At 32.2% G+C, this 134,674-nt stretch overlaps 2 protein-coding genes and 1 long non-coding RNA gene across 5 annotated transcripts; 2 read left to right on the top strand and 1 right to left on the bottom strand.

Annotated features, from left to right (window-relative positions):
• The first annotated feature begins 8,560 nt into the window (after nucleotides 1-8,560).
• On the top strand, nucleotides 8,561-11,205 carry LOC130445296 (uncharacterized). The gene is made up of 2 exons (XR_008910038.1): nucleotides 8,561-9,667; nucleotides 10,311-11,205. It is a non-coding gene; the product is annotated as an uncharacterized LOC130445296 (long non-coding RNA).
• A 4,918-nt stretch (nucleotides 11,206-16,123) lies between these two features.
• On the top strand, nucleotides 16,124-49,992 carry LOC130452413 (cytochrome P450 306a1). Of its 3 annotated transcripts, XM_056791685.1 has the most exons (8): nucleotides 16,943-17,006; nucleotides 18,296-18,447; nucleotides 21,331-21,637; nucleotides 42,074-42,219; nucleotides 43,596-43,798; nucleotides 45,970-46,278; nucleotides 47,028-47,395; nucleotides 49,775-49,992. In XM_056791685.1, the coding sequence occupies exons 2-8, from the start codon at nucleotides 18,412-18,414 to the stop codon at nucleotides 49,945-49,947; spliced, it is 1,542 nt and encodes a 513-aa protein (XP_056647663.1). In that variant the 5' UTR covers nucleotides 16,943-17,006; nucleotides 18,296-18,411; the 3' UTR covers nucleotides 49,948-49,992. The 3 variants fall into 3 exon arrangements, with proteins under 3 accessions (XP_056647664.1, XP_056647663.1, XP_056647665.1); XM_056791686.1 differs by lacking the exons at nucleotides 16,943-17,006; nucleotides 18,296-18,447 and adding an exon at nucleotides 16,124-16,265; XM_056791687.1 differs by lacking the exons at nucleotides 16,943-17,006; nucleotides 45,970-46,278 and having other exon boundaries at nucleotides 18,290-18,447.
• A 104-nt stretch (nucleotides 49,993-50,096) lies between these two features.
• LOC130452412 (cytochrome P450 18a1) lies at nucleotides 50,097-70,995 on the bottom strand. The gene is made up of 5 exons (XM_056791683.1): nucleotides 70,534-70,995; nucleotides 61,593-61,981; nucleotides 58,384-58,546; nucleotides 56,452-56,716; nucleotides 50,097-51,825 (listed from the first exon to the last, which is right to left on the bottom strand). Exons 1-5 carry the CDS (start codon nucleotides 70,895-70,897, stop codon nucleotides 51,420-51,422), a joined length of 1,587 nt encoding a protein of 528 aa, XP_056647661.1. The 5' UTR covers nucleotides 70,898-70,995; the 3' UTR covers nucleotides 50,097-51,419.
• Nucleotides 70,996-134,674: the final 63,679 nt, after the last annotated feature.

A 134,674-nucleotide genomic window follows, 5' to 3' on the forward strand; every position in this document is an offset into this window, starting at 1 on the left:
GTGACCTAGATTCACATTTATGAAAAGTGATTGCTCCGGTCGGTGTTGGCGACTGCATTGACTCCGCTTGTCTACTTCCAACATTGTTGCCAGCTCGGAGGGGTATAAATCACTTCGCAAAATATGTTTTATTTTCACAATGGACTGTTTTTCCATAAAAAAAATTGTGAATGACTGAGTCATTATATTTTATAATATAAAAACAGAAACAATTAGAAATTGAATAAAAATTTAGGTAATTATCTAGATTAGGTTACACCCCTCCGATTTCGTTGAAATTTTAGTATGTTATAAATAAAATTTCGCTGAACAAAAATATATAGGGTGCGGAAATCATCCCTTCAGGTATTTTTTTGCATCTAAAGAATCAAATAATTGTAATGATTTTTCAGTGATTGTAATATTTAAATTAATCGTTGAAACCTTACCTATGTTAGGTTACTAAAAATGCAGCTTTAATCAAAATTAGTATGTAGAAAATAGTTCAATGTTTACTGTTTACTACTATTTATAATGATTACAAGTAGGTTTCTGAAGACGATAACTTCGACATCGATACACGAGTTTAACAGTGCAGTATTTATGAATTATACATTGCTAGTAAACGATTTCAAATATTCTTTTCACTGAGTTTGATTTAAAAATTTTAATAAATGGGACTCATAGTAAAAAATTGATAACCTACAAGTATTTATGCATAGTTTTTATATTTATGTGGTACTTTCAACTATCCGGATTTTTGATAGTTATATGACCAGAACAACAGGACATCATGTAAGCAAGCAAAATCTTCAATAGAAGCTGTTAATTATAATATATACGGTCTAAGAATTGATTAATATCAGATATTCAAATATATTTCATACAAACAACTTCCCTAATAATTAAACTTAATATAAATATAAGAATTTTCTCTAAATTCGACAACAATGTTAGGAAGATGTTGATGGACTTTCTTGTGATGGTGTCGCCGCCGCCTAAGTACAGTGACCTCCTGATTTCACTGTCGTACCATCTCCTTGTTGCCGACCTTTCGCCACAGGGACGTTGCCCCTCTGACTATGTACTAATCAAAGATTGAAAATAAATGATGGGTATGTAAGTATGCGTGTGCTGATTGTTTGTTATTATATACAGGATGTCCTGTCCTTCCTATATTCGTTTCCGTTCAACATATATGAGACCCTGACGTCTGGAGATATTTAATTCCAAAGTTAAATTCTGAACGAATGATGAATTGCATTGAAGTTAAGTTAAATTAAGAACTTAAATTACAAATTTATGTTTATTTATAATACGAGGGTTCCTGCTTAAGATATGTCTACAGTGATGTGAATATGTCAAATCTGACATTGCCATCATAAAGTTTGACATTTTTAATGGTGAACGTACTCGGAACATGTTGACATACGAGTGCTACTTGAGTTGTTTATTTTAATTGATACTTGAAACATTTATCTTTGTTAAAAAAGGAATTAAATCACATTTTCTATGACTTTCGACTTGGATCAATCCAACAGCATTATGCCGATCATCTAGCTTCGACTTTTGGTGTTGAAGCATCATCTCGAGCCATCGTATTTCGCTGGTTTTCCGAATTCAATCATGGTCGTCCAAAATCGGCTGTTGTGCCAAAAAACATCGATGCTGTGCGTAAACGGATTGAGGTATATTCATACATTCAATATTGTATGAACATTTGGCTATGAAAGAGATTTGATAACGTTGGATGCCGCATAATTTGACAATCGCTCAAAAGAAAGCTCGTGTTGATTTGTGCAAAGAAATGCTGGAAAAAATCAATCGTGATGCTTCAAAATACGTCTATAACATCGTGACAGACGACGAATCATGGATTTTTGCATATGTACCCGAAACTAACAATCGACTGTATGATTCTTTCAAGATGAGCCAAATGCGTCGAAACTTGTTCACTACTGTTCGATTAGAGCAATGAAGAACGGTCAATTCTGTTAGACAAAAGTGTACGAAAAATTAGGTGAACTAATCACAGACATCGAATTATTCTCCACGACGACAATGCGAGCTCGCACACAGCATTTCACTTCAAACAAAAACAGTCAAAACATCGAATTTATCGGTCATCCGCTATACAGTCATTGTTTGCAAACAATAATTTCTCCTTAGTCCCGCAGATTATAAATAGATCGCGAGGTCAACTTTTTCCTACACCTTAAGAAGCGGTTTATCAGCATAAAACAATTTCATTCATTGGAATAATAATTGATAGTAAAGTTTGAACAATTACTTCCAACATAAATTCCCAAAGATATTCCATGTTGCTATTTATCAAAAACGTTGGATATTCCTTAAATTGGTTTGGAAGAAGATGGTCAATATTTTTTTAGAAATCTCAATTTAGTTAATCAAACTTTATTCTATATATGCTTCTGCTACGGAGGCAGATTTTCAGCCACCGTGATGTTTTATGGATGTAATATTGCATTGGCCATTGGAATCAAAGTGAGTTATCTGTATCTTGAATAAATTTATTGATATTATCCCTTGATCAAACTTTCTTTTCACGGTATCCAACGATTTTGTTCTTTATGATCGGGACCAATTTTGAAAACTTTATTATATAAATATTTTTCTCACCATTCAATTCATTTTTCAAGATTAAATAGACACTCCAAACGTAGGAGGCTTAATGATTTTTTATTTTTTCTCCAAATAGCACATTTTCAGAAAACATGTTTTTTGTCGCATATTTCACGAAAATGGTCGTAGGTATGTTTTTCCACATAAAAACTTGGATTTCGCCGGCAACATTAATATACATAATGGGCCATGAGTACCACAATAACAATCAACATCTATCTTCTTGAAAATAACTTGAAATTTGGAGTAACTACGGGCAAACACAGTCAGTCACACACGCGGTCCCACAACAATGGGAAAATCCACGTCAAAATGTATTGGAAGTATTTATTTTTAAAATATTTCAGACGATGTAAATTCACAGTTGTATAAAAAATATTGTGTATAGTTCGTGTATATAGTTTGTATTGTCATGGTACATTAGAGATAATTTTTGGCCTCGACCTGCGGTCTCGGTGAACAATTAACACTCTCATGTGCCATTAAAAAACTCATTTCACTTACCTTAAAATCAGTTCCTGATGATAAATACATAGTTATTCAAGAGTTCGGATTATATATTAAAGAGAATACACTTTGTCCTTTCATTCCGACAGCCCTACAACAATAATCACGTCCATAGATTTGGATATAGTTCAAAAGAGGTGGATTTATTCAGTCATTATTACGATAGTGTTTTATTCAATATTTATTTATATTTCATTTATATTTTTTTCCATTTCATTTAGTATTCAAGAATGCAAAAACATTTTAACAAGTGTCCCCTTCTTCTCACTTTCTTATGAGTAACTAACTAGGCAATTACAAAGATACGTAAAAATAAATGGAAATAAAAAAGAAGAATTTATTAAGGGGTTGTTGGCCTACGATCCAGATACGATTCTTATGCAAATCACATGGCAAAGCAGCGGAGGTTCAGTGTGGTCAGTGACGCTCCTAGGCCGTCTACAAGTACATCTGCAGTAAACAGGCCAGTTAATTTTCGTATGAGATGTGAACAAATTACTAAATACTAAAAAACTTCGCATATGTTAATGATTTTCTATAATATAATTCGAAATTATTTTACCTAATAAAGTAATCTGATGCAATCTCTCCGTATTCGATAAAAGTATAATTATTTTCTTTGTTTTATATACCAAGCGGACATAAACTTTAACATATATTTTAGACCACAAATGGAATCTTCAGTTTTTTAATTTTAATTTTTGTTAAGCATTCCTTTAAAGTTATAACAAATTTTAATAATAATCCATTCTAAACAAAAGGAAGCACCAATAGTAAAAACATCACCTTAATATCATAATTACTATTCAAAAATACTACGAGGAGGTTGCCAGAAGTAAGTACCTGGTCCAACAAAAAAAAACACAAAAATTTTGGACAAAATATATTTATTTCTCAACATAATTTCCTTTTAGCTACACTACACTCTTCCCAACGATGTTCAACAAGCTTTATTCCCTTTTTATAATCGTCAAGCTTCTCAAAATAGCAAATTTCTCAAGTTTGGGAAAAGAAAATAATCCGAGTGGGCTAAATATAACGAATAGGGTGCATGAAGTAGCAATTCAAACTTTAATTCATTAATTTTGACCATTGCAATAAGGGATGTGTGTGCTGGTTCATTGTCTTCTTAGCCAAATTTGGTCCTTTTTGCTTGACTTCTTCGCTCAAACGATGCAATAAGTTTGCAACATGACCTTACCTGCAGATGGAACACTCTTTGCTTTCTTTTGTTTATTTTATTTCGGATGTGAAGTGATGAACCCACATCTTATCGAGCTGTAGTTGTTCTATGGTGAGCAAACTCGGCACCCATATTGCGCACAGCTTTCTCATGTCCAAATTTTCAGGTCATATGCAACGTACCGCATTTTCAGTCAACGTCCTTTGTGAATTTTTTTCAACATATCTGGAATCGTCACCTCATTTGGTCGACTACTTTGACCCTGGTTCTCCATATCATATCCTTCCTGGTAGATAGGCGTGTTTTATAAACATTATTTCTTGATTTTGTTAAAATAATTCGTATGCTAACTTCACCATAAGATTCGTACCCCTTGTATATTACATTATAGTCTTCTCTTCTCAAAAAAACTAACGATATTCTCTTCTCTATGGCTACCAGCTCTTCTAAATTGAGAGTAGAGTAAATAGAAATCTGCTACAGAAGTCGCGAGCCAAAAAGATGGTTATATTTACATCAGATGACGAAAAAGTTATTTCACAAAAATGTTATACAATAATGACAGCTTTATTTAAAGCTTGTGTACATATTTTAAAAAATTTATGGATATTTGTGATACTTCTTGGTTTACATTTGTTTTTCAACGTGACGCTTATTGCATCAAATTACAGGCATCACCTATGAACCAATAGTTTGAAACTTCAAGCTTCCCTAAAGCTCTTAGTCTCATCATCTGGTAGTCCTTGATCTTTTCTTAAACAGGTTGCAACCTATTATGTTTATCTACGACATTTTTCAGTTGTCGAAAAAGGTTTTTGTTTTTGAAACAGTCATTTATAATAGTATTTTACAATGTTGGAGTTCGAAATTTGTTCAAAAATATTGAGCTCGATTGGACCCTATCCGGATTCGATGGTTAATCTGTTTTTTCTAAGTTCCGTGGTAAGTTGGTACGCATTTTCCAGCGAATTGAACATTTATTTTCCCTTTATATTTATATATCACATTTTTCTCACATCCTCAATTTTTTCAGAATTAAACAAAACACCAAATAGGCCAGTATTGTGGAACACCGCTTCACAAAAGAAATTGCGAGAAACGGAATTTGCAAAATTTGCTACAAACATCTATTGCGCAAAAATGAAGAAGCACCTCCAAATTTGATTTATTCGGCCATGTTCACCGCTATATATGAAATTTGTTAACAAGTATTCTAAGTGAAATTTTTTGAACGAAACCATAGTTAGATGCCTTGAAGGAGTTACATAAAACAAATGTAACTGTTTAGTAGATTTATTAAGAGAAGTTTGATCAAAATATTTTTCCTCAATTCCATGCTGTTTGATATAGTTTACGTGGTTGAAGTAGGGATAAATTTGAAAGTATTTTATCTTAATTCGCTGTACTTGTCCGGAATCAGTAGAATCGCTGGGAAAACAAGATTTCAGTTTCCAAGGGTTAATGATTCAATTAACAACATAAAAAAATATTTATTAAAGCTCCTTCAAGGGTGCAAACAGACATGGAAGCACTTCTAGATTTTATCTTGCGTCGAAAGCTACTCGCATTGCAGTTTGGTACGCGAAGTCTTTAATTTCTTTTAATTACTTAAAAAAATGGGAAGAAAATTCAACTGCATCATAGAAGCAAAATTGAGCAAAATTTAAGTTATATGAACAATAATTATAAAATAATTATTGAAACGATATCACACAAGAGAAAATTGAAATAGCTTTATTCGATTCAATCAACTAGAAAATTAAAAACTATCATCCAATCCATTTCAAATAAATTAAAGAATGTGCCAGTTAAACATAAAGGCTTTATACTGAATACACTGCTTACACTACCACTACACTAACACTCACGATTACACTGTCTGGCGCGCGTTTCGATAACCAAGTTATCGTCCTCAGAGATTGGTTATTCAAACGCGCGTCAGACAGTGTAATTATGAGTGTTGGTGTAAACAGTGTGAATATCGTCAACGGTTTCAATAATTCCAACTTATGAAGGCTTTATTACTTTGATTAAGTATTGAGTGGAGAAGTAGCAGCAGAAATAAAAATTGAACCTTCGTAAAAGCATTATAATATATGCCGATTACGTAGAACGTCGAACGACAGGGTTTCCAATATCGAGGAATCCAAAAAACATATAACTGTGTGTGACGAAATTCTAATCAATAGTACTTAATAATAACATGTGAATCTTTGTAAATAGATATAAATATTAAATAGATAAATAAAAACGATTTCATATTTTGCGTATATATGCGCATATTTCACGTAATTGGTTTGCATATAAATTCCAACCTTAATTATATTAAGTTATCATAATATGTATAACCATATTTAATAGCAATATCTTTCGTTCTTTGTATAGACAGGCCTAAAATATAAAAGAACGTTCAACAGCTCTCCTTAACCTGTTAATTTTTTTTATTTTATTTGTTTATTTGTTTACTCTGACTCTTGGTATTTCTGATGATGGTAAAACAACTGATCGCAGGGTAAGTTGATATGAGTACACAGGACTATAAACTTGATTTATGATATGGGATAATGAACCTCTGTAAAGACCATGTGATTGTCAAAACAATTTAAATTCAATTTCTGGAATATTTCATTGCTAAAAAGTATAGTAAAAAATAACATCTTAGTGAAATGAAAAACCTTAAATTGTCCGCTATAAATAACTACACGTCAAACATTCTACCAAGATCGATGTTATCATTATCATAAGAATTGAATAACAACTACTGGTAGCAGGTTGGTTGAGTATGTATAGAGCTAGGGAAATGACCTTGCGAGCCAGACAATGGTCTACCTGGTAGTTCTATAGAGTTCACTACCTACAGAAAACATTGACCACTACCTTCGAAATAACTTTTTAGAAACATTTGTTATTATTAATAAGGATCGACCACATCAAAATTAGTTACCACTTTAGATTGATTGACAGTTCCAATAAGAAATTTATTTAACAACAAACTTGAATACAGACAGCTCTACTCTTATAATACCGTGAATATCAGTATGTGTAAATACATTTTAATTTGAATGACAGATATTTTTTCACGTTCGTTTAAATTCTTTCTAGGTATTATATTTGTGTCAAATAATATGTTTATTATATTAAAACAAATATTGAAGTAAAAATAAAATATATTTCCATATTATGTACCATGGGCCCAGTATAGGCCCAGACTTGCGCCAAGTATGTACAACTCTGACCCAAGCTTGGAAACCATTATAGGCCCAGGCTTGGTGGGACTCTGGAATGATAACATGCTCCTCGCTTGGTTAGCAAGCCTTTTTTTTGCCCTAGTGGTAGATGAAAGAAAATGCCTTCCTCTCAGCGCGGCAGGCGGTGCAATACTGAGAGTTCGTGTGGGACTTTCACCTCACTAAACCACCCTCCACTTTTAAAAACGTTCTTGGGAGAGACTGTGTACTGGTAGAACAGAGACTGCCATTTCGTCAGCATACCTTCCTAAATTACTATGTTTGTACTTACCCTTTCACCTCCCTATCTTCTTTTTCCATCTTCTTCATTATTGACGTCTTGTATTCTGTTACGTTTTGCCAATTTATTTTGAAGTCATGAATCTAATTAACTCCTCTCTCGACAATGTTCTGTTAATCTTCTTTTCTATTTCTCTTCTTTCTTGATTCCATCTCACACATTCGTACAAGACATAAGCAGGGTCGTCCCTTTGTTCACAGATATCGTGAGCTGTTTGTTTTTTGTTGTTTGTTTGTTTTAATTCTTTTAGTAAAGGTACCGAACAATCCATGTCCTATAAGAATCTGCGTGACAAAATAGTTTGTTATTCTATGCTTGCAATTCATCCATTTTTTAATTTCTAGGATAAGGCCTGGTTGCCTAGACAAACCCAAGATTGGTCTACAATCGTGGGCTAAGCTGGTTGCTTGTAAAAATAGATTTTAAATACATTCTTAATAAAATTATAGTTTTATGACAAATGTTATTCATAAAAGATAATTTCTTTTAATGTTAAGATATCTATTATGGATAAGATATTAGAACAAACTATAGATATTTAGAGTTCTGCCAAACCTGGCTGATTATAGGATGGCCGAGGTGGGATTATCCAGAGTTTAACCAGGCAGAATTGAATGAGATCAATGAAAACTGGAACACAATTTGACTATAATATAACTTAAAAATTGGTATATGTATATCCTAGGCTACTAAAAATCGATTACAATCGTTTTGAAAATGCTTAAAGTCCGGTCACCCCATGTAATCCTCAAGTGATTGATCACCTTCCTTATACCTAGCTTTTGAATTTCTAATGGAATTGAGATGGACAATGGCAATAAAATCAATGTATCCTGGTCTGTCAAATGCCACCTTTCTGTTAGTGTGAGTTTTTCACATTGTAAATAATCTGGATCGTCATGAAGGGGTGTTATGGTGATTGAAACTTTGATGAAACTGTGATGCAGTGGTTTGATGAAGCCGAAGATGACGTAAGTGATATAGACGAAATCCTAAAAGATAAGTTTTCGCAATCCGAATATTACAGTGTCTCTGAAATTTCATAAAAGAAGGAAGAGGATACTGCCAACGGGAACAGGGCCTTGGAATTGGAAAAGGAAAAAGCGGAATTTCAAGAAGAGAACACAGTTAGGATGAAATCTGCTTATTACGTGTACTGCGAAAGCCCGCTTAGATGGTGCCCAACGGAAGTCTTTTGGTAATTTGAAAAATAGGTTTACAATAATTTTTGATCGCAATTTTAATTTCTATTGGGAAAAATAGAATTATTACTGATATTAACATACTTTTTTGTTTCTCTTTCTAGCCATTTAGGGCACAATAATATTGAAGAATCCTTAATATCTCAAAATAGTATAATTGATAAGACAGTAACCTACAAATGACACCTAAAGTTCTTTTAGGAACTCTAAGATGAAGTATCGTAATTAACTATGAGCAAAAGAAATGAACTTCAGGCTCTAGATATAAATTCCTTTTATTTTGCTCCATCCGTTTTATGTCGTTTCTATGACACTGCGTTGACATCGTTTTAAAATCGTTTGGGCTGGTCCATAACCTTTAATAAGTCGATGCTTTTCATGTGCTATTGATTTTTAAGTCCATTTCCAAATCAAACCATGACTATTTTTGCGATAGGTGTGATATATTTCGAACAATGATGAGCCGTTCTTTTTTCAGCTTTGAGGTTTAACAATCCCGATATTAGATAAATTTATAAATAATTCTCAACATGTATATGGATTGGAATTGTCAGCGAGATTAGACGAAATGCTATTTGGTTTTAGATGTGATTTTAGATTCAAATTCTACATGCCCTTCGAATATGTAGGTATTTTCTTAGCACTTAGTCTCAAATACTACTTTTCAGATGGAGTATTAAATGTCCCAACTTTAAGAAGTTAATAAAAGTTCAGACTTATTGTATTCTGTACTAGTATAGTCCTTAAGAAAATCTCCGTATTAAATATACTTAGTTTATATTTATATACAAAGACGTTTGTGAGATTGATGTCAATTATTTCACGATTATTCTTTTTATAACTCCCAACGAAATTCTCTAGTAAAAAACAAGAGCCGACATTTTGATTTGTTAAAGAATGTCTAGTAAACAGTCACCATCATTGAAATGTAGATCAAGGCTAGATAACAACATATTATTAAAGTACAATCGAACCATTTCAAATGTTTTTTTATTTCTTGTTGATATTAAATCATTATAGTCTCTTGTTTTACTGTGAAACATATCAATTGGAAAAATCATTCCAAAAAACATTGCAAAGAAATGGAATGGACACTAATAAGAAAATGAAAACTAATAAGTAAATAGTAGTAATATACTTATTAATTAATTAATAAATTAAGGAATGTTTTAACTTTTAATATTAACTGACAAGAAACATTTTGCTTGGTTGAATTAGAAGTAGAAATTGGTATAAAATAGGCTAAAGTATAAAATAACCTTTTCTAGATAAAATCTTTTAAAAATCTGGTTAACCAGCCTCATTTACCGAATGCCATGATTGCCGTGCCATTCGTGGCATCAGCCTCAGAGGTCGATTACCGAGGGGGCAATGCAACCATTTTTATGAAAATCTAAGGCCAACCACTGCACTGACGGGGGTTCCATAAGCCATGGTCGTCTCAGAAAAAACTCATAACAAGTACTGCTACTATCATTTATTACAAAATGTATTCATTACATAGATCAGTTATTATTACATTCTTTTTAGAATTTGCTCGATGTCGTTGTGAGTGAATCCGAAATCTTTAATACAATTTTCAATTGAATTTTGAGGTGCTCAGATTCCTCATAGTATTTTCAAATTTTAAATATTTACGCAAAATTTATGTATGTTTTGTTTCTGATCTTTTATTTAGATTGGAAAAATGGATAGATAAAAATATATCTGAGCATCTACAATACATATGGCTGCTATTACATCACTCAATAAGTCGTGTGACTGACATACAGATGGCGCGGCTATTGTCAAATTTATATGACGTTTATGCATTACCAACTTACTTTTACAAGAATATGTGTTAAATTTTACGACATTTCGATTAGTCAGGAAAAAGTGACAACCATTTAAGTGAAGCTACTTTTGTTATTTTCAAACAATTTTGTGAGGCAGATTGCTGTGGCCGTAAAGATATCAAAATTATGCAAGAACATTTGACCATGAGAAAGCTTTTTCAAAGTGGGTGCCGCGTTTACTTTGTACACTAAAATCTTGTTAGTCAAATTTAAAACTTTTTATCTATAACGGCTGAGGTTTTAGTCAAGTACCCGCCACTGTCTTTGAAGCGTTTTCGAATTACTTTTACGTCGCTTGAGGCATAGCCAGTTATTGTCTTTGGCTCACGTGCTCCTATATATTTACATAATTACGAGTTTTTATGGTGTTTTAATGAGGGCTTTTATAAACGAAGTATCCAAGCATTTTATAAGAGAACTCTCAATTTTTGGTTTTTCAATGAGAAATATACAAATATGACAATATATTACTATTTTGCAATTTGAATGTAAATAAAATGTAAACAGCTAAATGATTTGTTTATTTTATATCTTAATATATGGATAACAATACGGTGAATCATTAAAAACAAAATCCATTTGTGAATTGCTCATACCACTTGTAAACATAGACAGACTTCAACATTTGGTGACGATCTTGGGCATTTATTTCAACTTGATAAAAATTAAAGGTGTTTGTTTGCGTAATTACCTCTTAATTAAATGAAAAGATCTTAATCTTATCAAGACAGCATCTCACTGTAAAAGAATCACCCGTCAAGAATGATCGAAAACACCTATTCAAAAGGTCCTCTTAGAGAACAATAACCAACAGGGTTACCAACGTTCGAAAGAATTGTACGAATTGGTTGAAACGATTAAATTATATTTGATTTTGTTTTATGTGACGAAATCTAACGACGCTGGCTGCAATACCGTGAGTGATCAACTTAACCTCAATCTCTGACATTTTGTTGCAATACTACTGACGTAAATATAGTACTTTGAGGACCCGCAATAATTCTTATCTTTATTTGATGCCGTCGGTAATCAGCAAATCAAATACTCTTAGGAAGGTGAACTATTATGTGGAAAATTAATAGTGGCTATAGGATTTACAATGTGCGCCTGTGTGAAGGTACACTTGTGGCCCTTGATGACCACTTCATGCAGCATGTGTTGCCGTAATTGTCGGTGTCTTTGTGATACATCACTATTATCAATCGGGAGTGTACAAACGCTGACCTGGTAGTAGAAAAAGATTAGAAGATTCAGAATAAAAATCACAAGCAGAATCCATCACAATATTCCTCCTAGGAACTAAATAGTATTGTAGATGGAACATAAAAATAAGTTAACACGGTTCATTTCATTTGCCGACAAACGTACATGATTATTTTTAAGTCACTCAAACATATCGACGCTACGTATCACATATGTCCGGTAGTCTAAGATAAATGAAAAATTCACAGATGTCAGTTGGTTCGAATGGACATTACAAGGGTTGAGAATCAAATGATGGTAAAATTATTAGTGAGATAAACGGGGATATTAGTAAGCGAAACTACTTTACAAGTTTACTGAATAAAGTCACAAAAGAATCTTAATTCCATTTAGAACTTACTTCACTATTGAGGAATAAATTGATAATACTAATTGATATAGTTTTCGAGGGAAAAACTTATATAAATATCTTAAACAGTGCGGTAGTTTTATAAAAAAAACTAGTAAAATTTAGTAAATTTAGTCAAAAACCGACGACTTTCTTGGTTTTTGACAAAACTGAACTTGTCAAATGTCAAGCAGAAATCAGAATGATGAAGTGAAGAAGAAAACTTTTTTTTTTCAAAACTGTTATCTAAATATTTAGGAAGGAACTTAACATTCACGTCTGAATTCAAGATATGTATATAATTTTAACAAAACTACTAAAAAAATAAAAAATATATATTAAACTACGTCTCCAGAAAGGCCGTAGCTTCGCTTAGATCCCGGCTTTCGAGATCTGATCGCTTCGTGGTCTCGAGATAGAAGGAATTTCTTCACAATTCCAAACGCCTCACCTGGTTTTGTGTTAGTATAGAACAAAAAGCAGGTAGAAGGTTTTGGTTTTTCCCAAAGTCAGGCATATTGGGGAGGATTCATATAATTGTATGCTACGAGTATTTGGACATTAAGAAGGTTATATTGAATTTCTTGGGTCAGATATTGGTCAGTCAGATATGGACGGATCATCGTTTTATTAAACTAATTTATTCGGAGAAATGTCTACTTATATTAAGTATTTTTAAATGCAAGGGCACATGGTGTGGCCGCCACATAACCCCCTTCTGAGTCTGTGTGTTTACGGAAACCAGGCTTGATAACATTGTACGAAGTCGTCGCTCTGAACGTGGTTGGGCTGGTGCGTCTTTCTCTGCTGGTAGTTCATCGGCTGCGGCTGGTTATCGTCAGGGTGCTGTTCCGGATTTTGGTCTGCTGCTGGTGCCTGACGACTTCGTAGGTAGATAGTCATGACATTGTCGTCTGATATATCTCGTTCAGCGTGTACGCCGGTTTCAGTCAGCCGAATGTTACAGTTTTTTCTGTTCCTTGTGATTAGATAATGAAAGTTTTCTCCCCTCGTTCAATCACTTTGTAAGGTCCGTGGTAAGGCATGCGCAACAAGATTTTCACCCCGTCGTGGCGTTGAAAAACGTATTTTGTTGTAGCCAGATCTTGAAAGACAGAGGGTGTCCGTGTGCCATATCGCTTCATAGGTGTTGGTCGTAGGAGGCCGAAATGCCGGCTTAATTCCTCAAACAAATACTACTAATAAACGTAATACTCACAAAAGTTTTCGCAATTTTTTAAGGGTTGTAAGGCTTCATCTATAATGCATTGTTATGGAGACCTTTGTATTTTATGTATTCATAGAAAGAATTTGTATATTTTACGTTTAGTATTTAACATAATTTTTATTGTTCAATAGAGTTGTTAAACCGATTAATATTTCCAAAAAAAGTTTCGGAAAAAGAGCTCCATTATGATGAGACACAATAAAATTGTATAAAAGTGTATCATTTTTTTTGCAAAACGTCACGCAGTTGGCAACAAACAGATTCATTGAACTTCAACAGTGGTTGGCCTTAGATTTTCATAAAAATGGTTGCAATGCACCCGCGGTAAACGACCTCACTCATACTCACTCCAAGAAGTTAAAAAAAGAATGCTGATGCAATTTTTGAAACAGAAATAATTCATTTTATTTTGTAAACGGATTAATAATTCAATTAACAGCGTAGATCCTTCCTCCAAACAACTAAAACTAAGATTTTTTATATTTATTCAAATTATTTAAAAATCGTTTGCTTCAAATCATTCGCTTTTTTTTTCTTTTTGACTATAAAAATTCAGAGAGGAAAGTAAAGGTTCAAGTTCTACTTTCAGTGCATCGGTTCACTTAGCGGGTATTCAAATAGGAAAGTACTGATCATTCTATGGTACGATAAACTTAAAAGAATAACCGATAGATAACCATTGTCCTTTATTCTTTTTACGATCGGATTCTTGAGGTTTTCATTTTTATTTTTTATTTTCTGTGCACTAAATATTTTTTTCCATTTTAGATACTCACGAATCTTTTTACATTTTTTATGTACCCTACAAACAAATATTTTGGTTTTGATCGTGTTTCGACTGCAATAGAGCAATCTTAGCTGACTACATCAGAATAGCGGTCGTGGGGTCAATAATCGATTTTCTTGTATGTACCCTTGTTAGTTTTTTGATTTTTTCGGTGGTGAGAGTTATTTTGTATCGTTTTTTTTTATGATATCTCGCGGACTCTTTTTTTAATACTTTTATATCTATTTCAGAGGAGCTAATTCAGATGAAACTGATTATTTTTTAATCAATCCGCAAGTAAGCTTTTTATCGATTACGAAAAGGCTTTTGATAGAGCTCAAAGTGAAGAATTGATAAAGATACTGAAAGAGAAACAAATAGATTACAGAAACCTTAAAGTAATAGAAACACTTTATCATAACCAGACAGCTAAAATGAACATAAAGGGTGAACTAACAGAAGAAATACATATAAAACGTGGAGTAAAACCGGGTTGCATATTACCACCAATACTTTTTAATATATATTCGGAAGTAATTATACAGGAAGCACTAGAAGAAGAGAAAGCGGAGTTAATAACGTAAGATATGCTGACGACACTATCTTATAGCGGAGAATATAGAAGACCTTCAAAGAATTACGAAAAAGTTAAGAAGACTCAGCGAGCAGTATGGGCTACACATGAATTTAAATAAAACTAAATATATGCACTTCTCAAAAATGCAAGATCAAAATGCAAATATCTAAGGACTATAAAAGTGAGAATTGAAATTGCTCGAAGTGCATTTTATAAAATGAAAAACTTCTTTCGATGTAAAAACTTGAATAAAGAATGATAAAATGTTACATATACTGGATCCTTCTGTCCGGAATGGAAGCAGCTACATTAAACAAAGCAATAATGAAAAAACTGGAAGCCTTTCAAATGTGGATATTGAGAAGAATACTACGAATATCAAAGACAGATAAAATCGCAAAAGTTTTACGCAAAATGGCATAAAAGAGAATGATTGATTATCATAAAAGTCCGCAAATTAGAGTACTTCGGTCATGTAATGAGAGGACAACGATACGAATTCCAAAGATTGATTATGCAGGGAGAGATAGAGGATATAGTACTTATAGGAGGTATAGGACGACGAAGATTGCTGCGAAACTTTAGGGAGTGGCTCAACTGCATAGCAAAGCAATTGTTTAGAGCAGCCGTGAATAAAGTACAACTAGTCGTGATGGTCGCAAACCTTTGTCCGAAGATGGAACTAAGAAAAAGAAGTATTTTGTAATCATAATTGTGTAGTTATTTCGTATTTACAGAATCCATTTACCCCCGTATGACCGGATAAATAAAAGTTATGATTTAAATGCTGTAGCCTAAATATTTAAATAAATAAATGTCGTTGTTTCCTGATGCAATCAGGCCCATTTAAACAATCGACCCAGTCATCTGTAGTTGAAATTTTTTTTCTTCATAAACTTTTGTTAAGTTTAGACTATTTTTGATAGAAGTTAATTCCACATTTAATCAACAGAAACCAATTTTTATAGTAATTGTCCCATTCTTAGTGACCACATGTTCCTAGCAATAACTTTTTCTACGTATATTACAAAATGATAATATTTAGTCGTGATAAAAATGATATTGAAAATTTGGTGCGTCCCCTGTATTCTTTTCCGGCTTATCGATATCAAACATCAACTGTTGCTTTGTCAGTTCTGTGGCAAAGGAGTTGCTTTTGGTGAACCATTTAGGTAGTAGTGTAATATTTGTTCCTTTCGTGATATGACCTAAATTATATCTAAAAGGTAAGTTATATATTTAGTAGATTTAATTAAGTATTTTTTGAAATATCAGCGAAGTAACGTCGAACGAATTCTTTATAAAAATATATCGACGCTATTTTTAGAGACCGGTCGGTGTATCGAATCATTTTGTGAGGTTATGTGCGACGTTGTCAATTACAACGGAACGTCTATAGTTTCTATTATATCAAATAAATCAAAAATGTGATAATGAATGTATTCTTTAATTATATTTTACAACGTCAGTACTTCTATTTGCATTATTTGTATTAATTCATGCACGTGTTAAAACTATTTGTTTTTTAATAACTACGCTGGCGATAATTACGAAAATGTTAAATAAATTTCTACAATATACAATGCGGGCTGAAACTTTTCTCTTTTTATTGGATGTTTAAATATCAATTAGCAATCAAAATAGTTTATTAAATTGGAAGAATTGTATCTTCAATTCGTATGTTTCAATAGACATTGAAATTGTTTCAAAAAAATATTTTTATTAATTAACAACCAGTAAAAACTGAGTACCTAGTTAAGGTTCAACTTTTTATTTTATTTTGCAAGCAGAATGAAATTATAAGTGTGCTGTTCAAATATTTAAAAAGATTTTGGATATTACAATTTTTGCAAAGTATTTGTTCTATAGTGTTATTAAGGTTTTTGTCTTGTCTTGTCAGTTGTTAAGTGTTTCACAGTGAGTTGTGTCCTGCATTGAGGGGGCTCAATTTTGTTATTTAAATAACTGTAGGCGAATTTAAAGTGGCCTATTCGTAACCTAGTTAATTTAACTTGGAGTAATTGTTCCATTTCCGATTTCACATCACATAGTTTCGATTTCGATATTTGCCACAGTGGTTTTGGATGCTTCTGTATATGCGAAGTGAAATTTAGGAAATTTATCAACTCTAAGGAGCAAATTCTTTTCCAATCAAGACATTGGGAATTTCTAATTTGTTAAATTTGCACTGTGTAGTGTCTGCGGTGGGATATTGATCGACCATGGAGGGGAGCAGGTTTAGGAATTAGATGTGGAGTTCTGCATGAATTTGAGTGGCTCTTACATGAAATGGCGCATCAGTTTTGATGTTAATCGGATGTGGAATTTTGTAGCGATTGTCATGTATGATGGAATAAACTGGATTCAGTTGGTTTGTGCTGATGGATAGCGCATATAAAGCGGCAAGGTATTTTTTTTCCTGAAATGTAGAGGAAATTCTTTGGTTTCGAATTGCAAGCTTTTTATTGAGCTGGAACTGAGTGCTCCTGCTGCTATTCTTAGTGCTCTATTTTGAATGATTTTTGGTTGGTTTAAGGCAGTAGCAGTTATAGTGAGATATGCTCGTGATTGTTTTCGTGCTTTCAGTTTTCTGTCAAAAATCATTCCAAGAAATCTTATGTTATGGACAAATTTTAAGCGATTGTTATTGAGCATTAGATCTGGGGTGTAAGATTGTGTTTTTTGGAAAATATAAAATGCATTTAGTTTTTTCAGTCTTATTTTTGCTCCCTATAAAATTGAAATCTATATTTGGTTCATATTCTTGTATTGTATTAAGGTTTGATATCCTCGTAATTATCAGTAAAGTTTTCATATATTACAAATTTCGTGAAATGTGATAAACATAAAAATGTGGCATCAGGGCAACCAGTTTATTTATATCGTTGCGAATATAAAAGCTGTTATGTAAACTATTTGACCTTGGTAGTGAATGGCTAATCAATTTAGAAGGTTGATTAACCTTATTTAACGTTTTTATATGAAATAAAATGAACCTATTTTTATTTATTATGTTTTGGAAGGAATTATGTCAAATATCATCTAATGATTGGAATGTTTGTATATTTATGCTAGGTATAAAGGGATTTCTAAATGTAATGAGATAAATATAGATCTTCAACTTGATATATTTGATTTACTTTACGTATTTTTAACCTATAAACAAAATCTGTGTTCAAGTTGTTTTCCAAATATATCATTTATCATAATAATCGTGTACGGAATTGTCTTTATTTTCAAAATTTCTTAATGATAGTAGATATGTGGCAATTAATCGAGTTCAGTTTATCATTTAAAGCTGTTGCAAACTGTTTTTCTGAATAATGCGAGTGCAAGTGTACTAATCTTAATTCGGTCTTCGTTCTCTTCAAAATGATTTTGCGGTTGTTATTGTTTATTACTGTTGAGGTAAGTTTGTTTGAAAACTTAGCAATGGGTTGAAACACAAATATTCTAGCCACAAATTGGAATAATCACCACCTTACCCAAATAGGGTATATTAAATTTTGAAAATGTTATGTTGGAGTTTTTGTTCGCTTGTATTAAGAGTTTCTAAAATTTGTCTTCTTACAGATACACAATTTTAAATCATAATAAAACATAGAAATATATCTTTAATATCAATGTGTCGGGATTTACTGATTAGAAAATTGTATGAAAATGAAATGCTGATGATTTTGTCTATATGGCAGGTCTGTTGATGTAATGGTGTTTGTTACCACAAAGGTAGATCATTCTCCCACGAAATGTGATTCTGCTTATTTCTGTACTCATTCAACCACGGTGGCTTCATCGGAGAACAAAGTTTTTAATGGGAATTCAATATCAATATGTGTTCTAGCCCATTCGCTGAGTTGACAATGCATACAATGGTCATTTGGAGATAATACTTGAACAATGTGAATCTTTGAAGCTGTTAATCCAACAACATTTTATAAAGTAGACGGACACAATCTCATTTGATGAGAAGTGCGACGAATTCATTGATTTGGATCTTCATAAATGCTTCTCTGTACAAAGGCTAAAGCTTTTTCCATGCTCAGCGTCTCGCGATAAAGAAACTCGTTGAGTTACTACTAAGCATGAAATATTTTTGTGTGGGATATGATATATTTTGGGAATGGCTTTAATATAGGGAAAATTTTCGTCTGTAGAGCTGTGAGTGTGATGATTTTTAGGTTCTCTTGTATTATTTCTTGTAGTTGTCCATTTCGCTGATGAGAAGTTCACCTAGCTACAGTAAAATCACAGAAAACCTCTAACACCAAAGCATCTTAGGAGATACAAATTATGAAGATGATCCCTGAAGTACCTGGTCTGACCTAGAGATGGCGATCTAAACAGCATATGATTCAAGTTTGAAGACGTCACGTTGTTTGGCAGCATCAATAGTAAACGTTTACAGTGAATTGTGAACATGGAAAAAATTGGTCATCGTTATGTAATTCAATACTTTTATTTGAAAGGCCGCAGCCCAACCAAGAGACTGCTCCTTCGATATGAATAGTAACATTTTGGGTAGGTGATCAAATGAAGTGGAGACTCCAGAAATGTTGAAGAAAATTCACAAAGCGGTACTGGATGATGTCGACTGGAAATGCGCGAGCTAGCAGACATAGTAGACATTTCAAAAAGTGCGGTACATCACCTATTGACTGAAAATTTGTGAATGTGAACAAGATGGGTGTCGCGTTTGCTTACAATGGAACAAAAATACCTTCATGAAGATGTTTTCGTCGGGTGTTTGTCAATGTTTCACATAATTTTTGCGCCGTATCATAACCATGAATGGAACGTGGGTCCATCACTTCATTCCCGAAACGAAAGAATAATCAAAACAATGGACTGAATAGGGATAACCGGCTAAAAAGAAGACAAAGACCGTTCCATCTGCAAGCATGGTTATGGCGTCTTTTTTTTGGGGATGCGCGTAGGATAATTTCCATTAATTATCTTGAAAATGAAAAATTATGAATGGCGAGTATTATGCGAATTTATTGTAACGTTCAAGCAAAGAAATCAAGCAGAAACGACCGGATTTGGCTAAGAAGAAGTGTGGATTCATGAATACAATGCTGCAGCTCACCCATCCGTTATTGAAATGGCCAAAATTAATGAATTAAAGTTTGAATTGCTACCTCATGCACCCTATTCGCCAGATTCAGTTCCCTTGGATTATTTTCTGTTGCCAGACTAAAAAAAATAGCTAGTTGGTCAAAGATTTGCCAACAATGAACATCCTCGGATCAGTGAGAGTTAACGTGTTCTAAAAATGATCTATTGTTATTTTCTGAAGTACGATTAAGTACGACAAATGAACGATTAGTTTGACGAATTGAACCATAATTAGACAAAAAATAATAAAAATAATCCATAATGAAATGTCGAACAAATCTAAACGGAAAGGAACTAAGTGCTGTTAAATGAGTTGTCAAAGGAAGCAGTGTGATCCAATCTGATTTTCTTATTTTTGTTAAAAAAATTTCACATTTATAGATATGAACAGCTTTTTAAATAAATGAAATGAAATGTCTCCATAAAGACATATTTAACTGAGAGTTTTACTTCAAAAGACTTTGCAATAGACCATAAAATTGCTAACTCTATCGGTCCCATTTAACTCAATCCTCTCATATAATTTCGTCTGGCCTCTCTGAACGTTTTCTGAGTGTTGCTAGTGGCAACACAGGATATGTAATTTGTACTCTATCGTTAGTTTTCGTATTTGATTGTCAAGTTTTAGAATATAGCAGACTTGTATAAATTGTAAATACGGGATTCTACAAAAAAGTCATCATATCTGATTACTATTTTTATATGAGTTCCCTGCTAGATATTCAAATAGTGAAAATATTTATGCACAAGATAACAGTAATATTACGATATAATTTGATCGTGATAACCTCTCCAACTAATTTTTTTCATAGTATTTAGCGATCGGAAAAAATGACATTTGAACTATGTCTGTTAGTACGAAAATAAGATTTTAATTTATATTATGACGTCAGTGGATCAGTATTGCAATAATAAGAAAACAAAACAAGCTAAATATTGTTTTGAATAGGTTTTGTATTCAATTTCGGCCAATTACAGATCACATAATGTCGGAGCTATTTGTTTAAGTGTTAACTAGCCTAAATGTTTTATCAACCTCTGATTCTCATTGCCACTTACTCAACATATATTGTTAATTATAAAAATAAGCAAACTCCTTACAAAATAGTAACTTTAATATCTAAAACTTTGCTTCTGATACCTATTTTTCAACGTTATTTGGTATTTTATTTTCAGATGTATTTATATATAATAGCGCTGTTTGTTTTATGGATTACCTATATAATTTGGAAAAATTATAGTCTACCACCTGGACCTTGGGGTATACCTATTTTCGGTTACTTACCATGGATGGACCCAAAAAACCCATATATTACTTTGACAAACTTATCCAAAAAGTATGGTTCTATTTATGGACTGAATCTCGGTAGTGTTTATACTGTAGTTTTGACGAATCCAAAAACTATTAAATCGGTGTTTTCAATGAACGCCACAACAGGCAGAGCGCCCCTATATTTGACTCATGGTATAATGGAAGGAAATGGTAAGTATGCCCCTCTAAACATTTCTTTGTCATATTTGATTTGATCGTGATCTAAAACTCACTTCTACAGAGTAAATAATAAAATACTGCTCACCGTTTATGTTTAGAATAATTCTTCACATTCGTGTGTATATTGTGTCTATACTCGTATTTAGGTAGAAAATGCTGTTCAATATTAGTTTTGTGGGATTTTACTGAAAAAATTTACTTTAAAAATTTTTCATTATAAAAAGAATCAGAATAGTTATCCATCAAATCCAGAAATAGACCATGAACTAAAAAAATCGACCCAGAAACATAGAAATAGTTGGAATCTCTGGATTGTTTTTGGCGACGATTTAATATTGTTCGCATATAACATAAATTTTCTGAGAAGAAAAGAAACAAAAAACATCGAAATGAACGTGTTCTTATATATGGTAACGAAAGCTTGATACTTTCAAACTCTGTCAAAAACAAAATCCAAGCAGCTGAAATGAAGTGCTTACCCAGAATTTAACGTATCACCAGAAACGATAAGAAAGGACTTGTGTAGAACCTGTGATTAAAACAATTGAAAAACAACAGCTTCGAGGGTTTTAAGACCTTTGTAGAATGGAAAACAATATACCGGCAAAAAGGATTTGGCAAGCTAGAGAAATGGAAAAGAGAAAAAGAGGACCCCCAAGGAAATGGTCGGAAAGCAAAACTGCAACAATAAAAAAAACCTACACTAGTATGTAGCTCCTATTAAAAACCATCAGTACAAGATTACTGCACCGTAAACATTGATAATGAAACATAATGATTGTTCATTGTAAACTGTATTATGTCTAGGTTACCTAAATTCTTTAAAGAATAACAAAACTCGTCATTATTATAACCTTAATTTAAAGAAAAAGTATGGCAGTATCATTAGACATTTAACCTCTCGACAATAATTTACCGAAATTGCGTGCGCATCCTGTTACGCACAACATTAAAGTGTTACATTTGAAAAATAATATGCGAATTTATTATAAGACGCGGTGTTGCCAATACAAAACATTCTTTATTGATATACTTTTATTATAAAAGGATTGTAGAATTTTTTATTTAATTCTTATAGCGGCAAACGGTGCATTGCATGAAAATTTGGGGGTCTTTAAATGATGATTGTAAGTATGCGAAATGCATTTTTGGAAACATTACACCAAAAAAATAGTATACGACCGATGTCATATTAATTTGAAATATATCGTTCGCGTTAGGACGAGTCATAAAATGACTATAAAAAAGTTTCGTGATGTTTTGAATTTGTAAATTGTCTAGGATTTAACTGTGCTGCACAACAAGTATCCACAATGCCCATTATTGAAGCAACATTACGCTTAGGCATTTGAACATATTCAAAATAACTTATCGAATTTGTAGGTGCAAGTTTTAAATTCATATGAAACGTTAATGTGCAATTTAATTTTCCCATGGTAGAAAATGGAAGAAAATTAGCAATAAAATAAAACAGAATTACACAAAATATAACATAAGGAACAAACTCTACCGTCCATTGTCTCAAGATTTATTTATATCATCATCATCGTGTAGAAGGCGTTGCGCCTGTTCTGTTCCGGTTTCTCTGCAGTAGTTCCTGTAAGGTTGATTGCCAACTGTCCCGCCATCGTTTTGGTGGTCGTCCAACAGGTCTTCTTCCGTGTGGGATGTTGTTACGTACGATTTTTGCTATTCTATCTCCACCTCCGGTACAGGCTGGGTGGATTGAGTAGCCCAGCAAGTGCCAATGCCGCTCCCAAGCTCGGATCAAGGAGGAGGGTTCCTAGGTAAGGTTAGCAACATGCCTAGGGTAAAACAATTCATTGCTCAAAGCACCGGAGATGCAGCCTCGGAACAAAGACAGATAACACGGAATTCGATTTATATATATATATATATATATATATAAGATGGTTAATATCCTTTACGTACTGACCCAATTTTTTTCGTATAGGCTTTTATAACCAATTGATACAAAACTTCTTGCTGATCATTGAAAAGTTTTTGGATCACAAAATATTTAAATTCACACAGAAAAACATACATTAATGAATGGAAATAAGGACTGAGGTGTTCAGTATGTCGCAATATCTTCTTCAAATACGTTTGCTAGTTGAAAACACCGTAGAACCACATAAATTCACACAAAGAATTGCTCAACAATTGGGAATGGTTACCAAAATGATGCTAAAGTAGTCCAAAATCCCAAAAATCTGGTCATAAGTGAAAAAACCAATATCAATTTTTTCAAAAATAATACTCGCACATTTGGTTTCGGCTACTTAGCATACCCTCAGGATACTCGATTCAATACAGAAGAGAGCATAGAAGGAAGGTCGCTGATCTGACTCAGCAGATGTCTTCCGAGCTGTCTAATATAATTCCACTTATAGCAGTATCTGAAAACCAGACGCTCAGAGCATCAATCTATTCTGTCCTTTCTTTGGATAAGTAAAAGCCTTTGATATCATTTACCAAGATCTTTCCACAACACTACAGCTTACAGAAGCTCAAGATCAATATCCTCAGGTTTCTCCACACGGCAAGCATCACTCGAACTATTAGAGTGTAATAGGATTTACATCCTTGTACTTACTTTTTTCTTAAAAAAAGTTTTTCTTTTGCTAAATCTACATTTAAACCTTCTATAACTGCATTTCCAGCTCAGTTCAAAGTTGGCTTCGTACTGCTACTGTTGCATCAATTTTTTCGGTTATATTTGATAGGATTAACTTAATAAACTTTCTAAGAGTTGTAGACATATGTTTATTTAGGCCTGATTAAATGAAGTGCCAATAAAATAAGTGTTAACCTAAGATTAACCGTTTTTATCGGTAAGGTTTAGGGTAATAAACATTATTTTTCTGATTATAAAAACAGCCTCTCGAAGTGATAATGAAACTAACATATCAAATTCCAAACATTTTGCGCTAATATTTAGTTATTTATTTAACGATAGAAATAAGGTACTCATAAAAAATATTGTTGATTTCTCTTCTTTACGATAAGATAGATCTGCAAGTAAATTGATATAGTTGTAAGTTTGGCAAGCGTTTTTAATTCGAAATTGTTTCGGTGAAACTTCCTACTCGGTGCGTTTGTATTTTACGTCAACATTTTTACGAATGTAGAATTTGCATTTAAAAGTTCGTTCACCCAAATCCGTTGTTGCCAGAGAAATTTTTGAGACTAGACCACAAATACGAATTAACAGATAGTGCGAAATAAATTCTGGTACCTTGCTGGACATAATTTGATATTGTCGAAACTTTTGCTAAATAATAAATTTTTTGAGATATTTTAACTATTTAGAATATGGTTTGAAGAAGCAAGAAAGCTTCTAAAATATAAAAAAATTTCTTAAAAATGTTTGTTCTAATAAAATAGGATATAATTGCTAGATAAATATATTAAATATATATATATATATATATATATATATATATATATATATATATATATATATATATATATATATATAGATAGATAGATAGATAGATAACAGATTTTTGTACACTATTTTTTCAATGATTTTAACTAAGATCTGTCAACAGCGCTTGGTCTAACCCCAGATTAATTTTGGAAGATTGCTTAGAGTAGGTCAGTATGCCAACATTCAACGGTACGTCATTTTCGGCACTCTTTACACTTTTACAAATATAAAATTGTATTCCCGCACTCTCCTTTTCTGTCTCACGCACCTCCGATTCTTTTGTCCTCCTGTCAGTGCAGGATAGTATTAGAAATAACATACAGCGCAAAAATAAAAGTTTCCATTAGTTCGAATTTATTTGATTCGCGATAGTTTATATATTTAGTATACAGCTTACCAAGTTTTATAGTCAGAACTTCATGTGTCTGAGGCAGACTCGATATAGGAATAAAGCCAGAGAGGTGACACTGAGGCAGATGTAAAAACTGATATAAAAGGCTAATAACTAATAACAAGTTTGTATAGATAGAAACCCGAGTATAGACCATAGTTCACCTGAATCGGCCAGGTATGAAGAAACTATGAGACATACCAACTTAACGATCAGTTCATAATGTTCATGTTGCTATAAGGATGAAAAACTGATCAGCGTATCCAAAACAAGTATAAAGAACGAGGGTTGCTACTTAAGTTTTGAGATAGTTAAATAAAAACAAATATTGGATATTGAGATATGATTGTTTTTCAAAATATTCTCCAATAAGATCAATACACTTTTGCTTGCATTTACACCAATTGTCGAAGCATTTTTTTCAATTCCGATTGTATACCTCCAAAACATGTAATTTGAACCGCGTCTTCATGTGTAGAAACACGTAAACCTTGCATTTTATTTTTGATCTCCGAGAATAAGAAGAAATCATTGGTTCTTTCAAAACAATATTCCCAAATCCTAAAGTCTTACTTGTCAGATAGATATTTCAGGGTAAAGCGAGGTATATGTATTCGTATGTATTCTGATATAAAAGAAATCAAGGCAGGAGTACCGCAGGGTATCATACTTGATTGTACTCTATATGTTGTACATTAGTGACATCCCTGAACTTGAACACTACATAATATCTAATTTCGCTGTCGACGCGGCAGTTATGGCCATGGGTGGTGAGTACAAACAACATCCTTCGTCCAAATTAGCAACTAGCAACGAGAGTCATACTGATCATTCTATAAGAATGATCAGTATGACTCTCGACGTGAGACTTCGCTGGAAAATCCATATCAAATAGATACGTGGAAAGCTTGACTTTATATACATACGAGGCATATTTTTTAAGTAAGTACCGTTTTGCGATTCCGCCGCCGCAACCCCAAGATCGGCGTTCCGCACATGTGCGCTGGTTACCTACATCTCTTGTCTACGCACTGATGCCATTACAGTCTGATTCTTCATTGTGTACGTTGTTTACTGAGTGTTTAAGATGCCTCCGACAATCGTGAGTCCCGCCGATTGTGAAGTACGGGCTGTTATACGATTTATTATTGCTAAAGGTGTAAAACCGATTGATATTCATCGTGAGATCTGTGAGGTTTACGAACAAAATTGTTTTGCTGCATGACAATGCCTGTCCACATGTGGCTAATCGGACCAAAGATCTCATCAAATCTTTTCAATGGGAAACTCTAGATCATCCTCCCTACAGCCCTGATCTGGCGCCCAGCGACTACCATTTGTTCCTGCACTTGAAGAAACACCTGGGCGATCAGCGTCTTCAAGACGACAATGAAGTCAAAACAGTTGTGATACAGTGGTTAACAAATCAAGCGGCAGAATTTTATAAGGAGGGTATTCAAAAACTGGTACTTAAAAAATATGCCTCGTATATATATATATATATATATATATATATATATATATATATATATATATATATATATATATATCCACGTATAACAAAATGCAAATATTGAGACCTATTTGAAATTATGGCATATAACTCTGGGGTTGTCTGGTAAGAGAAACATCGAAATTATTCAAAGATTCCAGAATAAAATACTGAGGAACAAAATGGATGAACCCTGGTACTGCAGAAACAGTGACATCATCCAGATTTTCAGATGGAGACTGTTAACCAAATCACAACCAAGTTTGCCAGTAGCCATGAACATTGGCTACTTCAGCATGTGAACGTGGAGGAAATCCAGATTCTAGACAATACAAACATGATGTGTATAATGTATATAAAAAATTGTGTATATGAATGTCTTCAATCTTGCTACGATATTAAAAATAAAAAAAATTGTTTCATCAGTTGTAAGAATTGTAAGAATATATTAAATGATTAGAATTTGCCAATACTGCTAGCGAAGAGGCCTGATAGACATCTTTAACATTCCAGAGGATAAAATATTGCTATGAAAATGAGAGAAACTAGCTTTCCATCTGTTCTGTAGTATCCTTCTTTTAGAATTGGTATCACGTTTTTTGTTTTCGGAAAGAGCCAAAGTCGCATTGTGTTAAATCATGTAAAGCTATTAGTATCTTTTCAGGTCTCATTTTTCGTACACTCTTATGAAAACGTTCTATTAGTTTTAAATTGGAATTCATTGCACCGCTGGTGAATTTCACAACTAAACTATACTAAGACTTCCAATTACATCGTCTGACCGTTCCTAGAACCAAGTCATCATTTTACAGATGAGACCAAAGTTAAGTTTGGTTCATTTTCGTAAAAACACAAGTTGGAATAGACCCAGTGTTAGTATTTTTTACCATGCCACGTATATATACAAGATTTAAACATTTTGCGTTCGTTCGAGTTATTTGGTTATTCCAATACGGGTCTGATGAAAGAATCCTAATCGCTTTCAAAACCCATTTCTTTAGTTTTAAAAGTTTTGCCAAAGGCGAATATCTCGCGAAATTGGTAACACGTGAATTTTTTCACATAAGCATTTTACAGTTACAGTTGTGAGTTACGAAATAGATGTCCAGTAAGAAATGATTATTAGATAGTTTTTGATTTATCATAACGGCCGTTTTATCGATTATTTGAATATTATTCGTGACTAAGGTCGTAAACCTCCCATTTCTTTGATTTATTTAAAAAAAAAATAGATTGATCTACAGTAAATTATTTTAAAAAAGCAGATTCATTTTGTTCAAAAAGTAACGTAACTTCTATTATTTTCATTCTCGTTTGATTCACAAACAAATGTTGCTTCCAAATAACAAATCAATATGATTTTTTACTAGAAACCCCTGTATATATTCTCAGTTTACCGTAATCTATTAAATTAGATACAATTTATTCTCAATTCATTCATTCCACAGTTATTGAAAAAAATTATTTATGTGATTGTCTGTTATTACAAATATAACTAACAACTTTCTTTTATTTAACTGCTTAAAATGTTAATATAGACTTATCAAGCTCCAATATTTAGTACTACGAGAATGGTCCCAGATGTACCTGTTCCAACAAAGAAACACAAAAATTTTGCAGAAAAATATATTTATTCTTCAACTTGATCTCCTTTTAGCTCCATACATTTCCCAGTTCGATACCCTTCTTCTAATAAGAATTGTCAAGCTTCTCAAAATAGTCATAAACTGCCAACATCACATCTGCATTATTGGAAAATCTCTGACCACTGAGCCATTTTTTCAAATCTGGGAACAGAAAATAATCCGAGGGGGATAAATCTGGAGAAAAGTTTGTATATGGTAGCAATTCAAACTTTAATTTATTAATTTTGGCCATTGCAATAACTGATGCATTGTCTTGTTGAAACAACACTATCGTTAGGGAAATGTGGTCGTTTTTGCTTGATTTTTTCGCTCAAACGTTGCAATAAGTTCGCATAATACTCGCAGTTTATAGTTTTTTCTTTTTTAAGATAGTCAATGAAAATTATCCCAGGCGCAACCCACAAAACTGACACCATGACCTTGCCTGCATTGGAACGATCTTTGCATTGTTTGGAGCCGGTTCTCCCTTTTCAGTCCATTGTTTGATTGTTCTGTTGCCTCAGATGTGGAGTGAAGGACCACGCTTCATTCATTGTTATGAAACGGCGCAAGAATTAGGCCTTATTACTGTGAAACACTCGATGGAAACATCTTTACGACGCTGTTTTCGTTCCTTGGTGAGAAAACGCAGCACCCATCTTCCGCACAGCTTTCTCTTGTCCAAATTTTCAATTAATACGGTACACCGCACTTTTTAAAATGCCTACTATGTCTGCTAGCTCGTGCAATTTCAGTCGACGATTACCCAGTACCGCTTTGTAGATTTTCTTCAACATTTCTGGAGTCGTCATCTTATTTGGTCGACCATTGCTATGCTGGTCTTCGCTCAAAGTTGATAACTAAGGACAGGCTCACCCAGAGTAGCATCTAGTTCAGCTTTTATATTAGTTCGAGCAAGGTCGAATAAAAGTTTGCTTTTAAATTAACTGAAAACGTTTATTATTGATGGCTACCAAACAAATACTAAACCGTGTTTGGTCGGCAATGTTTGGGAAGGTTTTTAGTTGAATAACACTTCTTGAAAAAGTGTGACAATCCTTCAAACTGAAATTTTAGTAATTTGTTTGCGATTAGAAGAAATGAGTGAGCTACCCCATTATAAATTCTTTCATAATAACCATAACTTCTCGTATTAAGAATCGTATAAAGTTCATATTTGTAGTGAACCGTTGCTTCCTGATAGACCCATCGTAAATCTGGGCTTGATTCTTTTAATGGCGAACTACAAGTCTTGTCCATGTGTTTAAGTTACTCGTGTGTAAGTGTTAAGTATTCATCAATGATGTGATCTACAGTTTCTTTTTCTTTCTGCCTGTAGCATGGAGATGGTATCTTAGTTGATCGTGTACAATAAAATTCGTTCTTATTTTCTGTTTTAGTTCGTATGTTTTACTCTTCACTCCATTATATGGGCATACTGAAGATACCATGATCATGGCTTCTGACCTTCAAAGATGAATTATCATTGTCGGGCTCACAAAATAAAAAATTATTATCATTGATTCACTTAATTCATCTTCTTTTCACATTGTAATTTGGCAACAGTGTTATTTATTTGGGGTAACGAGTGGCACACGTGTCTATCCTAGATTAATACATGTTTGGACTCGTACAAATAACAAAGGTGCGTAAGAGGTATTTGAACTGACAAAAATGGTCTACTTGTAGTGCGTAATTGACTTACAGCATTTATAATAACAATCATGTCCGAGGTCGAACATAATATTATAATAAAAGTTTGAAGTACTTGAGATACATATAAAAATATTTTGGAATACTTTCTATCTACAAATGAACATTTTATTAACCATTACGGATACGAGAAGATGCCGAAAATATATTTATAATATCAATTCTTGATAGCTTATAGCTTAATGTTTAGTTGAGTAGTCTCACCGAAGACTTGTGCCCCCCTGTCTCGATCTTCAATAGTCTTAATGTTGTGATAGAATTTTCATCCTATTGTACTGTCATGCTACAAATGAAAATACTGAAATTTGAAAGCATGGTTTTCACTTTTTCTACGTAATTCTCTTCTCTTCAATTTCCGAAAAAATTATTTTGTGGTGAATACTGTATCTTCCAAAAATTAACCAATTTAAGGAACTGCAAACTTCTTCAGGGTAAAGTCCCTTATGGAATCGTTCATTTTGATTGAAATTATGTGGAATAATCTGATCTGATTAGAATTCATTGTCGTCTTCTTTTGGGGTTTTAGAAAAACTACACTAGCATTTCTACAGAATGCATTACAGATATTCTTGTAAAATATAGATCGTATCTCTCAATTCTATTCATAAAAAAGACAAAAGACGCACTCGACATAACATAAGCTCTTTCCAAAAAGTCTGAAGCGGTTTCTTTGATTTTATTTGTCTCATAGAACTCGCATTTCTTCATCTCTCGTCAACTCCGACCCTTATTCCTGCAGGGTTTGGTATTCCGCAGGGCTTCTCAAATTATCAAGTATCAGAATTGATTTATGGCGTCGTAGATATAAAATCCACCAAAAAGTTACTAGTAACGAGTACTAGAAACATGTGAAAAGAGCATAAGAAAATTGTAATGTAATGTAATGCAAAATAGAAGCTACCAATTGGTGCCTGGAAATTGGTTGAACAGATGTAGCGAAACCGATTCGGGAAAATTAAGGCTTACAACAGGCTATCGAATTTATTATGATAATAATTTACTCAGCAACATCTGCTCGAGGATGCCACTACTTTAGTTAATTGATACTAGACTCTTAGATTATATAGATAGAAAGAATCGTATTCTTATTTTTTTCCTCAGCAAAAGAGAACGCTGAACAACAATTATATTCCTGTAAGTATTTTTAGGAATCACCAATCGATATCAATTCCTTGGGAGGAAAGAGAAATCATTTCTGGCTCTTCTCAGAATGTCAAGTCTAAGTAGAATTTTTTTTTTCGACTTTAAAGATATATCTATTATATTATATTTATTTTTTTCGTTTTGTTCGCCTTTGTAACTAAATATAATAGTTTTCCTTTCAAGAATTTATTCTTGGTTTATGACGTAGCAATATTTCAAATATTCACCGACATCAGCCGCTCATTAATGAAGATGATAATATTCTCAAGTATGTATTGTACAACACGAGGAAATCATTATCTATTTTATTGAAATGTTCATTGACCGCCCTTGTACTAAACTTCAACCGTGAACCCAAGATGTAGTCATTATTATGTAAGGCAATCGACCAAAAGGGAAGGTTAAAACTTGAGGTGGAATGACCAAATTAAAAACTACTTTGGCTAGAATAAGAAGTCGTAGAAATGAACATAATTCATTTTTACTCATAATTAGCTTTATAATCTACTATTAATGATAATGGTTCTTACACACGAAAAGACCATACCTACCTATAATGACAGAGCGGTGATTATAAAGGACCTAAATAGAAACCTAGTTCAATATTATGAAAACCATATTTGCGGTAATCCATTCATTTTATTTCGTGAATATTAAGGAAAAGATGATTTAACTGAAAGAAATCTATTTAGTATATCTGCAGAATATATATGACAATATACCACTTAGGAAACTGTGGACGACGTTACAACAAATAAACATAACAAATTTAATAAAAGTAGTCCAAAGAATATACGAAAATAATATAACGAAAAATGAAGCAAACCGGGATTTATCTATTGGGTTAACTGCCACGAAAGGTCTAAAATAGGGTGCTACCTCTCGCCAATGCTATTTAAGGTACTTAAATGTGGAAGCGGAAGGGCTGTGGAATGGGAATACCTCTCAGTGACAATACTATGCTGTACACACTTAGCTACGCAGACGATCAAATAGTAATAGCACAGGATTTAAGCTACATGACTCGAAAACTTATAGAAGATTACAAGAATGGGGTCTCGTAAAAAAACTGAATGTATATGCATCGGATCAAGACTAGAAGACGGGTCACGAATAAAACAATGTATAATTAGGAATGAAAATAGCACAAAAGAGCACACTCGGTTGAGCAATCAAAGATTGAACTATACAGGGCAGAAAAGCTGTATCTATGATGTATGGAATATTATAGGACCAAATAATATTAACATACCATGTACAAAGAATGTCAGATAACAAAATACCTAAACAGGTCCTAAAGTAGACACCACAAAGGTAAAGAAAGAGAGGAAGATCACGAATAAGCTGGGAAGATGGCATAGATATGGTAATAATAGAAAATAGAAAATAATAGAAGACCTATGGAAGGATAGATATAGATGACAGTTAGACGTCGAAGAACAGTATAAACCGAGAAATATGTATGAATCATTATGACGCAGAGACGAACCAATTTTCACAGTGAAAGGCATTCTAAATCAAATACGTCCAAGCAAAGTGTAGAAAATTTTGACTGTTTTCTATTATTTTGAAGCTGTTGTCAAACACAGATACGCCTCGATAAGTCACACGATCCCTAATAAATGCCATGTTGAAGTATTGAAAAGATTGCTTGACTTTATTGATTAGATCTTTTCTCGGATCATGTGCAGTAAGTTTAACCAAGTCCTTCTGCGTCGGCATCATTTGTCTTGACGTAGCTTTGGCTTTGATTTTGTTGACAAAGATAGAAGCTTCAATACTCATTTAATTTATATCAAAATCTCGTTTAAGATAACGAAAATCCTGTAGTAATTATCGAAAAAATAGATGAAAAAAGAAGACTTCAGAAAATATGGCAACAGTCAAGATTACACACCATAAAGCAAATATTATACAAGGCTAGTAGATATCTAAGTTTTTATTAAATAAGGAGAATGAATGAGTCCAGAAATTTCTTGAATATTTAACGCCGACAGAAGCAACTAACTACTCACTGTAGCGGGCAACAAAAAAACTAAATTTACCACTGCTACCTTAATCTCCCATTGAAGATTAAGACGGAAAATGGGCCAGAAATAACAAATAGAAAGCTGATGCAGTTGCCGAACATTTATCAAATACATTCGAGCCGATTGATAGTGAAACCAACAAAGAAGATATGGAGTAAATAAATAATTCAGATTTCGTAAAAAGCATGGCATAGTGGAGCAAGTTCATCAAGTAGTCAAGCGGGTAAGGGATGAAAAAAAAGGTCGCCGCTTTTATAGAAACAATTCAAGCTTTTGACAAAGTATGGCACCCAGGTCCGTTGTACAAAACAGAAAAAACTATTTCTGCTTGCATTATACATTTTTTCTAATAAAGAATCACTCAAAATATACTGATATACAACAAGTTGAGTCCGGAGTACCCCAAGGAAGCGTTTTGGGACCGATACTGTATCTATTGTTCAACTCGGACTTGCCAACCACAATACAGCTTCCACTTCGCAGACGACACAGCAAGACTAGCGTCTCACCACAACTCAGAAACATCAACCAGAAATCTATAAAATAATGTAAACATAATAGAAACATGTCGGAAGAAATGGAAAATGAAAACCAACGAATTCAAATCAGCCAACGTATTAAATTAAAACTGAAAAGAGATCAGTGCATTCCAGTCTCACTGAATAACTGCCAGCTCACACAAGTAGAGAGCGTAAAATACCTAGACTGTCCTAGACGAACATCTAGACAAGAAACTAACGTGGAAAACACACATATTCAATAACAGACAGCAACTGGGACTTATCGTTAGACTTCAAGAGCTTTACTGGGTAATTGGTAGAAAATCGCAGCTGTCATTACAAAATAAAATAAAAACTGTTTGGACACACGGAATACATCTCAATGGGGATCTCAATTTAATCTAGAAATCATACAAAACCGTCTTAGAAAGAGACTTACACATTCCCACCATTCAAAGTGAAGTACAACGCTGCAGTGAGAGATATAGAGATGGGATTAAATCCCATCCAAATGTACCCGCGAGTGAGTTATTTAACAAGATAAGCGAAGTGCGCCGACTAAAATGTTTCAAACTAACAGACCTTTCAACTAGGTTTAATTAAGTATTTATCCGTTCAGATAAAACAGAAAAATATAACTTAACAGAGGAGATATTTCAATGAAAATATTTACTTATTGTTTACAAACAGATTGTGAATTCTATGGAATTAATAAAAGCCTTGATTTTTCATTCTTAATTTGTAGAATTTTATATAACTATTGACGCTAAAAGGAAAGTATATAATGCATATGAAAAATGAATTTTTTATATCTTATTCCGATGTCTATATAGATAAACTACTAATAGACTGAACATATTAATTATTTTCTTCACCTTTTCCAGGAATATTATGTCAATAACCAATCAAGGTAAATAAAACAAACAACCTGAATATAATATGAGTGACTCACTTTTATGACCAAACTATTTATATAAAAATATATGATATTCACCTTCTTCGATGTCTCGACCCTGTCAATTCTATTATATGTCAGTGGGTCATGTTTTACACTGTTATCCTCATTTAGTTGAAATTAATATTGGTCACGTCAAGGGGGCATAAACTTGAAAAAATATAGCTTATAAACTTTTGTTAACGATTTATGACCACAACGTTAAATTTAATAATTAATTTTTTTCAACGTCCGTTTTCAATGATGGTCCTCCGCCACTGGCGGATCTGGATTATTTTCAAAAGGGAATCTGATTTTCCATACCCGAAGAGATACCACAGTATAAGTCAGAGAAAAAAATTTTTAAATGTTTTCCAAATTTGCTATACCATTTTTTATAATCTATAGCTCTGAATTAGTGAAGTCTTTCTAAAGGAAATCGCATAAAGATAACAAATTTAGGACAACAATATCGAACTATCAACTAAAATATATATTTTCTCTATAACTTACAATTTAATTAAAAAATTATCTAATATTATTATCATGTGAAGGAATTTGACTCCGCGTACTTATAGAAAATTATTTAACAGTAGTGTCGAGTGGTCTCCCACAACTCCTACCGTAAATCCGCTGATGACCTTCAATTCGTTTTATTTTTCTGGTATAATGTTTTTAAAGCTTTCTCTTCTTTTGTTGATGGAATACTGTGAATAATTTTGGTAATAAAACTGAATGGATATTGAAATGATACATTTTTTTATTCCGACTAGCGCCGCAGATGTTTTCCTCCACATCGCAGGAACGGACTCTCCTCTATATGGTATCATATGATATACGTAGATCAGAAATTGTCAAAATGAAACTTCTGTCTGCCATATAATATACAGTGTCCGCCTGGAAGGTATACTACTTTGTTTTGTCGCCATTTTGGTAAACGTTAGTGTTGATAGTTTATGTTTGGCAGTCGTGAAGTAGAGATGTGGCAAATTTATTGTAGAAAAATATTCGGTAAACCAACTTATTTTAATCGTTAAAATATTTTATCGAAATCAATAATCGATTATTGTGACGATGAGAAAGTTACGTAAAATTTTTGGGAGAAACAATATGCCAACAAGACGCTGATGGATTGTAGCTGAGAGACCCAAACGTGGACCACAACGTACTGCAAGATCGGCTGAAAACATTACTGCTGCTCGAGAAAGTGTTCAAAAAAATCAATCTACTTCAATTCGACGCCGTGCTCAGGAGCTTGGTCTTCAAAGAACAGCTTCGGCCATAATTTTGCACAAGGATTTGCATTTGTTTCCATTTAAGATTAGGTTCACATAAGAGCTTCTTCCAGAAAACCATTTACCCCGCATACTTATGCCAATAGAATGTTACAGCTCGTCCATGACAACTCCGATTTTCATGAAAAAATTATAATTAGTGACAAGGCACATTTGAATGGATATATGAATAAACAATCGGTTCTGGGCAATGGAATACCCTCAAATTATTCATCAGTCATCTTTGCATCCATTAAAAGTGACAGTCTGGTGTGTAATTTGGTCAAGACGAAACATTAGACGTTACTTCTTTGAAACTGAAAACAGCATTACGGTAACTGTCAATGGGAAGCAATATCGTGATATGATTGAAAACTTTTTAACGCCACAACTGCATACTTTGGGCTTGATTAACATGTAGTATCAACAAGATGATGCCACATTGCTTACAGCCAGGATTACAATGGAATTACTGCGAGACCTCTTTCCACAACAAGTTATTTCAAGAAATGGTGATTTTGATTTGCGTCCACGGTCGCCTGACTTGACTGCTTTGGACTTCTTTTTGTGGGGATATCTGAAAAGCAAGGCTTATGCAAACTAAATTGCCGACATTAAATAAAACATTAATCAATATAAGATCCATTCTCTTTCATTTGATCAAAAATATGATGAGATCTTAAATATATTCATCCCATATAGCACCACTGAGCACTCTCTGTTTAATGTCACGTGGAATCTATATTGGAAGTACAAAACCAAGGAGCAAATCGTAACAATATTATAAAAGTAAATTAGATTAAATGACCTAGAGCGTAAAAGCCGTAAATCTATCTCGCTAATGCTTTGAGCTATTTTGTATCCCGAACTGTTTATCTGTCAGATGGCAACAGCTTTGCAAATTGATCTACCTATTTGGGGAATATGCGGCTTACGTTTTCTGCATTTGAAAAGCTCAAATGTAAGTACCGAGTTGTTGGAAGTTTTTCCGATTGTAGTACATCTTTGCTCAATTAAAGGGCCTTTTAAAGCCAGTTCGTACATAAGAAACAAATCTCCTCCGTTGTTTCAGACTTGAATTCTTACTCCATGTCTCTGATTTCTTCTCGTCTTCCCACTTTTTTATGACCATTACTTAATGGTTTGTTGGGAAACCTATAAAAGGTTGTGGTCCTATGAAATATTAGGTGTATTCTCAGACTAGCTTTGACTTGAAATGTCAAAAACTTGGAGGGCTGCTGTGCTATCTGATATAATAAATATCTTTGCATTGCGGTAGTTGCGTTGTGCGCAATGATCTGCTCATGAACAATAGGAAGTTCTAGTTCATTGGAATACTGGTCTTGGATATTTCTGCCCCTACTTGTCCATTTTCCATTTTTCATAAGTGTAGAATCCTAATGAGACTCGTTGAAATGCAATTTCTACTTTTACCTATTGCTGTTGACTTGTTTTTATAGTTTTTGATAAATAATAATTTCGAATACATGGCATCCATGAAAATATCTATAGCCGCTTGCCTTCTTTTAGAATGCTTAGTAAGGTCACCGGGTTTCATGATATGTTCCTTGATAGCCTTCATGGCCCATTTTACTTGTTCACTTTCTATTAGAGTCTTCAGAGTTTATAAATAACAATGCAAACGAAACCAAATAACAATCACAAAAGAACTCCCCTAGTTTATTTGAGTGTCACGTCGTTCACTTGGACAAACATTCCAGAAAGGCAACAACACTGAAGCTTATTATCTCCAGGGACATAAACTCCACTTTCAACTTGCAGAAAATGAATTAAAAAAATATATTTATTCCTCGATAAAGACGCCGTTTATCAGTAAAAGATATTAAAGACAGAATTTTTATTTTTGATGGTGAAATAAACAAAAGAACATTTGACCATTTTTATGGGAATAGAGGTTTCACTTGCTACATACAGACTTGCATTTATGGTCATTTTTCGGCTATCTGTATATTTTTAAATGGATAAACGTATCTTTCATTTCATTTCATAGAGATCAAAAAAGCCTCTGGTAATCATTTTTAGATATATATTTTGATAAGAACTTTGTAAGTTGTGGAATTATTCTTTCATCATCATAGTTTCATATTAATGTTTCAAATTTAGCGCAATTAGATCATATAAAAGTAATGAAGCATCAGATTGTTGTCTTAATAATGTTAATAAATTCGTTAACATAACATAACAACCATTCATTTTAAAGTAGTACATAGATGAAATATCAAATCTTTGTTACTCGGTTACTAAGAAAATAAGCTTTGAGACACCTCGTATAAATAAATATATGACGAATATAGGATACTATTCGCGAAATACCAAAATGGTCATTAGCCAATGTAACGGAATCTTCCGTTGCGCGGATAAAAATAGCGAGAGTGATGAAAAAGTAGAAAACGAAAAAGAAGACGCGTTCAACTCGCTCACATCGAATTGGCGGCAAACCCGACGAATTAGTCATCATCAGTATCTTCTGGCATTCACGCAGGACGGTGCCGGACGTGAGAAGAATTCCTGGGTCTACTTGCGTCGTCCTTGGCGACCGATGAACTTACGCGGAGGTGTTACTTCGAAGAATGCGCGGAGACACTTCCAGAAAATGAGATGGAATAGTACGGGAAAACTAATTAAATACGTTTTTCTGTTAAAATCTTATTGTATTTATCAAATTCACAAGCTATAAATGATTCATATATTAAATTCTGATATTTTAGATCCAAAAGAAACCATTCGGTCTTCTAAGGAATTATGAAGGATGTGACTGCATCCTTCATAATTCCTGGAGCTTTTCAGCTGTAATTTTATTATTTAAACTACTTTGTTTGTTCCTTTATCGTTTTATGCGACTGATTAATCATGTTTTGCAGTGCAGGGGTTTTTACAGTGTCATTTATATAATACAGATGAAACTGCTTGAAAATTTATGTATCTTATTAAACTCATTGACTGTTTTCAAACAAAATATCAAAATATGAAACAAAAAAATAGGTCCTTTTAATTTTAATTGAATTCAAAAAAATATTATCATAGTATTATTCACATAAATACATATTTTCCTTCCATTACAGTTTCTATTTTACTCCTAGAGGAGGCTTCATTCGAAAGATTGTTGAAGAAATTGTAATTTCGGAAACAGCCATCATAAATAATTGAAGCAATGACCCCAATCATCCCATAAATTAATCAATTAATGTCATAGTATTTCTGTAATACCAGTAAATTTCACTTCACCCCATCTTTCTTTGCTTCGAATTCTGAATAGGTCGCAGGCTGTAGTCTGAAATTTCAGCGACTGAAAGTATCATATCGTGTGGAATTTTTTACACTGTTAATAAATATCTTTCAAGTGATTTTTCTTCTCTACTCTATTGCCACCAGAAGTCTTGTCTTAGTTTTCGCTCGGATATGTTTGTTCTACCAAATTGAAGTTTAAGGCATGTTTCTATTGTGGTGGCATGGACGTATCTTGACACTTCTACACCCAGACATTGAAACTACATTAGCTGTTCCATCATTTCTTGAACAATGTATCGTTGTCTTCCATTTAGATTTAAATACTGGTATTACCATATTGAGTGAGTCAACTGCCTAATTAAATATTTGTAAGTCTCCGAAGGTCATTTCGTATGTATGACATAAAGCGTATTCTCCTTTCTAATTTCTTCCATGAAGAATGGAATTAAAGAATCTTCCGGTCAAATAACCTTTCTCATCAGTATTAATTCGACCAAATTGATATTCATACTAAACCAGTACACCAACACTCACAATTACACTGTCTTTAGAGACTAAAGGTAAATTCTTCAGTTTATTTTAAACAGTGTGTTCAGTAGTATTAGTTCGGTGCGTTTATTACTAATTCTAATTCGAATATGGGTTGCCACAATTATATTTTCAGTTGCTTTCATTCAAAAATATGTATAATGTCTATGAGTTGAAAATGATCAAATACTTTTACTAGGTCTAAAAAACAAAGATCCGCAAGTGTAATCAAGCCTTTAGTTTGTTAATTCTGATCTAGGTAGTTCGTATTAACAAGTTTAAGGCCTCTTTAGTTATTTGGAAGCTTCTAATCGCCACTGTTGAAACATAGGGATAGCAATAACCATACAACACTTGTCTAGACTTTTGTAAATGGAGATGAAACTACTATTTTTCGTTTTAGGACTGTATTGGTGGATCCAGGATTCATGTACAGTTGTAAATTGATGTAAACAATCCGATTCATTTTGTTCAAAACGCGTTAAGGCCTGGAAAATGTTCATTCGAATACGCTGTTGATCCAAAGCAAGCAAATACGGCCCAAACGCGCGAGTTTTGTCTCACTTATATGGTTTTTAAACAGAAACCAAACCTCCAAATTAACTAAAATGTTTTGTTAAAATTTTTCTGTGTAAGATTTCAAGAAACTTCCATATTTTCATAAGAAAATTACCTAAACGAACAAGAATATTCATCTTCTTATATAAATATACCTGTACTAAAAGTATTGCAGATACTAGGAACTACTAGATTTATTTATAACAAATTCCTCTGTATTTACACACAGGTGGATCGTCTATAAATACCTTGATACATTGATAGATTATAACGTCTGTGAGAGTGAAAACGAAATGTCTAGAAGGCATCAACCAAAATAGCCTTCTTGGAAATCTTTAATGCCACTAATGGGCACAATATTTATTTTTAAAAAATCGCGCCACTGACTGTTTTTTAATGATACAAAATTGTGTTAGATGGTTTCTAATTATACAAACGGAATTTTAAGAAAAGTAATCGCATTTATATGTATATATAACAACAACAAGAATTAGTGGTCTTTTTTTTGGTAAAATTACTAATAAAATTTATTTTAGTGTTGAGCTAGCTAAGATATTATAGACCAGGATCAATAATTTTTGAAACCAAAAAAATAATTGTAAGATGAAACCCATTGGAAAAGAAGGATATTATGAAAGAGAAAAGCAAGAATAATTTACGATCGGGAACGGGAAGGGTAATTTGTAAGGGTGAGAAACGGTTTCCGGCAGAACTGCAAATCCTATGGAAAAAAGTTGAACAACAAAATTGTAGGTAATAAAAGATCTACAACTTTTGTGTTCACACTTTTTTTAAATAATCTCAAAATTTGTGTGGAAGATTTAAAAAGTTTTTGGTTTTTTATTTTTTACAAAATACATTTCTTTTCACGAAATTTGGTGACAGCTTATCTATTTATGTCCCAAAAACATATATTTTTTACACTTATTTAGATTTGATATCTACTACAAACCTATAATGGAAGAAAGATGACGAAGAAGAATCTTCTTTCCATGCCTTCTCCTAACGGAGGTTGGCGATCACTACTTTAAATCCTTCTCTATCTTTTGCTATGTGAAACAATTCTGGCACACTCATATTCGTCCAGTCTCTCACATTCCTTAGCCACAACTTGTTCTTTCTCCCGACACCCCGTCTACCATCTACCCTGCCTCGCATAATTGTTTACAGAAGAGTATACTTGTCTACTCTAGAAGAATCTAGACATAAAAAACTTGGATGCTTTCGATTGGTTTGAGGAGAAATACGTATTGGTGCCGTCATCGATGTATCCCGATGACTTTAAATAAGAATATCAAAAGAGGCTATCCAAAACTTTGTATGCAATCTGTTTATTCTAAGAATATTATTTTAACTAGATGGTCTTTCAGTTATTTTCTTATACTATATATTATTGACGCTGACATATGAATTCATTCAATTTCGTTTGATCAATATACAATGAATGACGCTAATTTGAGTTAAGATGTCTTGGAATTAGATGGGTTTGGTAATGAAAATTACCTCGGTGAATATCTGATGTAGTTGGCGAATATCAAGATTCTCTTTTTTTTTCAGGTCTAATATGTGCCGAAGGAGAAGTATGGAAAGAACATAGACGATTTACTTTTAACTGTATTAGACAACTGGGAGGAGCAAAAGTTGGTCCACAAAGAAAAAAAATGGAGACTCTCATATTGAATCACGCTATAGATTTCATAAAAGTGGGTTAATCTTATAGAATACAAGGAATACTTAAATTTTTAAATAGATATTTGAAAACAAATATTTATAATTGGATATGCTTTTATTGTTTTTCGAAATAGTCTTTAATTTGAACCAATTGTCGAAGAATTTTCCCATTTCGATTGAGGTACCTCCAAAACATTTGAATTGATTTAAAAGCATCAACCGTTTCTTCAGTAGCAAAACTTTGACCTGCGGGAATAAGAATTGGGTGCCAAACAAGGACTGTGTGACTGATGACCCATCAATCCGAGGTTTTGATTGTTCAAAAACGTTTTTGTTTGAACTGATTTGTTAGAACTCGCATTGTCGTGGTGGAGAATGATTGGTTTTCCTGATTTTTCCTCTTCATCACCAATATTCTGAGTGAGTTGATCGGCCTCCTGCTGTTAGTTTCAATCACGTTGTAAGTCGTATAAAATCTTCGCAGGAAAATGTGCGATCTAATTCCATTTTTTGACCAAGATGAAAGTTTCAAGTATCTGTAAACAACACAAATAGCACACGTTCTGAGAACTTCCAAACATCAGTAGATTACAATTTATAAATTATTCTAGACTAAAATTAACGCTATTCATGTCTTGATTCGACATTACTCCACTTCAACAAAGTAGAAAAAAACAGCAGCGGTCTCACCGAAAATTGTGTAGTGCTCAGGAAAACGCCATTGAAAGATTTGGTTTGCTAGATTTTTTTTCAAAAACTTATAAAACCTTGTAGATGATCCTTGTCCTAGATAGCAAACTGTTGATTTATAAAAAAAATCATATATTTTCTGACATTGTTAAGAGAGTAAACGTCGACCTTAAAACAATTTCAAACCATTTACTGGATCCCAACAAAAATTTATGTCCACATTAATTAATGTTAAACTTCAAACGAACTCAAATCAAGTTATTGTTGCAACAAGTTATTGAAGACGATGGCAGATAGATCACGAAGTATAATAATATGTAAAGGATATTCAGCTTGAAACTTGGAGAAGCTTCACAAACAGTTACGAAGGCCGTATTGATGCAAAGGAAATATAGTATTTAGTGTTTGGTGGAATTGGAAGATATTGCATCTCACGAGCTGTCCAAACATAACCAAACTAATAATTCGATTACTTACTCATTGTCAAAAACTGACCTTTCACCGTTGGACTATCGTTTGTTCTAGTCTCTGCGCCTCTAACCATGGTTTTACATAGAACAGTAGCAAAAAGTCGTCGACCAGAATGGCAATTCATTGATAAGTGTTGAAGATTTATATTGATAAAGTTACTCTGAAAGATATTAAAAAATCGAAACCAATTTTCCGCAACCTAATAATTTTCTAATATCTTTTATCTTTGACTATGTTTTGATTTTAGTATCTAGATCTCGAAGAAGACGGTAGAGAGGTTGATATTTTTCCTGGTTTGCGCCATAGTTTAGGATCAGCCGTATATTTGATTGTATTTGGAAAATCCTGGAGCAGAGATGATGATGTATGGAAATATTTGTTATATTTACAAGAAGAAGGTCCTAAATATATGGGAATAGCGGGACCACTAAATTTCCTACCGTTTCTTAGGTATACCAAATCAAATTTATTTCCGAAATTGAAGAACTATAAAAATATCCATGATAAAATATTTGCAATATCCGGTGTTGTTAAGACCTCTTGAACCAGAGCAAAATAGTGCATTTGATGAATCTTGCAGTTTGTTTATCATTATGCAGGATAAAATTAAAAAAAAATAAAACAAAAAAAAGGTTAGATTTACCAAAGGAGTCGAAAATGTTAATTCTATATATGGACTCCAATCAATTAACTGATCTGGCAGACATTTAATTTGTTATTAAATCAAAAGTAACCGAATTTTTCTCTAGAATAGTAACACAGTTAAAGGAAATCGCACTAAACGGATAAAGTAGTGATTGTGAGATATTATAGTAATCAGCTGAGCTGTTCATCAAGATATAGTCGACTTACTTTACGTCAAGCGGTCTATAAAATTCATTTGAATGTTAATCATCAAATTAAATACGTTTTATTGGTTATAGTGACATTATATATCTTGAATTTTTCACAAAATCGTTTTTATATTACGAGGGCGATTCAGATATGATCGAAACAAACGCTTCGACATTTATTTATTATCAAAAATTTTAACAAAAATACAGTTTGCCTAGGAAATTAACTTCACCACATGTCCGAAAGCTTTTTGAACAGGTATTTAAGAATTCCTTGGACAACTTGTACAGCCATGTGGGCTTAAACTCCTCTACATCATCATCGGTGTTGAATTTTTTACCTCCGAAAGCTTCTTTCAGCGGTCTAAATATTTGGTCGTCGTAGGGTGTAATTCCAAATTGTAAGAAGAAAGTTCTAGTATATCTCACCCCTGTTCTGATATTGTATCGATCATGAGAACCATGATGTGACGACGCGCATCATCATAGAGAAGAATCGCTCTTCGCGCTGGAAAGCTCTTCCGTTTCGAACGATAAGCGGGTTTCACGTGTGTTTTCAGAAGGTTAGAGTAGTATGCAGCATTTTTGGACGTTGTTTATTCATGTAGACAATGTTAAGCACTCCCGGTCGGTCCCAGAATACTCACGGACCTGGTTGTCTTCGATTTGACTGCTTTCTCCACACCTCGCCTTCAGGAGTATAATAGTGTAACTATGTTTCAAGTTCAACAGATTCCGAAACCGTCGCGCCGATATTGAAGGTGTTAGTGGATGATAGCCTCTACATTATCAATACTAATACCGAGTTCGGTAAAAATTTTTATTCTATGGTCCTCCAAAATGTAGTACGCGGCGAATGTTGTCTGGTGTGATGTTGGTTCGCGTTTGATAATCACGCGGCTCTTCTTGATGTTTTCGCGCCCTTATTTGAACGCTTTGGCCCATTTAAATATAGCAGACGTACTCAGGCACTCACTAACGAATGATGATATGCTGCGCAACGGCGGTTGTTCACTCATGGTCGTAACAGCCAGTTCTGTTTGGATTCTTATCGAATTGACCAGATAACGAATTGATCAAATCAGAATTATTTCGCTTTTTCGTTTAAAAGTTAATCAATTGACATAGTGCCGACTAAATTTAGCTAGTGTATAAAAGCATGTAGGTATATAAAATTAACTTCATTCCAAATTCAATTGTCTTTTTAGCTTCTACACTTATAGGTTCCATTATCAGCAAATTAATAATCGTGAGTTCATTTATTAATCAATATACTTTTCCTTCTTTCTTACTTTAGAATTATCATCTTAATTAAGTCTTTCCAAGAATTTTCTTATTTCTAATCCTATTATTTTTTTTCTTTGGTATAGTGAATGTACCATTAGATCGGTTTATCAATATGCTTGTTAATATAGTGTGGCCCTCTTTAATCCTTGTATCTAGTGCTTCATATAATTACACCATCTCATGAGTGAGCAACTACCCAAAAAAATTTTATCGCAACGCATTTGAAGTACATACTAATGCAAGAGATCTTTCACTGTATCAAATGCTTCTCGCATCGAATACGGTTTATTAGTACCAGATCTGGAAACGTTTAATAATGCCAATTTACCGGATCCTTTTATCTGTATTGCAATCTCTCTATAGTTTTTTGGAATTTTCTACGCGTACGTATTTTTCCGTTGTCTGGATTGTTTCAACACAGTGATTTTGCTTTGTATCATATTTTTTCTTGTTGTACTGCGAAAATAGGGAAGTTATACAGTTTCCGATGTTTTATTTCAGGTTTTTTCCCAAATATCAGAAAATTATGTCTTTCATAAAGTCTGGGCAAACAAAATCGCATAACTTGTATAAAGACCTCATTGACGAACAAGCACAATTGTTAAAAAAACAAGCAACTGCAACTATTACAACTAATGGTATACCCAGTAATGATTCCGCAATAGGGCACAATGTTATCCAATGCTTTTTACTGGAAAAAGAAAAGAAGAGTCCAGAATTTGCCGAGAAATTATATCACGAGAAACAATGTCTCCACCTATTAGCTGACATATTTGGCGCTGGTTTAGATACTTCATTAACGAGTTTAAGGTAAAATAGTTTTCCTCTTTTCGTCAACAGGATATTTTTATACAAAAAAAGTACGCGTACCACCAATCATGACATGTTTACCAGTAACTACATCTTCTGAGCAGCATTTGTGCCGTTTGGAGTTTAAAATTAGTGAATTTTCATGCTAGCTTTTGGATAAAGCAAAGGATGCGTAGTATTGATCAGAGATCTTTAAGAGACATCATCTTGTAGTTTTATTACTGCAATAGGACCAATAGATCTTACGCACTATGTTGCAGAGGTCACAGAATCAAAAGATCCTCTTGCGCGATCTTTGGTTCTTAGAAACCGGTTTAGTAGCAACGGTACAATCTAAAAGTGAGATGTGCTGTATATCTTCTTAGTTTTTTGTCCTACCTTTTACAACTATTCATTATGGTAACCGTTCGCTCAAGTATGAAGAGAGAATTGAACAATAGAATGAAGTCATCTTCAGTAACGGATTCCTTTGAGGATACCCAATTTTTCAATGGCGAAGTGGAATTCTTAACTTTATAGGAAGAGTCACATGCATCATAATAAGGGAAATATAGTATTTTTAACAAGTAGTCTTTCCACACTATTTTCAGTTGAAGAATCTATAGCCCATATGGATCAACATTTCATCAAGCGTTTACTATGGCCATCAGGATCGTTTGATCTGTCTCCAATTGAATAAATTTTTCAGTCAGTCAAGGGTACTCTACTTTTATTGTCAATAGTAAATATCTGGATTGTTTTTGTTGCAGATGGCACTTTCTGTACCTGGCTAAGAATCCTTCTGTGCAAGATGAAATTAGGAAGGAAATCAACGATGTGTTACATGATCGTTTACCAACAATGGACGATATCGAAATGCTACCTTTGCTGGAGGCTTCAATTCTGGAAGCTATGAGAATTAGACCAGTAGTTCCAGTTGGATTACCACACGGAACATTGGAAGATATCGATATCGATGGATATAAGATTCCAAAAGGAACAATGGTGATGTCGTTGTTGTGGGCGCTTCATATGGATGAGAATGCGTGGAAGAATCCTGAGGAATTTACTCCGAAGCGGTTTATTAACGAGGAAGGGAAAGTTGAAAAAAACGATTATTTTATGCCGTTCCAAACAGGTCAGTTTACTGTAATATTTTTGATTCGAGAATTGAAAGAAGACTGTTTCTTCAACCAATGCGGTCTTTTTTATTTAAATCTATATTACATCTAAATTGATAGTAAATCAGCATAATAAGGGATAATTTCAGGTTTCCTTTTTTCTAAATAAAGATTTATCCATTAGAATCCCTTTAGAATTTACTAGGATTTCATTTAAAGTTATCAAAAAAGCTTTTGATTAGCACAACAATTACGATACCCACCTTTCAGGTCTTCAGGCTTATTCACAGAGACAAGAATTTTATAAACAATTTCTGGAATAATTATAGTAAATGACGGCCCTGGACAGTATCACTTATAAATTATACCATGGGATAGATCACATTTAGGATAATATTTGCGTAACTTCTCCTCTGTTCTTTCAATTATTTTTCCACGAAACAAATTATGTTCAATTATTATTTGGAATTCGTTTATTCTCCATATTTACACAAGGAAAACAGTTTTTTCTATATGGGAATTAAAGCGAATACAATTTTGACGGATGACCACAGAACTATGACGTACTTCGTGCCTTTTTGTCTACCGAAAGTCAAAGGACGTGAGGATGTAAATAAAATAAATGATTTATTCGGATAATTACAATATATATGTACATACGTATAACTCCAACTAGAGATATATTTTTTTCAATCCCAATGCAATGAATAATATTTGTGTTGTATTGCATTGTAAATTTACAGTAGTTACAGTCTAAAAAATTCCATAATGGCGACGTTTAAACGCCATTGGAATCACATTCTGTACTAGACGTAGCGAGCAATTGAACAAATCGAGAGTGTGGATGGTTAGCACAGTCGCCAAAACTCGTGTCATTAGCCTCTCGGAGATTATAGTCTGGAGCGGGTGCTAGAGCGCAATCTTTTCTAATTACTAGGCAAATTACTTTTTTGAATATTCTGCTTCTTTCATGAAATTAATATGATAAATAGAAAAAGAGGCATGTAATTGATATTATACTATTGGGAGAGAGAGTAATAGCATCGTTTTATGACTATATATTTCTTTCTAATCGCTATTAAAATTAATATTCACCTCCTTTGCAGTTTCCATATTTGACGTTATGTTGATTCAATCAGAAGATATGTAAATATACATAGTGCTATCCATGCTTCTCAGTCGAACATAAAAACATAAACTGTGATTATTTTTCCTTTATTTATTTCCACACACTTTTCAGAACATCTGACTAAAGCTTCTATAATAGTATAGCATAACATTCGTACACCACCGCCTGTTTAATATCATTGTCGAAGTTAAATCTTTACCTCTTAACTCCGCCTTCAGTTTTGCTGACAAATAGTCGGAAGGGTCAGATCAGGGCTCTATGATGGGTGTTCAATCTCTGTGAAGTCACTTTCGTGTACATTATCTTTGGAAAGCGGAGCAGTGAGGGCTGAAGCAAGCGCACACCTCGGCTAATTTTGCAGTGCCTTTTTTTATAATTTTGTGACGCAATTGCATCAGTAAGTTAGAATAATATTCCGCGTTCACGGTTGTATTTGATTCCTCAAAGTCAATCGAAAGGATACCCTCGAAGTCCCAAAATATTGTAGATATCATTTTTTTTGTGTTGCTCGTGACCTATGTTATATTTGATACAGGTTATCATTTCCGATGCTGCTCCATGGGATCTCTTTTAGATGTCGGATCATAGTGAAAGATCATAGTTCCATCACCCCTATTACAATTGATCCAATTACACTTTCTGGGTCCTCGCAGCAAAGCTCCAAATTCGAGGTATCCACAATTTTTGTCGTATTTAAATGCTCATGTTTTGAAAATCTCGGTTTGTGCTGGGATTTCTTTGGTTTTTAGGCGCCGGTCATAATTTCACCTACTTATGTTTTATGAAGTAGTTACCATCCCAGGAACCTACGTGGGTCATCTTCTAATTATTCTCGACCCTAGACCACTAGCAAAACAACTTTGAGGAATTTTTAATTATTGAAAATTATTTATCCTTCAGTAGTCAAAAATTTCATAACAGCACGAAAGTCAATTTGAAATATTGATTGAGTGGTTATTCGAGCTCTACTTTAACAAAATGTATAGAAGCAGCAAGTTTAAACTTTGTGTAAAGCTCGTTCAAACTTGTAACTGACACATGCATAGAGATTTTAGCGAATGCATTATATTTACTATATGAGGCCATAAAGTTACTAACCACATTACGTAGGAGACATATAGAGTGGTATACCGATGTTCTTTCTCTCTCTATCAGCAGTTCGGACCCACTTAAAAAATCACCCATACCTCGCTGTCCCTCTATTTTTAAAATTAACTCAATAGTTTCGTGTCAATTTTATATTGACATATCTTTTATTTTCTTTTAGGTAAACGAATGTGTGTTGGAGACGAATTAGCTCGAATGTTTCAATTTCTCTTTTCTGCTACTATACTCCAAAAATTCTCGTTTTCTTTGCGAGATGAAAATTTCGATACTTGGGGCGAATGTGGGATAACATTAACACCCGTAGATCATAAATTTATAATAAAAAAGGTGTGAAATTATGTTGTATCAACAAAATTCTTCAATAAATTCTTTCTTTTTTATATCTCTTTCATTAGAACAATCCTGATTCAAACTTACAATTTATATATCAATCCGTTTACTATAGTTTTTATGCACCAAAAGGTTTAAAAAAACACAGGAAATTAACTGAAAAAACTGTGATTTATTAAATTAGGTCTGTTAAAATTATTAAATAACAAAATAATCTTAATCTTAGCATAAGTCTTAGAAAGATTTCATAAGCAAGAACGCTAACGCACACAAAATATTTACAAAAATGGTCTTACAACTAAAAAGTGAAATACGAAATTTTAAAACTTAAATTAATGAACGAAAAATTTGAAAATTTGAATACGAACTTCCGGAGTTTCAAAAATACGATTAATCGATTAATTTCAAGTAATCTATAAAGAAAAAGGTACAAAGAAGCAGGTTAAATGAGTTCAAAATGACGTAAATTAACTTTCACAAATGGTTTGATTGGGTAATCAAAAAAAAAAACAGAATAAATTTACGAATTCGCTAACAAATAAACTTTAATTTAATGAAACAAACCTACATAAATTTTTTAATTAATGAAAATATTTTTTATAATAGGCAGTGGGTTCCCTATCAAAGGCTTTCACGAGTGATTAAAACTGATAGAATGAATAATACATAAATAATAAATTAAAATAATAAATATAAATAACACGTTCTGATTTCGCATTGTCCTCAAATTTTTAGCAGATCCGCTGTCGAATTATTTTAATACAAGAAGGGCGATTAAAAGTGTTCGAATATATGAGAACGAATGAAAAGAAACGAAAAATAAAGAAGTCGAAATAAGAAAACAGTGAAAATAATCGATCGTAATAACTTAAAAAACTTATTTTATTTCCCTTTTCTTCTCATCTTTTGATATCGAAAATACGTAAATTACTGGAGAAATCTACTTCTTCGTAAATTACAAACAAGGTAACATAAGCGTTGTCAACTCCAGTCAAAACCGTCTGGTAAACAACAAAAATAATATGATAAAATGGTCGCATAATGGTAAAAAAATACAAAGTAACTATGCACCGATTGAAATATAATGAGATGGGAATGCCTGACTAGTTTATATACTTAATACTATGTGATAATGAACACATTGCACAGCCGATCCGTATCGGAGATCTGTCACACGTTTTTTTTTTCTCTTTAAACTAAGGAATGCTTTCCATCTCCATCAAAAACTATAAATAAGAACCTTTTGGTTGGTTGGATTTTTCATGAAGTCTATAGGTAAGTACCATGCCCCACTACTTAGCAAGTTTTTATCAAGTTTCATACCATGGAACACTCCTTCCCTCCCTCACCACCCACAGAAATAGGAAACAGTTTTAAACCGTGCTCTCTTAAACTCCGTACCATCTCCTACTTGCTTGGTAAAACCCAAACATAATTTTTTTGTACTATTGTAATGATATTGTTTGTATTCGGCATTAGTGACTACCAGCTGGTCTTATATTTGGTTCTTCATTGTCCCAAACCATAGGTCTAGGAGTTAGACTAACTTTGAATGCGTTCGGACTAATGGTAACGCCAGCGATGCCTTTGAGACTCGGTAATGTTGCACCGTCAGGTACTGAGATATCGAAACAATGGAGTAGAGAGGAGAAGAAAAGGAAGAGCTCCATCCTTGCGAGTATTTCACCTAAGCACATTCTTCTACCAACTCCAAATGGTAAAAAATATTCTGGTTTGTGTACTTTGCCCTCGGAATTTATGAACCTTGTGGGGTTGAACGTTTCTGGCTCTTCCCATAAAGATTGATCCATGTGGACCGCATGGAGTAGGGGTACTATTTGTGCGTGCTGGGGTAGGTGAAATCCATTTAACTTGGTGTCTCTGTAACAAATAGAAAACGTTTACTTTTCATTTAAGTGTACGATAATACACAACTAAATGTTTATATAATAAAAGAAATAATAATTTTGTATGATTCAAATAAATATGTGCGTCATCCTATAAATTAGCTCTATCGGCATAATCCTAAATCAAAACATGAGATCCGATACGAGTTGGGCTCCAAAAATCAGAATATTAGGTCAACTGGTACAGAACAACAAGAACGGACAATATCACACAGCTTGAAGAGCATAAAGAAAATCAGTGAGTCAGTTGCAACTACTACTCCATTCTCCAGAAATAACCATAGAGATAATATTAAGGATAGAGAGAGAGAGAGAGAGAGAGAGAGAGAGCGAGGTATGGTAGCTTGTTAAAGTCGACCCGAACGGCTAGCAGAGAGAGAAATAACATCGGTATACTACTCTCTATATCTCTCTATTCTGATAAGATCGAAATGACGTCGAAGTAATACCTCCGTCTGAATGCTGACGATTTTCATGGAACAAAACGTAAATTGGTCGTTGAAGCTTCCAAATTTGCAATATCAGGGACGGCATTCAGATAGAACATCACTGGAATATGAATGAAATTTAAGGAGAGCAACTTTAATGTTGAAGTATCTGCTTGATTTACGAGTTACATTGTAATTATAGAGAAAACAACTAGTTAGTCGATTGGTTGGAGGGGTGTTTCACTATTTGGCACGTGAAAATATTATATCGAACTTTATGTAACTCATTGGACAGACGATAAAGCAGACTATAATTTAAAGCTGACTTACGTAAGTACTTCGGAGAGTGCGTATATTGAACTTATTACATAAACCCCTGAAGTTATTGTCTTAAACCATTTCAGTTTTGCGTACCATTACGAAATTCCTTAAGAAATCGTCTGTGAATAACCAAAGTTCGTTGACCGAAAAAATATGAATTATTTTTAGGCTTTTGACTTTCACTTTTTTGTAGAGGCGAATTTTAAACAGACAGTTCCAAATTCGGTACGTATAGTACCGACGCTTCGGCATGCACATAACTGTTAAAATTTACTGTAAAACTACTAAAAGTGGGTGAATGGGTGTCGGTGCTTTTTTCATCAACTTCAACGGTTACCAAAATATTATTCAAACTATATGCTAAGCGTTATTTTCTTGTTTTTGATAATTTTTTAAAAATGGATTATATTATTTTTTGGTTTCAGATGATATTTTGAAAGCGTGAGAGATTAATATTCAGTTCAACAAGATAAAAAATGCCTATGTTTTGAAGTATTTCGATTTATCATGAATAGCAAGTCCGCTGTATCTTTGTGTTTTTAATCGATATAAAACTTCCTGTCCGTTAGTTTCTTCTTTGTTATGTAAATTTTCGTTATGTTTAGATCGGCTTTTATAAATCTCAATGTAATTTCTCGTACTTTTTCTACACATTTACCCGTTGCCTTTCCTTTCCTCTATCAACAATTGCTACCTTTCCTCTATTTTTTTAATATATATCTATACTATCCCAATCCGCGTTTTGTTATATCTTCCTCTTTGTTTTTTCTCACACAAATCCGGTTTTTTATCCTTATTTGACTTTTTGCTGGCTATATCTACAATTGTATTCATTATGTTATCTTCCTCAGTATTCCTTTTCACTTTTCTATTAATGTATCCGTACCAACCCAATCTGCTTTTTACTATGTCTTCTACATTGTTTTTTTTATACATTTATCTGGTCTCCCTATCTTGATTTGGCCTTTTCCTTACCATGTCGACAGTTGTTTTTCCTTTTGTTTTTTATCACACATTTACCAATTATTTGGTCTTTTCCTTACTCTATCTACACTTGGTATCCATTATGTTGTTTTCCTCATTGTTGTTACTTTTTTATGAAGGTATCCATACACCATCTCCATCTACTTTCCACTATGTCGTTCCAATTGTTTTTTTTTACATATTTAACCGGTTTTCCTATATTGCTTTGGCATTTTCTTATTTTAGTATGCAGTCTTTTATTTTCCTCAGTTAATTTTTTCCATGACTGCACTATTCCAGCCCGCAAAATTTTTCTCTGGAAGATCAGTCATTTGTTTTCTTCTATCTCATCATTTGTCTTATCGCTTCCTCATTTGATGTCTATATCCTCAAAATCCTCTATCTCTTTAGTCTTTAGTTGTACACTAAACAATTTTTTAAAGAAAAATTGTAAATTGTTGAAGCTACTCCGTATTCGGTTAAATCCTATTTATGAATATAAACATTTTTTCGACATTGCCCTCTTTGTTCAATGTTATCAATTCTCTTAAATATTATAATATCATTATCTACATAAACTTGTGTTTGTCTCCGTTTTCTTTTAAGCAGCTCTGAAAACTTCATGTGATATTAAGAAGATGTGAAGATATCATATCGTCTTCATGACGATGAGGAACTGAATTATCAAGAGCTATTCATTCTCTTCGTAAAGGTCAAGAATTATTGAGAGGTTTACCAAATGATTTGAATAATTATTAAACTGTATGTAGCGATAAGGATGAGACTTGAAGAAAATTACTTATCTTCCTCGCTTAACTATGAACTGATCATAACTTTTTCTTAATCACTTATTAATGTTTCTTTCTCCACTTCAGATTCGATAATTTACAATAATTTTAAAAAAATTCAAGCCATTGAAAGTTATGGAAATCCCAAAAATAAAAACAAATTAATTAGTACAGTAAATACCTAATATATTTTTTAAATTAACTGGAAAATGTATTTTCACAAGAAAATATGAGTTTGTGATATATCTTTATATGATTCTCTATTCCCATATATTTATCACAAAAATTGATATAGGAACAAATGACACAATTTGAAAATTTGCTCAAATACACTAAAAACACTAAAATGTAAGTTAAGCAATTCAAAGTGTAAACAACAATGAAGCACGTTAACATCAGGTGTCTATGCTGGCCCTTTTATCGATCCTCATCTAAATATACACCAATTTGTAAATATATTTTACGATAAAGCAAAAAAATGATGATATAAGAAGAATTGAAGGAAATACTATTACAAGAAAGTTATGAATATGATCAAAACCCAGTAGTAAATGATGTTAAGATCAACAAGTTGATAAAAAAATAAGAAAAAACATTCTTGTAATACATATTAAAGATGTTATAAAGAACATGACATACTCAAGCTTCTTTGTTTCTTTTGATTTTTAGTAAAATCAAATTTTCTTGAAAAAAATTATAAATCAGGATACTATTTCAAATACGAGGGTTGCTACTTAAGTTTTGAGATATGGAAACACTGATATGAATGTGTCAAATCTGACATCATAACAATATTTTTAATGGTGAACGTACTCAGAACGTGTTCATTTTCATTCGACTCGATGTGGATTGAACCAACAGCAGTATGACGATCAACTCGATTCGACTTTTAGTGATGAAGCACCATCTCGAGACACCTTGTTTCGCTGGTTTTTCTAACTCAATCGTCGTCACAATTCGCTGTAGGATGAATTTCGTAAAGGTCATTCAAAATCGGCTGTTCTTCCAATGAACGTCGATGCTGTGCGTGAACAGATATTGCAAGATCGTCATGTGATGTGACGTATCGTGAGATTCAGGCCTGTTTTTTTCGGAATAACTGGACATGTCGGCACCGTTCAATTAAAGCCACGTAGAACCTCAATTCTGAATGGTACACCAGCATTTGCTTCCAGAATTTTCGACAAAATCAGGGAAGCCAATCGCAGAGGACGAAACATTCTCCACTTCGACAATGCGAGTTTTCACCAGTTTAAACAAAAATATTTTTAGAACAGTCAAAATTGATGGGTCATCCGCTGCACAGTCCTTGTTTAGAATTCAATGATTTCTTCTTATTCCCGCAGGTTGATGCTTTCAAATCACATGTTCACATGTTTTGGAAGTACCTCAATCGGAATGGAAAAATGCTTCGAAAATTGGTAGGGTATTGATCTTAAGGGAGAAAATTTTGAAACACAATAAAGCCATATCCAATTATGAATATTTGTTTTTATTTGTGTATCTCAAAACTTGAGTAGCAACCCTCGTAGTAAATCCACATATTAATTTTAGTTATTTTAATAATGTTTTCCAGTTCCTTTACATATTCGACACGTGTATTTACAGTTTATGTAACAAAAACAATAACCTTACTAATAAATCAAATTTATATGATGTCATACTAAATATGTACCAACGAGTTTATTTCTAAACTGTAATCAACTATACTTAAGTATGTAAAGTGCTGCGTACGAATCTCAAGGTCTTTGGGTATTTAAATCAACCTTTTATTTACCTACTTCACGTTCATAAGCATGCAATCTGAATATCTAGCGCCATCTTATTAATATTCTGATAGAATGTATAAATTAACAGTTGGCCCACACCGGAATTGCTTGACGTATAAACGAGCTTCACGAAATCGGTTTCTTTAATCAAACGAGCTATCGAACAATAAAAAAATTAACATTGTGCAATTTAAAATTTTTTATTTATCCTTTCTTTGGATGTTTTTGTTACTATAAACACGCGTATCCTAGGCAGAAGAGTTAATTTATGTGATAGTCGAATGTAAAAAAACTTTCTAAAATATCTTAGGTTATTATAAAATCTATTTACCTGACTGGAGCGTGAGTGGTGCCCATAGGTACAATACTGGAAATCCTCAGTACTTCGTATATAGTAGATTCGGTAACTGGTAAATAAGTAAGATCTTCAAGTTTTGGTAACCTTTGACGACCAACTACTTGGTCTAATTCTTCTTGAACGGCCAACATCTTATCTGGATTGTGTAACATGAAAAGAACAGCCCATTGCAGTGAACTTTTGATGGTTTCCATTCCGGCGGAAAACAAGTCACCCATGATTTGCTGCATTTGACGATCTGCAATAAGATAGAATTTTGAAAAAAATTAAATTAAAAAAGAAAATTAGAATACAGAGTGTAAAAAAACTAGAGATCATAAATTGAATCATATAATCTCGATTCAATACAATTACGCTCACAAAAAAAGTTATAGCTATTGGAAAGTACAAAATGAAATTGTTAAAATTGATTTTTCCCTTATTACCTCAATTGTTCAACATTTTGTATCGAACTTGGATATATAGGTTTCCTATCGTAGGAATGAAATTACATAAATCTGTACAACCCATCAAGTTTTTTATACATTCGAAAAATTGGGATAATTATTAGTCCTATTAAATTATCACTCACAATTTCTGACAAAATATTGGCTTAAAAAGTCGTTTGGTTATGGAATACCATCTGTAATTACCAAAATTACAGATCATTATCTGAAACTTTGTTTTAGTTATATCAAACTTAGCCTGAAGGGAAACCCTCTAAATCTGAAACGTGTACACCATTGATTGAAATTTTGACTAATCATGTAAAACTGTCTAAAAGTGAACAAAAAATAACATTTCGAACGAAATTGCAGTTGAATATTGTTCAAATACTTAAGTGAATTTTCGTAACGAACTCAATTGGGTCACCGATTAACAAACCAAGATATAAATGCCTGGGTTGTATATTGTAGATAATGTTGAACAACAAGGATCCATGCTGATGGCAAAACTGATAGTGTTATTTAGAAACATTATAAAAGCAAGATGGGGACTCCCTTTGTCCAAGTGTCCAATCACACTGTGCTACATTACTGCAGTATCATTTCCTGGTGATCTAATTTGACTTATCCGCTACATTCCCAACTCTTTAACCACCAGATGCATGCTTAAGAGATTTATTAAAGCAAAAAGACTTAAGTGGTCCAGACCCATCCCGAACTGCTAGATGATTTCCGTTTCTAGGGAATATACAGCAACCATTGTTTTGGAATATTTGCTTAATAAGTAATATACTTCGAAATTGTATATTTTGAAACACACTGTATATTAATTTAATTGTAGGGCATAGAAAAGTGGTTTAGGGGGTTAAAACTTCAGTAAAATTTTTATGACCGGACGGACTATATTGATCATGAGAACCGAAATTTCGAAATACCTCAACAATTCTAATTTTGAACTTGTTGGTAATTTTTATTGAAACAATTCAGATTTGAATGATAGCTGCTCGTAAACAATAAATTATGTAATTCTAATCAAGATAAGTATGTGGGTCAATTTTGATAATATCATCATGGGAAAATGACAAACAATTGAACGAAGAAAGATAAAAAATGATTCATTTAAAGAGGTATTCGAAGCTCACGTGAAACCCAATATTTTATATATATAAAGAGACAATGAAATATTATTGCATAAAAAGTTCAACGAACTTATTTTAAAAATTGTGTTAATGTTGTATTTAGCATTTTTAAACGGCGTTTTAATTGATAAAAATAATAGATGAGACATAAACAAAGACATAACAACAGTGATTACCTCCGCAGTCAGAGGCGTATCGTCTAAGAGACTAAATTTAAAAAATAACTAATGCTATTAATACAATATTATTAAATACTGTTTTATTGGAAACAATTTACTGGTCTAGACATGTCCTCTACAACTATAGTAGAAGACGTTGCGGACAAGTAAGTATTCACCTACCGTGATCTTTTCCTTCGAATAGATGATGTCCGGTTCCTTCTTCGTCAGCTTTTTGGATTTCGTAAAGGTACGTATCGAGGAGATCCCTCATGTGGCTGGGATCGAAAGTTTTTTTGTGTTCATCGATAGTTTCTTGTAAAAATCTAGCCATTTCTTCGCGATTCTGAAAACGAGAAAAACAAACATTTAGCAAGCAATAGTAAGAGGTACAGAAACGTCAAAAAGTGCGGATGGTGCCTCATAAGTTTTCAAGTTTAGTAAAACAACTGATGTAGTAGCGAAAACTAGCACGTCTATAAAATGTCCGACCGAAACAAGTCAAGTAAACACACACGACTGCCAAAATTGTACATATAATCACATGTGAAAATTCCTACGCCTAAAATTAAGCATTTCTAGTTAAGACTAGTTTCTAAGTCTATGATTTGAATTATTATTATTGACGATATTTGTTTTTATAATAAATAATATGGAGTGCGATTAATATGAAGTTCGTTTATTTTTAAGAAATTAATAGAAACAAAAGTTTAATGCTGCAGGTATTTATGGAGGTTAAATGTATATAGAAAAAATTCAAGACTTTGGTGGGTCTCACGATATTGGAAAAACGTTTCACCGAACTTGTTAGAGTATTAATGAAAGACATGCATGTTCAAAAAATCATCCACGCCAAAATAATAAGAGCATTGAGATGAAATTCTAAAGAGGTGTTTTTCGATGTCAGTTATATCAGCCGTGGCAGCAACGGAAATATGTGGAATTGAAGCGTTGGTTTAATGTTTTAATAGTGGATATTTGACGTCCAATTGTGTGGGAAGTAGTGGAAAATCAACCCAGTCGATTATCAGACTCCTTGGATCTTCTAAAGACATCATATATAGCCAAAAACGATAGGTAAGATCTATAAAAATTGTCGAATAGTAGTTAGACAAAGAAATATTACCAGAACCCGTATTAAAAATAGGTAGCTGCAAGCGGAAAATCTTGTTGCGTGTCTGGTGGAATTATTAAAGGTTCTCTAACATTGCCAAACCACATACCTACTGCCAAAGTTACAAGGAATCAGATTGAAGAATTTGGTGGTATTAAATTCCTACTACATAAAACATGTAGTCGGGACCGGAAACTAACGTAGATATTGATTATTGCAATGCGACAATTTTTTGCATTTAAGCCCAAAGTTCTTATAGAGCTTGCTGGACATTGGGGTAAAACGTAAGATTATTTGATAAACCAACATTTATATGGGACACCCTATAAAATTTAATAATAGCTACGTTCAAATATTATTGTTTAAATAAATTTGGGTTAAATACGTATCGTATATAACAGAAAATTTTTAAGTACAATTAATTATATGTACAAAAAACTAAAAAAAGTATTATATACGATATTATTTCCTAACGGTTATTTCCGAACCCTATAACATACAGTTTTTGTGTTTCATAAACCAATTTCTTCGTATTATCAATCTGTTAGTTTAATAAAATGCTATTCGAAAATTTGGTGGACGAAACTGTGCATTCGCCAACATTTGAATCATGTCTCCAAGATGAAATTATTATAATTAGTTTGAAAATGAAATCGTTTAATTCTCTAGATAGTTTCCTTTATGGGGAGTTTTTTCTAGAATCACAAGAGTTACTTCATTATTTAAGTCGGTTTTTTTGACTACAGAACATAAAACTATTAAAAGAATTGTTCCATTTTGAAGTAGACGAATTTTGCGCTGTATTAGCAGTAAAACATTTTACATTTTTTGTGCTAAAATTTGAACATAGATTTCTAGATATTCTGGAGTTACATATTTTTTGACTGGAACTTCAAATCGCTCGGTTAACTTCAGTCTTGTTAAATTACTAAATTAATCAACTAAATTGTACACTGATAATATTTCATTCAGTTTACCGCAAGGACGTTGTATATAAAATAATGATTATAAATTCTAAAAAATCTCATCATCCTTTCTTTCTAATTCAAACTTGAAAGATTAAGTTTGAATTTCTGGAACCGTTGATTAAATTTATACTGAACACTACCACTACAACAACACTCACAATTACTTTGTTTGACAACGCGTTTCGATAACCAAGTTATCGTCTTCAGAGACTGACAACAAACTTTACTTTAGAAGACTATAACTTTATCGAAACTAAAGTCATATAGTACACTAGAAGGAATACAGTAGCAAGCCATATTATCTTGAACTAAAAGAGAGAAATAAAACCACCCCTGTTAAAGCAGGCGATGGTCTGAATAAAACTCAAAATACCGATAATGTTGAATACATTATGTATGGCGGCTATTATTATGACTCATAGCAAAGTTTGGATTTGCTGCTCCATATGTAAAGAATGGTCCTATGAGTGCAATTCTTATGAGAAAATGGGAAGCCCTATGTTTGCGATATAAGTTTGTAGAATATGATTTTTTAACTGACTGACTGACTAATGTTATTCATGAATAAACCCAAATTGCAATCGCTCCACCTTCCATTCAACTTTTCCCCACTGGTGGAGTAAAACGTAATAAAAAACAATGCTTTTTGGTATTTATGTTTAGCAGTATTGTTTGATTTGTGAGTTTTGGAATTGGTATATTTTTTTTAGAAATGTTAAACGTTACTTTCATACTAGAACTATTTGAAAATATTTAATAAAGCAGATGTTGTTGAGAGAAAATCAAATTCATTCCGATTTGCCAGACTCTCCCCTAATTGTGAGTATTGGTGTAAACAGTGTGATCAACAAATGATTAAGTTAACGTCGATTTAGACTACATATCTCACCAACAAAAAATATGTTGTTGATGATACTAGCTAGAACTAAAAGGAGAGCAGATGAACAATGTCGGCATTAATCATTTTTTTGATAAATCATTTCTATCTAGATAATATTTATGCAACAATGTAACAAATGTCATATCGTTGGAACGTAATATAGACAGAATAAACCGAAAATAAAAGAAAGTTTATCTTTTGTTCATGGTCAAACGATTGCCAAAATATTTTTATTTTCCGTTAGCCAAATATTATACAATGGTTTGTATTTATTTAATTGATCATAATAACAAATCATTATCGTGAAAATTAACATTTATAGACTCAATAACATCAAATTTAAAATCTACGAAAATATAATCACCTATATACATATGAAATTTTATTAGATATACGAGATTGTCGTATATTGGTTATAAAAAATAATTACCTTGGCGATTTTCTGTCTGGTACGAGTATGTCCCGGCAAATATCTCAAAATTGGTATGAAGATAGCCGCTTCCAAAGATCCAAACAATCTAAATCCCTCATCAATTAAATTCATAAACCTTATGAACTTTCCGTCGTTGTGAGAAAATCTCACCGACATCAAAACGTCACAAATAACATTAGAAATCGATACCGCGAAAACCGGATTCAAATCAACAGCCTCTCCTTCCCGAGATTTGAGAACGGAAAGGAAATCTTCCACTTCGTACATGATACGGTTTTCCATTTGTGTTTTTCTGGAAGATAAGTATGACATACCGAATTGACGAAGACCGTCGTGCAGGAATCTGCGTTGGTCTTTCCATAGTTTTCCGGCGATGTTTATCACACCTGAAACAAAAAGTTCAGGGTAAAATAGGAAAATTTTGTATATATCTTTGATAAGTATTCATATATATTGAAAATTTTGAACTGGTGATCTGAAAAGTTCGAAGCTTAGTATAAAAAAAACATTTTTTAATAGAATTTTATTTTATTAACCATTATAGTTGCTTTTGGGAGCCTTGAAGTATGAAAACAGGAAAAAGTTCTGGCGAATAGTGTGGATGTGAAAGTATTTCGTCCAATCCAATTTATGCAATTTCACGTTTCCATTGATTTGTGACGTGGTATGTTTTCTTGATGAAAGAGCACTTTGTTCTTATTCGAATGGGGACGTCTCACCACGATTTTGTTCTTCAAACACTTCAATACTACTACGATCCTAATCGCTGTTTATGGTTTTTCCCTTTATTATGTTGGTCCATAAATATTTTACCATGTGCATTCCAAAATACTGATGCTATAACTCAGCCGACTTTCGAGTTTTCACGCTTAGAGTCCACTCCGGTACCTTGTCGATTATCCATGCACAAAATCTATCTTTTGAAGACTAAGGTTGACTGAAAATAATATGGATTTAATAGTAACGTAATCTATGTGTCAGCCTACAAACTTTTCAGTCTAATAGAGAACTTATTGTGTATTCAAATCTATTCTTTCACGAATTTGAGCTCTAGAGAGCCAATGAAACATTATAAAATTCGAAAAGTACATACTAAAGAAGACTATTGTCTAGTTTTAAATTTATTTTTTAATTGATATAACCTTGTATTTTAATTTTATAATATTTTATATATTATAATATTATATATTATATATATTATATAATATATATTTTAATGATTTATATTTTGAAGTGATTGAAAAGTGAGTTGTTACGCAATTGAGTGACGTGAGGAGAATGAAATGAATGTTGTGACAAGAAACTTATTGAAAAATAGATCTGACCATAGCACAATCTTTCAAATTATACAAAAAAATGTGTATAAATGATGCATTGATTTAGTTCAATAGTACAAAGAATGCATGAAATTTAATTATGCAAATTTTTCCGTTATAAAACAAGTAGTACATATAACAAAATTAACACCAGAAATAACTACTTATTTTTATGTGGTGTTGAAAGGGTTAATTTGGGTCAAACTCGGAGTAAAAACAATTATTGACGTTAATAATAACGGATTCTACTAGTTTATAACAAATATATTTAATCATCCACATACATGGTTCTTGTTTGTTGTTATACACAATGTATTTTTTCCAATTGTCACTTTTTACTTTATATAGAGTACGTTTAAATAGTAATTTCGTTCATATGATGTATTATTTATCACAATTTCCAATTTTCCCACTTAATACAACTGGATTTAGTTTATAATGATACGGGGATATATAATTGATATTCCAATTAAAGCCGTCCAAAACATTTTAAATCTGTCTTTAAGCATTTTAAGATTATTCTTCATGGAATTCAAGCAAGTGATTAGTTTATTACTCCACTGTTTTTATTAGTAAATTGAGGTAGGAAATATTATTGAAAAATGAACAAAACTATGTGTTCGCATGTACTTACTGGTCGTTTTTAACATCGTATCTATTCTAATGACTTTGATCTTCAATAATATTAAAAGTTATCATATGATCATAAAAAATAACAAGAACTACAGAAAGCTGAAAGCTTTAGAATACATTAACATTATTAGTTATTGAATTTGATTTATGGATAATGAAAACCAATAAATATCAACCGTACATCATGTCAATAAGATTGTAAACTACAGTAGAAGCTGAAACTGAAAGCACTAACATATACTGAGAAGTTAAAAGCGATAGAAGCTGCGAAAAGTGGTTTGAAGAGAAAATACGTTGCAGTCCAATTTGGAATACATGAGAGTGGATTATCTATCTATGATATTAAAAAACGAAGCTGAATTATTGAAGATACAAGAATCGGGAATATACGTAAAAGACCTAGAATTGGTGAATGCTCAAAACATCGGTGTTACCGGACACATAGTAAAGTAAAAATCTGAAGAGTTTGCTATATTTGCTAAACGACATGATTTGGCCTTCAAAAAAGTTTGTGTTGAAAGTGTAAGTTTACACAGAATGGAAAAGTCAATTGGAGAGTTTAATGAAAGGATACAACCCCAATGATGTTTCTAGCCCTTAATGAGTAAAATCCTCTATAACTTAAATTATTTAACGTTTATCTTGGTCTTTATCTTATCGAGTTTCTACTGTATATTCATAAAAAAATTCTTTTCAAGCAATACTTAATAGATTGCCACCATTATGCATCTCTTGAATGAGATAATTATATATTATCTAAAACATTCTAAGACCTATACATAAATTATGACTCATTTATTATTGTTCCTATTATCAATTGTTTCTGCTTATTATTTTTAATATGCAGAATTGTGTGTCGGTTTCTAATTTTTTTTGTTTGTTGCAATAGCGTTATTTCGCAATGACCTTGGCCACTACTTGAACTTTTTTCATTGCTGTAATCCTTTAATTTATATTTGTTGTAATGCTGTGTTGCTTAGAATAAGAGAAACTACTTGTTATGGATATGATCTATTCTAAACATATACAAGAATAATTAAAAAAATAAAACTGGTGTTTTATTTTTACGGAAAATGATAATTAACTTATATAATCGAGCATTACAAATCAACACAATTAATATTTTCTGCAGTTTCGTCGAATTATTTGGTACCGTTCATCAAAATGATATTTTTAACATTCTTTAATACAAAAGTTGTTTATATTTTTAGTCTTGACAACCGACTTATCTGACTTTTCATCGTTAACCTCAAATTGAACATAACTTTCGACGTTGATTTTCAGGAAAAAAGTGCATCAATAAACTGAATTCATTGTAAAGCCGTGAAAAATTTGTATCCCATATGATCCAATCAAAGCTCAAAAGAAGGCTTTCTGCAACTGGTGCATTGAGGGCAGTTTATCTGAATATTTTATTAAGCGTCTTTTCTATTTACCCATTTATTTTCAATATATCGATCCTTCTGATTGAAATCTAGAAATTTATCCTTCTATATCAATCCACAGATTTAAGTTTCATGAGGTACTTTCTTTTTTTAGAGTGCTGTGGCTTCTAGGTTAAATATTGTTATTAACTAACATCAAATAAACCTCACGTAAAGTTCATCAAAAATCTGGTTTAAGAAAAAATTGATTATTACTCTCTAAACGCGTAAGAATATTTATAATAAAATAAAAAACAACAAATTCATTTATTCGTCAGCAAAATTTGGCGCTAATTTGTAATTTTGTTATGAACAAGTGGTTTTTTTATTGGTGTACGCAGTTACCGACTAAACGTATTTTCGTCGCAATTTGCTTGAACTTGACCCAGAAACAAACCAACGCTGTTGTCAGTGGAAGGATTCTGAATTAAGTGCATCAAAGCAGAATTACAGATTTTTTCACAACTTCTGAAAGATTCCAAGATTGAAAACACTGCATGATGTAGTGAGAAAAAAATGGAAACAACTTTGGACTCGTAAAGATTCGCTGGAAATCCATAAAGTGCCAGATAGTTCAATGAACTTTATGAAGCAATAGTCAACCAATTAGCTGTGTGGGCTTTTCAAGAGAAGACGAATGCAACAATAATTGTCACACCGCATTTAAAATTGTATTTTCTACCAGCTAAGAAGTAGAATTTATGAACCATCCACCATACACCAACGATTCTCGCTAATGATTTTCAACACTATAAGAAATCATTTTTGTTTTTTTATTGTTGAGTCAAGAATATAGATATCAAACATTGAATTATATATTTAATTTAGTTCTTTCTTGTAATTTTAGAGTTGGTGTATATTCAGTACACGTCCATAATATGTAACTTGAACTTTCTGTAACTCGCGAAGCAATATGACAAATAAATTTTAAACTATACACCCTTCAACATCCCTTAAGTAACTTTCTATTACTTAATAGCAAACAAATAATCGAATAGAATGTCTGCAATCAATATTAATGATAATAATAAAGATTTATATTATCTGCGACATTTTTTCTCTTCTTTGTAATGTTCTTAAAGTGGGTTAACATTGATACCATATCAAACTTGAGATAAAGAAGCAATCACTTTTACTAAAGATGTGACCTGTGAAGGCCACTATGAAAGTGTGTCAATTGTATACAAGTTTTATTTTTAAATATCAGAGCACCGGATAAAAAAATTTTAAATTAAGACAAACCTTCAGAAAAATTAATTGCGTTGGTTCGAAATCTGTTTCCCAATTTCGACCTTGGCTCAATATTTTTCGCGTGTAATCAAGGAGATGATTTTGGTTTAGCGAATAACTAAAATTGGGATAAGCAAGAAAATATTTTCTGCAGGGGATTATTATCGTCTTTTGATAACAAATCAAATTTGATACCAGAGTTTTCTGAAAAGTTTCCGAGCTCAACTATCTTTATAAATTACAGGAACGCAAAGAATTTCAGGAATTGATAACAGCAACGTATTGAATTATTCTGATGCAACCTTTTCGATTTGATAGTATTTTTGTTCGATAAGATCAATCTATCTATTTTGAGTATTGTGCTCGTCATGGCTCTCCAAGATATATAACAAACAGATTTTCAGTTACATACTTTTTTGTGTCCAATAAATAATAATCTCGATATATCCTTAAATAATTAGACTAAACTATCGAAAATCTTATATCGACCAAATAACATATGCTGCAATAATTTTGGCACAAAATTTTGATGACATTAGTTCGGTAACTTCTTTTTTATGTCAAGTATATCGAAATGTCTCATAAGTTGAAAATAAAAGATGCATTTATAACTTGCTTAGATACATCCCTAAGGCTGATATCTAATAATTTTTACCCAAAAAGAACAAAATTATTTGATCAGAAAAGCAAAAAACAGACTAGGAGTTTCCGTTATAAAATTAGCGCGTGTGAATACCATACATCGAAGATAACCGTATTCCGGAAATTAACAATAAATTTTCAAAACTACCGAAAAGATGAAAGTGTCCTAAATATAACCCCAAATCAATTAGCACAGATAACAAGATGCTGTCGTCATAAAAGCGGATACATTTTGCGAATGAGAGAGAAGCAACTATAGTTTTTATAGAGTGTTCTAAAAATGTTAGATATAAAGAAAAAGCAAAGTTCGCTGAGAAAATTCTGGTCTCGTGAGCGATTTCGATCAGAGGGATATCCATACCTTAAATGGATCGAGTAAAGGGTGAAGCTGTAGATTCTGAAATATTATTAAATACCTCAATAAATTATTTGACTTTGTACGTCGACATCATGTTGGAGATGATACAATGTTTTGCCAAGGGCAACTCAAAATAACATCTCATTTTGAAATTCGTCTAGATACATTTATGACACAACTACTTTTTTATAACTTACTCTTACTAACCTATTTACTTGAAATGTCAAATACTTTCTCATTCTTGATGACAATATTTGATTGAGGGAGAAAACATAGAAGCAAAATTAACTTAACTAATCTGCAAGAAAATTTTTCAAAACACTAAGCTACATCTATATCGACAGACTGAAAGTACTTTATGCAATCGAAACGAGGATACTGAATAAAGTGAAGTAGAACTAGTTAAATATATGGGAGAGGAAATTACCTAAGAGGAAGGAGACATATGGAGAAGAAGGACAAACCAGAAAATGAAGAGCCTGTAGGATGAACAAGAAATTAGCCAAATAATAAGATCCAGAAGAATAGGATGGAAAGAATGTCAGAATCAAGAGTGGCACCAAAAATGACCGATATAAATATGGCAGAAACACGAAAAAAAAGAAGACCCAAAAAGAAATTACTCAAGGAGATCTAATGGAGGGGTTCGGCACTGGAAAAAGAAGGCAAAAAACAGAAAAGTTTTTATATAATTCACCACGTTGGGTAAATGTATTAAAAAATAACTATGTCTGATTGATTTCGTGTATTTAAAAAGAAAATTTTGCATTTTGTGATCGAAGTATTGAAATAATATAATAATAAAGTAAACTTAATATGCTACAATCTTGTTATCTACATAATAATAAATTTCCTTTTTCCTCTTGTTACAAATTTTCTTCAGCATATTATTTATCAAACTCATTTAAATAATAAAATACTTTAGGATTTGTGTGTATTTTTTAGAATTGGGACATAAAAATGTGTGTCATATCCTGTATAATATCGGATATTACAAAACTGACGGATCAGATAAAGGACTGATTTTATACATTTATAATTAATTACATAATTCAATTATAGTTATATATAAGTAATAAATTTGATCATTAAAAATGAGAATACTGACGAGACATCTATTATTATTGCTTGCTTATTGTTAACTAAAAATTAAAACATTCTTTGAATTTTCATCCAAATTATCACAGAAAATAATGCGTTTGCAGGCGATTTTTAAACCTTTTTGAAATAAAAACGTAAATTTCAAGGACACAAACGATTCCAGATAGATGAATTATTGCAAGTAGTACAGTTACATCCATGAGGTAACAAGGAAATTTTTTTCATTCATCACAGACTTCTTGTTAGCTTAGACTTGTCTAACTTCCCAGCTAATTTATGATAGACAACATTCTTCGGGGGTGAAACCAGTCTTAGTCCTCTTTTATTATTATTATATATAAAACTCCAATACTACGCTTGAAAAAATATATAGAGTTCTAAACAAGGAGTATAATATTTTTCATCATATTGTTATGATTCCTTACTTGTCACAGAAAATCTTTACATTGCATATAAATCAACCATTACTAGATTTGGTTTATCACACATACATATTTATAAGGAAAAACCAAATGGGACTGAGTACATACTCAACGAGCCATTTAGTTGAAAAAATTGATTGGTCACAGTTTAACCAAGCAATTGAGTTCACTACCCACATAAATAGAGGTTGAATTTTCCACAACTAATGGCCCTAAAGCTCAAGAAAGATCAAAATATCATTAAATATAGAAAATCTTAGTTTTGTTAATGAATAGTCGTCAGACACAGCTGATTTTTTTCTGTATTTTTTTAAAATTTTGATGTATTATGGAAATCGGAAACCTTAGGAGTGAGAATGTTTTTTTCTCTTTAAGCAATATTTACATTACCATAGAAAAAAATATCATTATTGCGATTAAAAACGATTTATTGGAAATCATGTTGAATTCAAAAGGTTGGCAATTGTAGATTGAAGTTTTTTCATTAACCATTCTTTAAAAGTTTGATTACTAATTAAAAAATTTTGAACAGCTTTCCCCCAGTTTGGGACCTTGAATTTTTATTATACATTCCATAAATCTGATATAATTCCAAAACGAATGTTTTTTTAAAATAAGAAATACAATATAATGTTGTCCTCGTCATTTCATTAAACCCAGGGACGGATTTAGGCTTGATGCCGCCCTAGGCCACGTTCGACGCGCCGCCCTTTTTGATAGAATGGATCCCACTAATTTTAATCCTAAATTTTTATTTCAAAATTATTTTATTTCAAGTTATTTTATTATAACGAATAAACGTGAAAGAATATCATTATTGCGATTAAAAACGATTTATTGGAAATCATGTTGAATTCAAAAGGTTGGCAATTGTAGATTGAAGTTTTTTCATTAACCATTCTTTAAAAGTTTGATTACTAATTAAAAAATTTTGAACAGCTTTCCCCCAGTTTGGGACCTTGAATTTTTATTATACATTCCATAAATCTGATATAATTCCAAAACTAGTAGTCGTTTTTTTAAAATAAGAAATACAATATAATGTTGTCCTCGTCATTTCATTAAACCCAGGGACGGATTTAGGCTTGATGCCGCCCTAGGCCACGTTCGACGCGCCGCCCTTTTTGATAGAATGGATCCCACTAATTTTAATCCTAAATTTTTATTTCAAAATTATTTTATTTCAAGTTATTTTATTATAACTAATAAACGTGAAAGAAGTAGCCGGAATACTCGAAAAATTGAATTGTCTTGATTGAGTATTTTTCGTCTTTAAAATTTTGGCATGCGAAGCCGTAAATACATCACTGATCAAACCTGATATTAAAAAACTATTTCCATCCAACTGATTTCGACTAATTATTTCACAATTAAAAATTGAGATTTTACTAATCACATCTTAAATATTATAGTAAATTTCAAAAGTTTTGTGGTATAACTTAATGATGAATCAAGATCAAGACAGATTTATTGATTGTTTGTAAATTTATTTATTTAGGCATCATATACAATGCAAATATTTTTTAAAGAATTCATAATTTGTAGAAACATAGATACAGAAATGTACTGAAAATATATTTGTTAAAATAATAATAATAAAATTTATAAAATATACTGTCGGATATTTGAATCAATAAATATATTATTTCACTCTTCTTTCTATTACCAAAACTTTTTCATCTTTATTTCGTTTTAATCTGACATTTTTAATTTTTTGTTATCTATTCCTATAGTATCTACCTTGACCTTAACTGTCACCAGTTATTCAATGATTGGACTATAATAATAAATATAGTTAATGTCAAAACTTACCGTAACCTCCTAGGATGTTAGTGAACTCAGTTTGAGGTCTTCCTGTGAAATCGTCCTTCCTGAATGTATCCCTAATCATCTTGTAATCACTCAGAACTACAATTAATTGAGATCCAAGTCTAGTGGAAATTAAGGAACCGTATTTTTGCGTTAAATCCCTGTAGTGCAGATGTAGATCACCTTTCAAATAAGGAAGAGATCCTAATATTGGAAGTCCCCAAGGTCCAGGAGGCAAGGACAGAGCCTCGTTGAGCATCTGAATGGCGCGAACAACTAGAAGAACCGTTAAAAATACCAAAAGAACATTTGTCGAAAATTCTCTAACCACATAGTTCCAAATCACCATCGTACTATACACAAACATTTTTTTTAAATCAAATTTACAAGAATTTTTTTTATTAAATACGCGAAATCTCAACGCAAAGAATGTACAGTCTCTACACTCCTGTCATTGTGAGCAATGCTTTTATAGATCACACTACAACTTACTTAAGTTGGGTATAGGGGAGGGGTTTTTAAGGAGGAGCAACGTTTCTTGACGAATCACAATGTCGATATGTGCCTCTTCCACTTGTGAGCGCCAAGATGCACTTCATTCATTAATTTCCTCAGTCAGCTAAGGAAGGTCGGAGAAGGTTGTGCTCGTGTTTCAGATATTCTCAAAGATATATACTACGATCATTCGAACGAAGAATCGAGTTTCAAGATCAAGTTCATAGGATGACCGATTTTTTACAACAAATTGGTACAATATTTATCTAATTTGTATATTTTTTTCCCTCACATGTTTCTATGTGATTTGCTTTGTATTTAATATATTAAAAAATATATTGTGAAATTAATGATCCACGAATACCCGAAAAATGATAAACATTAAAAAAAAATGATTGATGTTATATTTTATTCTTAAATTTGGCAGGTAATAAATCTTCACGAACCTTGCAAAACCATTAAAAGTGGTTTATTTTTATTTCTGTGTCGTATCAAAACAAGTTTAGGGTTTCTTGTTGTCGAATTATTATAACTCATGTGTTTACTTGAATAAATCCAAATTTTATAATATGTAATTGATTGATTCTCTTTTGAATTATTTTATAACTAACGTTATAATGTAATTCGTAATTTCCTTTAATATTATTTATGATAAATATATATATTTCTCGGATATTGTACCTGCTACAAGCATTATCACAACTTGAATAGAAATCTTTCCGATCATTTCAAGGTCAGACATCTCCAGTATTATTATATTGAAATAAAAATGTCTTCTTATCTACCTCTATTAATTTATATAATAATTATTTAACTGCTTTTGAGCAATTATCAGTATCTATAAATCAACAACATGAGTTAGACTATAATAAGATTCTTGGAATTATTTATGAAGCTATTATCAAGGTGCCTTAAGTACGGGCGGTAGAAAATTCGGCCGGATAGCAGGTGGCTGACTTTTTGGTGTGGTAAATTCGGCCAGAGAAATTTGGAATGCAATATTTATACATGTAAACTGGGCCAGATTTTTAGGTGCTATTTTAAAACAAAAAAAACACTTTTTGGTCGAATTTACCAGTGAATTTGAAACGACTTTTGTGAACTCGTTAATCATGTCATTGATTTGATCAAATTTACACCCTCCTTCTTTAAAATCCGATTGGCCAATGTCACTTATGGTAGAATAATAATTATCAATAATTTTTTTTCAACCACCCTCTTTATTTGTAAACTGTGACATTTAGAATGAACAAATGGTTAATAGCAATATATAAATTAACTTATTTGAAGGTTGCCTTGTGACAATTTTATTTCACTTAAAAAAATATAATTTGGGTAAATACACAACACATGCACTATTACACGATTGAACTAAAATCTGAATAGATCACATGGCCTTCGCTGGTTGGAAGACCTCATTAGATGTTGAGCCAATGCGTTGGGATGATTTTCAATAGGGTGAGATATCTTTTATTTGACTTACTTTGAAGGTCACGAACGATAACATTGTTGGGTATATACCACGAAGCATTCTGATTACTTTTGACTGATATGATACAGTTTCATATAATTGAATGCCATATGTCGAACTATTAACCAAAACATTTTTATATTACACGTTTATAGTTTGAACATTGTTCCCTAATACTTCATTTTTTTATTTCAGTCCACATAAGTTTTATTGAATTCATTGAATTTCATATTTAATATTCAATGCAACATGGACTATTCTCCTGTGGGTAGTTGGTATAAGTTCTATCCGCTGGGGTCACGATATGGAGCGTTATCCATAACAATTAAAGATCCTTGAATTTTGAAAAAAATATCTAGAAATAATTTTTCATAATACTCTGCATCCATGTCCTCATTATAATCTCCAAATGCTTTAGTGACAAATACGTTTAAACCTTCTTCAACGAATCCCGACGCACTACCAATTTGGGTAATGATAATGGTTTTTCTCTTTATATAAACCATCCACAAATGCATGATGTTTTTTTTTATATTTGAATCGATTACACTATATTCACTTTAGACCGGTAGTGTATTTCAGAGGGGACATAACTGTGTTGTAGCTGAGAGATACGTTGATAATTTCAAAATGAAAAAATCAGATACTGAAAATAAAAGGCTGGAGTTTCGGAAAAGGGAACCCACCGATTGGCTTCCACCAGATACTGTATCACACACTAGATAATTTTATCTAAAAGGATTTTTGGTGTCTCTCAAAGCAAGGAGGTATAACATTTTATGTATAGTTTGGAATACTCCAAAAATATGTATATAGATTAATATTGTAGTTGATGAAATCTATCTGATAACACATCCGTCTTACTTCTCTCTTTGTCCAACATCTACTAGTCTCCTTTTCGTAATTAAAAATTAGTTATTCCTAATATCTACAATTGAACCATAATAAAAAAATCTTTGATTTTTACAAAGACAGACATAAATGTAGCAAAAAATAAAAGCCTTTCATTAATTATTTCAAACATTTGATTTTTTTAGTTCAATATTTATTTTATTATGTGTAGCAGAAAATATTAGCGTTAACATAAGGTAATAGATATTTCTGGTTTTCTTATCATGGGCAAAGAAATATCACAATTTCTTACAAATTTTTTTGGAAGCAAAAATGCTCGATTAAATCATTTCTGTCTTGGAGAATGCATTGAGATTGAGAACTTTCTAAGCAAATTGTCTTATTGTATAGTGAAAAATAATGGATGTGCCTCAACGTTTAACAAGACATGTGATGAATGAAGAAGCCGCTAGAGTCATCGTGCTCATACAAGATGGCTGCAGTCAAAGATACGTCGCCGGGGTAATTGGAGTTCAACAAAGCACCATATCCAGAGCTGTATAGCACGAAACACGGCAGCTAACCAGAAGACCCGGACAAGGCCGCGGAAGGGTAACTTCGGTAGTAGATGATCGTTATTTGAGGTTAACGGCGTTAAGAATTAGGCATACCACCACGCGAAGGCTACAAACAGATCTGTTGGCTGTTCGTAATGTCTGAATAAGCCTACAAACAGTTCTAAATAGGCTGAGAAAAGCAGGTATACGAGTTAGAGTGCTAGCTAGAGGTCCAAGTCTTACCAGAGAAGGCGTGTACCAGTATATAGGCGACGTGATGAATGGCATGATCAGGTTCAATTTTGTCAAACTGAAAGCTTCGGTGGTGGCTATATCATGGTTTGGGGAGTTATTACCAGTGAATGATGGAAGAGTAAATGCTGACAGGTACATAACCAATATCGTAGAACCCCATGTAGTGCCATATATGTCTCATATCGGTGACAACTCAGTGCTAATGCACGATAATACTCGTCCACACGTTGCTAGAGTGGTTCGGCAGTATTTAGAAGAGTTCGAGATATCCACCCTGAATTGGTCTGCACGTAGCCCGGACCTTAATCCAAGAGAGCATGTCTGGACCATCTAGGATGGCAAATTTAGCAACATCCGGCATCGGATGTTGCTAAAATGTTCTTTTTAATTTCTGGGAAAATATGCCGCAAAGATACGTCCGTACCTGTTTAGAAGCCTTCCAAGACGAATGGAAGCTGTAATTAGAGCGAGGGGCGGCAACACACGCTATTAAAAATTCATTGGTTGGTTTTAGTTTAAGAACCTTTCAAATCAAACTTTTTGTCCTCTGATATAAAATAAATGTTCCAAAAGGCGTATCTATTGGTGTTTCATTTCGTAATAATAATAAAATTCAAAAAACAGGCAACAAGTTTAAAATATTTATCAATCAAAAGCATGAAAAGAAAATGACGGCTTTGACTAAAGAAATTTGCGGAGTTTTGATGATAAAAAATCTAAATAAAGATACCAAATATCAGTGATTAGGTTAGGTTATGAATTGTTTTTTCATCCGCTCCCCTTGCGAGATGCCTTTTAGATACAATCATCTAGTGTGTGATAGAGTATCTGGTGAAAATTTGAAGCCAATTAGTGGGCTCTTGTTTTAGCCAAATAATATATTTAGTTCTATAACATCTAGATTACATATATGCAACAAATTAAAAAAAACAATGCACTTCTATAATTCAATCCCGAATAAATGTAATGCTGTTCAAATAGGACAGACATCTCAATATTTAGAAAATAGAATAAATGGTAATCAATGCGATAAACAAATTAAGCTGTAACAACAAACCATGATATATCTATAAAAACATTCATTCAATTATGAATATTTAAAAATTCTTGAAATGGAATTATTACAAGTAAAATAGAAATTAACGAGAGATCTGTTAAATAATACATAATACAAGTAAAATAATTAAGAGTCTTTTATCTATAAATGGAACCCCTGGCTACTACAATAATGTAATAACGTAGTTAAAAAAATGTTCTTGATAAATATAGTTTTTTTGAAAGGATATATGTATAGTCCATTGATTAATCATATAAACTTTTTTCAGTTTCATTATTGAAACACGTGGTGTTTACCATTCTCGAATTTGTTTTGATAACATCTAGAAGATGAAGACTCTTTAAAAGAGTTTAACAACAACAATTAGCAAAAAAATCGTTGAATCACCATAAAACATTCTCATGATTCATAGTCTTCCATTTTGGCGTCTAAGTATTAGTAAACGTCCGGACGTAATACATGGAGCGAAATTTATTTCGGCAGTACAGTCAAGGTCAATATTTTTAACACAATATGTGTTACATAACAAAAATCTATAAATTTATGTATACCCAAAGAAAAATAAATGTCTGCGTTTGGTTTTGATGAAAAAATTGGATTTCATTATTTGGAAAATTTTCATAACTAAATATCAGCATATTTCGAGACATTTTCACATTCAAAAGGAGGTAGTGAAAGAACTTCTCTATCAAGAGTAGTTAAGGAGAAGTTGATGTATCGGGGCTATGGAAAAAATTTACAAAAAAAGATATAATACAAAACTGATTGGTAGTTTAATGTCAATATGATGGGTATGAAAACGATGTCAGTTTTATATTTTTAAATGATTGAGCAGTCGTAACATAAATTTTGCAATTCAACGCACGTCTGATAATAGCGCTTATATAAATTATTAAAATTGGAACATTTTTACTCCGCAATCATTTCATTTTGCAAAGCTCCAATCGCTTGCTTACGTCACCAGTGCCGATCGAGTTTCGCCTGACAAGCTACAGCATTTTTGTTAGGATGGGGAAACCTAAATCGATAAAGGTTCGTTGTAAGTATTTTTAAAAGTTTTTTAAGTATCCCTAAAGGAGACAAATTATGTAAAAAATGATGTGATGTAATGAAAAGGGGCAGTAAAAGGAATACTGTTTTATCAAGTATAAGTAATTGGTTTTTTTGTTGAGATAGGTACCTACTTTCAATTTTTAAATAGCATATTCAAAACTTAAAACTTAGGATATAAGATAGCTTGACGTATTATTGTAACAATAATATAGTAGTTTTAAAGTGTTATTTGTGTTTTTTTGCATTGGCGTGGGGCCCAGACTGGTTCTAACCTGAAAAAAATGGGCACCTTCAGATATAATAATTTGTATTTGTTTAAACATCAACACTTTGTATCTCAAAATGGTCCCGACCACATAAAATCTTCTTGTGTTTGTCCCATGGATATTACATCTATCGATCTGTCAATTTATCTGGTTCATGTCGCGGATTTTAACAGTCATAAAATTGTTATTTGTGGCAAAATAACTAGCCATTGTAAATTAGTTTATTTGGGGCAATTTGTCTGAAGAACCACGACCCCTGCTTCATTTTTTACAACAAATCAACTCTTTTTCGTCAAAATAGCAACAAGTCACTCTAGCCAGTAGCATTTTGTCAAATAGGCCGGTTGCTCTCTTACACAATCGGCGCTGATGACGTAGTACATATTTGAAACGGATCTCGAGCTATATAAATTATATCCAGCCTTTTAAATTTTGACGTTTGTTAATTCTAGCACTAGCTTATTTTCAGTAGCTTTGAGTACGTAATGGAGAGCACTAGTAGTTCGACTAGTGACCTAGAGTTTTTAGAAGAATCAATATAAACCCAAAGGCAAAAGAAAGGCATTCACACGTCTCGATACGCGTCGGTTACATCTGAGAACTTTGAATCGTCTTACGTGGGATGGCGTGGCGTGTGGTGAGCTGATTGTGTACGCTGACAATTGAATTAAATGGAAAAACATATGCACACATATTCGACAAGTGGCGTTGGGTGGCGTGGCGCGTTGCTACTAGGTTATTCTTGTAAAATCAATTATATTTATATTTATTTTCGTTAAAAAAGATTTCACGTTTTTTAAATTTTTCAAGCCATTGAATGTGTAGATGATTTATTTTTATTCGTTCACTGAGGACCACCGTATATATGTTCCAGAAATGTTCAACTGAACGTGACTAAATTGCCGATATATGAAGGTTATGGCTTTTTTAATTATTACGCCATATTATAAATAATATTCTTTTGAAACCGAACAAAAATAAACACACTCTCCTCGTCATAAATCTGTAATTGTGAACCCGTTATTAAAATCATACACAAGGTGAACCAAAAATATATGGAACATTAGAATTTGTTCAAAATCTACTCTTATTTATTTATAAATTGAATGAATAAGGGTGGTATCATCTAAACAATTTACTGTGTTACAATTACAAATCAACGAATTGCTTCCACATTCACCGTATACTCTTTTTCGACTTTTTACTGCTCAGTCCTAAAGAGGATGGTCGCTGGACAGAAATTTTGAGTCGAAACTGGAACCTAGTTTTATGCTGAAGACAAATCGTACTATAAAAATAATATCAAAAAAGTTCATCTTATTACTTTCCCAAGAATTCTCCTCTGATTTGGTTTTTATTATTATACAGAGTGAGTTTTATGTATGGAACGCTTCAATTATGTCGAAAACGGCTTGTACGATTTTTATAAATTTTCGTGCGCAAGGCTCTTGTGATATGGTGGTATCTACATTGTTGTGAGATCTTTCCTTTTTTCGGAAAAATAATTAACTTTGTTATTTCAAATGGATCATCCTATATATTTTGTGTTTTTAGAAATCCTAAAGAAATATTTATTATTTTTCACTGATTTTCCCTATACCTAAATGCTATAATTTCGGAGTTATAGCTAGATTTACAGAATCTCCACCTAACTTATAATAAATATTGTACATTTAGATGGCTACGATTTAATAAACTCGTTTAATTTGAATATTCTTTAAGAATTTTTTGTGCTAATACAAATCTCGTAACAAAATCTAGTGTCAAGTTAGTAAGAAATTGTTTGTTTCTGGAATTTATCATCACGTAAAATTTTCATTACGGGTGCTTGCGAAATATCAAGTTCCCTGGATATTTGTCTAGTACTCAAATGTAGTTTTTGTGCTCCCTGATTTGGATAAATATTTTACTGAACCAATTTCGTTGACCTTTTTTACTAATTTACTGGCAGTAGATCTTGTTATGAGATTTCGGTTAGGATATAAATTATTAAAAATATTACACGTTTCTCTTTTACTTCTACGCCTATCACCATATCCTAATAACATTAAAATATCAATTCGTAATTTTTCAGATAAACGATCCATTGTGACTTTCAATAAAATTCAACATAATAATTTATTGAAATGTCAAATTTGTTATTGTAGCAGTCATAGCTACCTAAATGTAGTATTTTATTAGCTATAACTCCGAAATTATGGCACTTAGGTATAGGGAACATCAGATGAAAAATAATAAGTATTTCTTTAGGAAAAATGAAAGATCTGACAACAGTGTAGATACCATCAATCACAAAAATGTATAAAAAGCCGTTTCCGAGATAATTGAGGCGTTCCATACATAAAACTCACTCTGTATATTAATCTTATGAGGGAATTTTTTCACACATAAATGAATACAAAATATGATGTTTTTTTTTATTTCTAGACCACACAAAATTGAAAAATTAAATAAAGGGCAATCACGTCGTGGTGAAAAAGGTGTGTTAGACATATAATTTCAATACATAACATATAGATTATTCCGAAGATATAATGAATTGATCCAAATGAATTAGTTTTTTGTGTGATTTTAATATCCTTGACACTAAATCTTATATCATAGTGACAATATGTATATTTTTTTTAAACAAATAGATTCCTCCTTGACTCTACACATTGTTCAAATAGCCGATGGAAAAATTCACTTTCCATATTATGGAATTTCCGAGCATAGCAAAACAATCAACAATTAAATACGAATCAATTTCAACTTAGGCTCAATTAAGGGTCATTGTTAAAATTTTTGATATAAACTAGTTTGAAATTGTTTTCAATCGATTCGAAACTATGTCAAGTTCGAAATGATAAAAAGAAGGATCGTGTATGATAGTACCTGGAAATTGCGCTACGTGCCATTGAAAAGGTAGATTCACGTAGAAAGTGCGGAAGTGACCCAATCTGTACGGGTAAAACGGTCAATCGTTCGTGATAGATCAGCAAAACGTTTTATCAGTTTCACTGCGTTTCTGGTTTCAAATAATTTTGTAGACAATATTTAAAATAATATGTATTAGTAAAAACGTCGAATTTAATGACAATTTTGGCCTTATTCGGTATTAACATAAATATAAGAATCACCCACAGTATTGTTTTTGGTCGTCAAACTTCTGGATGCAACTCAAGTCGAGAACATTCATTCTTATATACGCGGGATAATACAAGAATACTGCAAGTCGAATATTGACATATTTTTCCTATTATTTATCGAAATAATTGCAAAATGTATGTATATTAAGGGCGATTTAAGGAAAAATCCGTACATTTTTAGGTCTTAACAAGTAAAGTAGGCGTTGACTCAGAATGTTTTGCAAGTGTGAAATATCCCAAGCAAAAACATTACGTCTCTGTTAGAAGTTTAGTATCAAGTATGGAAAAATATACAAGAATACGAACGACATAAAATAATTGCCAAGTTTTATGAACAAAATCAAGATCTGATGAAATCAATGATATAGTTTGAAGAAAAATAATTTATAAAAATGTTGGCAGGTGGGGGTTACTTTTATTCTAATCTGAGTCATCCTCAGATTTATCAGTAGTAGCTTCGCTTAGATCCACAACTACAGGTTCGATGGTATTTTCAATGGAACTCTTTTTCCAAATGTATATCTGCGACTATTCTATCCCTATCATTGACTGATTAACGAAATCACTAAGTTACAGCTACAGTTGTCACGATACTTCATAGGACTATATCTAGTGACCTAATTACCTTTAAATCATGGTGATATTCTAATCTTCTATGTCTCAACGTTTCTAAAACTAATGTTTTATCATTTAACACCACCGTTGAATCTGTAAAATTCTTAAGGCTTATTGTAGAAAATTCTTTGAAACAGGAGTTACATTTTGCTGCTTTATCTAAAAAATTAGGTTCTGCCTGTTTTGCGCTAAGATCGGTTTCGAAAGAACTAAACGTATTCACCTCTATAACAGACCCTTATTGAGTCGCATCTCCGATATGCCCTTCCACTAAACAGCAAGGTTCACTGCCGGGTCTTGTTTAAAAGATTCAAAATATTCACTCCAAAATCACTACAAAAGAGAGCTGCTAGATATTTACTTAGACTAAACAGCAGGGCTCACTGCTTAAAAGATTTAAAATATTGACTCTTCCTTCATTATTCATCTTTGAATCCGTTTGGCTAATTCGTAAACATGCTTCTCCAATTTTAGAAAGATCATTCCAAAGTTATACATTTAGGAATAAGGCTCAATACTTTACAATGCAAAAAGTGCACAATCATTTGCCGATAGGCTTATTTACTGGATACTTCCATTCTAATTATAATATTTAATTGGGAGCATGCTACGCACTGGTTTTATGTTGTCATTGACTTTTTTATTTGTATGTTTGTTTCTTTTTCTCTCACACAAATAATTCGTCGGTGTTTGTGTGAGAGAGAGAGAACTCTTAGGAATATATTTTATTTTGGAATACTATGGTTTGTTGCCTTTTTTATAATCAATGCAAAAATACATATTCGTTTAGTTAGAAAACAAATTGGTTGAACGTAAAAATCCGCTTGCAAATCAACAATCTCGCATTTGGGAACAATCAATTTTTCTAATTAGAATGGCCCATTTAATGTTCTAAAATAAACGTCACAATTGCTTTCGATTGTTGAATGGTAAATTTAGAGAATGGAATAATTGTAATATATTTGCTATAGCAATTTTTAAAATAAACCATTATGTCACATAACTACTGTATATATTCAATTAAATAATGTGAATATATTATTTTCGGTCAGTGAACTTATACCGTTAGATATGGTTTTATGTAAATTACATCAATTTTATTGATTAAGCTGTTCGATATAGAGTGTGCGAAAATTGGCAAATATTTATCTAATTGTTGAAATTTCAGTTTCTAATAACATTAGACAACATTTAATAATAATTTAAATTAAGATAAACATTAACTGTTTACTGAACAAATGGGAGCTTTAAAAATGTTGATAACCAAATGGATTGTATAACAAAACTTATTAAATAATTTTTCAAAGACCAGAAAAACATTTTTTTTAAATCACGTTTTTTATCTCGCAAAATTATTCATTTAATTTTTAAATAATCGTGGCACAACAAAAAATACGTCTCCAATAACATAACGACAGAGAGAGGAGAATTAGTTTCTGGGATTCCTATATTTGTGGAAACCTCGCGTCTCTTCGTTTCGGAAAAGAGTTATTTTATTCTTATTTTCATGTAGATTATGGATCTTAAGGCAGGGGCGAAGCTTACCGAGGACGCCAAATGAAAATGAAAAAGAAAAGCACTGGGGTGACAGGTGACTTCAATGCTAAATCCACGCAATCCAAAGTATGGATTTTACAGATGAAAGGAAGATATATTGGTAGAGTGGCTTGGATGAAGTAACTTTTTCGTTGCAAAGGAGGGTAATTAACCTTCCAAGTGGGTAGCTACGACTCTATATAGGGTATCTGTAAGGACAAATATAAAGCCGCAATGAAAAGTATTCAAGCTACATGTCATTCAGCTTGTTACGTTTTTCTTAAAACATTTTGAGTATTCCTTTGTTCACGTGTTGTGGCACAGTAGTCACTTCTGATTTATGTATTCTAACAGTTTTTGAAAAAATTGATTTCTATCGACCTCCCACTTTCACATTCACATTCGAGAAATTCAATAAAACATCGAAATTGATTCGAATTCTTCCTCTATCTATTACACCACAAAGGATAAATATTATAAAGGAAAGAATGGAGATTAACAACACCTTTTTTTCTTAAGGCCACTTGACATGATGCAATACAACGTGCAATGCAATGCAAGACGTAATATTTCTTGATCAAAAGTATGAGCAGATGAAGTTCAACTGATTGTTTCATGTAAGATCTCGCACTTTATCGGTTTGGTGCCATTTTTATTACCTACAAGTTGCAATTTTAGAGAGAAATAAGTTTATAATCCGCTGATATTGCGGTTTATTTTGCTTAGGAATTTTTTATCTGTTTCTTCATCCATTCTCAACTAATTTTTCTGTTTTCTCATCCAATTCTCCAGCTAAACTATCCATCGGTATCCAAAAATAAAGGTAGCAGCAGATATAATAATTGTCAGTGACGCACTGACTACTTTTTTCTTGTTTATTTCACCTAGTTTTGTTATTTTCATTTTCAAACTGTCCACAAAATATTAAATAAAGTTTAAAGTTAGGAAATGTTGTGGAATTTTGATTAGAGGCAACCATGATGCAATGGCAAGCAACATGCAATATTCGTCTATGTAATATTTTGATATGGCAAGGAATTGCATGTAATTTCTTGCATGTTGTCTTGCATCATGTCAAGCGGCCCTTACTAATGAACTTATAATATTCGACTGCTGTAATAAACCTGTATCATAAAATTTGTTGGAGTGCTCTTTAACCTGCAGAGAAGCCCAAATGGAAGGTGAATTTTTTCATAAAGAAACAAAGCATTGGTATTGAATAATTTATTGATCATTACTTATTACTTACAATCGATGCTCCTAAGAACTATTTAAATAAAACAATTGGAATCAAATAAACATCCTTCTCGACTTTAATACCGACAAATTATCCATAGCAGAAGACTATTTCAGTTTTTCGGGATGTTTGGCCTCTATATACTATGTGTAATAATTCCATCAGTTCATTGTTGGCATGAATTTACTGAATTTAAGCAAGTTTTTCCTTGCTTTCTTTCTTTGGTTTGTTGTAAAATAAGGGATTCACGGTTAATATCAAGTCAAAATTCATCCTTCGCCCTACCCCTTATATCTTGAGTGAATATATTTGTAAGGCGCATATTTTATAAGCTTTTATTGCTCCCGTATGAAAAACTTATCCGTATTTCGCACAATGTGGATTCAAGGCCCTTGTGGTTCTGTTTACTTGAACGCTGCTAATCTTTGTCCAAAAGTTTTATAAAAAAGATGCAATGCAAAATTGGTTCAAAAGTTTATTTTAAAAACATAATTAATCATTTTATTTAAAAGTTTAACTCAAAATATGAATATTTTGAAGACTAACCTATTATTTAGTATTAGAGAGTAATAAAATGATGAAGCATTTATAATTTTGACAGGTCAAAACCTTTTTCTATTATTCTGTACAGCTACTGGCTATAAAAGGCCGAAAACTTGAAAGTGTCTGCTGCATCCTCTGTAACATTTAGTTTTATACTCTTACTTATTATTTGTCAGTTTAATTTTTTGTGATACGGTGCGAAACACGACGAGAGTTAAGATTTTCTGTTTCTATTGTAAACAACGTGGCCTTACACCGTGTACGACCGTATCTCCACTCTTCAACTGCTTATTTATTGTAGATTTAGTGGACCCCACAATCACTAATAACTTTCCATTGCTATAATTATAGTCGTATAACAAAAAATAATAGCAGTTGTTTCGTTTTGGTTTTTTTTAACTACAATCTTGGAATTATTGAACATACCGATAAACATTATGATTGTACTGAAGAAACACCCAAATAATACAATATTTAAGAAGTTGGCTAATTTTAAATATAAAATAGTCAATTTTTTTAACCAAAACTCATGATATCTGTATTTAATTCCATAACTTTTAATAGTAAGCACGTTTTTGTCCCTTTAATCTGTTAAAAATACGATAACCTCTATACATTAATATTTGCCAACAATTTCGTAACTGAATTATATGATAAAGTCATAGCTATTTTTCAAATAATAAAATCCATGAAAACAATGATCTTTGATCAAATAACATACAAATAAAATTGAATAATAGCAAATTCATACATATCTTAAAGTGATGTCGAAAACCGGTTTGTTATAATTCTTTATCTACGACCAACATTAAAATTAAGCATTTTAAAACTCAAATAAATACTTGAAATTACATAATATACATACACCTAAAAGCGTGTGAAAAAGAAAATGATTTCTAAATGGGATAATCATTATAACACTCTTTTTTATTTGTATACTAGCTGACCCGACAGACTTCGTACTGTCTCAATCTATAAATAAAAGACCTAAACTTTTGTATAAAATAAACTTAGAACAAACAAAAAAATCATTTTATTAAAACGAATAAAAAAATGCTCGATATGAATGATTTTCGATTAATTACTAATTGCTTTCCTACAAAACAAAGTTTTCCTGATATACTGGCTTTTTATAAGGTTCCAATTTGATATTGACAGACACACAAAGTTTTGATACAATCTATTAATCAATTTGAAGCTTTCTGATAAACTATATTTTTTGTTTTGTCAAAGATGGCGGTTTTCCGACGCCTTAACACGCGACATATAATTGTCCATGCGCGAAACAGGCAAACTCGATTCCGCAAACTTCCAGCGACTGACCCTGCGATTTATTTATGGTCATCGCAAAGGCCAGACGTACCGGAAATTGTTAAGTTTAAAATGGCATGGTAATGGAATCATCGGAATACGCGGGGTAAAGAAATTCTCTCCTTTGCATTTTCCCTTTATGTTTGTTGCCTCAAGGACGTTATTCATCACCTTTTTCACAGCCAGTTTTGTTCCATTGAACAGTCGAGGTTGATTAATGTTACGCAGCATGATCCTACTTTTAATTGCAACTTGTGAGGTAGTAATCCAGGCAATTTCAGTGAATTTAAAAACTCCGTGGGATAGTTGACTACGTCATCCTGGTTTGTCGACTGATTTTTTTGCTTGTTCACCCACCAAATTATGGTTATTGAACTGTCACGCTGTAGCTGGGAAAACATGCTGAATAAGCTCCTCTTTTGAGTTTGTAATGTGACAGTAATCTGTGGGTAATGTGATGAATCTGGTCGAGATGTCAACTGCGACTTTATTATATCCAATGTCTAATAACTGCTTCGCAAACAGATTTGCAGATTCATCTTGTTGCAAAAATATTCGCAGTAAATGTAAGCAGTAAAGTGTCACTATCACAAAGGATCAACAAAAAAGAGCATATAACATGAAAAAGTGTGGCTATTATATATCTGAATACTCTGCTTAAGAGACAATCTTTGTGAAGAAGGATGATATAGATAGATTGTCTCTCTTACCAATCAACTATTCCACTTGATCACTGGTCTTCTAACCTCTCACAGTCGTCTAAGGAACCATCTCCATGCTGTCAGCAGCACGGACGATCCGGAATGCCACTGATGTTTGGAGGATGAAAAAAGTGCAGACCACATGTGAGGTTCAAACACATAAATAAGCCTCGCAGTTTGCCCAATGACTTTAAATAGTTCAAGCTAAGATACCTGATTAGCTTTTCTAACGATCTTTGATAGTTTTTATTAGCAAAAAGTACTCATCGTCACATGGATTATTGTGGCTAAAATAGAATATTACAAACAGGTAAGTATATTAATTAGAAAAAAATTCGAGGTGTTCAATCACCTCCAAATTCAAATCCACACTATTTACACTACCACTATTCCAGCACTCACAATTACACTGTCTGTCGCGCATTCAGTCTCTGAAGACTATAACTTGGTTATCGAAACGCGCGTCAGACAGTGTAATTGTGAGTGTTGTATATACATTCAAATTCAAAACAAACATACAACGAAACAAAGTGAAGTGAAGAATGTAATAATAAAAGGTGAAATAAGAAGAAAATAAGATCCAATTATTCGAAATCCAAATATAAACTAATAAACGAAACAAAAATTGAAATAAACCTTTTCGCTCTAATTATATTATGATACACATATGAAAAATGAAGGCTGTTGACACCATACACCCTGTAAAGGTAAACGAACTGTACAAGTGACTTGTTTTGATTTTATAAGTTGTTAATAGTTGCAAAAATGAGAGCACATAATATGCAAATCACACCTGAAAATATATCATGCGTGTATTGTATATTGTATCACCTCTCTTGTAATGAGTATTATTTAAAGGTTAATAACCTTTAGAAATACGTAATGATCTCATCAGAAATAATTCCTTTCACTAATAATCAAAATTTCATTAAAATGAGGTATTTGATTTTCTGACTACCACTACCACATACGGAATTACAAATTTATGTCTAGACTGTTTTTCTTTTGAATATTTGAAGAACAACTACAGTAGCACTACTGTGTGAAAATGTAATCAATGAAGCTAAAATTACATTTTAAGTCAACAAGAATAATCATGAATTAATCACTTGGTTCGATTCGCATTATTTTAAACTAAACCTGCACTTTACTGGATTCTACCATTCCAGCGATCAAACCATTCCAGTTGACTAGAATCAAGGTCTGTTTTTCATTCCAGGTCGCCCATTCGATTGACACTGGAATGGTGGGACGACTATTTTGTTTCTTTGTCCAGGAAACATATGCGCTCTGCAAAAAATCTTTAAGGTTATACAGATATGGGATTTTACGGTGGAGGCTGTAAAAAAAAATAAAAAGTTTGTGATCTACTCTCCCAAACTTCTTTCGTGCAAATATTATTGTGCCTATCGGTTTCAGCTTTTGAATGACTGGAATAATCTAGACTAGAATGAATTAACTCTCTGGATAACTGGACTGAAATAATGTGAACCGGGTACCAAGCTCCAACTGATCTGTTCATAACTTGACTCAATATTAAATCTTCAAGAAAGGGTAAGGAACAAGACGAAATTAGGATAAAGGACGAAAACGATAGAAGAGGCAAAAATAATGGAGAGATGGAAATTGTATTGAACTAAATGAAGAAATTAATAAAATAAGTAAAGAGGACCATGATGAAAACGAAGTAAGGAAGTTATAGAAGCGATCAAATGACTAAAAAACGGATGCGGAATTCAATGAAATAACACCTGAAACGTTAAAAGTTATGAGAGAGAGAGAGAGGTGTGGACTTATTGTCAAAAATATACAACATAGATTGCAAAACAACAAAGAAACCGAAAGACTTGGTAGTAGGATGTCTAAGTCGGGAGACAACAAGCAATGTAACAACTATAGAGGAATAATATTACTGAGTACATCGGGAAATCCTAGATAACATGGCATTATATGGATTTATTGATATGGAGAAAGCTTTTGGCATGAGAGCATGGGAAAGTTCAGAAAGAAAAAAATAGTTGTTGACTTAAATGTGAATCATGTTATTAGTAAAAACCTAATTTAAGAGGCTTTACTAACCACATAAGAAGTAAGACAAAGTAGTGACTTGAGTTCAATACTTTTCACCAAATTTTCGAATGGTATAATAGATATATGCTCCTCAAATTCAAAGAAAGTGTGCATTGGATATAAAAACCTACAAATAGTGAAGATATCTTATATTAGATAATTTTATTATAAAGTTCTTTGATTTTAATTTTTGAAAAAAATTCCTCTGCATGAAACATTGTTGCAAAGTTGAAGCATGACGTAATTTACGAATTTGACCTTCGTCAAAATAACTTTACTCATTTACTTCACTTGAAATTCATGTATTCTCGGGTTTATGATGCTCGGCTATCGCATTTCAAAGAAGAAAAAAGAAGAACCGCATTCCAGATTACACCTTTATTAGGAAGTAGGTTTAGGACAATGACAAGACGTAAGGACAATTTTGTGACTAGATTAGAAGGTATGTCTAAAGGTGAATAAACTATACCAGATTTTTCATTATAATTTGGTCTCTCTCCCAATTAATGTTATAATTGATAGAATAAATATAAAATTTGTACAACATAAAGTTGCCAAATGAAATCATAGATCATACACCCCTACGTTAACCGAAAACGTGGCAAAACATCTAGAAGGACTAACGTCAAAACGATTTAAAAAAACACGTTACACATTATATTTCTTTAGTGTAAAAAGTATATATTGAATAAAATACAGATAAATAAGACTGTAAGTGGAGTGGTAAAATGCAGATACAGATGAAATTCGATGATCTAAAAATATACGAGTGTCTCACGAATTGTTTAATTAGGAGAACAAGGACCACTTAACGGTCAATGCTCCTTAGACAATGGAGGATATATTGCCAAAATGTTTCTTTATTGGCAATTGTGCACACAGGGTCGGGGCCGTTGCACTGGATATTTCAAGTCGTCGCATTTACAGTAATTAAGATAAAATTGCAATTATGGACGTTTATACGAAATAAAAATTACACAATGTTTGTGAGGAAAGAGCTTAATGAATTATTAATAATAAAAAAGAGAAATTACAAATTTAAGGAAATGGGTTACCGTATTGAATTTCAAACGTTAATAAAACATAATCTTACTACATTAGAGTATATGAATTATGGTCCCAGCTTTCCATTCACATCAGCAAAAAAAGGAGTAAATCTAAGAGTTCATCATCGTTTACAAGGAATTTAATCACTTGATTAACAGTTCTTACATACTTTGTTATATCTCAAAATGTTGCGAGATACTGCATAAATTGGTTATCGCCTGAAAAATGAGTTCCTTTGGCAAAGAAAGGCTAGCACAAGAAGTTGGTATTTGCCAGGCCACAATGAAAAGAATCGTTCCATACCAAACACAATAAAAGTCAAAAAAACTATATTTCGATGATAGGGTTATGGGAAAAATTATTCAAAACTAGTTTATGTAAGAAAAAAAAACGTGTACCCTATAAAGTTATAGAATATTTGAAGTTGGGTGGTGGTGAGTATAGTTTGTATAAAATCATACACTTAATATAGGTTTTCGCTAGCACGAAATAAAAACTTATGAAAGAGAAGATGAACATAAAAGAAAATGTGTCTTAATTGTGAAAAAAATGATTCGTTTATGAAGATGAGAAAAGCGAATTGAAACTTCAAAAATTAATCTGTATAATTTTGTGTTGAACTTGAATGTTTATTTTTATATACATTTAAAAGTTTGCGAGAGATGGATACACCTCGAAATTCTTTGAAAAGGAACTAGACAAAGAACCTCCGCATTTACCACTAAATGTAACACTTCTAACTTTATAAAAGAAACCAAAATAGCCTCTGTGTTGAAAGATACTTGTCAACTACAATGAATAGAACATAAAATAGGCATGACAGCGAACGCTCAACACGTTCTCGTTTGCTATGTTCGCTAAATGCGACCATTGTCGAATGGGCAGCGGTTAATACAAGATGAATTCATACCAAATGTTTTGTTTATTCCGAAAAGCAAGTCGGGTGGTTTTCATATGAGCTTTATCAAGTACAAACCATGTGCAATCTGAAGAATTTCCTTCTCCAATTTAAACAGTGCTTACGTTTCACATTTTCAAATGATATGCAATCTTAATGATATTAAGATGTTTGAATCGGAGTTAAAGAATTATGCAATTAAAAAAATATTATAATAACGTAATAGAAAATTCATTGAGGTTGGACATCTCTTAAATACTAAGCTGCAAATAGAATCAAAACGTTTAGATTATTAGATGTTTTTTTAAAAAGTTTTTCACCATTAGTATTAAAAAATCGCTACTAACATGAAAATGTGGAAATGAATGAAAATAATTTCTTTAATTACAATTGGTAATTAATTAAATTACTATTAATTTTTTTTAGTAAATTCATGTTAAATAGTTTAAATTAATCATCTAGATTTCCCAAAAATTTCTCTCGTGGTTCTATTTTCTTAAAAAACACTTTTTTACCTTCTCAATGAATGTAGTTTGACGTGGTAAGAAGGTTTAATTACTTCTCATATCTTAAAGCATTCTAAGCTACTCAATTAATTTTTTGAACATCTACATTTCATAAAATTATATGTAAGTTAATATAATTAATATGTAAGTTAATATAATTAAACTTTCACAAATTTCAATATTCATATGCTTTAAGATTATACAAATATAAAAATTTCTTCACTTTTTTATTCCTTAGACCCTTAATTGTTTTGATTTTAAGTCTCCTCTGATTGGAAATTAGACTTTAAAACAGGTAAAAATTGTAATATTCATATATGATAATGATTTTGATCTGGATATTCGATTTTTTTGTAGCCCGCCCCTGTTATCGGTTACTGCACTTGACAGGGGTTTGCTGTTAAGCAAAATAAAATTTAGGTATCTGCAATTTAGAATTGAATATGTTAAGGTTGTTGAACTCCGAGCGCAATTCTCATAAGCATGTCGTGTGCCCAATTTTTTTTGTCGACTTATTATTTAAACAATTCATAAATTCGAATAGAGTTTTTATGCGATTCATGGTAATAACGCGGCAATTGTTGAAATTCTAATAAAATAGGACAAGCTGAGTAGAATTTATTCATTAGATAATTGTCTTCTTCCATTTCATCATATTATTTTCGATCTAGTTACGTAATTGAGTCAACCGTTCCTTTCCGAAAAAAATTACTCAAATCTTCTCTAAAAACGTCTTAGTTTCCAAATATGATACTAAATTTAATATCAATTGCAGAAGACTTGTGAGGAACAATCAATATTTCATAAATACGCCCAGCACTCATACCAAATTAAGAAGTGAAAAATAATGTTAACTCCCCGTACAAAATTCGGTAAACATCTAACAAACCGTCAATCCACGTGGACTCATCATCTCCACTGCTTACCAATGAAAACATAGAATTTTAAACATAAATCCATTTTTATTAGCCGAAGCTGTGCGAAGGCGTATTTATACAATTTCTTTAAAATATTCCTGTTAGGCAGTCTACGATAAGCAGTGGCGTGGCTTGGTGAGATTTATTTATGATTCTCATCAACAGCGAAACAACTTTTACCAATTTTCAATTGTTGAAAATAAGAAATACAAGTCAACCTTCTGTGTCTTATTTGTGTTAATGTTTCTCTAGTAACTTAATTTGAGACATTTTTCAAAACAACTTGAACACTTTGTATAAGGAAAATATATGATAGTTTTGTTCCTTATGATCTGCCACGCGTACTTCTATGACTAATTTTTATAAAATTTGCTGCTATAATAACAGTATTAATCCAGTTTGTTTAAGATAATGAAAATATCAAATCTGTTAAACTTTCATAAGGAAAAAACCTTCTAATTTATATAAACCCAGTTAAGTGCTCTTATAAATTTTAGTTAGTACTTTATCAAGTACTGTTGACCATTTATTAAAAAAAATCTACGTGCGTGTTTTGACGTGGTGCAACCTTTTCTTTGATTGATTTTAATTAGTTGATGCCAAATGATGTAACTCTGCAATGAATTTTGAACTCTACACATGCTACACGTGTAGTACAAAATTGATTATTATTATAATCACTATCAACAATAGTGTTAATACCCTCTATTTTAAGGTATCTACTGTAACATACTTAAAATTTATCGATATAGTTACTGTTCAATATATCCTATTAAATAAATTTATATTCATTTCCATAAACATACGAATATTTAACTATATTAAATTAATAAATGGAAATATTGTTGCATCTTGGAAATCAAAGCTAAAATAAGATTCATTACTGATTTTCAACGTTTCTTAATGAAAAATCTATTTACAGTACATCAAATTTATTTGATGCAGCTATTACTTCGAATAAATATGTGTAAACATAAATATATAGAAAAAAACTTTCACACACTATCCAAAATGGTCGATGACTGTTAATTTAACCAATTAATGAAAAAGAAAAATTCCTCGTAGAAGAAAATACCCTTCCTGGAGTTTTCTTTGGGTAGAAGACTAGTCAAAGTCTTAATATGAGAGCTACCAACTTCTGTTAGATTAATAATTATTTTCCAAGTGTTGCTAGAAAGTTCTCCAAAGTGGAAAGACATAATTATACACTGAACTTCGTAATTGGAATTTTGCAGTTTGAATTATTGTTGAAATTCAACACCTTATACTAACTTAGCGCTTATCAATTATTTTGAAGCATCGTTTCTCATATCAGTCTCTGGTAATAATATATTTAGTGGAAAAATGTTTAGGATCTAATAGAGCGTTCAAAAAAGTAATCGAAATCATTGATCAATCATAAGCGAACGTTCTTTTTTGTCAGTACTCATTGAAGTATGAAACAAACGAAAAATTTTCATTATAGGAAAATTTCGATGTGATTTGTGAATTTAATTTAATTTTCAACTGCTTTGACATAAGGCGCGTATAACTGACGCCTCACAAGTAGCTTAATAGGTGGTCTATTAAGTAGAGGGCGCGGTAAGCCTATTTTGAGCGGGATCATTTAAATACATAAGGCTAAAAGGTTAAAGAAGTGATTGTGATAAGGTAACGTGATTTGAGAATGAATTTTTTAAACATTCTTCTCTTTTTATACACAGTTACATGAACTTAACTCGTCTCTATTAGAAAATTCATTGATAGTTCTGAATTATTCAACAGAATAATTTTGTCATGGTACAAAGAGGATTACTGTTCAAGAAATAAATTTCCTATCCAAACTAACATTGCAAATAATAAGTATATATACTCGTATATAAGATATAATTGAATAGCCGCTTCTATATAAAAATTATCAGGCTGCTTCATATTATTGACACCTGCCGAAGCATCTAGCCAAAGTATATTGAGCGCATGAAATTGATTCCAAACACATATCAGGTCCAAAGTGTGTATTTATGCAAAAATATCCATTTGCACGTGGAAATTATATTGTTTATTTCTAATAATTACTGAGCTGTTTAATCAAAATATCAAGACAAAAAATATTCACAGTGTGCCTCAAAAAGTGCGGCTAGAATATAAAACGACTGTAACTATTTTAACTTATAAACTTATTGTTTAGTGCTAGGTTTCAATATTCTGAGAGCTATTACGTATGTCAATAAAACAAAATTAGACGGTAATTATTTAGTTTAGGTTGCATATGCCCGATTTCCTTGAAATTATACATTTTTTTATGCTGAAAAAGAGGATAATAAATGTTGGGTGCGGAAAACATTCCGTCACATAGTTTTTATGGTTTGAACATTGGAAAATGTACACTATTTTGAATAAATGATATTTTGCAAATACTTGATGTTGGATAGGATTAGGAGCGGAGAGGGGTTCTGTTAAAAATTTAGCCTATCTTTTAACACTACCCACCCGCCTCCAATCCTCTCCAACATTAAATATAATTAGTTATAACTAATGTTATGACACAAATCAATTTCTAACAATAATTATTTATTCACACGTACAAATAAACATCAATTTCTATTGGATACATTCGTGACATTTCTTCAATAAATGCTTTAATTCTATTTGAATATGAATAATGTCTTTTAACTAGAAATTCCCCAAAATACTGACAATAATGAGATCTAATTCTTCCATAACGAGGTATGTTATCACGAATATCTCCACGAAATACTAAAATTTCAAGGAAATCGGGCGTATGCAACCTAAACTAAATAATTATCAAATTAGACAAATGTCTACAAGACAGCAATTTGACAGTGCTAGTTTTCAGAGGTCAACCACACTTGACGTAAATCTGACAGACGTATTATTTTTCAGTTTTCCTAATTGGTAAATATGTAAACACAATTGAAAAAAATTGAGGAAAAATTACGTGAATGTCATCTTGAACATGCTCCGTACTATGGAAAGTCTTATTCTTTCTCTCATAATAGGTCTATTGCCCTTCCTTCTTTGATGTCGTCCTCATTTTGGTTCTAGGTTATCACACCGCCTCTTTCGGTCGTTCTATACTTCGTTTTCCAATTGGAGATTTATTCCTTGCTATTTTTATAAGTCTATAGTTTATCATTCTAGTTATATGTTGGTTATTACGCTGTGATTCCCGTTCATTCCCAATCTACTTATGTTTTTCCCGAGAACTTTTATTCGTTGTTTCGTTTTTGGTGTTTCCGGTATTTTTTGTTGTTTGATTGTTGCTTTGTGAATTCGTGCTTTCGTTTCTTGTCTTGAGTGTTTTTTTCGTCATACTACTACGTTCTTATTTCTTCTGGCTACTTGTACTCTTACCTCGTCTTCTACGCCTTTACAACTGGTTATGTCAATTTCAAGTTACTTGAATTTCGTGTATCTAATGGGTTCTGGTGATCCTGTCATGCATATAGTTGTAATTGTAATAAAAGTAGCTTTAAGATTACTTTGTGATAATAATATTTAAACCCGAACTATTTCCAATCTTAAGCTTCGTCATTCCTTCTACGTTTAATCCCTCTGCTTCTTTTCAATTTTAGTGAAATACGTATATCTGTCGATTATTATTTCATTCGCTTTTTTTATTTTATATTTTGTATCATGTAACTTATTTCTATTTTGATATAACTTTTAGCATATTTAGTACTTAATTATCTCAATTTATTTTTACATATTCATGTATATTCAATTACTTTATATTAACCAAATAACAATAATTAAAAAAAAACGATTTCACTTTCTATTGGGTTGTTTTGTCTTGTTTATTATTATTTAGGTTAGTTTGTGAAACCTGTTGCGTCTGTCTACGAACTATATATTATAAAGTATCAAAACGGTTTACTATTTTGCATTGTAGTAAATATAATTATTAGATTTACGTCATAAATACAGCACATTACCCTGGATTTCTGTTACTGACCCGCGCAAACCTCGTTAAATTAAATAGAAATGTACATGGTGGCTAAAAAATAATACAAATCTATTCTATAATTTGTGCCCATTTTCATGAGAAATGTCAATCTCAATCAAACACTTTATTTTATTATAATTTTATTGTTTTAGATGAAGGGCTATCAGTATTCGATAAATCGATAACAAAATAATGAGTCACTATATCTATTTATAACAAGGACTCAAATCTCTCAGACATACCTGGGCGGTAACATAATTACTTGATCTGACCTATATACAGAAGGTTTCGTATAAATACTGTCAATTTTCATATGTGAAAATTATCACGCCTCAATCTAAACATTATTGACTACGCAGTACGTTTTTATAATGAATAGTATGTAGTACGATGAAATTCGTGTATTACTGGAAACAAAAGTTTTAAGCGGCCGTTGTAGCAATAAAAATATGTGAAATGGAAGAGGAAGACGCATTTAATAAGCAACGGCACAGCATTGCTTTGATCGTTTTATTAGTAGAAAATTGAAGATCGTTTGCATTTAGATATCGAATAGCTCCACATGAATTTACCGAGCAAGCCAAACGTCGGGGTATGTAAACAGCTCCTTGGCCTGCTGAAAGATCTTATAAGACAGATTGTTACTAGTAATGAAAAATGGATTTATCTTAACAAACTGAACATATAAAATCAGTGGTTAGACGAATGACAATTACCAGAGCTCGTCGCAATGAAAAGTTGATTCGAGCGGAGGTCTTGTTGTGTGATTTTATCGGAGACAACCGAAAACGGGTTCTCTTACAACGAGATAATGCTAAACCACATACTGCGAAAGTTACGCGAAATAAGATCGAAGAGCTAGGTGGTGTTGATTTCTTACCACATCCAGCATTTAGACTGGAATTCTTGCATGGGGAAAATTTGAATACAAAAAATATATTGAGAATGTAGTCCAAGCATTACATCTAAGCCCAAAGAATGGTTTTACCAAGGTCTCGAAGAACTCGATAAACGTTGATTTCATGATTATTTAATAAAATATTATTTATAAGACATGCTCTATATAATAGCGGTAGCTCGTATGAATCAACGTTTATTACTATTTGCGTTTTGTCTGTCTTTGTTTTCATTTCTCTTTATTGCTTATTATAATGCCCAAACATGGAACATGGAATTTTTCTAATTTTTATTCTTTTTCTTCCATGCATCTTCTTATTCCCCTTACGCTTCTCCCTTTGCGCTTGCTTATATCATTTCTATATACGATTAATTGACTTCCTGTTTTCTCAGATTTCCTTTTGTATTTTTCTTTAAACGAATTCAAGAGTAAGTCTCAACAACGTAGACCCTTTTTTATAACATTAAACCCTTTTATTTCTCTTTTTTGTGTCAATACTATTTTTTGCTAAGCTCATTGCAATCTCTACCCGGCTTGTCAATATTTCAGTCACTTTAAGCTTTATATTACTTTTTGGAAAATCAAAGACTTCAAAATTTAATATTAATACATCTATTTCATTTCTCATAAATTCTTCTCAATGTGCTCATTGTCTCCATTTGTCCCAATTCCCATTCGCTCCATTCTGAATACTTTTCCATTACTCCATTTTCCAATTACTTATATTACTTTTCTTACTCCACAATTTTCCCTTATTGATATTTTATTCTTTCAGTTTTTTCAAAAATCTTGTTATTTTCTTGTATTACTTTATACCTGTTTTCTTAGTCCAAGAGCTGGCACCAATTTTTGGGAGTGAGGCGCGAGGAGCGCACGTGTAACGAGCGCACAGGCACATTTAGAAAACATTTCGTGTTCTAGTCGGATCCGGAAGATCGTTCGACGAGCGCACAAAAAAATTTGATCTGGCGAAGTGAGTCCTAGAGATGGGCAAACATACGAACTTTTGAATAATTATTATCATTAAGATAAAAGGAAAAACCCTCAGAACATCAAAATGAGCAAATATTGAGTAAAAATTGATAGAAAAATTATTTTTTCACTAAAAATATGGAACGGATATTCAAGAGCATACTGGTCAACGAGACTGAGTGAAGTAACTAGATGCTTCTTTTATTTTTTAAACTATTTCGTATTTTCATCAACCTCTAAAAGACTTTCCTATCGATAGAGCGGTCACTATGTGCGCTGTAAGAATATCTTTCAACATTTTTCAATAGGAAAGCACTAACCTAACCCAAGAAATTAAATGTTAACTAAAAATCACGTACAAATACAACTTTTGCATAATTTATACAAGGACCTATTTGTTTATATTCGCAATTGTTCTTGATGTACGTAAAGACTGTTAAACAGGAAGTTGATAAATCTATCCATTGTTCTATACTAAAAAAAACGTGATATCAACTAAAATATTTCGATGTCATTCAATCAGTAAAAATTATCTAGATTTTGCAAAATTGTCTGTTATTTTATGAATTTCTATCAGAATTTTCATAAACTAATTAACACGATGACGAAAGCGAGAGGTTTTGTATTTTACAATTAATTTATATAGATAGCGTATTCAAATTGAGAAAATTTTTTAGCACGCCTATGGTTGCATTCGTTGATATGGAAATAACTAAACCACACGTTGTACCCGCAAGCTTTGCCAAAACCGTTTAAGGTTATATTTAGGCTAAATATTATGTAATTGTATAAACAGATTCAAATTAACGCATCACTTTATTTTCTCATAATTTTATTATTTAAAAACAAATCGCATAAATGTCAATATATACTGTTAGAAATCCTAATAATCTTAAGACGAGCTTTTATTTTTGACATTTTGTACGTCAGTTAAATATAAAAAATTGAGCACTTCCATCAATTCTTTTCTTCTATATATTATTCAAAATTGTTTGAATTTTCATTATGATTTAGTGTAGATTCGTTTTTATATGTCTATTTTAACAATCTCGTTAAATAATGATGAATCATTTGACCAATGATGAAGAGCATCAACTTTGCTAAGAAAACTAAAAGTAGTATGTATTGAGCTGAATATATTATCAAAAGAGTATGGATGTTACTGTAAAACCGACACTACACGATGCGTCCAACGTTTGCGCCAACATTCGCATTCCAACGTTGACTGAAAATTACCTAAACTTGCTTATAGAAATAAAAACGTGGCAAAAATCATACAACAGATATAAATTCTTTCAAAATAAACTGGATGGTATTGGCAACTGTAGTTTTTCATACAATACACGTAGTATTCACACGCGAGAGGACAAGAAGTGTGTGTTTTTCCCAACTTTGGGTACTCCTTTGACGCGGGTCAAAAAACCAACTTTCCATGGCCAACGCTGGAAGAAAAACCTTCGTCGAATGACATACTCACGACGGCTACACGATGCATCCGATCATACCAACGTCCAACGTGTGATACCGGCTTAACCAGGAAAAATGACCGTTACAGTATTCTAGTACAGTTTTACGACATTCTCTGCATGATATTAGTCTAGTAAAATTAGTCTCTAGATTTGTAAAAATTGTAACTAAAATTAAACAGATAAAAATAGTAACGGGTGCTGTAATAAACAAAAAAAATACGGAAAGGTGAAGCTAGACGGTTATTTTTAAAGGATGAAAATTATTACTGGATTTACGACTAAGGAAGATAATTAATTGAAAAAGATCCATAAGAAAAGTGTCATAGCTCAATCTCGAACTTTTGTAAACCTTATTATTCAAAATAGTTTTGAATTTGTGAGAAAAAATCGAAAACCTTTTAATGAAGTGCATCTTCTTTGAATAAAAGTGTCTGATGAAAGTAGGTCATGGGTATTTTTTTCTATTTTCACATCTAATTTTCTATGAAATAAAAGACTACCATTCTAAAAAACGCAAAAATACCCAAAAAAAACTGAATTCTGCAGCATTAAACATTAAATTTGTGATTATTCTACACAAATAAAAGATTACTTTTGGTAAATTTGTACAAATTTGAATAATATGACGCATATTTTTTGTCATTTTTTCGAAAATATTAATGTTAATGTCAATGTTGAAAAATGGTTTTTAAAAAAATTAATTATTGTTTTCAAATACTCCTCCCAAAACTACCTTCCATGTTCGATATTTACTTATTTTATTGTTTAGAAACCCCTCAACTATTTTCAGTTGTAGCGTAGGTTAAAATTTTTTCGATTAAAAAGAATGTTTGCCCGTACTATTTGTGATGTCTCATATCAACTTTATTTTGATAGACTATAGTTTGTTTTAGCTAAAAATATATTTACAGAGTGTATTAAAGACAATTTACTTTACAACCATATCGTTTATCACGTTTAACAACGGTCAACTTTAAAAATGTACTTCTTTGAATTTAATCCCGCAGTTTCTCAGTATTTCGATTTCGATAATTTTCTCATACAAATCACCCTTAAATTAATTGAAACTTTGTTTTTATAATTAACAAAAGATAAATATTGGTTAAGTTATTGATTTTTGTTTCTAAGAAAGAAGATACTGATTTATTTATATATGAATAGACTCGATTAAACAATATTTTTAAATAAACAACAATAATATTAATTATTTTATTTTCGTTAATATGGAAGAATCCATTTTCAGGGTTAATGCAGTTTGTTAAGTCGACTGTACAAGTTGCTTCCTTAGACAGTTAACTTCATGATAAAGTTAACAAAACATTAACTAACAATATAGATTTTTGATTGTTTTTTGTATGCTTTAAAGAAAGTTTGAGTTGAAATTATTAAGTAATGACGATTGTTTTGAGGTAATAAAATTCCATTTCTACACATTCCGAGCTTTCGAATAACTACGTATTGATCATCGGGGACCAAAAATATAGTCAAAATAATATGAATATTGTATATAAATATAAAAATCAAATTATTCAAAAATTAATCAATCGAGAGTCGCGGAATTACAATTTTTTTTATAAAATTTCTCATGGAATTCAAAAAACAATTTTCAAAATGACAATCAATGTAAATATGGAATTTGATAATGTAGATTCATGAGTTTTTGATCAACAATAGAATTTAGCAGCAAATACTGTTATGGTTTGTTGCTTTCTATTTAGCGTAAAAGTTAATTTATTTTGTATTGATAACTTTTTTTATCAATCTAACACAATTATTAGTTGTTTTAAGAGGGGTGAAAAGTTTTTTATATGATGTATAACTATAAATCACCACATTTTCATAAGTCTACCCCTTTTCGTTTTGTTATTTAATCGTGCTTCTCGTACGTCTTCAACTGATTCGTTCTTGTCATGTATCCTAATCTTTTTACCGTTCTATAGTTTATTTCAGAAAGGTATAGAGTAATAAAACCTCATTAGGTATGCAAAGGGAGCCCAGAGTGACCCAACGAATATTTAAACCACTTTTATAGTTTGGTATTGATTTCATTGTAATTTTTTTATCAAGTGCAGGTAGTACCATCCGGGTTGGGGTCAATATATGGGTTTAGCCTATTGTTATCCAGTCACAAACACTGAAAATAGTGTGCCAAATGCGTGCCCGTAGGATACTTGTAAAAAGGAAAGAACTTTATTTTAACAGAATAAAATTAGGTATTATGTACATAGTATTATTCTTCTATTCTATATTCTTCGTCATCTGAGGAACTGTCATCTCCTCTTGACGTTATAATTAACGGGTCGACGGTCCGATCGATCAAGTAGTCAAGATCCCACATTTTCTCCTCTTCTTTAATGACATTCTGGACTGCTTTCGCCAGTTCTCTGGTTTCAGCTCCTTAATGGCTTGATCAAACAGTAGTTTAACTTCTTTTATTTTGAATGTCGTGTTGTGTCTTGCTACAAATCCTTTTACTTGCGCCCATATAAGTTCTATAGGATTTAGTTCGCAATGATATGGCGGTGTGGGGAGCAGTTACACTATGTTTTTCTGCTATATCTTCCACGGTGTATTTCATAAAACGATGTTTGTGTAAATTTGCTATAGCTAATAGTTCAAATTCAATACTTTTGGTGGTTAACCAGTTAATAATTTCTTGTTTTCTCCAAGATGAAGTTGGAGTCTTCTCTATACGTCGAGAATGATAACTTGTGTTATCCATAACTACTACTGAATCAGCCGAAAGATATTTTTTCATTTCACCAAAATAGTCTTCAAAAACATCCGAATCCATGTCCTCGTGGTAATCTCCCATATGGCACGACTGAAAGGTTAGCAAACCTTCTTTTAAAAATCCCTCTTCGCTTCCAATATGGACGATTATTAGTCTTTTCCCTTTACCTGAAGGCACCTTAATACCCGTTGAAAAGCCTTCCATGCATGAAAGCTTGGCGTACACTGGTTAAATTTTTGTCTTGCCACATCTTTGGTACTGTATATCCTTCATTAATCCACGTCTCATCAAAATAAAAGATTTTCTTCCGCTCTGTTCTGTACTGTTTCATACTTCTTAAGTATTTTCGTCGCCAGCAAAATTTAAAATAAAAAGAGTGAACTTTTCTTCGAATTACACTTTTAGTGTCTTCATCAAGGACTTTTACGGGTTTGCCTGAACTTTTCTTGGGAGGTTCCATTTGGCCTACTATCTTTCACCCCCACAATAATTTAAAAACGGTGGACTTTCCAACTCCATTCATTTGGGAACATCGTATTTTATGCAATCGTGTATATTTAAAATAATAAGTTTTTCATTCACTGATAGTGCAGAATTATTGGAACATCTTTTCGTTGATGAAAATTTCGCCATTTTATTACTAATCTTCTAATACTGTGAATACTGTTTACGGCTCAACAGCAAATACTGATGCGTTAAACTAAACAAATATACTTATAAAAGTCTAAAAATTTTGGATAACGCACCATTGTCTAAAATAGGGTTGGAATTAGGTAGAGGTACTAATAGAGGGTTAAACGGTACCTGTTAAATGCAAAACGTAACTGTATAATCTACTATATAAGTAATTCCTACACAATATTTCAAGTCCTACACCTATGACCGACACCGAAATTGAGCCGAACTGGACGGAATTCCCCACTTTATTCCTCTATACCTTTCTGAAATATACTATAGCTATCAATTCTTCCATTACTGCTTCTTTCTTCCCTTCAATTTTATATTTACGTGTTATTCTCTTCACTCATTTCCATTTCCTGTATTCTGTTTGTTCTGTTTTCTGTAATTGTTATTAAATATTGGTTTGTTATGTTGGTTAATTATGAGAAAGTTGTACTTATTTGATGTTAAACTGTCTGTCTAACCCAGGCCGGTTTTATGGGCAACATAACAGGAAATTTCAAAGTATGTCCAAAAAATGTCAGCACTTTGTGTTCAAAACAAGATGGCAAAGGTTTGGGGTTAGTAAAGGATACGGTTTCATCTTTACATTTTCCTAGTAAGATATTTTTTAAGGAGTAGATGGAACATTAAAAGATGGTGATTTCTTGTTTATAATGGTATACAAACACTCAGGAAAATACATTAAAACGGTATAGTGGTAGTTTTATAATGATTACGTACTTATTCAGGGCAATGTCGTCTCAACGGACCCTTCAAAACTTGGCAGATAATGCAGCCTGCATATTCTGTTACGCAGAGAACGAAATCTCTATCCACATTCTTCAGAAGTGTACTCGTAATTATACGACATTCTAATATATACGTATGTACATATAATTAACTGTATGTTTATTTTTTTTTTTTTTCGAATGTAATAAAAACCGTCGTTAGTCTCATTTCTTTTGTTCTATATCTGAAGCCCCTTTTTCGTCATAATTACAAATAAGAGTATATTTAAGACCAACTTTCTTCCAGTTATTTTTCGAAACAATTCAATGGAAATGTATCAACCAAAATTATAGTGATCGAAAGATTTGAATTTGAAGTATGCCGCCAAAAACAGAAAGGAAACTGTTATTTTATGTACGTTTAGTAGTGCTCATGAACCAAGAGATAGTGCTGAAACGAGAGCTTGAGTTGCCTATGATGGAAACTATGTAAAAATATCCGCCACTTGTAAGCGTGCGATGCGAAAATATAACTAATTAACTAGTAAATTCTTATAACATTTCGCTTAATGTAACCCTATAAGATTCCGTTCTAAACACTATCAACGTATACAATCCACACTGTATATCTTTACATAGCCAGAAACTAATTACGTTTTGCATTGCACATAATTTAGTTAAAAAAATATCTACTAAGAAAATCCAAGTAGCTAATTCTGCAGTTTGCCTCACGAAATACTATACGGAACTTTTAAAATATTTTAAAACAAACAGCTGATACGGCAAAACATGGCCTATATTTTGAGGGAAACATTTTTTGGATAAACTTCGCAGACAAATTACGTAATCGAAGGACACGTTTATTTTTATTTTATATATACTAGTAAGAGGTGAGACATGTGCGAATGTTTAGATATTGAACAATAACATTATATATATAGTATTTTTAATACCTATCACGGCACACGATTTAGTAAACAGGAGGCGCTTATTGTTGGAAGGTAAACTGATATCAGTGGTAGCAGTTAATAGTGTGTTTAGTAAAAATTTAATTCACAATTTCAAAAATTACGATTCGTTTACACATTTCGTTTACATTATTCTTCAAAATCCTTAAAATTTCTTTCCAACCCTTCAATATCTGCCATATTTTTCAATAATCATCAATCGCTATTAAAAAATTGTAATACTAGTTAATCCATCAATCAATTAACCAATTATAAAATTATTATTTCGTTAAATTTTAATTTTTATTATTTGAAAATTATTTGCAAAATTTTGGCACTGAAAGATCTTCTAGCAGAAACTACAGAATTCGTTCCTAAAGCCTGTTGCAGAAAACTCTACAATTGTATGAAGATAATAGTTAGTTTCTGTGGAAAAGGGGATGAAGAAGGTTCAAAAAGAAATAAAGGACAGCTAAGAATATCTGAAAGAGAGCATGAAAACAACTGTTACAGGATAAATGGAGAGCTAAGAAAAAAAGGATTGATAGAAGAAATGAAAAAAAAATGGATCAAGACGAAATAAACGAAAGCATTGAAATTCAAAAAAAGACGAAATACTGAATGACGAATAGCATTAATTTGGTATTTTCTTCGAGTGCTTAGAGTATCTGGTCAAGAAGCATTAGTGCTCCTAGTATTTTGTACCTATTTAGACAGATGGACCCATAGAAAAACGAAACGGTTTTCGAAATGAACAAATTCACAAATATTTGTAACTTTTACAAAACCAAGTGAAAAGAACATAGAATCTCAAAGAAAACATTTTGTATCTTTCAAATATGATAAACTCCACATTGTGATGCTCAAAAATTATTAATAATATTATCCTTAAAAAAATATTAATTATCAAAAGCGAACATGATATATCCTCACAATTGATTAAAAATTTTGGATTTCTACTACTTATAGATGTCCATATATAATGAAGGGATTCACGTTGACTTCTTCTAGATTACTCCATATGTTGTTAGATTTCCTGAGTAAGGAATTTCGAGTGTTAATATATTAAGGGAAAAAGTAGTTGATAGCTCCGACATAAAAATAATCGAAAAATTATATTGGCGCCAAAAAAACGGACGTTCGAATCAACAGAAGAATGCAAAAGCTTCAGTCAGACAAGGTTGCATACTCTCACCACTGTTTAATTTGTATTCAGATAAGATCTTTAAACAAGCTAGGCACAACTTATCATATGGAATAAAAATTAACGGCAAACTTATAAATACAATCAGATTCGCAGACCATACAGTGATTCTGTGTAACAACTTAAATGGACTGTAATGCTCTTTAAACGCCATTGACAGAGTGGGCAGAGTGATGGGTTTAAACATTAACTGTTCTCAAACAAAAATTTGGTATTTAGTCGCTTGCCGTATCATGACAGGTAATTTGACAAACGATTAAAAGAGTAACCAGTTTCAAATATCTTGGTAGCTACATTACTGAACAACTGGATCCCGATAAGGAAATAAAATGTAGATTTGAGGTAGCTAGATACCGTTCAAGATACCGTGGATAGCTATGCAAACAAACGATGCAAATGCGGTTCGTGAGTTGGTGGATAACATTAAATGCAGGTAAATTGCTTATTTTGGACACATAATGCGTGGTAGCCGGTTTAATATCCTCCAGTTGATTATGATGGGTGAAGTTGAAGGAAACAAGTCTCTTGTTGAGAGAAGCGACAGTTATTTAGACTAGCTGATCGACAACGTCGAGGGGACTTGATACGGCACTCCAAGAAGAAGAAGAAACATTGTTTTCTCTCAATACATAAGCTTAATAAATTAAATTTGCTCAAAATATGCTGCTACCTTTACCCACGACACCTTTGCCGTATCCAATAAAATTAAAAAATATGTAAAAATATGGAAAGGGGCTTAGTGAAAGCAAAAGATTTTTGTTTGCTTGCATGATAACGTGGTAATAAAATGTAGTGGAATGTGGGGATGATGATAATTATTTCGTCTTTATATTAATACTGCAGCTTTATTAGGCCCTTACGATTTGGATTTATGAATAGTTTGAAACTCGTTGATTCAACAAAATTTTGACATCCCAAACTTAGAAGCTTTTCACTTCGTAATTTTAGATTTTGGACTTTGAGTAGTTGAGATATATCAATCAATCGCTATTATTCACATCAATATAATCTCAAATTTTAAACTTAAACTTTAATTAATAATCGACTTTATAATTTCTGTCTCCATTTCTACTTATTTAAAATGGGTATTAAAAATACTATACGTACCTGATGTAATAAACAAAACACAAGGAGAATGTTATGTCTTACTGTAAAAAAAACAATCTTCGAAAGAATGCACATTATTTTATTATTAATATATCAACGTAATAATCTATTATACTCTTCTTCTTTTACCAATATGTCGGAATTAACTGAGATTTTTATGTAGACAATTCGTTATCAAAAAACAAAATAGTCCAATGAGAATTATTATTCGTAAACATCGAAATTTATATTTAACTATAAACATTCATTTAATTTCTTAGATTTTTTGATATATTAATACATGTAAATGTTCTTGATTTTAGGTCTATTCTTTTTTAAATTTTATCTTTCAAAAATTATCAAAAAAACTAAACATTCATTAAGTTACTAAAAGAAAAATATATTTCATCTTCTATTTTATTAACTGAATTCTTGGTGCTATACTAGAGTATAATTCTTAGTTTAATCTGTAGTTTTTACTACATTTAAATTTTGTAAACTAGTGTTTTTCTAGAAATTTGGTATTCTAATATTGGGACGCTGCTGGAGGCGGCATAATCGTTTATTATTTTTTATATGTAGCGTATTTTTTGCTTATTTGAGTGTGGAATGTTATGTGTGGTCAGTACTGCTGTACGGAGTATAAAATTGGATCTTGAAAGCTCAAATGATCAACAAAATTGGGGCATTTGATATGTGGCTCTATAGACGCATCCTGAAGATACCCTAGACTGTCAGAATCACCAACGACGAAGTAATAAGACGCATTGATCGCAAAAGAAAGCTGTCAACATCTATTAAGATAAGAAAAACATCTTACATAAGACACATCCTACGCAACGACAAATACCTACCGCTACAGAACATAATGCATCAGCAGGAAAAAGTTTCATAGTTCAATCTGTAGTTTTACGTTTGAAGATTTGAAATCACGCCTTGTACAACGGTTTAGCAGGGAAACTTAGTGTTACCACTTGGTTGACTGACAAGAATGTTCATCACTCCAAACTGAATGCCCAATCCTTCTGCCCTACAAAATTGAAACTTGTCTTCCATAGTCGATTAATATCTCTCCCACCGACGCTACACATTGCAAATTTTACAAATTAGAAATTCCCAATGCCCTGACTAGAAAAAAATTTGCCTCTAAACTTGATAAGTTTTCACAATTTCACTTCGCATATACAGATGCATCCAAAACTGATACAAGCAGCGTCGGTACCGGAGAAGTATACGCTATTCAGCAGGCACTCATTCACATAAAAACAAAAAATAATCAAAGATCCCTCATAATAAACGACTCTCTTATTTCAATCCTTATAATCAGTCAACTTTACCCCACACACCCAATAACACTCCAAATTAAAATCGAATTAGTAACAAATGAATAATTGTGTGGAAATACTTTGGATTCCTTTTCATACTGGCCTACGAAGAAACGAAGAGGCCGACCACAATGCTCGACAAGCAGTGATTAATGAAACCGCAAGTGTAAACGGTAGTGTACAGCGATATAAAATCACCATTTAAATCAAAAGCTGAAAAGATGTGGTGAAACAAGTGGATATGTGATAAATGGAACCCCACTAAGTTTACCCACAGTTATTTAATTACCAAAAGTGAACTCCCACAAAGTGAACTCACACACTGACAAACTCACTGGTCCGTATTATTTCCAGTCCATTTTTATCAACAAGTTTTTGATAACTGAACAAAAGGTGAGACCGTTTTCTTTGGAAAAATAACGCAGTAATTCTGTTTCACCATAAAAGCTTATTTTAGTGTTTGGGGAAAGCAATTTGCGTTCTTACAGTCTTGATGCTAGTAATTCTGAAGCTTGTTTGAAAAGATTTATATCTCTTACAAGATCATTTGAGGTAAATTATTTCACAATCAGAATCATTTGGTGATAGGCTTTGTCCTTCAATGCCTTGTTCTAAAGTTCAGTTTATTTTAAGAGAATGGGATCGCAGCATATGACATTTTACAACTAGCACTTAGAGATTGCCATTTAGCTTGATTTTTAGTGTTTAAACCAAAAATAATAGTCCTCGAGATGATTTGAAAAGATTTGTATCTCTTATTGGATCATTTCAGGTAAAGCATTTCGGTTCATTTGACATACTTTCATAATCAGCATTATTTGATGATAAACTTGATCCTTCAATGCCTTGTTCTAAAGATTCAGATTTATTTTAAGGTACTGAAGAGGAGGTGAGCGCAGCATATGATTGATTTTTAGTGTTTAAACCGTTTACGCGATGATTTCGTGCGACTCGCCAAATAGTGTTCCAAAGTTAGAGGTAGTTATGTTACCACTTTTCCATAATCTTGAATATTCCACAAACGATTTCAAACACTATTGGAAGCCCAAAACTTCTTATATTCTCGGTGTTTCGTGACAAAAAATTCGTGAGTAGATGACGTGAAAACATTTCTAAATGAACTGGCATACTGTCGAACATCGTATTACTTACATAAGAAAAAAATTGGAATATGGAAAATTTAAATGGGGTCCGCAGTCTAGAGAGGATATTTCTTTGAACTTGAGCATTCCAAGATTTTGTTTTATAGCGTTACAATGGAAGTTTATTTCTATCGATCCTTTCGTTTCTTATGTTTACCGGTGTTGCATATACCAAGCTTTTAAGATATATTTTTTGAAAAAGTAGAATTCAAACTAAGAATCCTCATCGATTTTAGGTTAATGTGTGGTCTGGAATAGTCAATAATAATTTAGTAGGTCCATATTTTTTTCAATAACCTGTATGGTCAGCGATATTAGAATTTCCCGGCCATGTCATGTGATATTCCTCTAAACATTCGCAGAGGTTCATGGACGATGGAGCCTCTCCCAACTTCCCAAATTAAGTATAAAATCATCTTAAGAACATTTTTTCTAAAAGGTGAATTGGTTGGGGAAGTCCATTTGCATGGCCACCTAAATTAAATACAACGGATTCATTTTGTTTTGGGATATCTTAAAAGCTTGGTATATGTAACACCTATAAACACAAGGAACGAGATGATGGGTAGAATAAACTTCCAATGTGACGCTATAAGACAGAATCTTGGAATGCTCTTCCGAGTTCAAAGAAAAATCTTCCTTAGAATTCGAACATTTATTATAGCTTTTTTGTTATTATTTGATAAGTTGTTTGATGTTTGACAGTGTACAGTTCAATTTGAAATGTTTCTGTTATAACCTGTTGTAAGTATTTTCAATAAATAATCATAATTTATGATAATTTTCTTCAGAATGTCTCTTTATGGCGAACGGATTTCTCGATATGTACAACGCTCCAAAAATATACATATCTCCTAAGACCTAAATTTTATTCATGTCAAAACGTTATTTTCATGTCATCAACTCACTCCCGAATTTTTTGCATCAAGTCCCGGAAAACCCTGTACAACAAAAATGATCTGGCTTTTTCAAACATCTCTTTGAAATACTCATGACACAAAAACTTTAGATATTATTTTCACACAGTAAAAAAGCCTGTTTAACAAATTTCAAGGGTAGATTTTATTAAAACAAGTGTGAGCATTATCAAGCACAAAATTCTCGGTAAAAGACAAAAATTTATCTTTTGTAAACTAGTGTTTTTGTAGAACTTTGGTATTCTAATATTGGGACGCTGTTGGAGGCGGCCGAATCGTTTATTATTTTTCATTTGCATCGCATTTTTTGTTTCTTTGAGTAAAAATATGAGACACAAAGATTTGCACAATCTATATCAATTAATGAAACACTATGAGGAGTTGATTCACACTTATTTCCAGAAATTGGAAACATTTTGCTTTGTCCACATAATATTCATTCTATATATCAATGTGATATTATAAATATTTTCGCAATTATAAATTATGAGTATTGCTTGGTAATATCGTTAAATAGATTTTGCAGGTGTCATCTGCGTTTTTCTATAAAATATATTATACAATCATTATTTTCCTGTTAAAGGTCGTCGACCTAAGTTATGTAATACCCCTTATAAGTAATTTAAAGTCTCCAATATACTGAAAGTTTCTTGATCTTTTTTAACAGCAATACTAAGCAAAACAATGAAAAACTACTCTTGAGATCAATGCCTTACGGGCGAATGTACGTGATTCTTGACAGGTTGATAATAACATACCGTAGATTGCGACTTTTTTGTAAATTAAAAATTTTAGACGTCTAAATCGACCTACATTCTGTTTTTATTGCGAAAAAATGTATTATGAAATTATAAAAATGATTTTCCAATATTTTATACATCAATATAATGTTATTTATATCTAGATAAACATTTAAAAAAGGCCAGAGGTAGGATTTTTTAAATTAAAAGTCATGACTATTATTTGTGTGGTTATATAAAAGTTGGATATCAGGAAAATAAGTATAAGAGAATAAAATCAAATCGAAATTGATGTCCTACGCGTAATTTGAAATCGAAATACAAGTTTTTATATGTTATACATAGGACAAACATCTCAATATGTAGAAAATAGAATCAGAATTCACCGATATGAAGAAAAAATAAAACTACAGTTATAAATTATGGAATCGCAAAATAACATACGAGTACACACATACATAAAATATTCTAACAGAATCCAATATACAAAAAGATAATTATTGATAATATACGTAAGTTTTGGTCAGTATATATCTAGAAAACCCTATTTGTGATTGTAAGTTGTCAACATTAACCAATGTTAAAGTAGTTCTATTATTACTTGTAAGAGAAAAAATTTTACCTTCGAGCACGATATCTTCTGATTTGGTTTTCAATCGTTTTGCTATAGAATGAGCTTTCATCAGATCATTTTACGACACCCCCGGTGCAGCATTATTGACGATAACTATCACTATCAGAAGAGTTAGCGTCGCTCGGTAAATACACCAAAAAATTTTTTAGCAAATCCTAATTTTACTTTATATATTTTATCTAAGTTGGTTAGGTTATGTTTGACTCTTGATGGTGTCGCATTTTATCGCAAAATGTCTCCTTTCATTCAAACTTTGTTTAAAACCGATTCTATCACAAAATGATCGTAAGTAAAAAATTTTTAAATCGGAAGATGTCGTGCTCAAAGGTAACGCGGCCAAAAATAACAAGGGACTCGGCCATCTTCAATGTACTTTGTCCAGATAAAAAAGCACTTTCTTCTTCTTGAAACGCAATCATTTTTTGCAATTTCTCCTTCCACCTTATCAAACAATGATGCATTACACTCTTGTGTTATTTGTTTTAACTTTTTGAAGAAGTCGATGAACCCAATACCATGACTATCCCAAAATATGTTCTCTATCACTTTTCCAACTGATGAAACTATCTTTGTCTTTTTTGGAGCAGATTCGGCTTTCCCTGACCACTGCTTCGAGTCATTTTTCGTTTCAGGAATGTAGTGATTCATCTAGGTTTCATATACAATTATGAATCAACACATCGAGTACCATTAGGTGAACTCTCTCAATTTTTGACCGTTCCGAACGCACATTCAAGCTGATAAGGTCACATTTGAAATTAGTTGCCCAAAATTTTCTGATGGGGCAGAATCTCCAAGCGTATTGCCTTGTAAAAACAAATATTTTTAGTGAGAATCTCTGAACCGTCGGTCGTATTTTAAGATACGTTCATTAGAGTGGTTATGTAATTGTTTATGTGACGTATAATTGAAAAACTAATATGTACACACGCTAGATATGAGTGATTTTCTTATCACAACACGTTAATTTTGCACATTTACCTAACACAAAAACTTATGAAACTAACAAAGTTTGGAATATCTATCAAAAAGATAATTAGTGATTACGACATTGCATACAAAGATCGTTGACCTGTCGATAAATGGAATAAATTATAATTTAATATTTAGTTTTGACGTAATAGTATTGATGATAATGTTTAAATGCCAAAATAAATAAATTACAATCGGAATAATAATTTAGTTTCTGTTAAAAATTGATATCTAGAAATTAGCGTACAAATAAAATGTCTAAAAGATTATACAATGATCATTCAAAATGAAATTTATTCTAAATTATTATTTGAACTATAAACTATAGCAGCTCGTGTTGATAGATAAATAAAATTATTGATGATTAAATTACTACTTCGAGTTTGGCCATCTCTACCAACTATAATATATTCGAAATCAGCAACTACATTTCCTTTATTTCTACAAACTTTTCAGAACGTCTGACTAAAGATTTTATGCCACTATAAGAATATGAGGTATCTTAATAGTCACAATGTTCATACACCGCCTATTTAACTTCATCGTCGCTGTTAAATCTCAACCCTGCGCTCAGCTTTGCAAACAATAAATTCAGATCAGGGCTATATGGTGGGTCAATCTTTGTGAAGCCAGATTTGTGTACAGCAGCCTTGGCAAGCGGAGCAGTGTGGAGTGGAGCATTGTGAATCAAGCGCACACTTCAGCTGATTTTGCCGCAACTTTTCGACTCAGCTGTCTTAGTAAGTCAGAGTAATATGCCGTGTTCACAGATGTATTGGATTTTTTAAACTCAAATGGAAGGATACCCTCGCAGTCTCAAAATATTATAGCTATCATCTTTTTGATGCTTTTCGTGACATTGCTTTTTTTGTCACGTGCTCTTCTTTGCGATGCCACTCCATGGAATCTTTTTTGGATGTCTGGATATAGTAAATTACCATTACCCATTACAACTAATACTACACTGATATTACATTTTCTTAATTTTTGTCATATTTAAATGCTCATGTAGGATCCTTAGAACACTTATTTTAAAAATGCTGGTCTGGGCTGCAGCTTCTTCTTTTAGATGCTGGAACCATTCTTCCACCAGCTTAATATTTTTTCTAATGATTCTTTTCCATAGCAAAACAAATGATGAACTCTGAAGACACAGCCCCCATTCTTTTTTGGATATACGTTGGTGTTAATTCTTCTTTATTAAAAATGTTATAACAGCATGAAAGTCAATTTGAGAAAATTGACTTAGTGGTCGTTCGGGCTCTACTATAATGAAATGGATCGAAGCTGCAGGTTGGAACGCAGGTTCAGTACGTCAGAGTGGCAACTAGGCTGGCCCTCCAATTTATAGTATGAATAAATTGGATTCCCAGAAAAACAACTTCCCTGTAGATATTTAGGAGCTGTTCCCAAAGTCTCAAACTGAAATCATGTGATGGAAGCCTAGAATATTTGGAGATAATAATTCAAGCTTTTTGAGAGTTAGTCACCCCTCAATTTTGGTACAAAATCAATAAGTGTATTTTTGAATTCGATGTTGAATGTTCGAATATTTGCGCCCAAGCAACCGTACAGCTATTATGGTTTATATGGCACTTCTGCTATCTGAGCAGATTGAGATTACTGGTTTTCTATGCCGTAGATTGAGTATCGCACGTAGACATTCCATCACAGCAAATAGTTTGGCTTGAAAGATTATAGCATGTTCTCAAAACTGTAGGATGTACCGCAGAAGCCTGTTTCGGCCAATCCATGCCTAGAGACATCTGTACCAGATCGCTCCATTATGTAGTACCTGGTAAAAATCACCAGTGATGTGAGCCTCCAAGATCTATGCAACAGATGGAATACCAAGGGAATGTCTTCAATCAAACTTTATCACAATTCCAAAGCAACATAATGCAAAAAATACGAATTACGCCGTACTAATAGCCTAATGAACCACATGCTAAAGATATCTCAAAGTTATCCACCGTAAGGTTTTTAAAAAGCTGAAAAAAGATACATTATTCGCCTTAATAAACGGTTTCGGTACATGGGATGCTTTGTTTTCCTCTAAGGTTTTCATGCAGTGATGTCTTGAAGTGAATCAAAATTCGTCGGTTTTATCGACTTTAATAAGGAATTTGATGAGAGAAGATACATAGAAGTAATAGAAAACCTGGAACGAAAAAACCTTGACACAGAATACATAAAAATAGTGACCAAACTGTACCTGAATTAAACTTCGTCTATTCGCATTCAGTCCAAACTGACGAATGCATTGGAAATCAAGTGACGAGTTAGACGGGGGTGTATTTTTCTCCATTGGACGTCTACATGGAAAAAATTTTCACCAATTCTGTCAAAAGTTATGCAGAATAAGAGCTTACAGCACTCCACTAAACAATCTGCGCTCTGAATACGACACAGTACTTCTCGCCGAAAATATGCAAGATCTACAAAATATGTTGAATGATGTTATGAAGAGAAATATATGATTGTCACAAAAACTGAAGCCCCCAATGAAAAACGTGTCGATTACTTCGTGCCTCACTATTTAACAAGCTTCTCTGTAGCCGTGACCTGAACTTGGAGCTAAGAGCACGGATACTCAACTGCTGTGTATTCTAAGTCCTGTATGGTAGAAGCTTGGACCCTCAACACATATTAATAGCGCAGACTAGATTTTTCTGGGCCTACAGTAGGATGCTAATAGCATCATCATTTTACCAATACAGATGTTTTAAGAAGAATAGAGTACGTGAAAAAAAGAAAACTTAATTATATAATTCGGGGGGACATTGTATAACAAAGATTGTGTTGTTGACTAATGGTTTAACGTCACATGATCTGATGTATTTGAGGCCGCAGCTACTATGATGATATCCAACCTCCGAAATGGAAATTGTGAGGTTCAAAAATACGAGACAATTAATACTGATAAAATTTATCGTTTGTACGGCATTTTTCTTAAATTTAAGGAATTACTAAATTTTACCAAATTATTTCAATTGCATGAATGGTATACAAAACTGTCGCTTAGTCAGTAATAACGTACGCATTTAATTTATGAAAACGTGTTGCAACGATATTAAGTTACTTTTTCAGAGTCGCTCTGATAACATTCCAAGAGCCAAATTATAGTAAATAATTCTTAGAAAACGGCGTGCTTGGCTATGGTATACAAGAAAATTTTAGTGCCTATCCGGCAGAAAAATTATTTACTTTATCATTTGTTTTTAATTCTTTCCACTACTTAAATTTTTACTAGGAAATAATAATGGGAAATTATCGTTAAATGGAATTTCATTTATGAATGTTGTTAGCGATAAACAGCTTGATTTATTCAATTAACTAACGTTATTTATTAAAAACAAACACCTCATCAAATAATTATGATCATTGTTAACTAACTGTAGTATTAACTTACTTTGATAATTAACTGGTTATGCTTGTCTAGTAAATATACAGGGAGCTTCGTTAATAATTGGAATAGTAGTTCTATTCGGAAAAAATAAGGCGAAAGTAAAAAAAATAAAGTTTATGATAAGGTTATAAAAGAAGTTTCATATTGGTATTCTACTCAGATTATTAAAGTTTAATTACAAATAATTTGTAAATTAAGAAAACTGTTTCTGTCTCCAACCTACTTTACTCTTTTTAATCATTGACAGCTGTATGTTCAAATTTTGTTTCTTTTCATGTTTCAATCATTATTGAATTTTTGTAATTATACATATTTGACATAAGAATTGACTTTAACTAAGAGTACCTTTTCCTTTTATGGTGATTTTCTTTTTAATCCTGATTCCTCACTTTTCAACATTTGACTGGTAAATTGTCACGAACTGATTGACTCTTCCCCAACACTACTAAATTGTTCAAATTTATATTACGAATAATTAATTCGCGATGGCTTCGCGATTTTTTAACGCACATAATCATCCATCCATCGAATTATGCACAGATTCTCTGTAGAAAATATTGGTCTACATACGTATAAGATCCAGATAGTGCAGGAATTGAAGCTACGAAAACAATACGAAAGAAATTCAACGTTGATTATATTGTCTGTAATGTTTCTGATCTGCAAGAATGATAAGTTTAATTCTTAATTATTTTTACGCCGGAAAACAATTGAAGAAATCGACGAAAAGTTACGTAAAACATATCCTGAAAGTGGAATGATTTGTAGTCTCGGCAGTTACAACAATTTGCAAGGTAGGTGCCACATATGTTTAATACCGCTGCATTAAAAATGTTTTTATATCTTCAAACGTAATCTGAATGGATTTTTTGTGATTCAAAAGAATATTCTGGGAGGTGCAATCTTTATTGATTATTTAGGAATAATAGACGAGAAAACGAAAACTGTCCAATAGTATATTGATGTTTTGATACCAAAATGTTATGTTTATGAACAGAATTATTGTATACTTAATACCAATCCCTACAAACTGCATCACATTCACAAAAATTCAGAAAATTCCTCGGATTCGTGCCATTTACATACTAGTGACATAATTGCACATAATTTATTCCAAAATTAAGCCATAAATTAACGTCTTGTAGCTCAAACGACTAGTAATTCTAGTAAATGTGGGTAAAAATTGGACGCCAGGTATTTGTTTTGTCAAAAAATAACCGCAAGAGCAATATGTCTGAGAAAAATCAAATAATAACTCAAACAAAGAAAATAAATATGCTGGAAAAATGATAAATAACATGTTCAAAAAAAAGGTTGAGCAAATACAAAACACTTTTTTACTTATCGTAAATACAAGAACTATTGCATCATTTCAATTAATATGATATTAGTATGTCATAAAATCTTAAACATCAAAAAACAAAAGAAGTAATATTATATATCAAGTGCCTTGTACTAATTGTGACGCTGTCTACATAGGGCAGACAACTCGGCATTGAGAAAATAGATTGAAAAGTCATCCATACGAAATCCATGAAATATCACAATAACATACATTATAAAAATAAATATATTGCAACGGAATGTAATACAAGAAAAAACAACATATCTAGAGTGCATCTTGTGGTAGGCCCATTTTAGTTATTATCCATTTGTAATTCTCAATTGTCTTGTAGAAGTTTACCAAGAATTGTCTATCTTCGGAAGCGAAATCAACACTGTAATCTGCTGTTACATTTAGTGGCAACAAATGGTAGTTTTCTTCACAACCTATTCTACCGTAAATTAGTCTTTTGTATTAAAACTTTATATGCGTTATTGGACGTAATTTAAACCACTACCATTTATTTCATAGTCCAAACCACAATGAGCAGCATACATGTTTCCAATTGAAGATTGACCAATCTCGATTTCACGAATATAAAATATTTACGTTCCAAGTTATGATATTCAAGCAAATCCTACTGATCAAACATTTTATACTTAAATTTAGCAAAACAATCAAAATACGTGATGTTAACATTGGCATCATCTTTTGATGAGGTTTCTTATATTACAGAACCTCAGAGGTCCGACACGTGTTTTCTGAGCGTTTGTTGATAAAAAGTAACTATGGACAACTTTTTTCTGTCATTTTACAGAAAACCCGATTACACTTATCTCCACACATTCTCCAAGCAAAAGAAAATATACCAAATATTCTGTTTTATTGAGTTCCCACTACAAATATTAAACACGAAATTATATGAGTTAGAGTTGGTAACATTTATAAATACTTTACTTAAGTAAAAAGCTCTGACTGCAGTAAAATTGCTGCTATCACAGAGCACGCTCTAACGAGTATTTAGTGATAAATGTCCTTCAGAAGGAAATGTGCTTCGCTTATAAAAGGAATTTAAAAGAGGACGGATATCGCTATGTAACGAGGTACGTGATGGCACGCCTTGCTTTTCAGGTACTATTGGAAACATTGTAAGAAGATTCAAGATGTCCCAGTATTGAGGATTTTGGTGTTGGATCTACAACAATAAATTCATTCTCAAATGATCAACTTCATGTAAAAATGGTTGTTACTGGTGTTTTCTTTAAATGATCAATTTGCATCTTGGAAATATATCAGCAGCTTTTTTAATAATATGAAAAAAAATATATAAAATGTAGATTTCTACTTCATGTTCAAGAATAAATATTTGTATTCTTATGACAAAATGCATTTATAACCCACTCGGTTTTTAACCTAAGCTTTGACCTTGTGTATAAAGAGGTCAATCAAGTTTAATACTATTTCAAACAGACACAAATAAAATAAATTTTGGCTATAATAGAAGTTTATTTGCTCTCACATTTTAACATTTGAATAATTTGAAAATAAATACGGGTTTTTCACACTCTTTAAACGTGCAAACAATGTAATTTGTTTTTCATTAAATATTTACACTATGAGATAAAATAAGGTTAAGTTAATGAAAGTGAAATTTCAAATTCATAGCTAACAATTGATTGGTTAATAGGTTATTCTAACTGATTGGACGTCGAGGGACCTTGAAAACATCGGCCTCAACAACCAATTTTCAATTCAGACGGAAGCGTCGAAGTCAACAACCATAAGAAAATACTTTGTAACACTAACTGAATGACTCCTCCCAGACAGGTGTTTATGATAATATACTAGGAATCATTTATAAATTAACATATCATTATGGTTCGAAGTAAAGCTGTAATCAAACACATATTATAAACGTTAAATTAAAAAAAGGTGTATAGAAATGATAAATAGTAATAGAAAATGGCAAAACGGAACTAGTTTTTTTTTTAATTTTAACATTGCAGAAACTAATTCCTTCTTAAAAAATGTCAAATATATAAAATTTTATGAAAGGTAAATCAAAATTAACGATACGAGTGTTAAAATAATAGTTGGTATGTTTTAGAAGTTAATGTGAAAATTAATGAGAAAGAAAATACGAACAACAATTAAGAAACGAAAAAAAACTGTAACTGGAAACTGGTTATAAGATTAGAATATTATTTCAAATGATGGTTGTCTAGAAAATGAGAAAAATAACTAATAAATGACGATGTCCAATGTAAGTTTACATTTAATTTAAGGTTGGTTTTATTGATCTGACGAATGCATTTGAAAGAGAGAAAGAAAAAAATAGACATTGGAAAGATCAAGCAACTAATGATGGAACAATATATTTGTATAATGAGAACCAATGATGAACCTAAAGTAAATGTAAAACAAAGATGTGGTTCAAGCACATCTCTGTTTTCATCTGTAATGAAGCAGTAATGAAACTAAAGCAAAAAAGAAGATAGTATGCAAGAAGTTACGTTCGAGATGTGATAAATGAATGAATGAATTTCCATAGGAATAACCGTTCCCGCTTGTCATTTGGTACTACAATGTTTACAATGTCTGTAGTTAAATATGGATCTTGAATAACAAACGATAAAAATATCCTTCGACCTCAAAAACATCTAAAAATGTATAACAAACAGACGAACGTGCTCATCCGAACTGGTGTTTGATAATTCATACAGAAGTGGTTATGAACGTAAACGAAGACATAACAATGAATATATTCTCTGTGCTTGAAATAGAACAAAAGAAAATGTATAACAAATAAAGTAAAGCATGAATGGAAGTAAGATACAATCGAATAAAAAAGGATAAAAAAAAACGGATACTCAAACCAAGAAAAATGAGTCCGGAATGCTTCAGATATGGGATTTAAAGAAATAGATGAAACGAAAGGAAAGGACAGTTAAAGTTTCCACTAGAAGGAATGAAGATTAATCAAAAGAAGCGTTGAAAAAGAGTTTGATGACAAAGTAATAGAATAATATCAAGCGAAGAATGCCCTCAACTAAAAATATTGAATATACAAGTACATAAGAAATTCGTGTTAACGTCATTCTTATATACATTTATAAAATTAACATTTACGTCAAATTATATCGTCAAATACTACATTTTTGCACCTACGTTGGCCACATACAATTTAAATGATTTTGATGTTCAAGGATAACTAGATTCTCTCATTTATCGTCAGGAATATGCGTTAATCTGGCTGTTACGTCACAAACTGATTTCACTTTCAAAAGTTACGTCTTTCAATTCCTCGTATCAGACACAACAACATAATAATGCCAGATCATGGTTGTTTTTAGCGGAATTGACGTGAATTTTTTTTAAATACATCGGCGCTTTAACATTTTAATAGATAGTGGAAATAATAAGGATTCAAGTAAATATTTACTTGAAGTTGGAATATTTGTTTGTCTTAAATCCTAATTGTAAGTATCTCTCGATCGATGACATTTATATACGGTATGTCGTTTCAAAGATACGTCAATATTTTCCTTATTATTTATTCTATTTAGCTTTCGAATTTAGGTATGCATCTTATTTTGACAAGTCGATTCATATGCCTTATGTTCTTTATAAAAATTCTTGTCTATTCTTCTTAATAATTATGATCATTTTCTACCTTAGAAAATCTATAATATAGATGAGGCTTAAACTATGAATGTCGCATCAAATGGTACCTTTGTAGATAGAAAACTTGAGAAAAGATAACAATTGCTTCTTGCCGTAACTTATGATTATTGGCATATCTGAAAAGCATAGAATACTAAAATCAAATAAGGTCAGAAGCACAGAAAAACATAACCTTCAAATGTGAAACCTTTCCTTGTTTATTGAGAGCTCCAGGTTGATTATTCATTTAAACACGGGGTATTGCTTTATATACTTTTTTAGACGACGCCATCTGAAAGCTGTTCGTTCTGCATTCATTTACATACCGAAAGTTGCGTTTTGGGTGTTCCATATAGTGAAAGTGACAGTTCCGTACTGCAAAACACTTTCGGAACGCTCTGGAATCCAGTTGAAAGCTGCAACCGTCCCGGATTTAGTTGTTGCTGAAACTTTTTTATTGTTCTTAGCAATAAATATTAATTTGGATAATCGTGTCCGGGATTAGATTGTTTAATTTTCATTTTAATTTAATTCATAAGGTGTTTCCAGCTTTTCCGCCTTTTTTATCAATTTTTAACGTCGTTCGTTGAAAAGCTGGTGGCCGAATATCCCTTCCTGAGGAAGAGTCTCCTGCCGGAGATTTAAGGTTACAAAATTTTTATTAACTGGATCATAGGAACAGATGAAGAAGATAAAGATGAAGAAGCAAGAAGAACATGATTATTGTGTGCTTCAACACAATCAGAAATTGGTTTCCAAATCATATTCACATAAAATCACTTCCCTATCCAGATAAATCTTGAGCTGAACTTGTTGATCATCATCTATGTTCTATGCCAACATTTAATCTATTAACTCGATTAATTAAATGAGTTAACCTCGACTTTATTCGGTTATAAACTGATTTGCGTTTCTTCTTCTTCTTCCTGCTATGTATAGGCATCATTGCCTTTTATTCTTCACATCATAGCGTCTGCTCAGTCACCTGGGAGGTTGTCACTCCATCTTTTCCTAGGTCTTCCAAGGCTTCTTTGTCCTGCTGGTGATTTGTCCCCTTGATATTTTCACAATTCGTTCTTCCGTCATGCGGTCTATGTGCTCATTCCATTTTATCTTTCTATCCAGTACCCAGTCATTGATGTTATCTATCCCGCATGTTCGTCTTATGTTTTCACTCCTTTCTCTATCCATTAGTGTTCTTCCCGCTATTCTTCGAACTATTTTCATTTCTGTAGTCTCCAATATCCGTTTCGTTTTAGAGGTCTCAGGTCGGGTCTCTGCTGCATAGGATAATATAGGTCAGATTGCGGTAAGCTGCTGCTCTTGAGGCTCTTGTCGCTTGGTTTCATACTTCCGTCTCCACGTCCCCGTGTCCAGATATTTCGATTCCCAGATATTTAAATTTCATTTCCTGGTGTATTATTTTGTTATCCACCACAAGCTTAATCTGATCGGTGTCTTGGAAGTAACCATTGATTTTGTGTGTTGCCGCTGATATTATCATATTGAACTTTTTTGCTGTTTTGTTAAATTGGTACAGTAGCCTTTGCATATCGTCCTCGTTCTCTGCCAACTGTACCGCATCGTCTGCATAGCACAGGATTTTGACTTCTTTATTTCCCATTTTGTATCCTCTTAGTTTGCGTACTTGTTTTATGATTTCATCCATCACTATGTTAAATAGGAGCGGACTGAGAGAGTCCTCTTGCCTACTGCCCCTATTTGCAGGTATCTGTTCAGTTAGGTCATCATTTATTTTTGCTTGAATCGTATTTTTTGAGTATATATTTTCGATTATTTTAATGACATTATATGGTATCTGTCTATCATAGAGAAGGTGTATTATGTCTTTTAATTGTATTCGATCGAAGGCCTTCTGCAAGTCAATGAAACACATGAAGGCCGGTCGATTATATTCGATCGATTTTTCCGTTATTTGTCTTATAACAAATATTGCGTCCGTGCAGGATCTTCCCGATCTGAAACCCTGTTGTTCATCTGCTAGTGAGATACATTCATTTATTTTATTTGTTATTATCTTTGTGGTTAATTTCAGCGTTGTGCATAGTAGATTTATTCCTCTATAGTTCTCGTGCATTTTTTTATCTCCCTTTTTAAATAGTGGAAACGTAATGCTATTTCTCCACTCATCTGGTATTTTGTGTTGGGCAAATATTTTTTTGATTAGGGTTGTTAGTTGTTGGTTTAGCTTCTCTTCTCCATATTTAAGTAATTTGATGTTATCCGGACCTGGGCTCTTTCTGTTCTTTAGTTTTTGGAGTGCTGTTTCTGTATCTTCCTTTTTTATATTAGTCTCATCACTTATTACTATCTCTGGTGTATTTGGCTCAGTTTCGGTCTCTGTGTCAGTCTTCTACCTTGTATAGTTCCTATAAATATTTTACTCAAGTATCTCTTTCTACGTGTCTGGTTCTGATGAGTTCATTTGCTTCTGTTCTCTGATTTCTTATTAATCGCCAGATTTGTTTTTGTAACCCATAGAAGTCGATTTCCATTCTTTTGGATAAGGTTTCCCAGTAGTTGTTTTTCATTTGTCTCACTAGTGTTTTTGTATCGTTACGGCTTCTCTTGTATTCTTCATATGCTTCTGCCGTTTGTGACGACATGTAGTTTAAGTACGCTTTCTTTTTCTTTTTGCACTGTTCTTTGACCTTGTTGGGTAACCATGAGGTTTTATTCGTTCCTTGTTTTTGCGGTCTTATAGTCCGAGTTCCAAGCGATTCACTTGCTGCTTCTATGATATTTTCTTTTAATCTCTTCCAACTGTTGTTAATATCATCATTTTCTTCTGTCGGGTTTTTATCGATTTTCCCTTTTAAACGGTTTTTATATAGTTCTTTTATGGTTGTGTCCCACATGGATTCGATGTTTATTTTTTCTGTGTGTGCTCTTAGTTCTCTATTCCTTCCCAGGTTAAGTTTCATTTTGATTTTTCCCAGAAGCAAACTGTGGTCACTTCCTGCATTCCTTACTTCTTGTATCTGTGCGGGGTGTATATGTCTATTGGTTACGATGTAGTCTATTGTTGATTGTTGTCCCCGGGAGTTACGGAAGGTGGATTTGTACTGTGGTTTGAGATCAAAGAAGGTGTTGTTGATTCTTAGATCACATAGCGAACATATGTTCATCAGCAATTCCCCATTGTCGTTCAATATATTTTCGTTAAAGCGTTGTTTTACGCCTGGTATCACTTCGTTACCAATGCGTGCGTTAAAATCTCCAATGATTATTATCGATTCATTCTGTGGTAGTGATTCTGTAATATTTTGAAGCTGTTAATAGAAACTTTCTCGCTCTTGTTTTGGCTTATTATCTTCGGGTGCATATATCGATATTATATTTAATAATTGAGTTTCTGTTCGCAGTTTAACGATTAGTATGCAAGATGATGTATATTGACATTCTTCTATGCTGTTTGTATATTTCTTGTGTATTGCCAGTGCCACTCCTCTTTCGCACGTTCGTCCTTGTTGACTCCACTGTATATTACCATGTAATCGTCGTATATTCGTTGTCCATTTCCCTTTTTTTGGTTTCTTGAAGGGCGCAGATATCGATACGGTGGTCTTTTAGTTCTATCATAACTTCTTGCTCTTTGTTGTTAAAAGTTTTTATATTCCAGGTAGCAAATCGCACAACATCTCTCCTCCTCCAATTCGTTAACCTTTTTCTCGCATGGGTCGTCGTCTTTAAATCAGTCCTATTCCGAGGCAAATGTGTGGATCTATGAGCTATATTCGGTTTTACGGTGGATGGGCTGCTAACCCGTTCCACCAACCCTCCTCCTTTTCTCGGGCTTGGGACTGGCAACACAATCGCTAAGCTACTCAATCCACCCATCGATCATGCAGGCGGAGTTTGGTTCGCTTTTTTTATCATTAAAATTATTTATAACTTAAGCCAGATCTTGTATTGTACTACGAATTTCAGTAAGATCATCTTTAAATATGCAATTATTTGTTGCAAATGAAGAACTACTATTTTTAAAAATTGCCGATGTAGTATCGCGACCAGTTATTGCATGAAATTTCGGATATACAGTTAGACATTGTGATGAATATATTGTTGATTGTACTTGAGCTTTCCCAGGTTATAAAAAGTTAATAATTCTATCATTTGGAGTCCATGCAGTCAGTAATATCAACAAATCAACATCTTCACCAACAACGAAAGTTGTATTTGAAATTTTCTATTGTACTATTGCTTTTTCAATTACAAGATCATCAGTATCGTTATCAGCTTGTTTTATTGGAATACCAACAGCTCAGCTTCAATATTTTTCGTATTCAGTATAACCATCAAATACAATCGTATTGTTATAAACAAAATATCTTTGTATATACTGAACATATTTTACAAAAATTATACGAGAAATATTTCATCTCGATCCCATGGTGTAATAGATACTCTCCATCGATGATGTAGATAGCGTTTATGTCAACAATTTCGAAGATTAAACATTCAAAGCAATTATAAAGAGCTGACTTCATAGTTTTACGCGTTCCCACTTCATCACATAGTGATAATTGGTAAGGAGCTAATTCATATGCGAAGAATGTTTCAAGTTCATTTTCTAATGATTAAAACCGCGATATCTCACGAATGGTGACTCATAAGAGAAAAATTGTCTAGACCATTTTTGTAGAGAATTGTATGATCTACAACTTTTGTCTAACCTATTTACACAATAATTCTTACCGTTTTCGAGAAAAATAGAAAAAACCTTATTTTTCACTTATGACCTTGAATAAATTTTTTGTAGAAGTAGAATCGACATAATGATGTATTCAAAGTATCTGCCAATTTTCAGCTCTATGCGAATTGTAGCTAAGTTATTTTTGTCTATTTTGACTGGATAAAAATGTGTCCGAAAGACACACCACACCTATTGCAAAGTTGAAAACAAACCAAGTACACGTGAACAACAAGTTATTGACGCCCACTTTTTTGTATTTCACATTTAGTTATTTATCTAGAAGAAGGAAAATACGATTAATAAATAACTTGAATTTAGTAAAAAACACACGCAACAAAGATCGACGAACTGCACCAATGACATTTGATAGGGAAAACAAAAGGTAAATAGCCTCATGCTGATTTGCCGTTTAAATGAATAATGTGAAAAAATCAATGTCGCCCGGTTTGCAGTAAAAACATTAATCTAATAGTGTAGTAATAATTTAGACTAGTTTACACGGTTTTTATACCACAGCTGAAAGTTATTTTCGAAATACTTCATCACATAAAACGTGGTTAAGTTTGTATGAGCAATAACAAAGTAATTGATAGATTATAGTAAAAAAACCATAAAACACACTTTTAGTAATGATTAAACTAAATAAAAAACATAAAAATAAAAATACTGCTGTAAAAATTAATGTCACTATTATAAGAGCGTGGGATGATGCCCTCTACATTTTTAAACTGTATTTCGGAATGAAACTAATAAAAAATTATAACAAGTTAAATCGAGTCCTAAATTTCAACTCTAAAAGTTTGTTTCTCGGTGTTTTCAAACTGTAATTTCCTTAGTTTCAAAAAAAGTAAAGCTCTTACTTTAAAAATTGCCTAGTCTATGAAAGTTTCCCTCGAAAATTTTGTATGTATCTTACAATAAAATTAATAATAATTAAATAACAATTTCATCAGTTATCCTAACTTTTAAATCATCAATATTGTTCTCTATTGTGCTCTATTAAAATATACTTTAAAAATAATTAGGAAAAAATCTTTGAAGATACTAAAATATTAGTCAAAAAGCCAAGTAAACAATTGATATTAATCTAGTCATTTAGGTTTTTAATGTTACTACAAGACATCGTTAAAATATTCATGCCCGTATTAAATTTAATCATGGCTCATTTGTCCGAGATTCGAAGAATAGACATTTTAATTATGATTGATTGTGGTAATAAAACAAGAACTCAAAAAGAGGTTTGAGAAATTATTAATAATAAATATCCTGGTCGAAACGTTTCGCAGTCGATAGTTAGCAAAATTGGAAAAAGTTTCATGAAACTGGACATGTGAAAAATATTGAGAAACCAGGTGGAAATATTCAATTTACTGATGTTCGGGAATTAAATGAATATGATCTTGATAGAAGCCAAGAATGCTGTGAAATGATGATGGACAACATGGACACAGATTTGCAGTTCGTATACTTAATAATGTTATTTATAAAAGTATCAGACAAGGAGACAATCTCAGCCCGATCTTGTTCAGCATCATAATGGATGAGATTATAAACGAGGTAAAGCAAGCTGGAAGAGGATACCGAATGGGAAACAAAGAAATAAAAATAGTATGTTATGCTGATGACGAAGTGATCATCTCAGAAGACGAAGATAACTTACAAAGGCTACTGTAAAGGTTTGAACAAATAGCGATAGCTTTTAATATTCAAATATCCCTGATGAAAACCAAATCTTTCACAGAATCTAGAGAGCCGAGAAGATGTAAACTCGCAATATATGATAAGAGTGCAGAACAAGTGATGTCATTCAAATATCTAGGAGCGAAAAAAACATGTAATGGAAATTTAAACAATGAATTGAAAGCTCAAACAACAAAGGCAGCATCAATATCAGGGTACCTGAGAGATGTAATTGGGCGGAATAAATATATGAGTATTAGGAATAAAGTCAGAATATACAAGACCTCTGTGAAACCAGTAATGACAGACCAGAGTAGATGGGCGAGAAATCGCCGAAGGGAATGGAGAGACCACGTGGACAGAATGTCAGATGACAGGTTGGCAAAAATTACAAGGGAAGAAAAACCAAATAGATCTCGACCACCTACAAGATGGAATGGGAGCTGATTTTCATCATCCCAGCTGCAACTAGGCAACCATTGATGCAAACACAAGACTAAGTTCTAACGTACGATGGAGAAGAAGAAGAAGAAGAAGAAGCGATGTTTTGTTTAAAAGGAACGGTTAACTGCAGACATTGGAGGAGTGAAAATCATCACTAGATGTGTGAGGCTCGCACTCAATATCCTAAAAAAGTAAACGTTTGGGCTGGTATAATTAACAATAAAATTATTGGCCCTAATTATTTTAGGGCACAGTTAATGTGAGGTACATCTAGGTTTTTGAATAACTTAGTGCTTCCATTACAAAAACTTTTTCCTGATCATCCAAATGAGATAGATCGATCTATTTATTACCCACAAGACGAAGCTCCACCGCACGTACAGCTAGAAATTATTTAAACGAGATTTTCCCAAAAGGTGGATTGGAAGACGTGGAACGATCGAATGACCGGCTAGATTCCCCGATTTGAGTCCTCTCTATTACTTTTTATGGGGTTATTCAAAATCTAAAGTATATTTCAATAGACCAGATAAGATATTAATAAAATAACCCCTGAGGTCATACAAAATGTTGTACGAAAATTCCAAAATCGCCTCGCTTATTTTCAAGAAGTGAATAGTGGTCATTTTCTCATTATCAAAATTTTCTCCACTATGATCGCACTATATTTAAAAAACTTTATCTTAACATAGGACTGAAATCCCTTTCTAACAAGGTGCCACACAACCACAATTCTTATTTAAAATTTTCGAGGGGGTGCTTATAATTCAGACTGGAGGAGGATAATATTTTCATACTGTAAATTGTCGATTTAAGAATAAAAATCGACATGTTCCAGGTTTTTTTCACAGATCAATAGGTTAAGAAATGAGAAATGACGACGCGGTAATAAACTTATTAGTTTTCTAACGCTTTATTTAAATGTTCGCAATGTATTTAAAATAAAAAAATATTACAATCGACAAAAGTTGTCGGAAATTTACACAATTAACGCAGGAAACGACAAAGAAAAGAACACCCATTATAAAAGTTTCGTATGTAAGTTTATACTAACAAACAATTGAAACAATGTAAATATTTTTTCTCATTACTGGGTGATGATACCTTTGTTATAGTAAAGGTCAACGCAAGAAAAACCCCTTTTTATGCTCGGAGTTAATCCATTAAAAATGCAGTTACAAACAGGTGAAGCTATAGAAGATTTATCAGAACGACATATTTTACCCTTCCTTCCAAAAAAATTTAAATCTTAATAAAATCGCTTTCCGTTTATCAGTCATAGGTACTTTCTAAGTTGTCAGAAAAAATTCAAATGAGTTGCAGAAACTAATATATTGATTCCTAATTTTTAATAAGTTAGCCCAGGGTATTCCTTAAGTAGGGGTATTTGAGGCGGCCGCCCTGGGCACCGTACTTCGGGGGAATTGTTATTATTTTATAGTTAAAGTTTAGGAACATCAAATTCCCTATGGGTCACATGGGGGCCACATTAAAATATATATTATTAGATACAGTACAAACACATTAACGTAGTTTCAGCATACCTAGTTAAAGATGGCTGCTTGATCTTGGTTCTGTGTTCAGCACCGGGTATGACAACAAACAAACTTACAAGTATCAGCAAAGCCAGCGTTTCATATCACGAAAATAAAAGTTTTTCAAGAAATGGTGCCAAAGAGCGAATTCAAGTTCTAAAATATTTGAACGCCATTAGAAACCCATTGCCTAACCTTCAAATTGTGTATAGAATTTTTATGACTATTTCCATTACCGTGGCCAATACTAAAAAAAGTTTTTCTAACCTGGAGACATACCTAAGAAATTCAAAATGTTTTTTTCTCTCTCTAGCAATGCTGTCTTTCGAGTAAACATTAATTTTGTTTCTGGAAAATAATATTCGTATTTGATTTTCCACTAATATAACCCAAGAAATTCTGCTCTAATGAGACCTAATTCAGCTTAATTAATAAAATGTAGAATATTTTCTTGAAGAATCACTAGAAATAGATTTAACTCAAATATCACTTTTATTGTTATCTTCGAAAAAACTACCAATACAATACCAAAATTTGCTTAGTAACAGGTTGAATATCGGCAATACCTTATTGTTTGTTTTGTATCTCACTGTCTTCGTAACACAAAAATAACAGTAATTTTCAGACTTGCAAGATATTCTCTATAACATTGGTAAACCGATTGGAAGATATACGTTAGCCCTGGCTGACCACCCACTTTTTAAAGAATCTACGATGCATCTTCTCTGTTTTGAAAATATAACTACGATTTGAAGATGACTAGTTTGTAAAAACAGTGTAGAGTGAATGTGACCGATTTTGTATCACTTTATTTTATTGTTTTCAATGTATAGGAATTGATAGAATTAAAACAGCGATTTTTGAAGATTTTGCAACCAGAAGACACAATTTCTTTTGTATACCAAGTTTGTACCATTTTACTAGACAAGAGCGTATTTTAAATAAATCAAGAAATTATACGGATGTTTATTGTTATTAACTTCTTAAGTGAAGTTTTACATATTTTCACTGACAAAAAAATTACTACCTATAATTATAGTAATTTTAATTTTATATCACGGTAGCGAGGCAGTTAGTTCAAAGTTACCGATATCTGATATTTTTCTGTAAAAACGTTTGATTTGAGCACAGTTTGGTCTACATGTGCTTTGAACCAAAATGAACTGTCTATTTAAGAAGGTCAGTGATTCGATTTAAAAAAATTAGGTAGGTAACTGTTTTTGTAAAAATAAATGAAGAAGTTTTTTCATCTGCTTGTTGATCCCATTTTCACATTGTTTTATTTGTATTTTCTAAGAGAGATAACAACAGAAATTAATTTTATACAGGGTATATCACAGATACGATTTTATTAGGCTGTTTATAATGTAAGGGATTTTTGAGTTATAATAATGGACGTAACTTTCAATTATTCTGATTATATGCAGCTGATTATATCCGAATTTCCTCACTCTAATTTGCTCTAATAACAAAATTGTATATCCTGCGGGAAATCTGGAAATTTAACTTTGAAAATAACAGTACAGTCGTATCATAAGTAATAAATATTTCCTCTTGAACCTTCAATCTTGTTGTTTCTTGGCTACGTATTATTCTGATATGGGGGCACAATCTTGAATTAGTTCATGACCAATCGCATGTATTTGTTTGATTCATCTTCGACTATTTTGACTTGAGTTTCCTAAGGCTGACAGTTAAAACTTGCATAACCACAAATCTTCGAAGGTGGTTTTCAAATTAAATCAAACATTATACGACAGTTTCTTTCAAACCAGATCTGAACTGAAGCAAGCTAAGACATTCAAAATGAGGGCTCGCATATAAAGCATTCTAAGAAACAATCGACTCGAATGTACCTGTGTTATATTTTCTTGATTTGAAGGCATCAGATTGAAGACAACTAATTAGTACAACATTATACTGAAAACAGAATCCATAGGCTGTTTTTACTTTATCAAGTTGCCATGGATAAATATTGATTTATTTCGATTTTGACCTTTCAAATATTTAATATTTGAAAATTCACGATTTTGTTGTAATAATGACGAGTCTGCAATGAAGCTTTCAAACAATTTACAATACATGTTTTTTTAAAATCAATTTCCACTGTTTGGTTCATATTTATCAAACATGAGTCAGAATTTCAAGCTTTAGGTGGAGTAAACCTCTTTTCATAATATGAAAAGAACTTTAATCAGAATCCTGTTCATTTTCCACCATTTTCTAATTATACTTTCCTTTAAGACTTTACTTTCGCTTACGTACACTAAGTACAACACTGCATAGTTGAAGAAAAACAACTAACCACGTTTCTGGGAGGAACTTTCACCATCTACATGTAGCAATTCTTTAAGATATCATTTTGTAATGAAACTGTGAGTAATAAGGTCTAAAATCCGACAAATAGCTTCACAAACCAAATAGAAACTTGCAAAAGCATTTGTTTACTTCCACGGCGGCCATTTGTTATGGCCATGGACATGGGTTTCAGCTCATTTTGACAATGAGCAATGAGTTTACATTACTCGATTGACGTCATCTCATAGAGATAACACATATAAACTCTATCACTAATAATATAGTCTATGATAGTTTGTCACTTTTCCATGTATTGTCTTTCAATATGAATGTGCTCTATGAGTCTGTCTTACGTCAAATGTGGTTGTTCCATGGAAACTGTAGTGAAATTAATCTAAATGTATTCTAAGAGGGCGTCATAAATTGGACACTGGAAACAGTTAATTAAAATATCAAAGTTTTCTGTTTTCCTATGAAGAATGCCATAAATTAAGCTACTAATGTCTTCTCAATATTGAGGCTACACCCATCTGTTGGTAATGGGTTATTATATTAGGAATTACTGTTAAAACAAATTTTTACATTGTTTCAAATTTAGCTATTTATTGACAAGGTTTACAAAAAAGATTTTAATATAAATTTGAACACATATGCTGTTCTTTCAATGCTATTGCTGCACTCTGCTCAAAACTCTGATAGAACATAGGAGTCTTCTGATTTATAGTTTTCCACTGAATTATCGGGTTCTAGAAATCTTCCCAAATTTGGGTTGAATTTCCGCAACATCAAATGGGAAGCAATCATCTACATCAGTGGAATTCAAAAATAACAAGTCTGTTCGTTTTACTTTCTTGTTTTTTTAAATCTGAAGCCAGTCCAAGATTTTGTATTTTGCTTGTCCAAGGTTAAAACGACAACCAATCAATTGTGATTCTCGCCAGGTTGTTCACTTGGTATTTTTTTAACCTGAAAGTCGTAATATAATGAAAAGTAAATAGCTCCAAACCTGTGGGTGATGCAAATGAAACTGAAACCAGATTTATAATCAATAAAGATTAGATATTAAAGTGAAAATCGTTTTCTAAAACAACATTTTGTGATATGTGTTATCAGTTATTCAAATTATTTTATAGATGGTTTATTGTCCTAAGTTCGATATTTAAGCGTTTTTTTTTTCATTTCATAAAAAGTGGAACATGATAATAAAAATTTTGACAAAATTTCCCACATTATATCTATTGCATTTGTGATAAATTATCCCAATTTCTTTATCTGCTAGTTCATTAAACTTGATTCATTATATAAGTAGATCAAATCTTGTAATCAACAATACACATAAATGGGCTGATAAATGATTATTGGCTGATAATTTCCTACACAATGTTTGATAATTTCAGTAATTCAGGTCTTTACTTTTTTTGTTCGGTATGTATACTTTTTTTGTTCTACTGGCTTCAGAGGAAATACAGACTAAACAACTTACATGTGATGAAGATGGAAAAGAACAGGTGGCCGAAGAAAGCATTGGTATCAACCGCGTAATAGAAGAAGACGATCATCAAGGAACTGGAAAGAAGGGATTGAACAGACCACGAAAGACATAGCTATCCATGAAAACGAGTATGTTTTTTTAGATTCTAGCAATAATTGATTGAAGTTTGGTAATAGAGAAGAATCAACATTTTTTTGACATTTAATCTGTTTTACTTTAGGATCATGCATAAAACAATCATTTTATAATTTGCCAAAAATAGTGACCTCAACTATAACACTTACTTCTACTGCCATTTTGATTCGTATCAGATGCAAATGGTTGATCCCGATATGAATTGTTCGCCAAGGTAATCACTCTACCTACAATTCAAAAAAGGTCGCTACTAATAACATGTAAATTGAAGTCTTCTGCGTTAAAAGACTGTCAACTTGAAATGTATGCAATACAAAGTTTTGTGTTGGCACCAATAACTTCACCTTAACCAATTTAACCTAACTTTTTTGGTACTTTTATATAAATGTTCCTTTTGGAAAATAAGCTAGTCAAAGTAATAATTTCCCATAATTTCCCGACCAATTTACCAATATTCCGGGTACCAATTTACATGACGGATTAATGGAAAAAGTAATCTTAGTGACGAGTTTACCACGGTCTGATGTATAAGTCACGTTTCGGAAAAGATTCTTTCTTAGTTTATGTGAAATTTTATCACTTAAACTTGATCCAAGTATATACATCTGCAAAGTTTAATGAATATTATACATATTGTTTTGACAGTACGCATCCAATTAAATACGTATATTATTTCATTTACTTATTCACAAAAGTTATTGTTCAATTTATTTCGCTGCATAACATCATTTTCGTATACAAAAACAAAACAAAATAAAAAATGTTTATAACATAATTTCATTGATAAATTTGTTGATAAGCTTCTAATGTGTCAAAGACGTACATGCTAAAAACAAAAGTCGAATGGAAAATAACCGGATACTCATTTATTTTTCATAAGTAAGTTGCAAATGAGGATATAAAGATAAATGAATTGGAGAAACTGGTTAATCGAGCGAGAAGTGATTTACGGAACGTCCTTCGGTATTTTTCCAATTTCAGTTAATCAAGAAAGAAAGAGTAGAATAATATAAAAAAAAATACGGTGACATACTTCAGATTCTTTTATTGATGAGGCTTTGAAAGGTAGATAAAAAATTGTCAAATAATCTACCATTATCAGTCTGCGTAAAGCGAGCGCGTCAAATCTAGCATAGTTATGAAATTGTATGAAATACATCCTATATGAACAATATTTTATATAAAACTTCTTACATCCAATAATTTTCAGACCATTAAGAAGGCTATAAAATTTTAGATAAATAGATATCTTCTAAGTGCCAATAAGAACTTTTAGAATGAAATTATTACTGTTTATACAGTCACTTCAACAATTAACGCTAAAAGACATGATTCGACTTCATTTCACGTGCAACCTTACTCAATTTTTTATTAAATGATATGTTAGTGAAAAAAGTTTACGTTATCCAACTGCTATTAGTGATAAGAAACGTATTTCAAATTCATGTAACACGTGGCGAAGACTAGAACCGATTGTATAGAGGGTGTTCGGTTTCCAATATTCACTTTGAGCATGCGCCAACCTGTGACTTTAATTTTCGCCATAGAATTTCAACTTCTGTTACAATGAAGATTAGACTCGTGACGGAAGATTCTACAGCTCAGGATTTTAATTATGAAATGGAAATTAAAAACAAAATATTCTAAACACATATCAAAAAGTACTTTAGACAGTATTATAAACAATTTAAATTTATTTCAGTTCCAAATGTATTAGTTAAATCATTCTCCATTAAAAAATATTCTTCTTGGTCGGTTTAGGTAACCTGATCTAACCTAACCTAACCTAAAGGATTTAGAAATTCTAGGTTTTAGTTTCTAGATTTTCCAACTTTACAAAGTGGATTAGATACCAGATTTTAGGTAATCCGTCTCGAGTTTTATTATTATACCTTTTCGTTTACCTGAAATATGCCGCGCAACGGTTTGAAATTTGAAATTTGTTTATTAAATAAACATACCAAGAAAAGCCTTAATATTCGAAGTATAGCCTATCGTATTCTATGATTTCAAAACTTACTAAACTATAAAACTAATTTCATATTTATCTCACTTCATATTATTTATTATTAAATTGTAAATAAACAGATGGAATGTTATGTGATTTGCCAGATTATGCACCATGTCAAAGGCCTCGTCATTGAAGTGGGGGCTTACGTTTGAACTCAACTGAATGTCTCGAAGACGTCAAAATTATCACCTTAGTATCAAGGATATGATAGTGACCCGTTTGTTTATTCTAACGAGAATTTACTCAGCATGTTAACTGTACTGAAATAAAAGTAATGTGTATGTATCGATGTATGTTTATACAAGAAGGTAGACAGACAGGAAGAGAATTAACTGGTCAAATAGCTCCACAAGATCGTTTTGCTACTATGAATTGATAAGCATTCGCTTTGGAAGGAATGTTGAATATACTAATAATGTCCTACTAACATTTTATAGTAGTATCTAAATCAGATTCCGTAACTCTTTTTTCAACATATACTTTGTGCTTTAAGATTTTTTTTTAACTAGCGTAAACGTTTTGCCGCGGCTACCCTTATCAACAGATTTAAATCTCATATCACATA

Source organism: Diorhabda sublineata, chromosome 1, assembly GCF_026230105.1.
Source record: "Diorhabda sublineata isolate icDioSubl1.1 chromosome 1, icDioSubl1.1, whole genome shotgun sequence".
NCBI classification, from domain to species: domain Eukaryota; kingdom Metazoa; phylum Arthropoda; class Insecta; order Coleoptera; family Chrysomelidae; genus Diorhabda; species Diorhabda sublineata.

Bases quoted from the DNA above. Each gene is read 5' to 3' on its own strand.
- LOC130452413 (XM_056791685.1), top strand. From the start codon at position 18,412: ATGATTTTGCGGTTGTTATTGTTTATTACTGTTGAG. The intron at 42,220-43,595 runs GTGGGTTAATCT...TTTTGATTTTAG, and splicing joins ACGCTATAGATTTCATAAAA to TATCTAGATCTCGAAGAAGA. The intron at 43,799-45,969 runs GTATACCAAATC...GTTTTATTTCAG, and splicing joins AATTTCCTACCGTTTCTTAG to GTTTTTTCCCAAATATCAGA.
- LOC130452412 (XM_056791683.1), bottom strand. From the start codon at position 70,897: ATGTTTGTGTATAGTACGATGGTGATTTGGAACTATGTGGTTAGAGAA. The intron at 61,982-70,533 runs GTAAGTTTTGAC...TTTTTGTTTCAG, and splicing joins TAACATCCTAGGAGGTTACG to GTGTGATAAACATCGCCGGA. The intron at 58,547-61,592 runs GTAATTATTTTT...TCTCGTTTTCAG, and splicing joins CCAGACAGAAAATCGCCAAG to AATCGCGAAGAAATGGCTAG.